Below are 144,179 nucleotides of genomic sequence, written 5' to 3' on the forward strand. Positions count from 1 at the left end.
TGCAGCCACAGTATGCTGGTAGTAGAGGGTAGGTGGGTTCAATTCTAGTATAAAACTGTGCAAAGTGAGTTGTGTTGCGTGCTGATTAAATATTATGATGTGGTAAAACCACTGAATGACTCTGGCTAACTGTATATAATTCTCTTTAACGATGTTCTAACACCAGCCTAAACCTGTACCATTGTGTTAGGCATTACTGTGTTTTGTATATAGAGTTTGCATGTATGGGGCGTGGCCCCTTTAAGAGCGTGGGAAAACGCGGGTAAATGCGATGAGGTCACATCGCAAACCACGGGGCTGCCCAGGCAGCCCTCGTGGCATCTCCGTTGAGTAAAGACCTGTTTAATTGTTCTCTTGTGTCGATCTCTGTTATTCATAGGAATTCATTCATTCCTACATTGGTGACCCCGTTTTTGTGAACGTTTTCACAAAGGAAGAGCACAGCATGGAAGCGAACACCATTTCGCTAAAGCTACCGCAGTTCTGGGAGCAGCAAGTGCCCTCATGGTTTATTCAGGTCGAGGCCCTGTTCGCCCTCAGGAACATCGATGCGGATCAGACCAAGTACCTTTATGTGGTCTCCGCACGCGACAACTCTACCGCCTCTTGGATCGTCAGCCTCCTTGAAAACCCCCCAACGGAGCGCAAGTATGAAACCCTCAAAGCGCGGTTACTGCAGGTTTTCGGGCACACAAAATCGGAGCGCGCCCGTCGATTACTCGCTATGCCCGGGCTCGGGGACTCCAAGCCTTCAGAGTTGATGAGCCAAATGCTCACACTCCTGGGCTCAGAACGGGACTGTTTCCAATTCCGCGAGATTTTCCTCAGCCAACTGCCTGAACAGGTACAAGCTGCCCTGGCCAGATCTGAAATTGAAGACTGCGCAACACTCGCTGCGGAGGCTGACAAAATTTTCGCTGTAACTCGGCAGCACTGCGCCGCCACGAGGCACCCATCCCCCGCAGACGCCGCCCCAGCTCGTCCGCCTGCTGGGCTGTGTTTCTACCACGTGCAGTTCGGTGTGAAGGCGAAGCGTTGCCGCCCTCCCTGCAGTTTTCCCCAACAAAACAAACAACAACTGACACTGCGACCACCGAGGAACGGGTCTAACCGGCACCCCGCGGCCACGATGGCGATCAGCAACGCGGGAAAATTGCTGTTCATCAATGATACTCTCTCCGGTCATCATTTTCTGTGCGACACCAGAGCGCAGTGCAGCATTTTACCCACGTCCACCCTCGATGTGCAGACGGGGAATCACGGCCCCACCCTTGAAGCGGCCAATGGCGGAACAATTCGGACCTTCGGCAGACAGCGAGTGGAGGTGTGCCTCGGGGGGCAACGTTTTCACTGGGAGTTTGTTACGGCCAAAGTTTCCCAGCCCCTCCTCGGCGCGGATTTCCTGTGCGCCAACAGCCTCCTGGTCGATGTTAGGAACCGGCAGCTGATCAACGCAGCAACTTTTAATTCTCTTCCATGTTACTGCAGTAACACTACGTCGCGCACCGTCTCCTGTGCGTTCCCGACTCCTGATGAGTTCGCTCGCCTGCTCGGCGAATTCCCCGACCTGACAAGACCCACGTTCTCCTCCACAGCCACGAAACATGGTGTGGAACACCACATCACCACCAACGGCCCCCCGGTCTACGCGCGGGCCCGGCGCCTGGAACCTGGCAAGCTGGCGGTCGCAAAGGCGGAGTTCGCAACCATGGAACGGTTCGGGATTATTCGCCGGTCAAATAGTCCCTGGTCTTCACCCCTCCATATCGTCCCGAAGCCTGGCGGCGGATGGCGGCCATGCGGCGACTATCGACGCCTAAACGACGCCACCACTCCTGATCGGTACCCGATACCCCACATTCAGGATTTCTCTGCCCATTTGGCAGGGAACACCATGTTCTCAAAAGTCGACCTCGTCCGGGGCTACCACCAGGTCCCAGTTCATCCACAAGATGTCCAGAAGACCGCAGTCATCACCCCATTCAGCCTCTTCGAGTTTTTACGAATGCCGTTTGGGTTAAAGAACGCCGCCCAGGCTTGCCAACGCCTGATGGACTCCGTGCTGCGGGACCTCAAGTTCCTCTTCGTTTACCTAGATGATATTCTAATTGCCAGTCCTACTAAGGAAGAACACAACTGTCACCTACGCACCCTTTTTCGATGCCTCAGCCAACATGGCCTGATTATCAACCCGGCCAAGTGTCAGTTTGGCCTGCACCAAATTGACTTCCTGGGGCATCGCATCACCTCAGAGGGAGCGGTTCCTTTACCTTCGAAAGTAGAGGCGGTGACATCCTTTCCACGCCCACAGAACGTAAAGGCCCTGCAGGAATTCCTAGGCATGGTAAACTTTTACCACCGTTTCGTGCCTAAGGCGGCACTACACATGCAGCCCCTGTACGAGGCCCTCAAGGGCAAGACTGGCAAGAACCCGGTAGACTGGACGGATGACATGGCCCGAGTGTTCGCCGACACCAAAAGCGCCTTGGCCAACGCTGTAAAGTCTGTGGGTTGTGCAGTTAATTACGACACAGACTTCAGGAGTAACATACAACAGGACTTTACTATTCGAAGTTCAGGGCGAATCTGCCCAATAAGTCATGCCACAGCACTTATATACCGGTGTGGTCACCGTCGGTATTACCGTATACAGAAGCCAAACAAGTAGTGCCACACCTAAAATAGTTCTCTTAAAGGTGAACGGTTACATACATAGTCTCTTAAAGGTAGACGGTTACATACACTACAATCCTCCTTTTTAGCTTACAACATACGTATTTCCCATTAAACATACATTATAACATATATACAACTTTATGCAAGACAGTTCACAGATTCAGTCTCTCTGGAGGTTTCCGGACTCTGTCCGGATAACGCCTCAGTGGTGTCGTCATTCCTGGCGGGGTAGTAGGTGCTTCTGACAAAGTCAATTCGGCTTGAAAGACAGTGTCAGGTTCCTCTGATTCCAGTATTACCAGATCGGAGGTAGGTGTTCTGGGTATCTCGGTTTCAACAGTAACCGGGTAAGGTGGTGAAGTAGGTTGGCCAGTTGTGGCTGACCCTATGATCTGGTCAACATGGCGCCTTATTATACTGTCCCCAAGATCCACCGTATACATCAACGGCCCTCGCCTTTTTCCAATAGTTCCAGGCTGCCATTTCTCGGTACGGTAGTCCCGGGCCAAAACTTGTTGACCTATCTGAAAAGATCTAGTGGCCCTTTCATTCATGCCCTGGAATTGCCGGTTCTCTACGTCCCTTCTGACGTTTGGCTTGAGCAAATCCAGCCGGCATCTTAGTCGTCTATTAAAAAACATCATGGCGGGAGTTTGATTTGTGACCGCATGTGTTGCATTCCTGTACGCCAACAAGAAGCTATCCACCTTATGTTGTAAATTAATGTCTTCATTACCCATGGCCTTGATGGCCTTCTTGAAGGTCTGGACAAACCTTTCAGCCAATCCATTGGAGGCGGGATGGTATGGGGCTGACGTGTAGTGCTTAACCCCATTGCTCTTTAAGAATTTCTTGAATTCTTCGGACACAAATTGCGGTCCATTATCAGAACAGATCTGTTCCGGCAGGCCATTCCTAGCAAACATAGTCCTTAACACTGTGATGGTTTTTCCGTGGTGGTGGTGGTCATCTTTATTACCTCCGGCCACTTGGAGTGTGCATCCACCGCTATTAGGAACATTGAGTCCATAAATGGACCAGCAAAGTCGATGTGTACCCTTTGCCAAGGAGATGAGGGCCACTCCCATGGATGCAGCGGAGCCTGTGGTGGCGCGTTCTGAACCTTCTGACATCCTAGGCAGTTCTTAGTGATTTCTTCGATGTCTACATCGATGCCTGGCCACCATACAAACGCTCTTGCTAGGTTCTTCATCTTCACTCCACCCAGATGTCCCTCGTGCAGCTCCTTTAACACCTTCTTTTGAAGTTTGGGTGGAATCACCACTCTAGATCCACACATCAGGGTTCCTCTACACACTGACAGCTGTTCTTTCCTCTGTGAAAATGCTTGCAGTGTTGGTTCGCCCTGTGCTGGCCATCCCTCCACCGTTAAATCATAGACTCGTGAAAGAGTCGGGTCATTTCTTGTTTCGTTTTCGATCATCGAATTTGTTATTGGTAGACACTCCACTATGGATGAGTGGAACATCTCTACCGGGTCCAATGTAGTCGCTTCTTCTACTATCGGCAATGGCAAGCGCGATAACCCATCAGCATTTCCATGCTGTTTGGACCTTTTGTATTCGATGTCATATTGGTGTGCCCCAAGTAACACGGACCACCTTTGTAACCTTTGTGCTGTCATGGTGGAAACGGCCTTGTTTGGGTTGAATATGGACACCAACGGCTGGTGGTCTGTCAGTAATGTGAACTTCTTACCTTGCAGGTAATGATTGAATTTCTTCACGCCCCACACAAGGCTGAGGGCCTCCCTATCTATTTGAGCATAATTTCGCTCCACGGCGGTCAATGATCGGGACGCGAATGCCACTGGCCTTTCCGAGCCATTTGGTAACTTGTGTGAAAGTACTGCTCCAATTCCATAAGGGGAAGCATCACAAGCTAGACGAAGGGGTAACGTTGGGTTGAAATGAGCCAACACTTCTTCAGAGGTAATCAACTCCTTGCTTCTGCGAAAAGCCTTTTTACATTCCTCACTCCACTTCCATGGTATTTCCTTCCGCAACAGAGCATTCAGCGGATGCAGCACCGTGGATAGATTTGGCAGAAACTTGTGATAATAATTAATCAACCCCAAGAATGATCTTAACTGTGATACGTTTTCTGGAGCGGGGGTCTTCACGACAGCTTCTATCTTGTCAGGTGACTTGTGCAGCCCCTCTCGGTCAATGACATGACCGCAGTACGAGATCCGTTTTTGGAAAAACTCACACTTCTTGCGATTAACTCGAAGGCCATATTCCTTCAACCTGGTGAGCACCAGTTTCAAATTTGTGAGGTGTTCTTCCTCGTCTTCTCCCGTAATTAGGATATCATCTAAGTAGCACTGCGTGCTTGGAATTCCTTGTAATACCTGCTCCATGGCCCTCTGCCAAATTGCTGGAGCCGAAGCTACCCCAAAAACCAGTCTATTATAACGATACAATCCTCTGTGTGTGTTGATGGTGAGGTACTGGCGTGACTCTTCCTCGACTTCCATTTGTAAGTATGCCTGAGCCAGGTCTATCTTGGTGAAGTGTTTCCCTCCAGCCAACGAAGCAAAGATATCTTCAATCCGCGGAAGCGGGTATTGTACCGTGTGAAGCACCGGATTCACTGTGATCTTGAAGTCTCCGCAGATGCGGACCTTCCCCGGTCCCCCTGGCTTATTACTTGGTGAAGACTTCATGACGGGAACAATGGGCGTGGCCCACTCACTCCAGTCCACTTTTGACAGTACCCCTGATCGTTCAAGTTCTTCCAGTTCTGCCTCCACAGCTGGTCGTATCGCATAAGGTACCGATCTGGCTTTGAAAAATTTTGGGCTTGCATGTTCTGCAATCTTAACCTTTGCTTTAATTCCTCGCAGTGTTCCCAGTCCTTGCTGGAATACCTCTTTAGCTTCGTCCAATATTCTGGACAACCGTTCAAGTTTGACATCTTCCTTTCCGGAATCCACCGTCATGGTGTTTAGTGAATGCCAGTCTATCTTTATTTTCCGGATCCACTCCCGTCCCAGAAGTGGTGGACCTCCCTCAGGCAACACATACAGGTCCATCCTTTAGTAATCTTTATCCTTGTATCTCACCTTGACTTCTATCTTTCCGATGGGGAACACTTTGTGCCCCGTGTATGTCTGTAGTACTAGTTCCGTATCCCGTAGTGGAATATGCTTGAATAACTTTTTATAGTCATGCTTATTCATGACCGTCAGCGCCGATCCGGTGTCCACTTCCATTTTCACTTGGACTTTTGCAATCTGTAGTGTGATCCAGATAGTTTGTCGGTCAGCTTCATTACTCACATTGTGAACTCTCGAACTATCCAGTCCTTTGCAGTTGGAGTGTGAGTCCGACTTCTGTTCCTCCGGACTCTTCCTAGTCACCTCATGTACCTTTCTCTACCACTTTTGTGGTGACTCATTATTGTTGGTCTTCTTCCCTGACCGGCATACCTTAGCTATGTGACCAAGCTTGCCACATTTCCTACATTCTTGGTTTTTAAACCAGCATTGGTTCTGGTCGTGTGTTGTCTTTCCACAACGATAGCATTTCGTTGTACCCGAAGTAATTTGTTGTACCCTGAGTGCCGCTGCCTTTAGCTGCATTTCCGCAGTTCCTTTCACTGCGGCTTCGCTTGATGCTGCGATAAGGACAGCCTTATCAAGTGGAAGATCGTTCTCTTCAAGCAGTCGTTTTTGTGTTTCTTCCTTCAACATTCCGCACACGAATTTGTCTCTCAGTGCCTCTTCCAGGTTGTCCCTAAACTGACAGTCTTTCGCTAGCCTCCGCAGTTCAACCAAGTATTCTGCGTTGCTTTCGTCTTTCCGTTGCGTTCTCGCATAAAATTTGAATCGTTCAGCCAACATCAACGGTGTAGGGTTCAAGTGGTCCTTCAGGACAGCCACAATATCATTGAAAGTCTGATCCGCCGGTTTAGCTGGTGCTAGTAGATGCTTCAAGAGCCCGTATGTCTTTGCGCCCATCGAGTTCAGCAAGGTTATAGCTTTGTCATCTTCTTCTATTTTATTGGCCTCACAATAGATCTCAATGCATTCCACGTACGTGGCCCAGTCTTCTACTTCGGAATTAAAATCGTTGATGTTACCACGCTTAGGCATCTTCCTCTCTTTGGGAACAACACAAGTATTTCTTTAAATTATTATTTCTTTTTTTTTTCTAAGATGGCGGTTTTCCCGCGAAAATGGCAGTTTCCCGCTCTTATCTTCTCTCCCCGCCCACTTCAATGGTAGTTTCCCGCTTCTGTCTTCTTCCCCGCCTAATGGCGGCTTCCCGCGTTTCTTCCCTGGCGGGAGGGGTACACTTTCCCCACGGGCGACGGCCGCTGGCTTTCAGGTTCACAGCCTGCGCGTCAGCTTCAAGGCTTTCCCCTTTTTTTAAAATTTTATGGCAGGGTGACCAGCTCTGGGTACCCCGTTGACGGCGAACAGGTTCAGCCGCTGGGCTGGCTCTCGCACAGTTCCCCTTGCTCGGCTCTGTCTCTCTCCCGCTTGCTCGGCTCTACCGGCGCTGGGTACACCCCGTTGACGGAGGACAGTTCAGCCGCTGGACTGGCTCTCGCACAGTTCCCCTTGCTCGGCTCTGCCTCTCTCCCGCTCGCTCGGCTCTACCGGCGCTGGTTACACCCCGTTGACGGAGGACAGTTCAGCCGCTGGACTGGCTCTCGCGCAGTCTCTCTTGGTCGGCTCTGCCTCTCCCGCTCACTCGGACCCCAATCGCGCCTCCCAGCCCTCTCGCAGTCCGGTGCTTCTCTCCCCGGCTGCGGCTGAGTTTCTCTCTTCCCGCGCCTACGCTCCCGGTCGCAGCGCTTCGTGGCTTTGGTCACGCCCGGCTTTTCCCGCCGGTCGCGGTCTCTCACGACGCCGTTGGACCCGACTTTTTGTCCGGCTCCTTTTCCCCCTCGACCATGGTCGAGTGCCCAGCCCTTATCCTCCGGCTATTCTTTTCACTTTCCCTTACTCACAGTCACCGTGGCAGAAGGGACAGTCAGTGCCTGTTGCTGATGGAAGTTTTTGTCGCTAAAGTCTTCCTCCTTTCTATTGCAGCAGCCTTGAGTTTTCTCCCAGCCGAATGACGAGGGTGGTTGCCTCTTTTCGACGCTCTTTCGTTGCTTTGAAATTATTGTTGCCGCAGGGTACGATCGGACTCGTCACCACTGTAAAATCTGTGGGTTGTGCAGTTAATTACGACACAGACTTCAGGAGTAACATACAACAGGACTTTACTATTCGAAGGTCAGGGCGAATCTGCCCAATAAGTCATGCCACAGCACTTATATACCGGTGTGGTCACCGTCGGTATTACCGTATACAGAAGCCAAACAAGTAGTGCCACACCTAAAATAGTTCTCTTAAAGGTGAACGGTTACATACATAGTCTCTTAAAGGTAGACGGTTACATACACTACAAACGCGACTATGCTGGCGCACCCACTGCCAGGAGCCACCATCGCCCTCACCACCGACGCGTCGGACTATGCAGTCGGTGCCGTGCAACAGCAGTGGGTGAACGGGACGTGGCAGCCGTTGGCATTCTTCAGCCGTCAACTATGGCAGAACGAGAGAGCATACAGCACGTTCGACCGGGAGTTGCTCGCCCTTTTTCTGGCCATCCGCCATTTTCGGTTCCTACTGGAAGGACGTCCTTTCACCGCCTTTGTGGACCATAAGCCGCTAACCTTTACAATGGCCAAGACCGCCGAACCGTGGTCAGCCCGACAGCAGCATCAACTGACCTACATATCCGAATTCACCATGGATATACAGCACGTGGCCGGTAAGGACAACCTGGTGGCAGACTGCCTCTCCCGCGGTTCATTTGGGCATCGACTATGCCCTCATGGCAGCAGACCAAGCCTCAGACCTGGAAGTCCAAGCTTACAAAATGGCCATCACTGGCCTCCAGTTGGCCGACGTCAAGTTCCATTCGGCAGGTACCACGCTGTTGTGTGACGTCTCCGTACAGGATCCTTGCCCTGTCGTGCCCGTCGTCTGGTGCCGCAAAGTGTTCGACGCCATACATGGGTTGTCACACCCAGGAATGAAGGCCTCTCAGAAACTGATGTCAGCGAAATTTGTATGGCATGGCATGCATAAAGATATCCACGACTGGGCCAACACCTGCGTGGTCTGCCAAAAGGCCAAAGTACAGCGCCACATCAAAGCTCCGTTGGCCACCTTCACAGTTCCGGAGCGACGTTTTGACCATGTCAACGTGGACCTGGTAGGACCACTCCCAACCTCCCATGGTTTTTCACACATCCTGACCATGGTTGACCACACCACCAGATGGCCGGAGGCGGTCCCTCTGTCATCCACTACTTCGGCGGACGTGGCCAGGGCTTCGGAGTGCCCGCAGATATTTCGTCAGACGGGGGACCGCAGTTTTCCTCCAAACTCTGGAACGCAGTAGCCCAAGGACTCGGTGTCAAATTGCACCGCACCACAGCCTACCACCCGCAGGAAAATGGCCTCTGTGAACGCTTCCACTGGTCAATGAAAGCCGCCCTGAGGGCCAGCCTCAAGGACGCTGGATGGGCAGACAAGCTACCGTGGGTCCTGTTGGGCCTTCGCACGGCCCCCAAAGAAGACCTTCACTCTTCATCAGCGGAGCTTGTGTATGGTCAGCCGTTGCGAGTCCCGGGGGACTTCCTACCAACATCGACGGAGCCATGGTCCGCGTCTGCCCAGCTTGCTAGTCACCAAAAGGCGGCCAGATGTTTCGCACCGGTGCCCACTTCGCGCCACGGGCTGCAGAGGTCACACGTTCCCACGGAGCTTCACAAGGCTGAATACGTTTTATTCGCCATGACGCACATAGGGATCCGCTCAAGGCCCCATATACCGGTCCCTTCCGCGTATTGGAAGCAGGGGACAAAACCTTCACGGTAGATGTCGGTGGTAAACCGGACCACATTTCGGTCGACCACTTAAAGCCAGCACATTTAGACCTCGACCGCCCCGTCGAGACAGCACAACCGCCGAGACGGGGTCGGCCACCCATCGTCGTTACGGCAGACCAAGTGCGACCACCCGCCAGACCGCCAGACGACCAGCAGCCTCCGCCTCGAGAGTACAGGAGTCGTTCTGACAGGCTCGTCAGACCCCCTCACCGTTTGACTTTGTCCGTTAAAGCAAATTCTGGGGGGGCGCATGTGGCAGAACCACTGAATGACTCTGGCTAACTGTATATAATTCTCTTTAACGATGTTCTAACACCAGCCTAAACCTGTACCATTGTGTTTGGCATTACTGTGTTTTGTATATAGAGTTTGCATGTACGGGGCGTGGCCCCTTTAAGAGCACGGGAAAATGCGGGTAAACGCGATGACGTCACGTCGCAAACCACGGGGCTGCCCAGGCAGTCCTCATGGCATTTCCGTTGAGTAAAGGCCTGTTTAATTGTTCTCTTGTGTCGACCTCCGTTATTCGTAGGAATTCGTCAATTCCTACAATGATATAGATAGGAGGAGCAAGCAAGATCATCACCCATAGTAAGGAAAGCTTTATTACCCAAGGCTACTTGAAGCACATAACTATCCACATAACCTGAATGATATATATGATATAAACAATTTAAACTCTTAGAAATTGGGTAATATAATATCCGAATAACCCTATTTGAAGGTAATGAGAGCAAGGGGAAATATTAAAACCAAGCAGGTCAGACCTTCTCAGTCATATTGCAAGATACACACTTCATCTTTTCTGGGATATACTTTTGCTGGTGACTTCACCTAGTTCCCTACTAGAAGTTGATGGTCCCCATCTCCATAATTCAGGAGAAGCTGTAGATTCCAGAGAGTCAGAAATTCAATGAGCTTTGTTTGATGAAGATAGAGCCTATTGCTGTGGAATGAGAGAGTACATTTTCTGGTCCCCATCCAATGTTCCCTGTAAGCTGTGCTTTGTTCTGCGCAGCCTGTTTTAACGCGCGGTCCCTTTAAATTTTGGCGCTTCCGCATATTTACAATGTGAAAGCCAGTAAACGGCCTGCGCAGGGCCTTTCAGATTACTGCACCACTGCAGACGTATGCACCTTAGCGGGAACATTGTCCCCATCACTAGCACCAGAACCAGCTGGAAACAGCTGAGGGCTTCATTTTAATGTGCTGATATATTATAATAGGATGCATATCAGCATACGCACAATTCTGCTTAATTTTCTCAAGGAATGCATTCTGTACCCACTGCACCTTTATAAACAAGCGATGGTGCCAATACATTTCTGACTGACAGGAAGTCAGATTTTATGGGTGAGGCAGTGGTGAGGCGGGGGTGCGGTGGCTTTGTTTTGACAAGAGTCTTGGAAAGTGCCATTTTTCTTTGGCTTTGTATTATTTCAGTACTCATTTTTGAGGTTTTGGCCAAGAATTTTGGCTGCAAGATTCTTAGATGCTGCAATTATAACTGAAAATAGGCATTCAAATGGGTCTACTCTCATCTTATTTGGAGGAGAGAGAGAGAGAAGAGGAGGAAAGAAGGGATGCAAGACAGGTCAGATTATACCATACCTGCCCTTACCCACAGGTAAAGACACATCGGCCTAGAAATTCGGTTTTGGCGCAGCGAGGGCTTTAGCGCCGTAAGTTAGTGCCGGCGCTAAGTCCCCCTGTGCGCGCCAAAAATTCAGTAGCGCCGCGCCCAAACGGCTGCCGGCGCTACTGAGGGGTCTCAGCACCTCAAAACTGGCGCCACGCGCCGCATTGCGGCGCTATTCCGGCGCTGCGGCGCCCGCTGCGGTGCGGCAGGCTCGGGAAGTGCAGGCCTCCTCCTTCCGTTAAGGAGGAGCTGCCTGCACCCGGCCGCGGCCCGCGATAATCTTTTTAAAAATGAGCCCGGCACCTCGGACAAGTGCCGGGCTTGCTTCTGTTCCGGCGGGGGGGGGGGGGAAGTCCGGGGAGGGAGCTGCGGCCAGGCGGCCGGCGGGAAAGCGGCCGGCCGCCGCGGGGCCTTTAATGCGCCGGCGCAAAGTTCTGTAAGGCACCTCTGCCAGAACGTTGCTTGCGGCTGCCACGGGCGAGGCGGCCGCAACTCAATTTCCGAGTTCGGGCGGGTTACCATGGCAACCGGGACGCTGCGCACACCGATGACGTCCTCGGTGCCGGCGCAGCGCTACCGGCCTAACGCTGATTTAGGGCCCCTGTCAATTTCTAAACTGGCCATAACTTCGGCGCTAGGCCCTCTAGCGCCTCAAAAGCAGCGCTAAGGCCAGTGAATTTCTAGGCCATCATTTGGCAATGTGGAAGCAGAACTGTCTTCACAGACTTTGATTCAAATAGGGAGGCAGTGACAGAGTTATGCTCCAGTCAATCTCTACCACAGGCACTGCACTACCAGTGACTCTAAGACTACATGACCATCAACTTTATACAACTGACTTATTCAGAATTCAGGAGAAACTTCTTTACCCAGAGTATGGTTAGAATGTGGAACTTGCTACCACATGGAGTAGTTGAGGCAAATAGCATAGATGCCTTTAAGGAGAATCTAGATAAGCACATGAGGGAGAAAGGAATAGTAGGATATGCCGATAGGGTTAGATGAAGTAGGGTGGGAGAAGGCTCATGTGGAGCATAAACACCATCATAGACCAGTTGGTCTGAATAGCCTCTTTCTGTGCTGTAAATTCTATGTAATTCTCGGTACTATGTAATTCCAACCCACCACTGAGGAATCAGCAACATCAGCCAATCTGCAGTTCACAGATGTGCCAAGCAGGTGGCTTCGCAATAATTTTCATTACTTTCCCCATGGGCATCCGGCAGTAGAATGAATGGTCTGTGTCATTTTTTTTATATGGTTTGGGTTTAACAAAGTCCATGGCTTTGTTGCTGTCATCCATATAGTCCATCAGGCCCCTGCACAGAATTCTATTGTCCTTGTGAACCATAAAGGGCTTTTACTCTATCTACATGCAGATCAACTGTGACCATCAAGATAGGATCATGCAAGTGAATACCTGCTTCCCAAGCAGCAGTCATGGCACCTTCATGTTAAGGCAATCCACCGGGCAAGAATGGCCCCCAAGAGACAATAGGCTGCTATCTTCAACTTTTGTTCTTGATCCCTCTGAGATGATAATGAACATCACCATAGGAATGATTAGTCGTGCAGACACCAGGATCATTATCGAACACATTATTGGCATCTTGCAGCAGCTCTTCAGATGCCTGGACAGACTAGGGGGCAACATACAATACAACCCTGCCAAGGTCTCCAAGATTATCATACTCTGCTGTATGTTCCACAACTTTGTCATTCCAAAGATGGATAAGCATGGGGGCAGGTGGAGAAGGAGGATACCCACCCATAACCAAGAGTGAAAAGATGAAGATAAAGAGCCAGAAGATATTCCTGCTGAACTACCTTTGTAGATAGCAAGAATGGTATGGCAGACCCTCAATCCATATGGATTCTGCTTCTGTCTCTTTATTAGTTTTGTCCTTTCTTGCTACTGCCATTATGTTATTTCTGATTAACACAGCTACCCCACACTCTTTCTTTCTTCTCTGTCTTTTCTAAATACATTATAGCCTGCAATATTTATCTGCCAATCCTGTCCTGTCCGAATTCTGAAACTCAATGCACATTGATCAAATTTGTAGATGGTACTAAACTCGGAGAGGCAGTGGAATTGAAGGAAGCAGCCCAAAAACTACAGAATAAGCTAAAGAAAATATGTGACTAGGCCAAACAATGGTAGATGAGGTGGGACTCTTACCTCAGCTTAGGCACTTGCTCAAACGATGGGACAGGAAGTTGTGCGTTTGCTAAAAATTATTAATGTACTCCTCTGCAAAGGCATCTTTGCTCCATTAGCTACTGACAGCAACATCTCTTCCACCCACTCACTGTATTGCAACAATCAGTGACCCAAATGAAGAAAATTTATCAAGCTGTAAACTGTCGGCTGGCCAGTTAAAGAACCCCTGAGCTGAAGGCACAGCCTCGCAACTCTTATCACCAGTATCCATGGGCTTTCTTCTAAGCAAGTTTCTAACCAGTATCAGCCCCAGAAAATGACACAGAGGGCATTGTGATGTCCATTCTGCATCATTTAAACACCATTCAAATGTTTCCACCTGTTTCAAATACCAACTTCCTGCCCCTGCTTCACCTCCCAATCGGTTTGGCCCCAGGAAATGTACATCATGCTTAAAAAGGGGTGGAAACCCATAATGCAGAACATTACGAATAGAAAGGTTGCCCTCAGTTTTTGTTGGCTTTTCAGCCTCACATTCCCTGAGCCAGTTTCGTCCTTCTGTCCCTCGTAGGCAGGTTTTGAAAGGAATCTTTTCTCCACAAGGATCACCGTAGTGTTTCTTTGATGGTTACATAAGTGCCATTACATTTTAAGGACTTCACCAGGTATTTCTCTTGTGTTCAGTATTATCCTCGTCCATAAGCAAGCCATCGCTCCCTAAAAATTGGAACACAGCTTTATGCACACAATAATTTGGTATTGTAGTGTTGCTTGGGGATTGAATAGAAACCCTTGTTACTATTATAAGCTAATTGAATTGTGCACAACTTGAGTTCCTCTAGACTTTGGATAAACTATCAGACGGCATTACTTAAACTATAAATCACAAATTAAGTTCATTAAAATGAATAAGATAGACTGTAGTTGGAAATCAATGTGGGAGATTTCATTTGATTATGGTGTTTTTAATTTGCATGTCCTTGCACAAAAAAAAATAAACACAACGGCCCAGAAATTCGGGTCCTCACACGTGAGTACTCGCTGAGTACTCACGCATAGGCCCAATGAAAGTGCCGGTTTCGTGCATGCACTGCACATGCACAGGAAACCGGAACTTCCATTCCCTTGAAAGAAGGGGTTCAAAGGTGGAACACGTGCGCCGGAGAGGCAGCGCATGCGCATTGAGCTTACGTTTTTTTCCAGGTTTCTCCGGGAGGGTAAGTCTCCAGGAGTTACACATGTAAAAAGCAGGCGCAAGGCCTGCTTTTAACAAGGTGAATTAATTAAAATTAAAACATTTTTTCCACAGGTTTATTATTTTTAAATACTTTAAAGAAAGGTAAGTTTATTTTTAGCCCTGTTAGAAAATGTAATTAATTTTTTCAAAAATTTAATTATTGTTTAAAATAGTTATTTTATGTAATTTATAGTTATTTTAAAAATTTGATTTTTTTAAAATTTATTTGAAGTTTTAGTGATGTTTTGGGGCTTATAGTATTTATAGTTTTGATAGCTCTTCCTGTTAATGTTATGAATGAAGCATTCCCTGCTACCATTGGCTCTCCATGGCCCACGTGATCCTAGGGGACGTATCGAACTAATTGCGCCCCTGGGATACGCAAGCACTGCACGCCAGCAGTTGGAGCAGGCCCAGGGTCGGAATCCCACGCGGGCCCACAGCACACCGGCTGGTGCGCTAAGCAAGTGCAGGTCGGGGGCTTGCACCCGCGGGAAGCCTCCGACCCGATTTTCTGGCCAGCCATACTAAAGCTAAGCCAGCAACTGTAACATAGCACTTACACGTGAGGAAACCATTACAAAACCTCCAGACTTGAACTCAAAAGGAACTGAAGACTGTAGCAAACTGCTGAAATATATTTTGGTGCCAAGAGCTGTCAGTGAACAACTCAGAGACACACCTACATGGAATTACATAGAATTTACAGCACAGAAACAGGCCAGTCAGCCCAATGCCAGTGTTTATGAAAGAAAGACTTGCATTTATATAGCACCTTTCATGACCACCAGACATCTCAAAGCACTTTACAGTCAATGAAGTACTGTCACTGTTGTAATGTAGGAAACACAGCAGCCAATTTGCACACAGCAAGGTCCCACAAACAGCAATGTGATAATGACCAGATAATTTGTTTTTGTTATGTTGGTTGAGAGATAAATATTGGCCAGGACACAGGGGATAACCAGGGGTCTTTTACATCCACTTGAGAGCAGACATCAGTTTAACATTTCATCCGAAAGACGGCACCTCTGACAGTGCAGAACTCTCTCAGCACTGACACTGGAATATCAGCCTAGCTTTATGTGCTCAAGCCCCATGGTGTGGGACTTAAACCCACAACCTTCTGACATGAGAGGTGAGTGTGCTACCAATTGAGCCACAGCTGACACTGCTCCACAAAAGCCTCCTCCCACCTTATTTCATCTCACCCTATCAACATATTCCTTTCTCTCTCATGTACTTATTTAGCTTCCCCTTAAATTAATCTATGCTATTCACCTCAGACTCCCCACAAGTGGAACCTTCCTCTCTACCTCATGGACTATTCTCTGCTGGTACCTTAAATTGCTTACTTTCAGGATAATGCAAGCATTCTGTGTTTAATGTTTTCCACTTGCTTTGCGATCAAGATGTACAGAAAATGCAATGCCTCTGTGAATGGTTCCTCCACCATAGCAGTTTCCAAACAACCATAAGAAATGTGGTTTCCACCCCCAACCCAGCAAACCCAAGCCAACAGTAAAATATATTTGAACTGACCAGCCATGCCTTATAAATAGATATTAATCATACAGAAACTTTCTTATGATTTGGAATATGATAGATCACCTTATCTATCACAGGCTACTTACTGCCTTCTTACAGCGGCTGTCTTGGAAAGGTCATGTTTAGGGGTATGTCATTTTGATTCTCTCAGATACTTTTGAATGGATATTATGAAGAAGAGGTTTCAGGAGGAAAAATCTACTTAAAGCCAATCTGAACTATCACAGGACTCCAGTATATTCCTGATGGGATTTCTGTCCTGGTGTAGCGGTTCATGTAGATCACCACTAAATAAGAGAGTTTGACTTCGACGAACTATAAATAAGTTGTTTATTTACAGGAACAGGCTAATTACAGCAGGTAAGATAGCAGGTTAGATGGCTGACTGTAGGAGCATCGTGGTGTAGGTCTTGTCCCGGCGGGGACTCCATGAGGACTGAGTTCGCAGCCCTGTGGTGAGCGTGATGACGTCATCGCGTTTGTGTTGTGACGTCATCACGTTGTTCGCGTTTCCCACGCTTAGGGCGTCACGTGATGCGCGTCGTTGCGTCGCTGGCCGTTGAGGCCGAAGTCGGGAGGCCGGGCTGCGCCGGTGCTTGCCGCGGGAGCGGAAGATCGCGTCGCTCCCATCGGCTGGCCGTTGAGGCCGAAGACGCTAGGCCGGGCTGTGCCGGTGCTTGCCGCGGGAGTGGAAGATCGCATCGCTCCCGTCGGCTGGCCGTTGAGGCCAAAGACGCTAGGCCGGGCTGTGCTGGCGCACGCACATCACGTTGTACGTGACGTGACATCAGCGTGCTAGGGCGCGTCTTAAAAGGGCAATGGCCCCAACAGGTAAGTTAAAGGGAATTATGTGTCTCAATGTAAGGGACAACCAGTGGTACTGCCACATAGGCCCCCCCAGAATTCGCTTTAACGAAAGTCCAAGGATGAGATGGTCTGACGAGCTGGTGGTCACGGCGGTCGTGCTGTCTCGACTTGGTAGGCGAGGTATGAAGATGCTGCTCGTGAGCGGATCCTTACGCGCGTCGTGGCGAATAAAACGTATCTGTCAGGCGAAGGACCGTGGAGACGTGCGAAACTGCAGGCCTTGTCAGAGTGACGGGCAGGTTCGGCGGACGCAGGCGATGTCTCCATTGATGTTGAAACAAGTCCTTGTTCCGACGAAATCTGCAGGAACGCCGACGGGCGATCCAGGAGGACTTGACTGGTGAGGTCGGTGAACTCGCCGACAGGTGAGCGAAACCTTCGGGAGGCTGGAATGCACGGAACGGTGCGTGCCATAGTGCTACGACGATAACACAACAGAGGGTGAAGAGTTGCTGCATTGATCAGTGATCGGTGAGGCCAGCAACTTTCACGTGGCTGATCGCTGCCGCAGGATGCCCGTTGGACCCGTCCTCGATGTGTGCAGCTTCAGTAGACATTTGCGTTTGCTAAAGGGAAAACTGGAGAAAGGGCGGCAACGGTCCAGGTTGTTGTTGCTTTCAGGAGGGGTTAACTCTGCCTGGAGGGTGGCAAAACTTGTAACAGTTGTAGATTTAGGAGAAAACAGCCGGGAGGGCAGCACGCTTTTGTTCACGCCGAATCGTGTAGTAGGTAACACAACCAGCAAGCTGAAGGGCTGCTGCGTCATCAGCGGGGAAGGAGTCGTCGGTGTTCACGAGGGATGGGTTCTCGTGGTTCACGAGGGATGGGTCCTTGCGCGCGAGGAGTGCGTCCTCGTGTTTTGCGGGGGTGAATCCTCGTGGTATCCCCGCAGGGCGCGCTCCGATTTTGTGGGCCCGAACATGCTGTACCCCACGCTTGGAGAGATGTATACTTGCTGTCGCTGTGGACGTAGAGGCGGACGATCCGTGTGGCGGTAGAAGAGTCGAATACGGAGACCGTGAGCACGTGCGTGGTCTGTGCCGCATCGATGTTCTCGGCGAACAGAGCTTCTTCCTTCATAAAGCACGAGGGAGACCGTGGCTCCCTGGATTGCAGTAGCGACAGCAGAACGGCTGATGCTTCCATAGCGTGCTTCGTTTGTGAAAGACGTTCACAAACCCACCAATTGTAGCGCTGGTGGACGACGGTTGTCGTTGGTCGTGCTCTACCTCTGTGAAATCGTTCGTGAAAAACAGGCTCACCTCCAAGCTGCGCTTCCTTTGCGAAGACGTTCGCAAAGACGGGGTCGCTTTTGGTGGAATCGGTGTTAGACGGTTGCTGTTCCGTGGTTGTTCGTCAGTTGTGCGTTGGTCGTCTTGTGGGAAGACGAGGTTCAGGCTGCGCGTTGCTACCGTGAAAATCGTTCACGGATACGGGTTCACCAATTGTAGCGTAGGAATTGATGAGCTCCCGTACTCACGTCGTAGGGTCACCAATGTAGCGGTTCGTGTAGATCGCCACTAAATAAGAGAGTTTGACTTCGATGAACTATAAATAAGTTGTTTATTTACAGGAACAGGCTAACTACAGCAGGTAAGATAGCAGGTAAGATGGCTGACTGTAGGAGCACCGTGGTGTAGGTCTTGTCCCAGCGGGGACTCCACGAGGACTGAGTTCGCAGTCCTGTGGGGAGCGTGATGACATCATCGCGTTTGTGTTGTGACATCATCACGTTCGCGTTTCCCGCGCTTAGGGCGTCACGTGATGCGCGTCGTTGTGTCGCTGGCCGTTGAGGCCGAAGTTGGGAGGCCGGGCTGTGCCGGTGCTTGCCGCGGGAGCAGAAGATCGCGTCGCTCCCGCCGGCTGGCCGTTGAGGCCGAAGACGCTCGGCCGGGCTGTGCCGGTGCTTGCCGCGGGAGCGGAAGATCGCGTCGCTCCCGTCGGCTGGCCATTGAGGCCGAAGATGCTAGGCCGGGCTGTGCCGGCGCACGCACATCACGTTGTACGTGACGTGATGTCAGCGCACTAGGGCGCATCTTAAAAGGGCAATGGCCCCAACAGGTAAGATAAAGGGAATTATGTGTCTCAATGTAAGAGACAACCAGTGGTACTGCCACACTGGTATATTTTTTTTTCTCAACTTTGTGTGAGTCATCAAAGAGTGCTCTGAGTTTGGGTAAGTGTGAGAGTTCTTTCATTGTTATTTCTCTTTAAATCATTCTTGATAAGATTACTTAAGCAGTTTAAGTAAAGGGGAAACGTTAAATATTTGGGATTCTGTTGGTTTAAGAAGAGTAAAACAAGGTTACACTGCAGTAGGAGTAAATTGGCACAGCAGGCAGTGGAAACCAGTTTTCTAACCAATCAGCAGGGGTGACTCATTTGGCTGTAAACAAACAAACAGTATAAAAAGACCAGTCCTAGTGCGAGCAAGCACTGAGTGCGAGTCATCAAAGACTGCTCTGAGTTTGGGTAAGTGTGAGTTAGGGTAAGTGGGGTGTTAGGTGCTCTTTTCAAACTTTAACACTGTGGGTTGTAGTTAATAAGGCCTTTCTGGTGCAGAGTGACTGTTGGTAAACCATTTAACTGGTGTAACTAGAGGGATTGATTTAATTTAAATCCAATTAATTAAAGGGGATACCAGCATTTAAAATCGGGCAGAGGGTGTCCATAACTAACAATAAAAAATTTAATTAATTACATAGAATGGAGCAGGTGATGTGTTACTGTTGCGAGATGTGGGAGCCGGTGAACCCCATTGAGGCTCACAGTGATTATGTCTGTGACAAGTGTCTGCTGCTACAGGAACTCCAGCTCCGTGTTGATGAGCTGGAGTCTGAGCTTCAGACACTGCGACACATCAGGGAGGGGGAGAAGTACCTGGACTCTGTGTATCAGGAGGTGGTCACACCTATGAAGTTAATTAATTCAGATGTAGCCCATGGTCAGGGACAGGACGGTGTGACTACGAGTGAGGCAGGTACGGGGATCCAGGGGGTAGAGCTGGAGGAGCCGCAGCCCTTGCTCTTGTCCAACAGGTTCAAGGTTCTTACTCCCTGTGGGGACAGGAGCAGGGACTGCAGGGAGGATGAGCAACCTGGCCACAGCACCATGGAACGGGGGGCCATTCAAGAGGGGGGAGTAAATAGAAATGTTGTAGTGGTAGGGGATAGTATTATTAGGGGGATAGATAGAGCTCTCTGCAGCCGAGAGTGAGTGTCCCGAAGGCTGTGTTGCCTACCCGGTGCCAGGGTTAAGGACATCTCCTCTGGGCTGGAAAGAAACTTGCAGTGGGAGGGGGTGGATCCAGTTGTCGTGGTCCATGTTGGTACAAACGACGTAGATAGGACTAGGAAGCTGACTCTGTTAAAGGAGTATGAGCAGCTAGGGGTCAAATTAAAAAACAGAACCTCAAGGGTAATAATCTCTGGATTATTACCTGAGCCACGAGTGAATTTGGCTAGGACAAATAAAATTAGAGAGTTAAATGCGTGGCTCAAAGACTGGTGTGGGAGAAATGGGTTTTGCATCCTGGGACACTGGCACCAGTACTGGGGCAGGAGGGAGCTGTTCCGTTGGGACGGGTTTCACTTGGCCAGTGCTGGGACTAGAGTCCTGGCGGATCATATAACTAGGGCTGTAGAGAGGGCTTTAAACTAACTAGTGGGGGGGAGGTTCCTAGAGAGCAAATAATAAAAATGACAACAGAGAAGGTCATAGACTTAGGTAGCAGTGGGGAAATTAAAAACCAGAGCATGTCAGGAAGGGGCAGAAGGTATGGAGTAAAAGGTAAAGTAATAAAAAGGGCAAAAGCAGGAAGTAAGTGTCACAAAACATCTTTGAAAGTTCTCTATCTGAATGCACATAGCATTTGTAACAAAATAGACGAGTTAATGGCACAAATAACTACATATGGGTATGATCTTGTGGCCATTACAGAAACATGGCTGCAGGGTGACAATGCCTGGGAATTAAACATACCAGGTTATTTAATGATCAGGAAGGACAGGCAGGAAGGAAGGGGAGGTGGGGTGGCTATGTTAATAAAGGAAGGAATCACTGTAATACAGAGAAATGATATTGGGTCAAAAGATCAGGATAATGAAACAGTTTGGGTGGAGGTAAGGAATAATAAGGGGAAAAAAACACTAGTGGGCGTAGCCTATAGGCCTCCGAACAGTTGCAACTCTGTTGGACGGAGTATCAATCAGGAAATAGTTGAGGCTTGTAATAAGGGAACATCTATAATTATGGGGGATTTTAACTATCATATTAATTGGACAAATCAAATTGGGCAGGGCTGCCTTGAGGATGAGTTCATTGAGTGTATTAGGGATGGGTTTCTTGAGCAGTATGTAACTGAACCGACCAGGGGGCAAGCAACCTTAGATCTGGTCCTGTGTAACGAGACAGGATTAATTAAAAATGTCCTAATAAAGGATTCCCTTGGAATGAGTGACCATAACATGGTTGAATTCCATATTCAATTAGAGGGTGAGAAGGTTGGATCTCAAACAAGCGTGCTAAGCTTGAATAAAGGAGACTATGAAGGTATGAGAGTGGAATTGATTAGATTGGATTGGGAAAATAGATTAAAGGGTAAGATGATACACGATCAGTGGTGTACATTTAAGGAGTTATTTTACAACTTCCAAAAAAAATATATTCCACTGAGAAGAAAAGGGTGTAAAAGAAAAGACAGCCATCCGTGGCTAAGTAAAGAAATTAAGGATAGTATTCAACTAAAAACAAGGGCATATAAGGTAGCCAAATCTAGTGGGAGGATAGAGGATTGGGAAAACTTTAAAAGACAGCAAAAAATAACAAAAAGATTGATTAAGAAAGGGAAGATAGATTGTGAAAGTAAATTAGCAAAAAATATAAAAACAGATAGTAAGAGTTTTTATAGTTATATAAAAAGAAAAAGGGTGGCTAAAGTAAATGTTGGTCCCTTAGAGGATGAGACCGGGAAATTAATGGTGGGAAATATGGAGATGGCAAAAACACTGAATGAATATTTTGTATCAGTCTTTACAGTAGGGGACACTAAGAATATCCCAACACTGGACAAACAGGGGGCTATGGGGGGGAGGAGCTAAACACAATCAAAATCACTGAGGAAGTGGTACTCGGTAAAATAATGGGACTCAAGGCGGATAAATCACCTGGACCTGATGGCTTACACCCTAGGTTCTTGAGGGAAGTGGCGGTCGGGATTGTGGATGCATTGGTAATAATTTTGCAAAACTCCCTGGACTCAGCAAAGGTCCCGGCAGACTGGAAAACTGCTAATGTAACACCCTTATTTAAAAAGGGCAGTAGACAGAAGGCTGGAAACTATAGACCGGTTAGCCTAACATCTGTGGTAGGTAAAATTTTGGAGTCCATTATTAAGGAGACAGTAACAGGACATTTGGATAATCATAATTTAATAGGACAAAGTCAGCATGGTTTTTTGAAGGGGAAGTCATGTTTGACAAATTTGCTGGAGTTCTTTGAGGAAGTAACATATAAGGTGGATAAAGGGGAACCAGTGGACGTAGTGTATTTAGACTTCCAAAAGGCATTTGACAAGGTGCCACACAAAAGATTATTGCTTAAGATAAAAAATCACGGGATTGGGGGTAATATTCTGGCATGGATAGAGGATTGGCTATCTAACAGAACGCAGAGAGTTGGGATAAATGGTTCATTCTCAGACTGGCAATCAGTAACTAGTGGTGTTCCGCAGGGGTCAGTGCTGGGTCCCCAACTCTTTACAATCTATATTAACGATTTGGAGGAGGGGACCGAGTGTAACATATCAAAGTTTGCAGATGACACTAAAATGGGAGGGAAAGTAGTGAGTGAGGAGGACATAAAAAACCTGCAAGGGGACATAGACAGGCTAAGTAAGTGGGCAGAGATTTGGCAGATGGAATACAATACTGGAAAGTGTGAGGTTATGCACTTTTGCAGGAAAAATCGTAGAGCAAGTTATTATTTTAATGGCAAGAAACTGGAAAGTACTGAAGTACAAAGGGATCTGGGGGTCCTGGTGCACGAAACTCAAAAGGTTAGTATGCAGGTGCAGCAAGTGATTAAGAAGGCCAATGGAATGTTGGCTTTCATTGCTAGGGGGATAGAATATAAAAATAGGGAGGTATTGCTTCAGTTGTACAAGGTATTGGTGAGACCTCACCTGGAATACTGCATACAGTTTTGGTGTCCATACTTAAGAAAAGACATACTTGCTCTCGAGTCAGTACAAAGAAGGTTCACTCGGTTAATCCCAGGGATGAGGGGATGGACATATGAGGAGAGGTTGAGTAGATTGGGACTCTACTCATTGGAGTTCAGAAGAATGAGAGGCGATCTTATTGAAACATATAAGATTGTGAAGGGGTTGGATCGGGTGGATGCGGGGAGGATGTTCCCGATGATGGGTGAAACTAGAACTAGGGGGCATAGTCTTAGAATAAGGGGCTGCTCTTTCAAAACTGAGATGAGGAGGAACTACTTCACTCAGAGGGTGGTAGGTCCATGGAATATGCTGCCCCAAAAAGCTGTAGAAGCTACATCATTACATAAATTTAAAACAGAAATAGACAGTTTCCTAGAAGTAAAGGGAATTAAGGGTTACGGGGAGCGGGCAAGAATTTGGATATGAGTCTAGGTTCGGATCGGACATGGCCCTGTGGGTAGCGGAGCGGGCCCAGGGGCCGTGTAGCCTGATCCTGCTCCTATTTCGTGTGTCTAATTCTGTTAGATTCAGGAGATGGTTCTGTGATAGTAGATTGGCGGTTAGGATCAGATCAGCCATGATCTTATTGAATGGCGGAGCAGGCTCGAGGGGCCGATTGGCCTACTCCTGCTCCTATTTCTTATGTTCTTATGTTCTTGTTGTTGGTGTATAATTTGAGGGTTGACGATACCTCACTCAAGTGGCAATTCTTCATGTATAATCCCAGATGGTGAGTGTCATCCGACTCTTCCACTGGCAGGGCAATACAGCCAATCCAGTGCCATTCAAAGCAATGTGACAATGTTGTGCATCTCACTGCTGCTCAATGCATTGTGAAGCAAACAATTCAGAACATGAACCAGTTTATGATTGTATTGCAGCATGGTTCACATGGCATTGTCATCGAAACATACTGCGCTGATTTAGTTCAGAACTGTACAGTTCATGTTAGTGAATATTGCCCTTTCGGGGCAGATTTTTCCTGTATTGGGGCCTGTTCCAGTGCCAAAAGGCTTGTATTGCAGGAGTCTTGGGTTTCATTTTTCAAATTGTGTTTCAAAGGCTCCAATTTATGTAACTTAGTGTAACACTATGAGGCAGCTAAATCTCTTCTGAGCAACATGGTGATAACTACCTTATCTTGTTACTGTCAATCAAACAGGCGCATTGCTATCTCAATTAAACTCCATCACAGTCCAAAGGCCCTATAAGATTACCTTACTTGATTTTAAAAAATGAAAATTCCCTGGCATATCTAAATAAAGATTGGCAAATGGGTCAAAAAGTTTCAAGATTCGGTGGGGGAGACATTTTCCAAAATCCTTTGATAACAACAACAACTTGCATTTATATAGCATCTTTAACATAGTAAAACGTCCCAAGGTGCTTCAAGGGAGCGTAATCAGACAAAATTTGACACATAGCCAAGGTGGGTTGTGGGGCTGGAGGAGCTTACAGAGATAGGGAGGAGTGAGACCATGGAGGGATTTGAAAACAAGGATGAGAATTTTAAAATTGAGGCGTTGCCAGGCGGGGAGCCAATGTAGGTCAGCAAGCACGGGGATGATGGGTGAACGGGACTTGGTGCGAGTTAGGACACGGGCAGCAGAGTTTTGGATTAACTCAGGTTTATGGAGGGTGCAAGGTAGGAGGCCAGCCAGGAGTGTGTTTGAATAATTGAGTCTAGTGGTAACAAAGGCATGGATGACACTTGGGAATCAATGAAAAATTTAGAAGTAGTGATGTTATTATGTAAATAAATTGATTTGAGCTGTTGGCTTGTTTGTAATGTAAGTGCCCCCTCAACATTTTCTTTGAGGTTTACTGATTTCTTATTCCTAAACCAGAGTTCATTTTAAACCTTTAATCCTCTTTGAGAATTACTTCACTATCGAGGTTGTATATGACTCATTATAATTCCCTAGACAACTTCCACTTGAATTTAATCAGTTTTATTTTTAAAACTTCTCATACCTAATGAATAAAAAAATTCCTAAATAATCTTCAAAGTTCTCTCTTTTTTAAATAGAAATTGCTGAGATATTTAGAAATACTAATATAAAATACAAAAAATCGACTTGACATTATTAACTGAATACTGTACTCACTGTTAGAGAATAAGAGTTGAGTTTAAAAGATTGGTGGAAGCAAATTCATAGAATAAATAGCACAGAAACAGGCTACTCGGCCCAACCAGTCTGTGCTGCTCCAATAATGGGGCAATAATTCCTCCCCAAACACGCGAGTACGGATGGGGTACTCACGCGTCTGGCCAGAGGAAATGCCGGGTTTCAGCATGCACAGCGCATGCGCTGAAAACCGGCATTTCCTCTCCTCTAACCCAAGAGGTGAAGAGGCTAGCATGTGCGCTGTAGGGGGCAGCGCGTGCATCTTGGATTTCCTCTGTTTTGGGGGATTTGCGCATGTCTAAAGGCCTCCGGTCTTTACGCTTGTAAAAAGCACACATAAGTATTTATTTTTACAGGTAAGTGGTGTTTTAGTGCAATTTAGAATTTTTTTTCCACAGGTTTATTATTTTAAAGAATCTACAATAAGGTAAGTTTAGTTTTAGACCCTTTTTATTAAAAAATTATTTTTTTCAAAAAAAAAAAATTATTGTTTAAATAATTTTTTTAAACTTATGTATACTTAATTTAATGATTGGGATGTTTTTTAAAATTTTATTTAAAGTTTAAGTAGTGTTTTGGGGTGCAGTACTTCTCATGAGTTTGACAGTTCTTACTCTCAAACTTATGAATGAAGTTTCCCCTCCCCTGATTGGCTGAACAGTGCTCACCTGATCCCAGCCGGCACATCGCACTAACTACGCCGCTGGGTCAGGTTAGCACAGCGCGCCGACATCAGAACCGGGCCACTGACAGGAAATCCACTGCGGGCCAGGTTTCAGATGTCGGCGCGCCGGGTAAGTGCACATCGGGGGCTTGCACACGCAGCAAGCCCCCGACACCAAGTTCTGGGCAAATAACTTTCAAAAGGGAATTGGATAAATACTTGAAAAAGAAAGACTTGCATTTATATAGCACCTTTCACAACCACCGGACGTCCCAAAGCGCTTTACAGCCAATTAAGTACTTTTTGTAGTGTAGTCACTTTTGTAATGTAGGAAACGTGGCAGCCAATTTGCACACAGCAAGTTCTCACAAACAGCAATGTGATAATGACCAGATCATCTGCTTTAGTGATGTTGGTTGAGGGATAAATATTGGCCAGGACACCGGGATAACTCCCCTTCTCTTCATCAAAATAGTGCCGTGGGATCTTTTACGTCCACCTGAGAGGGCAGACAGAGCCTCAGTTTAACATCTCATCTGAAAGACAGCACCTCTGACAGTGCATCACTCCCTCAGCATTGCACTGGAGTGTTAGCCTAGATTGTTGTGTGCAAGTCTCTGGAGTGGGACTATGAACCCACAACCTTCTGACTCAGAGGCAAGGGTGCTACCCACTGAGCCACTGGAAAAGATTGCAGAGTTGTGGGGAAAGACCAGGGGAGTGGGACTAATTCGACAGGTCTTTCAAAGAGCTAGCACAGGCATAATGGGCTGAATGGCCACCTCCTGTGGTGTGGTTCCATGATTCTATAAAACAAACAAGTCAGAGAGGGAATCTCTCTTTTAGCATATTCTCTAAAAAAAATCACTCAATCTGATGAGGTTTTTTCAGTGTACTAAATCAGCCTAAAAAGCTATGCATCTTTCAATGGCTGAGAGATGTTCCATTGCTTTTAATGTGAAGAAGAGTCCTAGCAGGTGGAACTGGACTGTTCAGATGTCATGTACCAGCACTTAGCCTCAAAGATGTGAAAATGTGAGCCATCACCAGCTTATAAAGGTAACACATTTCAACATTTCAGCACTAAATGTAGACTTTTTTTTAAATAGGTTTATTTTTAGAAGTATACTTGAGGATAAGAACACTATAAGGATTTTTTTTTAATGAAGAGCGTTGTAAAATGAATTGCTCTCAATGCTATATATGCATCATGATACCAAAAACTAATTGATTCATTCGCGCCTAAATAATGCAAGCCAGTGGTTTCATCAGGGTTGTACATTAATTGTGCAATATTTTTCAAATTTCATGTAATATCAGATGACACTACAATTAAAGTAAATTGACAGAAATAGTCACCACAGATAAGGTATTTGTGTTTACACAGAAAAATCTACTGATCTTATGGCGATAGTGCTAATTTAATGAAATATACAGGTGTCAGCCGTAGCTTAGTGTTAGAACTCCCTCTGAGTTAGAAGGTTGTGAGTTCAAGTCCCACTTATCCATCCAAAAGATGGCAGCTCTGACAGTGCGGCGCTACCTAAGTATGGCTCTGGCAGTGCAGGTTTGACAGTGCATCGCTCCCTCAGTGCAGCCCTCCCTCAGTGCAGCCCTCCCTCAGTGCAGCCCTCCCTCATTGCAGCGCTCCCTCAGTGCAGCTCCCTCAGTGCAGCCCTCCCTCAGTGCCTCCCTCCCTCAGTGCAGCCCTCCCTCAGTGCAGCGCTACCTCAGTGCAGCGCTCCCTCAGTGCAGCCCTCCCTCATTGCAGCGCTCCCTCAGTGCAGCGCTCCCTCAGTGCAGTCTTCCCTCATTGCAGCGCTCCCTCAGTGCAACCCTCCCTCAGTGCAGCGCTACCTCAGTGCAGCCCTCCCTCAGTGCAGTGCTACCTCAGTGCAGCCCTCCCACAGTGCAGCCCTCCCTCAGTGCAGCCCTCCCTCATTACAGCGCTCCCTCACTGCAGCCCTCCCTCAGTGCAGCCCTCCCTCAGTGCAGCGCTCCCTCAGTGCAGCCCTCCCTCAGTGCAGCCCTCCCTCAGTGCATCACTCCCTCAGTGCAGCCCTCCCTCAGTGCAGCCGTCCCTCAGTGCCTCCCTCCCTCAGTGCATCGCTCCCTCAGTGCAGCCCTCCCTCAGTGCAGCGCTCCCTCAGTGCAGCGCTCCCTCAGTGCAGCCCTCCCTCAGTGCCTCCCTCCCTCAGTGCAGCCCTCCCTCAGTGCCTCCCTCCCTCAGATCATCGCTCCCTCAGTGCGGCCCTCCCTCAGTGCATCCCTCCCTCAGTGCAGCCCTCCCTCAGTGCAGCTCTCCCTCAGTGCGGCCCTCCCTCATCGCAGCCCTCCCTCAGTGCAGCCCTCCCTCAGTGCAGCCCTCCCTCAGTGCAGCCCTCCCTCCTCAGTGCAGCCCTCCCTCAGTGCAGCCCTCCCTCAGTGTGGTGCTCCCTCAGTGCATCCCTCCCTTAGTGCAGCACTCCCTCAGTGCGGCCCTCCCTCAGTGCTGCGCTCCCTCAGTGCGGCGCTCCCTCAGTGCATCACTCCCTCAGTGCAGCCCTCCCTCAGTGCATCACTCCCTCAGTGCAGCCCTCCCTCATTGCAGCGCTCCCTCAGTGCAGCCCTTCCTCAGTGCAGCCCTCCCTCATTGCAGCGCTCCCTCAGTGCAGCGTTCCCTCTGCATCGCTCCCTCAGTGCAGTGCTCTCTCAGTGCATCCCTCCCTCAGTGCAGCGCTCCCTCAGTGCAGCACTCCCTCAGTGCAGCCCTCCCTCTGCATTGCTCCCTCAGTGCATCAGTCCCTCAGTGCAGCGCTCCCTCAGTACAACACTCCCTCAGTGCAGTCCTCCCTCAGTACAACACTCCCTCAGTGCAGCCCTCCCTCAGTGCAGCTCCCTCAGTGCATCACTCCCTCAGTGCGGTGCTCCCTCAGTGCAGCTCTCCCTCAGTGCAGCCCTCCCTCAGTTCGGCGCTCCCTCAGTGCAGCCCTCGCTCATTGCAGCCCTCCCTCAGTGCAGCGCTCCCTCTGCATCGCTCCCTCAGTACAACACTCCCTCAGTGCAGCCCTCCCTCAGTGCAGCTCCCTCAGTGCATCACTCCCTCAGTGCGGTGCTCCCTCAGTGCAGCTCTCCCTCAGTGCGGCGCTCCCTCAGTGCAGCTCTCCCTCAGTGCAGTACTCCCTCAGTGCATCCCTCACTCATTGCAGCTCTCCCTCAGTGCAGCCCTCCCTCAGTGCATCACTCCCTCAGTGCAGCCCTCCCTCATTGCAGCGCTCCCTCAGTGCAGCCCTTCCTCAGTGCAGCCCTCCCTCATTGCAGCGCTACCTCAGTGCAGCGTTCCCTCTGCATCGCTCCCTCAGTGCAGTGCTCTCTCAGTGCATCCCTCCCTCAGTGCAGCGCTCCCTCAGTGCAGCGCTCCCTCAGTGCAACCCTCTCTCAGTGCAGCGCTCCCTCAGTGCAGCGCTCCCTCAGTGCTGTGCTCCCTCAGTGCGGCACTCCCTCAGTGCAGGCCTCCCTCAGTGCAGGCCTCCCTCAGTGCAGCGCTCCCTCAGTGCCTCCCTCCCTCAGTACAGTGCTCCCTCAGTCATCCCTCCCTCAGTGCAGTGCTCCCTCACTGCAGCACTCCCTCAATGCAGCCCTCGCTCATTGCAGCCTCCCTCAGTACAACACTCCCTCATTGCAGCATTCCCTCAGTGCAGCCCTCCCTCATTATAGCACTCCCTCAGTGCAGCGCTCCCTCAGTGCAGCGCTCCCTCAGTGCAGCCCTCCCTCAGTGCAGCGCTCCCTCAGTGCATCACTCCCTCAGTGCGGTGCTCCCTCAGTGCAGCGCTCCCTCAGTGCATCACTCCCTCAGTGCGGTGCTCCCTCAGTGCAGCCCTCCCTCAGTGCATCGCTCCATCAGTGCAGCCCTCCCTCAGTGCAGTGCTCCCTCAGTGCAGCCCTCCCTCAGTGCAGTGCTCCCTCAGTGCAGCCCTCCCTCAGTGCAGTGCTCCCTCAGTGCAGCCCTCCCTCGGTGCAGCCCTCCCTCAGTGCAGTGCTCCCTCAGTGCAGCCCTCCCTCAGTGCAGCCCTCCCTCAGTGCAGCGCTCCCTCAGTGCAGCCCTCCCTCAGTGCAGTGCTCCCTCAGTGCAGCCCTCCCTCAGTGCAGCGCTCCCTCAGTGCAGCCCTCCCTCAGTGCAGCGCTCCCTCAGTGCAGCCCGCCCTCAGTGCAGTGCTCCCTCAGTGCAGTGCTCCCTCTGCATCGCTCCCTCAGTGCATCACTCCCTCAGTGCGGTGCTCCCTCAGTGCAGTGCTCCCTCAGTGCAGCACTCCCTCAGTGTGGTGCTCCCTCAGTGCATCGCTCCCTCAGTGCATCACTCCCTCAGTGCGGTGCTCCCTCAGTGCAGCACTCCCTCAGTGCATCACTCCCTCAGTGCGGTGCTCCCTCAGTGCAGCGCTCCCTCAGTGCAGCCCTCCCTCAGTGCAGCCCTCCCTCAGTGCAGTGCTCCCTCAGTGCAGCCCTCCTTCAGTGCAGCGCTCCCTCAGTGCAGTGCTCCCTCAGTGCAGCGATCCCTCAGTGTAGCCCTCACTCTGTGCAGCCCTCCCTCAGTGCAGTGCTCCCTCAGTGCAGCGCTCCCTCAGTGCAGCCCTCCCTCAGTGCAGCGCTCCCTCAGTGCGGTGCTCCCTCAGTGCAGCGCTCCCTCAGTGCATCACTCCCTCAGTGCGGTGCTCCCTCAGTGCAGCGCTCCCTCAGTGCAGCCCTCCCTCAGTGCAGCCCTCCCTCAGTGCAGTGCTCCCTCAGTGCAGCCCTCCCTCAGTGCAGTGCTCCCTCAGTGCAGCCCTCCCTCTGTGCAGCCCTCCCTCAGTGCAGTGCTCTCTCAGTGCTGCGCTCCCTCATTGCAGCCATCCTTCAGTGCAGCCCTCCCTCAGTGCAGCGCTCCCTCAGTGCAGCGCTCCCTCAGTGCAGCACTCCCTCAGTGCAGCTTTGACAGTGCAGCGCTTCCTCAGTGCAGCCTAGATTTTGTGCTCAAGTCCCTGGAGTGGGGCTTGAACCCACAACCTTGTGACTCAGATGAGAGAAGTAGCGTGCTGCGTATTGTACAACAGAGCTGTCGAAAGAAGCATATTTCCAGAAGATGACCTAGTCATGGCTCAGGTGAAGGATACAGAGGCCAATGACAAGAAGCTAGTGGGAATTCAGAAACTCACTGTTGGAATGAGCGAGGATTTCTCAGGCTCTGATTGAACATCTTTCCTTGAGGCCTGCCTTTATTTTATTACATACGAACATACGAATTAGGAGCAGGAATAGGCCACTCGGCCCCTCGAGCCTGCTCCGCCATTCAATAAGATCATGGCTAATCCGATTACTCCACATTCCCACCTACCCCCGATAACTTTTCACCCCCTTGCTTACCAAGAATCTATCTACCTCTGCCTTAAAAATATTCAAAGACTCTGCTTCCACCGCCCTCTGAGGAAGAGAGTTCCAAAGACTCACGACCCTCTGTGAGAAAACATTTCTCCTCATCTCTGTCTTAAGCGGGCGACCCCTCATTTTTAAACAGTGACCCCTAGTTCTAGATTCTCCCACAAGAGGAAACATCCTCTCCACATCCACCCTGTCCAGACCCCTCAGGATCTATATGTTTCAATCAAGTCATCTCTTACTCTTCTAAACTGCAGCGGATACAAGCCTAGCCTGTCCAACCTTTCCTCGTAAGACAACCCACCCATTCCAGGTATTAGTCTAGTAAACCTTCTCTGAACTGCTTCCAATGCATTTACATCCTTCCTTAAATAAGGAGACCAATACTGTACACAGTACTCCAGATGTGGTCTCACCAATGCCCTGTATAACTGAAGCATAACCTCCCTACTTTTGTATTCAATTCCCCTCACAATAAACAATAACATTCTATTAGCTTTCCTAATTACTTGCTGTACCTGCATAGTAACCTTTTGCAATTCATGCACTAGGACACCCAGATCCCTCTGCATCTCAGAGCTCTGCAATCTCTCACCATTTAGATAATATGATTCTTTTTTATTCTTCCTGCCAAAATGGACAACTTCACATTTTCCCACATTATACTCCATTTGCCAGATCTTTGCCCACTCACTTAACCTATCTATATCCCTTTGTATCTTCCTTATGTCCCCTTCACAATTTACTTTCCTACCTATCTTTGTGTCATCAGCAGATTTAGCAACCATACCTTCGGTCCCTTCATCCAAGTCATTTATATAAATTGTAAAAAGTTGAGGCCCCAGCACTGATCCCTTTGGTACACCACACGTTACATTTTGCCAATCAGAAAATGACCCATTTATGCCTACTCTCTGTTTCCTGTTAGCTAGCCAATCTTCTAGCCATGCCAATATGTTACCCCCTACACCATGAGCTTTTATTTTCTCCAATAACCTTTGATGTGGCACCTTATCAAATGCCTTCTGGAAATCTAATTACAATACATCCACCGGTTCCCCTTTATCCACAGCACCTGTTACTTCCTCAAAGAACTCCAATAAATTGGTTAAACATGATTTCCCTTGCACAAAACCATGTTGACTCTGCCTGATTACTTTGAACTTTACTAAGTGCCCTGCTATAACAGCTTTAATAATAGCTTCTAATATCTTCCCTATGACAGATGTTAAGCTAACTGGCCTGTAGTTTCCTGCTTTCTGTCTCCCTCCCTTTTTGAATAAAGGAGTTACATTAGTTATTTTCCAATCTAATGGAACCTTCCCCGAATCTAGGGAATTTTGGAAAATTAAAACCAACGCATCAACTATCTCATCAGCCACTTCTTTTAAGACCCTAGGATGAAGTCCATCAGGACCCAGGGACTTGTCAGCCCGCAGCTCCAACAATTTGCTCAGTAGCACTTCCCTGGTGATTACAATTTTCTTGAGTTCCTCTCTCCCTTCCATTTCCTGATTTACAGCTAGTTCTGGGATGTTATTTGTATCCTCTATAGTGAAGACCGATGCAAAATACCTGTTCCATTCAACTGCCATCTCCTTATTTTCCATTATTAATTCCCCAGTGTAGGATTCGCAAAATTGGACTTTGTATTAGTAAGGGTCAAATGGCAGAAGAGGCCGTGATTTTAAAGACTGTTTTAAAAGAAGCCCAGAAAAAGGGGCATACAAAATGGCCGCCATACCATGTGACCAGCTTATTGGGACACTTTAAAATGGTCCCTGCGTAACCGCAGACAGCTTTGTGGATTCAACCCACAGTAAGTTCTGGAAGCTGTTTCTGAGAGAACGAAACTAGACCCACACGTATACATATGGATTAGATGCAGATCCAGTCAAGATCGGCCTGGAGACAGAGGCCATCTAAATGTTGACCCAGACAAAAGGGGACAATTTCATATTCATGAGAACAGCACCCAGGACTAGATAACGAGATCAGCAGGACATTAAAAACAATGAAGGTAATTCCAGACCAGAGATGGCCTTTACCGGCCGTTTAAAACATTTTAAAATACAATAACTACCCCGCTGTGCTCCCAGCCCGCCAAAAGTTAAACAAAGACTAACCTGATTTTGGGTGGGAGACGGAAGTTTCTGGAAGAAAGGTATATCTGGAAGACTTTTCGGCAGTTGGTTGTCGAGTTTGAATCCGGACACCCAGAAGAAGAAGCAGGCACTCGGTGGAGGAAGAAGAACCAAGCCAACATCAAGAAGGCCGTCTTGAAGCCAGCGTCCCGCCCCGGGGAAACACATCGGGAGATCATCGACCATCCCCGGGCCATTGCTGGAACGAGAAGCCATCGACCCAACTTGGGAGAAGAAACAAAAAAATAAAAACCCCAAGAGAAGAAACCTTCCAGCCACCCCGGTTGGAAGGAGAAGAGATAAAAATAAACTGAAGAAGCGATGGGAGCCAGCCCAAGGCTCCTCTAACCAGGGTCGAGCCGATGATCCTCGACCCCGCCAACATCCAGGCCCGCCGGTGTCCAGTCGCCCCCGACCCCCACCTCAGGAGAGAGGTGTGGCGCAGCTCGCAGGGGCTCCACGATCCACGTGGAGATGGAAAGCCTGAAAGGATCAAAAGCAGACTGGTTCAAAACCTTGCACTTCCTAGTGGGATTGGTGAGCATGTTTCTGGCCCTTCACAATCAGATCTAGATAGGTTAAATAAGGGGGTGGATTTAAGGGTACAATTAACATGAGTTGTTGTCCCTCGATGTTCCGTGTGTTTCCTTATTTCATGATGATCTTTGTAGAGTATAAGATGCCTGTATTTGCCTTAGTTAGCACTGTGTCGTTATGATTTGTTTGTGTGTTTTTCCCTCCCATGTACTCTCTTATCTGCTTGCATTTGATTTGATATTTTTCCTTAAGCAATAAAATTTCATTTTGTTTCATCAAACTTGGTCTACAAGAGTTTTCTCTACATTGTAGTTCCTGCCCCAAAGACCAGAGTATAGAACCTAAGGGGCGAGTGGGTCGAACCACTCAAGGTTTTACTGTGCAAGAGAGAGAGGCCTCTAGAGAGAGAAACCTCAGGGAAACCTCTCAAGGAAAACCCCTTACAGAAAATGGCGACCACGGCAGGACTCTGGCAGCAGGATTGCAATGTAGCAGATCCACGTTTGAATGGTTGAAATGCAATGGATGAGAGGATAGTGGATAATGTTTTTGGCAAGGTAAATCTCACTAAACAGTGGATTTCCGATCTCTTGCTGGATGGGCGCCCGGTGGACGCAGCCATCAGGTGGACAGAGAGCAAAGAGCATAAGAAGTCAGTGGAGAAGGCAGTGTGGCTGATGTGTTACAAGAAGCAGGTCCAGATTTTGGACCGGTTCGTTGCAGCACAGGCAGCCAAGATCACAACCCAGGCAGCAGAGATAGAGGAAAAGGCCATGGGAGGGGAAAAACTCATCACAGCGCTTCACGCGCTGAATCAGGAACGCCAAGTGGTAGCTAGTCAGCATCAGGCTAGGATAGAGTACCTGGGGTGCCAGGTTACTGAGGCAAAGATCAGTGAAACGAGGATACGGGAGAAAAGCGCCCGCCTCGCACAACAGCTAAGAGCGCAGGAGGAGAGAGTAGTGGAGGTTAAGGCAGCTTACAAGCTAGCCCTCGAGCACGGGTTTGAGAGCACAGACCACGGCCCCTGCCAAAAGACCATAGAGGACCTAAGAACGGCCCTGGTAAAGGCAAAAGGCATGGTGTGTCTCGTCAGCCCGAAAGCTAGTCACATGGACTTTTTAAAGGAATCAAAACAGCCGATTCCAGCTGAGGTAATTGTGGTACCAGTCACCGAGCCCTCAGCACCGCCAAGCTATAGTGAGACTTAGCCGGAAAAGGTGGGGTAGTGAAAGAGGAGGTAGCCAAGGTGGAGTGTGAGGAAGAACCACTGGTCGCAAAACCGGGACCGGCACCAATGTGTCCCGCTCGGCACCAGAGGTTCGGTCCCAATGCTGCCGATGGCAGTATCGGACCCCACCAGAACCAGCTCGTGGTGCCCTATGCTGGCCCGCAATTAAGGTCCATGGTGAGCCACCTCGCACAACTCACAGTAAAGGGAGATCCCTCGCTTCACTTCAGGGAGATAGAGGAAACAGCAGCCATTAATGACTGTGATGATCAGGAACAGGTCAAACTGTTGCTTTTCTCCCTGGATTCAGTGCCTCTCAGAGGATAGTAAGAGGGGACGGAAAGGGTATGCGGATCTCAGGGAGGAAGTTTTAGAAGTAATGGGAGTGGATGACGGTAGTCCGTTCGACCGTGTGGAAGGGACCGTGCAGCTATCTGGAGAACCCCCACGGGTTTTCGCAGAAAGACTGTGGCCGGTGTATCGACGCAGCTGTCCGGGTATGCCTGAATGGGCTGTAATTAGCAACGAACAGCGGGTTCATTGGCTCCGTTGCTTGGTTACCAACAGTTTGCCAGAGATACGGGCCCTAGCCAGATCTTGGTTTGATCCCCAAGGTCCCTGCGTCACGGAGGAGACGGTACTCCGTCAGCTAAATGCAGCGTACAAGAATTGTGGAGGTCAGGAAACACTTCCCCAGAAAGGAAAGGTGCATGAGGTAAAACCCGCAGCCCCAAGCAAGAAGGAGTGGCGTCAGGAGGGGAATCGCCCCGTCCAAGCCAAGCTCAATTGCTACGGGTGTGGGAAGGATGGACATTGGCGCAAGGACTGTAGGAATCCGTGGAAGGATAATAAAGGGAGATTTCCCGCAGCTCAAGCCCAAGCCCAGACCGCCACCCCAGCACCAGCCCAAACCCAAGCCGTAGCTCCTGCCCCAGCACAAGGAGCTGGTGCAGTTATGAATCCCGCTGCGATTGAATCGATTTTAGAGACAATGCGGTCTCTGATGATTTCGCAGGGGAAAGTAGCCGTCACCACCGGTCTTGTCGCTCCCGAAACCCCGACCGCTGTGCCCAAATGACTAGAGCCGGCACAGCCCGTTTACTTGTGTGCGCTGCGATATGATATATGGAGGCGACCCCTCGTGGAGATGGAACTGCAGGAGGTAAAAGGGACCTATTTGTTGGATACGTGGGGAATCGTGCACTGTGATCCACACAGATAACCCCACTGCCTCGCCTCTGTCCACCGGGGTTCCATATATTCTGTCGGGCTTCACAGACAAGGAACAGGCTGGCGCACATTCCATTCCCCTATCCATTCATTTAGGACCTCTCCGAACCAAGTGGTGGTGTATACTGATGAAGTGGGAGGTGGAGAATGGGAAAGGGATCCTCGGGTCCGATTTCTTGGTCGCACACGGGATCCTCGTGGACCTAAGAAACTATTGTCTTTGGGGAGCGGGTATGGGTGAGCCGGGCAAGGTAGTCGTCATCCCAGGGGAAGGAGAAAGAGGGACCCTGTGTACCGTGAAGCCAAAAGAGGGCTACGACCTCGAGCTCATGGTCACAGGCGTCCCACAAGATTTGCAGGCATTCGTGTGCGACCACCTGGTGACGTTTGCCACTCACAAGCACGATTGCGGGAGGGTCACCAGGTTTGAGGTCAGAGTAGATGGAGACGCCATGGCCCGACCCCAAAAATAGTACAACTTCCCCCGGGAAGCAGAGCCCGACATGGAGACAGCAATATCTTCACTGGTGCAGCAGGGCGTGTTGAGACCGATAGTCACCCATGTGAACTCTCCGTTATGGCCGGTGAGGACTACAGAGTCCTCAATAGCAACATCCCAGCCTGCGCACCGACAGTAGCAGCAGTTGCCGACCTGATAGGAAGTATTCCAGCCTCCGCGACCACGTTCACGGTACTGGATATTTCTAATGGGTTTTGGTCCATCCCTTTACGGAGGGAGGATCAGTACAAGTTTGCCTTTACGTTTAAAGGGCAACAGTACACCTGGAACTGCTTGCCACAGGGTTTCCACAACAGCCCCAGCATTTTCCATCAATGCATGGCAGGGAGTTTAAAAGAGTTCAGCCAGCCCAATCAGCTAGTGCAGTATGTGGACGACCTGCTCCTGTTCACAGACTCAAGAGAGGAGCATGGCCCACTATTGGCCGAGTTATTGGAGCTGTTAGGAAGAAAGGGTTTCAAAGTAAACCCAAAGAAGGCGCGGATCGGCCAGCAGGAAGTGAAATTCCTGGGTCTGACCATCCGCGCCGGTGAGAGAGCCATAGATGAAGCCAGACGGGAATCGGTACAAGATCTATCGATCCCCACCACCAGAGCCCAGGAGTGGGAAGTAGGAGATAAGGTCATGGTAGGAGACTCTGCCCGAGTGGGGAGTTCAGAACCACTGTACAGGGGACCCTACAAGGTTGTAGGCAAACCCAGCCCCATGGTATATGCAGTGAAGTTGCCCCGGCGCACTAAATGGTTTCACATCAATCAGTGCAAACTGTTTAAATCGGGTGCAAGAGCATCAGCAACCGAAGCCAGGTCTGAGGGTAAAGATCCTCAACCTGAGGCACGCGATGAGTCACAGACCACACAAGCTGGCGTTGTAGCCTGCTTGGAAGGAGAAGAGGTCCCGCCCACCTCGGGGGAGCTTTCTCCGATGGCCTGGGACTCAGACGAGGAGGGGCCCGAACAACAAGGTCCCGCCCTCGACACGATTCTGGAGGAGGTGGAGTCGAAGGACGGAGATCCCGCCCTCGACTCGAGCGTGGGGAGGTAGAAATTGGGGGCAGAGATTCTCCACCTGTAGGGACAGGTGAGGAGGAGCCGTCTGCCACAGGCCCAATTCCCGAAGAGGCGGAGCCTGAGGGGAGGGAGCCGAAGCCCACAGTCGTGGAAGAGCCACGGGCTGTGAGAGCTGAAGTCCCACCCGAAGGTCCACTCGCCAAGGGAGCCTGCCCAAATCCCAAAGGGGTGGAGCCTGAGGGAAGGGAGCCGAAGCCTACAGTCGTAGAAGAGCCACGGACTGTGAGAGCTAAAGTCCCACCCGAAGGTCCACTCGCTAAGGGAGCCACGCCCAAAGTACCTTTTCGCAGGTCGACTCGAACGCCTCAGCCTGTAAAACCTTGGCCCGATTCCCCCGCTCCCAGTAGACGCCGACTTCAGAAATCCATGAAAAAACTCAGTCCCCGTTTAACAGCGAAAGGCTGCGGGGAACCCGAGCCACAGGTTACTGCAGCCCCGCCACAGGGAGCGGCGACCTGCAGTCCAATCAGGGATTAGGCAAGCCACCTGGGGACGGGCAGCGCTGTACATAAGTTTAGGTTTAGGTTTAAGGTGTGTAAATATTAAAATGATTAGAGTTTAAGTCATTTTAAATTTGCCCAGTATGTGTGTTGTTTTGGATCGAGGTCGAAAGACCCGATCATGCCGTCACCTAAGCCAGAATCTCTCGGGAGCCTGGCTATATCGTCTGATTTGTTGCAGGAACCAGGAGAAAGATGAGAGGGATCCTCGTTGCGTCCGTGACGATCGGGTGGAGCTGGGCCTATCGGGGCCGCACCAAGGACTCCATGATTTATGGGTGCTCTGGCGATAGAGGCCCCATCGCGACTGACGGAACCGGCCCACGGGACGCTGAAGAGACTGCTGCCTACTTCCATGAAGGAAGATGGCCAGGCTGGCTGGGGTCGAACTCTACTGAATACTCCAGCCAGACGGGGTTTGCGTACAGAGAAACGTCTCTGATGTGACCCAGGGTGCGGATCATTGCACCCAGGATCAGCGTTACCGTGGGCAAGAAGATTTGCTTGAACTGTTCGGGACATGTACGTTTGGACCGCTGGTGGTGGCTGCGCAAGCTGAGCAGCACCATGAAGAATTCCACTGTGAAATGGGAGAGATTGGGTAATAACACCCATCGGACAATAACGGGAACTCACGGGGGGTTGAGTGTCTGTTGGGACAAATGGTGGGAACCAGATGAGGGGATCTACATCTGTATGTGGGGTTCAGAACGCGCTTGCCCCACAGGCGTCTCCATCTTTTTCCAAAGACAGTGGCAGGATGCTGGGCAAGGAATGAGGTGGGACATCAGCACACGGGTGTGTGGAGTCCCATACTCTCAGATCCCAGTAAACGCCACTGAGCTCATCACCCGACCCCGCAAGCCCCTGCCCACAGTTCCGGTAGCTAAAGCCCTCAAGGAAGGGTGCCCCACCACAACAAAGGGACCCAGGAACTTATTGGTATTGGTACCCACAGGTCAGGTACTGTACCAAGGGGTCCACTATGCGGTGGCTTCGGTGATTTTAAATCTCACCGAGGTAAGATTGCCAGCGTGGTGCCCCAAGGAAATGGAGCAATTATACCAGATCCTGTTAACAAACATGTTTAAACAGTTTTACAAATTCGACTTTGCCGATGTCGACAGAGCCGAATTGTACACCACACCACATGAGGTCTTGGACAGAATAGGGAGGCAAAGAAGGGGTGCAGTAAATGATATTTGCACAGCTTTTAACACAGGAACTTCCGTCATCAACACACTGGATGATGTGGAGCTGCAAACCCAGATCAATGGTTTAAAAACACAGCTAAGAAAGATACTGACTGATGAGAATAAGGTAGTGGGTTCTGAGTTACATGAGGACCAGGCCATGACACTACACTTAAAAGAGATAATAGCTGAGCTGGAGAAACACGCCAGAATGGTAAATGCTCTCATCAGGGAGGATCGGAATGCGTCCGATCAGGCTGCGCAGAACGAAGCTTGTGTGCTATATGGGGCGTGGTTACTGGGCGAGGGCCGCAGTAATCTGGAGGATTTAAAACAAGGTTTGGTCCCCTCCTGGATCAGCAACAAGCACCTCGCAGCCCTCCACCCTTTTGAAAATACATTGAGTCCATGCCAGCTTAGACTAGCTTCAGAGGCCTACCCAGTCCCAGTGGACTGTGGACGGTCTAATCACACCATTATGGGTATAGTGGTAAGAATGCCGGTGATGGGAAAGACAGCAAAACCCGCCCCGGTATACAGGGTGGAGAACATTGGAGTCATTCAGGGGGGTGCGCACATTCGCTACATGGGGGTCCCACCTTATGTCATTCGATGGGAGCATGCAATGACAGGTACTGACCTCTCGGGGTGCCGGAGCCGGGGAGCACACATCATCCTGTGCCCCCAGCACTTGAATGCCCATTCAAAACCACAGTGCGGGTTCAGAACTGCTGGCGCGAAGCCTATAAATTGCACCATGGAAGCAATGGCACAAGGCCATGTGCCCCCACAGGTGGCATATATAGGAGGTGGGACATACTGTGTCACCACTGCAGCGCCCCACTACCAGCATGGACAGCACGGTTGGTGTCCGGTTAGTGACAGCAGCTTCTGTTTCAAGCCCAGGGCAGAAGTTCGAGTGGCCCAAGAGCGAATTGTCCCCATTCCTGAACCTTCCACTGTTCACATCACTGTGAAAGAGAATTTCACCGATTTACAGCGATTCGTTGCACATTTTGGATATATCATTCCCCCTCTCCCTGAACACCTCACCAAGATATTAAAAGCAGTTGTTGTTTCACAAAAACACTTCTACACACTGGAGCAGAAGACTTTAGAGATAGGGGCAGACATATTGGATATAGTGACCCCACCGTGGTGGGACCTGTTCACTAATATAGAAGTCCCTTCCTGGATTAGGATAGCCTCCCACATTCTTGTAGTGTGCCAGGTTGTCATTGTAGTTTATTTACTGTTTGTACACTGTAAAAAGGTCAAACATTCGCAAAAGTATGAGAATAGAGGGGAATGGAGGGAGCATTATGTGCGGGTAGAAGAAGAGACACCCGTTTAGATTTTGCTGCTTTGTATAAAGTTAAAGTTTTCCCTCCCTCCTCTGTATTATTTTTGATATGTATTCATGTGCATTTTGCATTTTTTGTGTATGTACTTTATTTTATTATTGAAGTCTTATTAGATGTGATGTTGTTATTAAAAGGGTAATGTGTATGCACTAGGTGATGTAGGGGTATAAGGACCCCCTCCATGCCTGGAAGTGAATTGTTAGATTTTTAACTCCAAGGTATTGCCATCTATAGATGCTTAATGTACACTAGATTTTTCTGAAATGGGAAATGCATGTGTCGTGGGGTCATAGATAGGTAAATACTGGGGATGGTTAGATTGTGGAAAGTCAGAAAATTTTGCTCACCCAGAATTATGATACTTCAAGCAAGTTACAGTATCATCAGGGGGGAGTGTAGGATTCGCAAAATTGGACTTTGTATTAATAAGGGTCAAATGGCAGAAGAGGCCGTGATTTTAAAGACTGTTTTAAAAGAAGCCCAGAAAAAGGGGCATACAAAATGGCCACCATACCATGTGACCAGCTTATTGGGACACTTTAAAATGGTCCCTGCGCAACCGCAGACAGCTTTGTGGATTCAACCCACAGTAAGTTCTGGAAGCCGTTTCTGAGAGAACGAATTGGAAACGGACTTACCTGCAATTCAGCAGCACCTCAAGGAGATCGATTCCTCAGATGAAGGTCGAAGAAAAAAAAACTGTGGTTTCACCAGCTAGCCGGGCTGGTGGCAGGTACAGCAATAATCCTTCCTGGGCGGTGGGCTGGGGCTCGATCGGCTGGCTCTGCAGCGGGGCCGAGCAGCGAAGGCGGAGGCAAACAGAGACGGAGGGTGGAGCACTCGGGAGACGGCCAGCGCTGCAAAACAGGTCGGCGTTCGGAGCAAGCAGAGGGAGGGAAAAGTCCCAGAGAGTCCGGCGGGAATGAGTCTCCAACTATTAAATATATCTGTATAAATAAAATCCGCGGAGAACAGCGTTGTCAGCAGCGGCAGCGTCGGGAAAGCGCGGGAGGTGCCATTTTTTCTCGGCAGGGCAGAAAGGAAAGCACGGGAGGCGCCATTTTTTTTCAGGATGCCTAAGACTGGCAATATTACTGCTTTCGATAGTGATGTAGAGGATTGGACCACATATGTGGAAAGAGTGGAGGTATATTGCACAGCGAATGAAATAGAGGATAATAAAAAGGCATCGGTACTTCTAAATCTAATGGGCGCAAGGACATACGGGCTGTTACGAAACTTAATCACTCCAGCCAAACCGATGGACAAGAATTTTAAAGAGATTGTTGATACCCTACAGGAGCACTTAAACCCAACACCGCTCCTGATAGCGGAACGATTCAAATTCTTCAGGAGGAATCAGCACAAGAATGAAAGTAACGCTGATTACCTCACCGAATTAAGAAAGCTGTCAAAGCACTGCCAATTCGGGGCAGGACTGGCAGATTCTCTTCGAGACAAATTCGCCTGCGGTCTCCTAAGTGAAGGAACACAGAAAAGGCTACTTTCTGAGAAAGATTTAACACTGGACAAGTCTTTCAGTGTGGCTGTATCATACGAAGCAGCAGCAAGAGGAGCTGCAGAGATACAGCAAAAGCCACAGGACTTCGGCACCCATGGAATGACACAGGGTTTCGAGAGATGTTATCGCTGCGGCAGATCCACCCATGACCAGAGGGACTGCTGGTTCAAGGACAAAGCATGCAGGCAATGCGGAAAGATGGGACACATTGCATGTGTATGCCGATCTGGAAACAAAAAATCCACTGACAGAAAAAAAATCAATAAGGAAAAGTACAGAAAGGTATAAATGATGACGGACAGTAGCTCCGAAGACCAGAAGAGCGATAGCGACTCCGGAAACAAGAGACTAAGCTGTCTCAAATTACATAATGTAATTGCCAAAGAAGATTACCAGACCATTTGAGTTACCCTCACGATAGCAGGGTCCCCAGTTAAAATGGAGCTAGATACAGGATCAGCTCTGACCGTCATAAGTCGATGGGATTATGAGCGGCTATTTCCGCATATACCATTGAAAAGGAAACGAGAAATGACCCGACTCTCTCACGAGTCTACGATTTAATGGTGAAGGGATGGCCAGCACATGGCGAACCACTGTTGCCAGCATTCTCGCAAAGAAGAGAACAGCTGTCAGTGTGCCGAGGAACCTTGATGTATGGATCCAGAGTGGTGATTCCACCCAAACTCCAGGATAAAGTGCTAAAGGAGCTTCACGAGGGGCATCTGGGTGGAGTGAAAATGAAGAACCTAGCCAGAGCATTTGTGTGGTGGCCAGGTATCGATGGAGGCATCGAAGAAATGACCAAGGGCTGTCTAGGATGCCAGAAGGTCCAAAACGCCCCACCACAAGCCCCTCTACATCCATGGGAGTGGCCCTCATCTCCATGGCAAAGGGTACACATCGACTTTGCTGGTCCATTTATGGACTCAATGTTCTTAATCGCGGTTGATGCACACTCCAAGTGGCCGGAGGTAATAAAGACGTCCTCCACCACCACGGAAAAAACCATCACAGTATTAAGGACCATATTTGCCAGGAATGGGCTGCCTGAACAGATCTGTTCTGATAATGGACTGCAATTTGTGTCCGAAGAATTCAGGAAGTTCTTAAAAAACAATGGGGTTAAGCACTACACGTCCGCCCCATACCATCCCGCCACCAATGGATTGGCTGAAAGGTTTGTCCAGACCTTCAAGAAGGCCATAAAGGCCATGGTAATGAAGACATAAATCTACAGCATAAGGTAGATAACTTCTTGTTTGCATACAGGAATGCAACACATGTGGTTACAAACCAAACTCCCGCCATGATGTTTTTCATTAGAAGACTAAGATGCCGGCTGGATTTGATCAAGCCAAACATCAGAAGGGACGTAGAGAACCAGCAATTTCAAGGCATGAATGAAAGGCCAACTAGAACCTTCCAGATAGGTCAACAGGTTTTGGCCCGGGACTACCGTACCAAGAAATGGCAGCCTGGAACTATTTGCGCACGACTAGGACTGCTGATGTATACCGTGGACATGGAAGAAAGCATAATAAGGCGCCATGCTGACCAGATCATAGAGTCATCCGAAAAGGGACAACCTACACCACAACTCTATACACCTAATGATGAAGCAGAGATACCCATAGTATCTACCTCCGATCCGGTGATACTGGAACCAGATGAACCCGACACTGGCATTGAAGCCGAATCGACCTTGCCAAAAGAACCTACTACACCACCGAAAACTACTACACCACCGAGGCATTATCCGGACCGAGTCAGGAAGCCTCCAGAGAGACTGACTTATAATTGATTAACTGCAGCAAATGTGTAGATTATTGTTCTTGTAAACATGTTAATTAATGATTACTTAAAATGTTATGTACTGGTTGTCTAAAAGGGGAGGAATTGTGGTGTATATGCCTTTAAGAGCCCCTGTGTACTGTAATGCCGGTAGTGGCCACTCGGGCTATATAAGTCTGTATAGTGCCTTGTATCTTTTAGTTCACCTCCAGACTTTGTTCAGTAAACACCTGTTAAACCAACTCCTGCATTCCGTGTCTCCATTAACACACGGATACAACAAAACTAGACCCACATGTATACATATGGATTAGATGCAGATCCAGTCAAGGTCGGCCTGGAGACAGAGGCCATCTAAATGTTGACCCAGACAAAAGGTGACAATTTCATATTCATGAGAACAGCACCCAGGACTAGATAACGAGATCAGCAGGACATTAAAAACAATGAAGGTAATTCCAGACCAGAGATGGGCCTTTACCGGCCATTTAAAACATTAAAAAATATAATAACTACCCCGCTGTGCTCCCAGCCCGCCAAAAGTTAAACAAAGACTAACCTGATTTTGGGCGGGAGACGGAAGTTTCTCGAAGAAAGGTACATCTGGAAGACTTTTCAGCAGTTGGTTGTCGAGTTTGAATCCGAACACCCAGAAGAAGAAGCAGGCACTCGGAGGAGGAAGAAGAACCAAGCCAACATCAAGAAGGCCGTCTCGAAGCCGACGTCCCGCCCCGAGGAAACACATCGGGAGATCATTGACCATCCCCGGGCCGTTGCCGGAACGAGAGGCCATCGACCCAACTTGGGAGAAGAAACAAAAAAATAAAAACCCCAAGAGAAGAAATCTTCCAGCCACCCCAGTTGGAAGGAGAAGAGATAAAAATAAACTGAAGAAGCGATGGGAGCCAGCCCAAGGCTCCTCTAACCAGGGTCGAGCCGACGATCCTCGACCCCACCGACATCCAGGCCCGCCGGTGTCCAGCCGCCCCCGACCCCCACCTCAGGAGAGAGGTGTGGCGCAGCTCGCAGGGGCTCCACGATCCACGTGGAAACGGAAAGCCTGAAAGGATCAAAAGCAGACTGGTTCAAAACCTTGCACTTCCTAGTGGGATTGGTGAGCATGTTTCTGGCCCTTCACAATCAGATCTAGATAGGTTAAATAAGGGGGTGGATTTAAGGGTACAATTAACATGAGTTGTTGTCCCTCGATGTTCCGTGTGTTTCCTTATTTCATGATGATCTTTGTAGAGTATAAGATGCCTGTATTTGCCTTAGTTAGTACTGTGTCGTTATGATTTGTTTGTGTGTTTTTCCCTCCCATGTACTCTCTTATCTGCTTGCATTTGATTTGATATTTTTCCTTATGCAATAAAATTTCATTTTGTTTCATCAAACTTGGTCTACAAGAGTTTTCTCTACATTGTAGCTCCTGCCCCTAAGTCCAGAGTATAGAATCTAAGGGGCGAGTGGGTCGAACCACTCAAGGTTTTACTGTGTAAGAGAGAGAGGCCTCTAGAGAGAGAAACCTCAGGGAAATCTCTCAAGGAAAACCCCTTACACCAGACTCACTTTTTATAGGACCAACACTCACTTTGTTAACTATTTTCTTTTTTAAATATCTGTAGAAATTCTTACAACCTGTTTTTATATTTCTAGGTAGCTTTCTCTCGTACTCTAATTTTTCTCTCCTTATTAATCTTTTAGTCATTCTTTGCTGTTTTTTATATTCTGTCCAATCTTCTGACCTGCCACCCATCTTTGCGCAATTATATGCTTTTTATTTAAGTTTAATACTATCTTTAACTTTTTTAGTTAACCACGGATGGTGGGTCCTCCCCTTGGAATTTTTCTTTCTTATTGGAATGTATATATTCTGTGTATTTTGAAATATCCCCTTTAAATGTCTGCCACTGCAACTCTATTGACCTATCCCTTAACCTAATTTGCCAGTTCACTTTAGCTAGCTTTGCTTTCATGCCCTCATAATTGCCCTTATTTAAGTTTTAAATACTAGTCTTGGACCCACTTTTCTCTCTCTCAAACTGAATGTAAAATTCAATCATATTATGATCGCTGCTACCTAGGGGCGCCTTCACTATGAGGTCATTAATTAACCCTATCTCGTTGCACAATACCAGGTCTAGTATAGCCTGCTCTCTGGTTGGTGCTGTGTATGTACCTTTAAGAGAAGAACTGATTTGATACTGCAGTACCGGCAGTGACCACCCCTGTATAAAAGGCCCTAGCAGGCTTCTGTACTTCAGTCTGACGTTACCCTCTGTTCAGTAAAATACCTGTTTAATTGTTCTCCCGAAGTCTGTGTATTATTGAGGCGCGGACTTTACAGTGGCGACGAGCAAGTTCGAACTCACCTGCAGTACTGCATCACCTCACGGGGACCTTCCCTAAGAAGAAGTTTCTTGGCGGTCGAAGTCAGAGCAACGGGCGTCGACCACGGGCAACCGCCCAAGGATCCATCGGTGTTCGGAGAATTGCAGGAGAGGCTGTGGAGAGCTGAGCTTGGCTCCCCAGTCAAGCTGTTCCAGCAAATCGTGCTGGTAGCAGGTAGTGCGCTGACACTTCCGGACTGCGGCGGGCTCGAGCTCGATCGAGCGGCTCTGCAAAAGGGGTCACGCAGCGTCGCCGGGAGGAAAGAGAGATAGAGAGGGTGGAGCGCACAGGGCGCGGTCGGTGCTCAAGAACCGGGCAGCGGAGAGAAAATAAACGAGGGGAAGGAAAAGTGAGACGCGCCGAAGTTGCGGGTCGCCTCCATTACCCTGTAGAACGCTAGGAGCAGCGTGGCAGCAAGGGGAAGAAGGAAAAGCGTGGGAGGCACCATTTTATTCCATTGGGGAAGAAGGAAAAGCGCGGGAGGCGCCATTTTATTCCATTGGGGAAGAAGAAAAAGCACGGGAGGCGCCATTTTAAATCACCCAAGATGCCGAAAAGTGGCAGTATCACTGCTTTCGACAATGAGGTAGAAGACTGGATCACGTATGTGGAAAGAATTGAAGTGTACTGCAAGGCAAATGAGGTGGCCGATGGAAAGAAGGCGTCGGTATTATTAAATTTGATGGGCGCGAGAACGTACGGCCTATTGCGGAATTTAATTACCCCAGCTAAACCAATGGAGAAAAGTTTTGAGGAGATTGTTAATATCTTACAGGAACACTTAAACCCTAAACCGCTGCTGATAGCAGAAAGATTCAAGTTCCATAAAAGAAACCAGCACAAAGATGAGAGCAATGCTGACTATCTTACAGAACTACACAAGTTATTGAAGCACTGCCAGTTTGGAGCAGGACTGGCAGACACTTTACGGGATAAGTTTGTCTGCGGGCTCCAGAGTGAAGGAACCCAGAAACGACTACTTTCGGAAAAGGACCTGACACTAGAACAGGCTTTCAGCGTGGCAGTATCCTACGAAGCAGCAGCACGGGGAGCTGTGGAAATACAACAGAAACCACAAGAATACAGCGCTAACGAAATGGCATGTGGAGCAGAAAAGTGCTATCGTTGCGGCAGAACAACCCATGATCAGAAGGACTGCTGGGTTAAGGACAAAGTATGCAGGCAATGCGGGAAAATGGGACATATAGCAAGAGTCTGCAGGTCGGGAAAGAAAACCAACACTACAAGAACTACTAAGGAAAAGTACAAGAACGTAAAAAAAATGACAGACGGTAGTTCGGAACATCAGGAGAGTGATAACGACTCTGGGAGCAGGAGATTAAGTTGTCTAAAGTTACACAACGTGATCGCAAAGGAGGATCACCGAACCATTTGGGTCACCCTCATGATAGCAGGGTCCCAAGTAAAGATGGAATTGGATACAGGATCAACCCTAACTGTCATGAATCGATGAGACTATGAGCGGCTATTCTCACACATACCCTTAAAGGACACGTCCATTGTATTGAAGACATACACGGGGCAAAAAGTCTACCCCAGAGGAAAAATAAGGGTGCCAGTTAAATATTACGGCAAGGAAACACAGAAACTGTATCTATATATACTACAAGATGGAGGACCACCATTTTGGGACATGAATGGATCCGAGAAAAAAAAATTGGATTGGCATTCCATTCAGGCGCTAACTGTGACTGACAAAAAGGATGATGATGTCGCACCTGGACGTCTGTCACAAATTCTAACTGACGTGAAAGAGGTGTTCCAACAAGGACTTGGGACTCTAAAAGGAGTAAAGGCAATGATAAAAATCGAAGATAACGCAAACCCAAAATTTTTTAAGGCCAGACCGGTGCCGTACGCGATCCGCCCAGCCGTCAAAGCAGAACTGGAGAGTCTGGAGCATTCGGGTGTGCTGTCCAAGGTGGATTGGAGCGAGTGGGCCACACCCATCGTTCCTGTAATGAAGAAATCATTAAGCAGCACACCTGGGGAGCCGAAGAAGGTTTGCATCTGTGGGGACTTCAAGGTAACTGTGAACCCAGTCCTACACACAGTACAATATCCACTTCCACGGATAGAAGATATTTTTGCCTCACTATCTGGAGGGAAACGCTTTACGAAGATTGATCTGGCCCAAGCGTATCTACAAATGGAGGTGGAAGAAGCATCTAGGAAATACCTCACGATAAACACTCACAAAGGCCTTTACCAGTACAATCGACTGGTATTCGGGGTAGCATCAGCCCTGGCTATTTGGCAGAGGGCAATGGAACAAGTCCTGCAAGGGATCCCAGGGACCCAGTGTTATTTGGATGACATCCTGGTGACGGGCGAAAATGACAGTGAACACCTTGCCAACCTGGAGCAGGTGCTCACTAGATTGCAGGAATATGGGCTACGAGCCAACCGCCCCAAATGCGAGTTCTTCAGGAGACAAATCTCGTATTGTGGCCACATGATTGATGAGGAAGGGTTGCATAAGTCGCCAGACAAGATTGAGGCTGTAGTCAAGGCTCCAGCACCGGAAAATGTGTCGCAACTGAGGTCGTTTCTCGGGCTGGTGAACTACTACCATAAGTTCTTGCCAAATTTATCTACAATTCTGCACCCACTGAACGCCCTGCTGCAAACTGGAGTAACATGGAAATGGAGTGATGAGTGTAAGCGTGCCTTTCAGAAATGTAAATGCCTAATCACTTCAAAAGAAGTATTGGCCCACTACAACCCAACACTACCAATTCGGTTGGCATGTGATGCATCTCCCTACGGCATTGGAGCGGTGCTGTCACACAAATTCCTTGACGGTTCAGAGAGGCCAATAGCCTTTGCGTTGCGCTCGTTAACCTCAGCCGAGCGTAATTACACCCAGATTGACAGGGAGGTCCTCAGCCTGGTGTGGGGGGTGAAGAAGTTCAATCACTATCTACACGGGCAGAAATTCACCCTACTGACTGATCATCAGCCCCTGGTCTCCATTTTTAACCCAAAGAAGGGCGCTCCGGTGATGACGGCGCAACGGCTGCAAAGATGGTCACTTTTCCTAGGGGCACATCAGTACAACATAGAATACAAGGGTACGAAGCAGCATGGAAACGCTGATGGGCTGTCGTGCCTACCGTTGCCTATGGTAGAGGAAGCACCTGCAGTGGACCCTGTTGAGATATTCCATGCGACCATAGTCGAATGTCTGCCTTTTACAAACTCAAGTATAGAGAAGGAAACCCGAAATGACCCGACACTCTCTCGGGTCTATGATTTGATGGTGAAGGGATGGCCAGCACATGGCGACTCACTGTTGCCAGCATTCTCGCCAAGGAGAGAACAGCTGTCAGTGTGCCGGGGGACCTTGATGTGTGGATCCCGAGTGGTAATTCCACCCAGGTTGAGAGACAGAGTGCTCAATGAGCTTCATGAAGGTCATCTGGGAGGGGTAAAAATGAAAAGCCTAGCCAGGGCTTATGTGTGGTGGCCGGGAATCGATAAACAAATCGAGGACCTGACCAAGAGCTGCTCAGGATGCCAGAAAGTCCAAAATGCACCACCACAGGCCCCTCTACACCCATGGGAGTGGCCCTCATCTCCATGGCAATGGGTACACATTGATTTTGCTGGTCCATTTATGGACTCAATGGCCTAGAAATTCAGTTGGCTTTGCGCCCAGTTTTCGCCCAAAGAGGGCTTTTGCGCCAATAGAGGAGTTCGCGCTGATATTCAGCGCTGCGGTAATGGCGGCGGTAGCCGGTAGCGCTGCGCCGGCACCGATGACGTCATCGGTGTGTGCAGTGCCCCGGTTCCGCCCCGATGCCAGCCCGAATCCCATATTCAGTTGCCGCCGCCTCCTCCGTGGCGGCCGCTACTTACATCCGGAGACCAGGGCCTTACTGCAGCCTTAGTGGGGCGCATAAAGGTGGAGGTGCGGCCGGCCGCTTTTTCGGCGGCCGCCTGCCCGCACCTCCTTCCCCGGCCTCCTCCACCACCCCCCCCGCGGCATTGCCGGCTGCTTTCCGCGAGCCCGGCACTTCTCCGTGGTGCCGGGCTCATTTGCCGGCACAATCCAGCGGCGATCTCCCCGTTGCAGGCACCTCCACCTTAAGAGAAGGAGGAGGCCTGCAGTACCGCAGCCTGCCGCACCGCATCGGGTGGCGCAGCGGCGCCTACAGCGCTGAAATTCAGTTTCAGCGCCCCAAGCGGGGGCGGCCACACCCTGGAATAGCGCCCGGTTCCAACTTGGGGCGCAAAAACTGAATTTCTGACGGTCGCAAATGGCTCCCCGCCCAGCGCTAACTTTTGGGCGCAAACCAGCTGGCGGGCCCAAACTGAATTTCTAGGCCAATGTTTCTAATCGCCGTGGACGCCCATTCGAAATGGCCAGAGGTCATCAAAATGTCCTCCACCACCACAGAGAAAACTATTGCAGTCCTACGGACCATCTTCCCCAGGAATGGCTTGCCAGAACAGATTTGCTCCGACAATGGGCCACAGTTTGTGTCCGAGGATTTCCGGAGGTTTCTGAGGAATAATGGGGTGAAACATTACACATCTGCCCCATATCATCCAGCCACAAATGGAATGGCTGAAAGGTTTGTTCAGACCTTTAAAAAAGCAATAAAGGCGATGTATAACGACGACATACCACTACAACACAAGGTAGATAATTTCTTGTTTGCTTACCGGAATGTGACACATGCAGTCACCAACCAAGCTCCAGCCATAATGTTCTTCAACCGAAGGCTAAGATGTCGCCTGGATTTGCTCAAACCAAACATAAGACGAGATGTTGAGGATAAGCAATTCCAGCACATCAACGAGAAGCCAACCAGGAACTTCAAGATAGGACAACCAGTCTTGGCCCGCGGCTACCGAACAGAAAAATGGCAGCCAGGAACGATATGCACACAGCAGGGACCACTAATGTACACAGTGGACGTTGGAGAGAGCATCGTGAGACGCCATGCTGACCAGATTCTAGAGTCACAGGAACAAGCCAAACCTATACCACGAGCATGTGCACCTGGTAATGAGCCCGAAGTACAGATTGCGTCTACCTCAGAAGCAGTGGTATTGGAAGCTGATGAACCAACCAATGACAATGAGCCAGAATCGACTCCACCGCAAGAACAGGATACTCGAGAAAGGCGCTATCCAGTCAGGATTAGGAAGCCTCCTCAAAGACTGAACTTATAAATGATTATTTCAGTTGATGTATATAGTACCAAGAAAATTGTAATTGTAATTAGTTATTATTTAGTTGTTAAATGAATGTTGTGTACTGTTTATCTAAAAGGGGAGGAATTGTTGTGTATGTACCTTTAAGAGAAGAACTGATTTTATACTGCAGTACCGGCAGTGACCACCCCTGTAAAAAAGGCCCTAGCAGGCTTCTGTACTTCAGTCTGACGTTACCCTCTGTTCAGTAAAATACCTGTTTAATTGTTCTCCCGAAGTCCGTGTATTATTGAGGCGCGGACTTTACAGTTGGCTCCAGAATGTGCTGTTGTAAGAAATTATCCCGAAAATATTCCATGAACTCCTCATCTATGTTACCTTTGCCCATCTAATTTTCCCAGTCTATATGCAGGTTAAAATCCCCCATGATTATTGCCATACCCTTCTGATAAGCTCCCATTAGTTCTTCTTTTATACTCCATCCTACCATGTGGCTACTGTTAGAGGACCTGTACACCACTCCCATAAGTGACTTCTTGCCTTTATTATTTCTCATCTCTACCCAAACCGCTTCTACATCCTGGTATTTAATTTAATTTTGACAAATAAGCATTTATTAGTAATGCTAATCACGTAGAACCTAGTCATTTCAAAGAAACCAAGGACTGTAAAGTTTAAGGTGATATATTGAGTTGGTAATAGCATAGCGTTGGACTGCTGGAACGATCCCTGTGCCGGATCAGTTAGGCCCGAGGCCCGAGGCCCAAGGCCCGATCAAAATTAGACCTGCAAGCTCCGGACACCTGCTGTGTCTCCCCAGACAGCTCACCGGCAATGTGGACATCAATTTTGGGCTGCCAACACCGGCAGCTGCCCTGAGGTAGATCTGCGGGGGGTGGTGGGGGCAATTGGGAGAGGGGTCAAGCCAATCATTCTCAACTGCATTAATCTAGATTATTCTTGTTTGATTCTGCTGTGCTGGGTTTCAATCACGTTCATTGTTTACCTTTGTGCTGCATTTACAGCGGCTTACTGGATCAATTCAAGTAGAGTTAAGCACTCAAGCAAACTTCTCTGATACTTCAATCGCCATCAGTGGCGACCTATATTTATAGCAGCCTCCATATATGATAGGCTATGTTTATTCGCATTCATGCTTATCTTGCCGCATTTCTTCAAATCTGATAACTTTCCGGGTTCTCTTGGTTCTTGACCCCGTGGTGGCTTCCTGTGTGATGCCTCCCATGCCTGATTCACCCTCTGTATGTTGGGGACTCACCTCTCTACTCCAAAGAGTGCACTTTGCCTCGCGCCATCTAGTGTGATCTTTTCATCCATAATTCGTGCTTTATACTTTCTGCCCCCTTCTTCCATTGTTCACACAAGTTGCATGGTGTGGGGCACACTGTGATACTTATATCATTTAGGTGGCTGTTTAACTAATTGAGCAGCATTCTTGTAGTTATTCTCCAATGGCCTACACGGTTGTACTTTTTTTTTTAAGTGCACCCTAACACGCCTTGGCTTCCAAAAAGTATAGAGTAGAGGTGACTACTCCTGAAAAGAGGGAAAATTTTATATTTCTTTTAACACTGCCTGTGTGCTAAGAATAATTTCACCCTTCATGTGAGTAAAATCCCTTGGTACAAAATGTCAGATTGCCAGCAGAAAGAAAGTAGTCAAAATTGCTGGTCAAAATTGTTTTCAGTTTTTTATGTGCAGAGAAATGGTTTTATTAATAAATTATAGTTGAGTTCCAAATAGAGTACTGCTTTGCAAGGCTGGCACAGCATGCCACAGAGTGCTGAATTGTAGGTTTGTACCTGTCAGTTTGTCACACTGAATTCCTGATCACAGGGGAGCTGCTGTACAGAGACCAGACAGTCCCTGCAGGAGCAATGCAAAACTGGGGGAAGGACTCCAGCCCCCTCCCTCTAGTAGTCTGGGATACAGGAACTGATGGAGGCCCGGGACAACTCATTGTTCCAAGTATGGGAAGTCTCGGGTTGCCCTTACAATATTCCATGCAGCACCCTGTTTATTCCACCTGGCTCTTGCCTGCATGGAACTGTCCCGTCCTGTTTAGGAGAAGCTCTGTGCATGCCCAGATACACACATCTGCAGAGCTGTCCCTCCACTGTTAGAAATGTGAGTGCATAGGGAGAGGAGAAAGGAGCATCCCTGCTTCCTAAACATGTAAATTGGGGTAAGAGAGGTTTACAAAGTGGCTGGGAGTCCAACCAATCTCTGAGCACTTTGGAAATCAGATTTGACACTGCACTGAATTTGCACTCCATGAAGTGTCAAACTGAAGCAGTGTGAAACCAGCCCTCCATGGAGGCTCCTGACACTTCACTCCAGAGTCAGGTCCATCCTGACTCCAGGTGCAAACTGCAAGTTTAGTTTCAGCTGAGAAGCTAGAATCACTTCTCACCCACACTAAACTTGCAGTGTAAATACAGTCTTAGAGAACAAAAGGGAAAAATAGGAGACACCTATTAATATCAAAAGTAGCCAAACTAAACTCCCCTCTACTAGTTTAATTTTATTTTTATGGGGCAAGGAAAGACATTGGAGTAGGTCTTGACTTTGTGCGATAGTGTAAAATGGGTGATAGCGAGTTGGCAGCGGGTTTTACGTCTCTCCCGATTGTTGACTACAATGGAAATGAAACTGGGGAGAGATGTAAAACGGAACGCTGACTCGCTATCACCCGTTTTACACTATCGCACAAAGTCAAGATCTACCCCATTACTTTTGATAAAGGAACTTGTTTTTAAAAAGAACTCTCCAATCTTGGATTAAATGATCTTCCATGCATTTCACATCAGAGATAACATAGAAACATAGAAACATAGAAGATAGGAGCAGGAGTAGGCCATTCGGCCCCTCGAGCCTGCTCCGCCATTCAATGAGATCATGGCTGATCATCTAAATTCAGTACCCGGTCCCTGCTTTCTCCCCATACCCCTTGATCCCTTTAGCCTTAAGAAATATATCCAACTCCTTCTTGAATATATTTAATGTATTGGCCTCTACTGCCTTCTGTGGTAGAGAATTCCACAGGTTCACCACTCTCTGGGTGAAGAAATTCCTCCTCATTTCTGTCCTAAATGGCCTACCCCTTATCCTTAGACTGTGACCCCTGGTTCTGGACTCCCCGACCATCGGGAACATCCTTCCTGCATCTAGTCTGTCCAGTCCTGTCAGAATTTTATAAGTTTCAATGAGATCCCCTCTCATTCTTCTAAACTCCAGCGAGTACAAGCCTAATCGACCCAATCTCTCCTCATATGCCATTCCTGCCATCCCAGGTATCAGCTTGGTGAACCTTCGCTGAACTCCTTCCATGGCAAGAACATCCTTCCTCAGATAAGGTGACCAAAACTGCACACAATACTCAAGATATGGTCTCACCAAGGCCCTGTACAACTGCAGCAAGACATCCTTGTTCCTGTATTTGAGCACTGCGCAGTCAACAATGACGGTCGTGAAGGGCTGCTTGTGGGTTGACCTAAAGATTTAAATTTCTGTAGAAGTATTGGGATTGTAAAGACAGCCTTATTGTCCTGAGAACTTCAGTAACACGTGTGAAGAAAGGAATGCAAGATATAAGCATGCAAGCTGTTGGAATTTAGCAACAGTATAATTGAAAATAAACTTTTTTTTAAATGGTAAGTATGTAATATGTGGGTTAAACTCCACACACAATAAGATAGATGTTCATATTGTGGTTTTGAGGAAGTCGATGATACTGATAATATTTTTCTGTGAACAAAAGAAGCAGGTGTTTGGCTCTTTATCAGTGACTGTTTTACCTCCAAATGACTGTTTATGCACCAGATTCCAGGTAATTCTGTTGCAAAATGGCAACCTGCAATAAAGTACATGGATTTTAAAAGAAAGACTTGCATTTATATAGCGCCTTTCACAACCTATGGACATCCCAAAGCGCTTTACAGCCAATGAAGTACCTTTGAAGTGTAGTCACTGTTGTAATGTAGGAAACGCATCAGCCAATTTACACACAGCAAGCTCCCACAAACAGCAAAGTGATAATGACCAAATAATTTATTTTAGTGATGTTGATTGAGGGATAAATATTGGCCAGGACACTGGAGATAACTCCCCTGCTCTTAGGAACATAGGAACAGGAGTAGGCCATTGAGCCCCTCGAGCCTGATCCCCCATTCAATGAGATCATGGCTAATCTACGACATAACTCCATATACCCGCCTTTGACCCATATCCCTTAATACCTTTAGTTAACAAAAAGCTATCTCTCCCCGATTTAAAATTAACAATTGATCTAGCTGTTGAGTCTGTGTGTTCCAGATATACTTATTTTAAATAACTGGACACAGACAACAGGAAAAACTTAAACAGGTCTTTACTACTTGAAGGTCAGGGCTGAACTGCTTTACAAATTACTACACAGAGCTTATATACCAGTGTGGTCACCACCGGTACTACAATATACAGTATCTAGAGAAAGTAGTCCATCTTCTTAAGGTAGTTCTCTTAAGGTGGTACAGGTTACATACACCACAATTCCTCCCTTTTTAGCTTAACAGTGTACACCCCAATTTAAACATAACATGGATAACATATATACAACTTTCATGCAACTGTTCAAAGATTCAGTCTCTGAGGAGGCCTCCTGATCCGAGTTGGATAACGCCTTTCAGGGGTCTCTGATTCTGGTTGCTGGGGTGACTCCTCTAATTGATCTCTTATGGATTGAACATCCTCATGTACGTTCGCGTTTGAGGTAGATGCTACAGGTTCAATAATCCCTTCCACTGGTGTCTCTGCCGTAGCCATGGGTTCGACCCTTGTTCTCGATTCTACAAGTTGGTCAGCATGACGTCGTATTACGTTTTCACCAATCCCTACCGTGTACATCAGGGGTCCTTGTCTGGCACGAATTGTTCCAGATTGCCATTTCTCATTCTTATAGTCCCGGGCTAACACTGGTTGTCCTATTTTGAAATTCCGAGTGGTCTTGTTATTTACATGCTGGAACTGTTTGTTTTCGACTTCTCTACGCACATTTGGTTTTAACAAATCCAACCTGGACTGCAACCTCCTGTTATAAAACATCATGGCAGGACTTTGATTTGTCACTGCATGTGTGGCGTTTCGATATGCCATTAGGAAATTGTCCACCTTGTGTTGTAGTGGAATATGGTCTTCGCTCATGTCCTTTATCGCCTTTTTGAACGTTTGTACAAATCTCTCGGCCAACCCATTTGTAGCCGGATGATATGGGGCAGATGTATAGTGTTTCACCCCATTCTTCTTCATGAATTTCTGGAATTCTTCTGACACGAACTGCGGTCCGTTGTCTGAACATATCTGTTCTGGCAATCCATTTCTTGCAAATATGGTTCTTAGAACTGCGATCGTCTTTTCCGAGGTAGTGGTCGCCATCTTAATCACTTCTGCCCATTTAGAATGTGCGTCTACCGCTATCAAAAACATGGAATCCATGAATGGACCTGCAAAGTCGATATGTACACGCTGCCATGGGGTTGAAGGCCATTCCCATGGATGCAGCGGTGCAATTGGAGGTGCATTTTGAACTTTTTGGCACCCTGAGCAGATTTTAGTCAGATCCTCTATTTGTTTGTCGATACCTGGCCACCACACATAAGCCCTAGCAAGGCTTTTCATCTTGACTCCCCCCAGATGACCTTCATGCAGTTCCTTTAGAAATCTCTCCCTTAATTTAGGAGAATTTATGGAACCCTTGTTCCATACATCAATGTTCCTTGACAAACGGACAGCTGTTCTCGCCTGGCTGAGAATGCCGGTAACAGTGGTTCGCCATGTGCTGGCCATCCCTTCACTGTCAATTCGTAGACCCGAGACAGTGTCGGGTCGTTCCTGGTCTCTCTCTCAATACTCGCATTGGTGACTGGCAAACATTCGATGATGGTCGAGTGAAATAACTCAATAGGGTCAACTGTCGGTGCCTCTTCCGCTGTAGGTAGTGACAGGCGCGACAGCCATTCAGCATTACCATGTTGCTTTGTACCTTTGAATTCGATCTCATATTGATGTGCCCCTAGGAAAAGGAACTATCTCTGGAGCCTCTGCGCTGTCATCACTGAAACACCCTTCTTAGGGTTAAAAATGGAAACCAACGGCTGATGGTCTGTCAGCAGCGTAAACTTTTGGCCTTGCAGGTAATGATTAAATGTTTTTACTCCCCACACGAGGCTGAGAGCCTCCCTATCTATCTGAGCATAGTTGCGCTCAGCGGAGGTCAATGATCTGGATGCGAACGTGACTGGTCTTTCCAAGCCATTTGGCAACTTATGTGATAGCACTGCCCCAATACCATAAGGAGAAGCATCACAAGCTAAACGAATAGGCAGCGTTGGGTTAAAGTGAGCCAACACTTCCTTAGAGGTGATCAATGCCTTGCTTTTGTGAAAAGCCCGCTTACAGTCCTCGCTCCACTTCCATGGCACTCCCTTTTGTAAAAGAGCGTTCAGCGGGTGTAGCACCGTGGATAAATTTGGCAGAAACTTATGGTAATAGTTAATCAACCCTAGGAACGATCTCAACTGGGATACATTTTCCGGAGCGGGAGCCTTCACAACAGCTTCGATCTTGTCAGGTGACTTGTGAAGCCCCTCCTGGTCAATGACGTGACCACAGTACGAGATTCGCTTCTGAAAGAACTCACATTTCTGGCGATTAACTCGAAGTCCATACTCTTTCAATCTGGTGAGCACCTGTTCGAAATTAGCAAGGTGTTCCTCATCATCATCTCCTGTAATAAGAATGTCGTCCAGATAGCATTGTGTGCCAGGAATTCCCTGTAATACCTGTTCCATGGCCCTTTGCCAAATCGCTGGAGCCGATGCCACTCCAAAAACCAGTCTATTATACCGATATAAGCCCTTATGCGTGTTGATCGTGAGATACTGGCGTGACGCTTCATCAACTTCCATCTGTAAGTACGCCTGCGCCAGGTCTATCTTGGTGAAGTGTTTCCCGCCAGACAACGAAGCGAAGATATCCTCAATCCGCGGAAGCGGATATTGCACCGTGTGAAGAACCAGATTAACAGTGATCTTGAAATCGCCACAGATGCGAACCTTCCCCGGTTCCCCCGGCTTGTTGTTCAATGAACGCTTCATGACGGGAACAATGGGCGTGGCCCATTTGCTCCAGTCCACCTTTGACAGTACTCCTGAACGTTCTAGCCCTTCCAGCTCAGCTTCCACAGCAGGTCGTATCGCATAAGGTACCTGTTAAGTCTGTGTGTTATATTGAGAATTAATACACAGACCACAAGAGTAAACTTTAACAGGTCTTTACTGGTCGAAGGTCAGGGCGGAACTGCCCAATAAATCATTACGCAGCACTTATATACCGGTGTGGTCACCACCGGTATTACAGTATACAGCAGCCAAGATAAAGTAGTGCAACCCTTAAAATAGTTCTCTTAAAGGTGGAACGGTTACATACACTACAATCCTCCCTTTTTAGCTTAACAGTATATATATTCCCCATTAAACATAACATCATAACATATATATACACAACTTCATGTAAAAACAGTTCACAGATTCAGTCTCTGCGGAGGCGCCTCCTGCGCTTCCTGACTCGGTCCGGATAACGCCTCGGTGGTGTAGTAGGTACTCGTTGCTGGGGTGACTCATCTAATAGTCCTTCACTTGACTTAACAGCTTGAACTTTCGTAACTTCAGAACCAGCATTGCTGACTTCTAAAGGCTCGAGTACCTTGGGAAGTTTTTCTACTTCCAGACTGATTTGGCTCAGTTCGGAGGGACCACGTGCGTGACCTGGTAGGGGTGATAATGGTTCAGATGAGTCATCATCTTCTGCTTCTTCTCTATTGTCTTCTATTTCCTCCATCACTTCAGCTTTTGCCTCTGCCACCAATTCCCTGAGTGGCTTATTACTGCTGACACTGCTCACAAAAGGGTGCTCTTTCTTCTTAGCTTTCAACTGATCGATGAATTTGACATATTCCCTTTCTTGCTCAGCTTTGATTCGTTTGGTCTCCTCGCGCAGACGGTTTGTGTGTTCCTGCTCCATTTTCTCAATCAGCTGCTTCTGCTGTCTTTCCAGATTCTCCCACTCTGTGTCAAAGAACTTTTTCTTTGCATTCATCTCTTGCTCAAAACGGCGAATCATTTGTTCTAATTGCTGTTGTAGTTTGAAATGGAGTTGAGTTCGAGCCCCGGTGTTCCTCAGAAATGTGCATGTCTGTAGACTGGACAGACTCAGAATTCTCTGTCAAACTATGTTGTTGTTGTTCAGTGGAATTCTGTTCTGATACTTTGTTCTCTCCTGAAGCATTTGTGCACTCCTTCGTTTTTCCATCATTAGTCTGCAAGTCCATTTTAGACTTGCCTTTTGCACATGGGCTGGTCTTGCCATCATCAGTTCCAGAGTCTGAGCTGATTGTCTTCACCGAGTTCTCACTCTCTGCTTTGTCACTGTCACTGCTGCATATGCCCTCATCCAATATTCTGGACAATCGTGCAGGTTTGACATCTTTCTTTTTCCCAGAATCTACCGTTATTGCTTTTAGGGAGTGCCAGCCCATATTTATTTTCCTGATCCACTCCCGTCCCAGAAGTGGTGGACCTCCCTCAGGTAGTACATATATGTCCATTCCTTGGTGTGCTTTGCCCTTGTGTACCGCCTTGACTTTTATCTTTCCAATGGGGTATACTCTTTGCCCCGTGTATGTCTGCAATACTATCTCCATATCCCATAGGGGAATATGTGTGAATAACCTTTTGTAATCTTGCTTATTCATGACCGTCAACGCTGATCCGGTGTCCAATTCCATCTTCACTTGGACTCCTGCTATCTGAAGTGTGACCCAGATAGTTTGTCGGTCAGCTTCCTTACTCACATTGTGAATTCTCAGACTACCCAGTTCCTTGCTGTTGGAGTCTGAATCCGAATTCTGTTCATCCGAACTCTTCTCAGCCACCTTATGTACCTTTCTGCACTTTTCCTGTGGTGACTTTTTGTTGCTGGTCTTCTTTCCTGACCAGCATACTTTAGCTATGTGACCAAGCTTGCCACATTTTCTACATTCCTGGTTTTTAAACCAGCATTGGTTCTGCTCGTGTGTTGTCTTTCCACAACGATAACATTTCGTTGTACCCAAAGCCATTTGATCTACGTTGAGTACCGCTGCCTTCAGCTGCATTTCCGCAGTGCCTCTCGCTGCGGCTTCGTGCGATGCTGCAATAGTGACAGCCTTATCAAGTGTAAGATCATTCTCTTCAAGTAGCCGCTTTTGTGTTCCTTCTTTCGACAATCCACACACGAATTTGTCTCTCAGTGCCTCTGTCAGTCTTTCCCCAAACTGACAGTATTTCGCTAGCTTACGCAGTTCAATTTAATACTCCGCGTTGCTTTCCTCTTTCAGTTGCGTTCTCGCATAAAATTTAAATCGTTCCGCTAACATCAACGGTGTGGGGTTCAAATGATTCTTCAGGACAGCAACAATATTAGCGAAAGTCTGATCCGCCGGTTTAGCTGGTGATAGAAGATGCTTCAATAGCCCGTATGTCTTCGCACCCATTGAGTTTAGTAAGGTCAGTGCTTTATCTTCATTTGATATTTTATTTGCCTTACAATATATCTCTATGCGTTCTACATACGTGGCCCAATCTTCAACATCAGGATTGAAATCGTTGATGTTACCACGCTTAGGCATCCTCGCAATCTTCTTGAGAGACAAAAAGAAATTTTTCTTTAACTTTTTTTTCAAAATGGCGGTTTCCCGCGCTTGCCTTTCTCCCCCGCTGGCTGTAATGGCGATTGCCATGTTGCTGCGTTCGCCCTCCCCAGCGGTTCTCGAATCGTGCCTCCCAGCCCCTCTTGCAGTCCGGTCCTTTCCCCCCGGCTGCGGCTGAGTTCTCTGCGTTTTTTTTTTTTTATTTTCTCCCACATCTCGAATCGTGCCTCCCAGCCCCTCTTGCAGTCCGGTCCTCCCCCCCCCCCCCCCCCCCCCGGCTGCGGCTGAGTTCTCCGCGTTTTTTAAAAAAAAATTCTCCCGCGCCTTACGCTGTCCCGGTCGCTGCGCCTCGCGGCCTCGGTAGCTGCCCAGCCTTTCTCACCGGTCGCGGTCGAGCTCTCTCTCGACGCTGTTGCGTCTCCCAGCCCGCTATTTTCTCCCACGCCTTATGCTGTCCCGGTCACTGCACCTCGCGGCCTCGGTAGCTGCCCGGCCTTTTTCACCGGTCGCGGTCGAGCTCTCTCTCTCGACACTGTTGCGTCTCTCAGCCCGCTTGCAGCCCGGTCTCTCACACTGGCTGCGTTTGCATTTACCGCGGCTTCCGTGCCTTACGCTGCCCCAGTCTCAGCGCCTCTGGCCCCGACTTCTGTCCGGCTCTTTTCCCCGGCCGTGGTCGAGTTCTCCGCCCTTATATCCTCCGTTTTTCCCTCCCCTACTTCACAGCCAACGTGGCCGACTTGCTGCTCGTCGCTGATCAGCTTACCCGCCACCGTGATAGAAGGGATGATCACTGCCTGTTGCTGATGGAAGGCTTCGTGTCAGAATTCTTCCTTTGCTCTGCAGACCCGAGTCTTCTCTCAGCAGAATGATGAGGGCGGATGCCTCCTCTCGACGCCCGTTAAACTGCCTTGGATGTATCTCTGCCGCAGGGTAAGATCGTACTCGTCGCCACTGTTAAGTCTGTGTGTTATATTGAGAATTAATACACAGACCACAAGAGTAAACTTTAACAGGTCTTTACTGGTCGAAGGTCAGGGCGGAACTGCCCAATAAATCATTACGCAGCACTTATATACCGGTGTGGTCACCACCGGTATTACAGTATACAGCAGCCAAGATAAAGTAGTGCAACCCTTAAAATAGTTCTCTTAAAGGTGGAACGGTTACATACACTACAGTACCGGTCTGGCTTTGAAAAATTTCGGGTTTGCATGTTCTTCAACCTTGATGTTTGCCGTAATTCCTTTCAGTGTTCCCAGTCCCTGTTGGAACACCTCCTTAGCATCGTCCAATATTCTGGACAGTCGTTTAGGTTTGACATCGTCCTTTTTACCGGAATCTACAGTTAGTGCTTTTAAGGAATGCCAGTCCATATTTATTCTCCTGATCCATTCCCGTCCCAGTAGTGGTGAACCTCCCTCAGGTAACACATACAAGTCCATTCCTTTGCTTTCGTTACCCTTGTGGACCACCTTTACTTTTATCTTTCCGATGGGGTACACTCTTTGCCCCGTGTATGTTTTTAATACAATCCCCGTATCCCTTAGGGGAATGTGTGAGAATAACCTTTTGTAATCTTGCTTATTCATGACCGTCAATGCCGATCCCGTGTCCAATTCCATCTTCACTTGGACTCCTGCTATCTGGAGTGTAACCCAAATAGTTTGGTGGTCTGCTGTGTTACCCACATTATGTATTCTTAGACAACCCAGTTCCTTACTGCTGGAGTTTGAATCCGTCTTCTGTTCATCCGAACTGTTCTCTGTCACCTTGTGTACTTTTTTGTACTTCTTCTGTGGTGACTTTTTGTTGCTGGTCTTCTTTCCTGACCGGCATACTTTCGCTATGTGACCGAGTCTGCCACATTTTCTGCATTCTTGATCTTTGAACCAGCACTGGTTCTGATCGTGCGTTGTCCTTCCGCAACGATAGCACTTTAACGCACCCAATGCCATTTGATTGGTGCTGAGTTCCGATGGCTTTAGCTGCATTTCCGCGGTGCCTTGTGCTGCCGCCTCGTGCGATGCTGCAATGGTGACAGCTTTATCTAGCGTAAGGTCCTTTTCCTCTAGCAGTCGCTTCTGAGTTCCTTCTTTTAATAGTCCACACACGAACTTATCTCTCAGAGCATCTGCTAGTCCTGTACCAAACTGACAGTACTTTGATAGCTTGCGCAGTTCAATTAAGAATTCAGCGTTGCTTTCCTCTTTCAGCTGCGTTCTTCTGTAAAATTTAAATCGTTCCGCTATCAGCAGCGGCGTGGGGTTTAAATGCTCTTGCAGGATAGTAACAATATTCGCGAAAGTCTTATCCACCGGTTTATCTGGTGTTACAACGTGCCTTAATAACCCGTACGTCTTCGCACCCATCGAGTTTAATAGGGTTAGTTCTTTCTTTTCAGCCGGTATCTCATTTGCTGTACAATAAACTTCAATACGCTCCACATAAGTGGCCCAATCTTCGACATCGCTATCAAAAGCAGTGATGTTACCGTTTCTAGGCATCCTTGTAAGTTTCTTTAAGTATTTTTTTTTCCAAAATGGCGGCTTCCCGCACTTGGCGGCTTTTCCCGCGCTTGTCTTCTTCCTGCGCCGACTAAAATGGCGGCTTCCCATGCTTGGCTTCTTCCCCAGCTGGCTACAATGGTGATTACCGCGCTGTTGCCGTTCTCGCCTCCCAGCGGTCCTTAATTTCCCCCGACGCTGCTGCTTTTACTCCCCGCTGTCCTCGTGGGTATTAGCGCTTCCTTTCTTGCTGCGCGTCTATTCCGATTGCAGCCCGGCCCTTTACACCGGCTGCGGTCGAGTTCTCCGCCCTTTTTCCTCCGGTCTCGCCCCCCTTCTCCACTGACAACGCGGCCGACTTTCTGCCCGTGTCGCTAGATCGGCTTACCCACTGCCGTGGAAGAAGGATGATCACTGCCTGTCGCTGATGGTGGACTTCGTGGTCAGCAATTCCAACCCGGGTTCTCGATGCCTCCCGTGCGAATGCGGTGCTCAGCAGGATGATGAGGGCAGATGCCTCTTCTCGACGCCCGTTCTGGGGACGAAGCTGCCTTGGATGCAATTGCCGCTGGGTAAGATCGACTCGTCGCCACTGTTGAGTCTGTGTGTTCCAGATATACATATTTTAAATAACTGGACACAGACAACAGGAAAAACTTAAACAGGTCTTTACTACTTGAAGGTCAGGGCTGAACTGCTTTACAAATTACTACACAGAGCTTATATACCGGTGTGGTCACCACCGGCACTACAATATACAGTATCAAGAGAAAGTAGTCCATCTTCTTAAGGTAGTTCTCTTAAGGTGGTACAGGTTACATACACCACACTAGCATCAGTTGTTGTTTGCGGAAGAGAGTTCCAAACTTCTACCACCTTTTGTGTGTAGAAGTGTTTCCTAATTACACTCCTGAAAGGGCTGGCTCTAATTTTTAGATTATGCCCCCTAGCCTTAAAATCCCCAACCAGCGGAAATAGTTTCTCTCTATCTACTCTCTCTGTTCCACTTAATATCTTAAACACTTTGTTCAGATCACCCCTTAACCTTCTAACTTTTAGGCAATACAACTCTAATTTGTGTAATCTCTCCTCATAACTTAACCCTTGAAGTCCGGGTATCATTCTGGTAAACCTACGCTGCACTCCCTCCAAGGCCAATATATCCTTCCTAAGGTGTGGTACCCAGAACTGCTCACAGTACTCCAGGTGTGGTCTAACCGGGGTTTTGTATAGCTGCAGCATAACTTCTACCACTTGAACTCTAGTCCTCTAGATATAAAGGCCAGCATTCCATTAGCCTTTTTGATTATTTTATGTACCTGTTAGTGATATTTTAATGATCTATGTACCTGAACCCCCAAGTCTCTTTGGACATCCACTGTTTTAATAGTAAGTACCCTGTTCTACACTTTTTAGGTCCAAAATGGATGACCTCACATTTGCTTACATTGAAATCCATTTGCCACAGTTTTGCCCATTCACTTAATCTATCAATATCATTTTGTAATTTTATGCCTTCATCTACACTGCCTACAATGCCACCTATCTTTGTGTCATCGGCAAATTTGGATATATGACTTTCTATACCATCATCTAAGTTGTTTACAACTATTGTGAATAGTTGAGGCCCCAATACAGATCCCTGCGGGACACCACTAGTCACATCCTGCCAATTTGAGTACCTCATTATCCCTACTCTCTTGTCTCCTGCTGCTCAGCCAATTTCCTAACCAGGTCAATAATTTGCCCTCAATTGCGTGGGCTTCTACCTTAGATAACAGTCTCTTATGTGGAGCTTTATCAAATGCCTTCTGGAAGTCCATATAAATAACATCCATAGAGATTCCCCTGTCCACTACTTTAGTCACCTCTTCAAAAAATTCAATCAGGTTCGTCAGGTACGACCTAACTTTCATAAATCCATGTTGGCTCTCACTGATCAACTGAAAATGTTTGAGGTGTTTAGTCATTCTACCCTTAATTATAGATTCTGGCAATTTCCCGACAACAGATGTTAAGCTAACTGGTCTATAATTCCCTGGTTTCCCTCTCTCGCCATTCTTAAAAGCGAAGTGGCATGCGCAATTTTCCAATCTAAAGGGATGGTTCCTGAATCTAGAGAACTTTTGAAGATTATAGTTAGGGCATGTGCAATGTGCTCACCTATTTCCATTAAAACCCTGGGATGGAAACCATCTGGTCCTGGGGATTTGTCACTCTTTAGTGCCGTTATTTTAGTGCCATTACTGTTAATTTACTTACATTAATTTTATTGTGTTCCTGTCCCCGATTCAATATTAGTTTCTTTGGGATTTTTGGCATGCTATCCTCTTCTTCTACTGTAAATACTGACGCAAAGTAATTATTCACCATGTCCACCATTTCCCCATTGTCATTGACAATATCACCACTTTCAGTTTTTAAGGGCCAACATTGCTCCTGACCACCCTCTTTTTCCTAATGTAACTGTAAAAATTCATTGTATTGATATCCCTTACAAGTTTCTCTTCATACTCCCTTTTTGTAGCTCTTACTATTTATTTTGTGACCCTTTGCATTTTTCCCAGGATCTGTGTTAATTTTTGCATTTTTGTTTGCCATTTCCTTTAGTTTTATGCTTTGAAATAGTGCCAAGAGATCTTTTACATCCACCTGAGCAAGCAAACAGGGCCTCAGTCTAACTTCTTATCTGAACGACAGCACACTCTGACAGTGCAGCTCTCCCTCAGTACTGCATTGGAGTGTCAGCTTAGATTTTTGTGCTCAAGTCTCTGAAGTGGGACTATGAACCCACAACCTTCTGACTCAGAAGCGAGAGTGCTACCAACTGAGCCACAGCTGACACTTTACAAGAAATTGTATAAATTGGCAGTTTTTACATATGTTTCCCACCTACGCTTTGAGGTTAAGTGGCTTTTTGAAATTTAAAAAAAAACTCCTATCAAATATTTCTTTAGTTCTTGTCATATTTCCTAACATTACAGGTTAAGATTGATCATGGATGCATATTGTAACAAGAAATTATATAACCATGCAGCTATCTGTGTAATAACATATCAAACTCACACAAAGAGATGTCTCTTTCATTTTTACAAATCTGGCAGACACAGTTTTGAATATAGAACATGAACACCCACAATACTGCTTATTTTAGATGATCAGATAGCATGCTTCCTATACAAGTTATCAGATTAATGTTCAAATTTTGTCCTTATTTCATAGTCAGGTTTATTTTCCACTCCAAGTTTTCTCTTCTCATCATTAAGTCTCCTCATGTGAACCTTGCATGCTATCTGCTCTTCATAGTGTGGGATGAACAGTGTGGGGTGAGTACTGAAAGCAACTGTTAAGTCTATCTTGCCCAATGTGTGGTATTGGGGTCTACCTGTAAAATTGATTTATGCATTTCAATCATTGAAAAGTAAAGACAATGTGGAAAGAAGAAAAATTGGGAGAAACTGTTGGAGATGTGATGTGTGACAGGGTTTCTTTTATGTTCTCCTTCCAGTATAAAGTGTCAGTTGTTGCTCAGTGGCAGCACTCTCGCCTCTGAGTCAGAAGGTTGTGGGTTTAAGACCCAATCCAGAAACTTACGCACAAAATCTAGGCTAACACTCCAGTGCAGTATTGAAGGAGAACTGCACTGTCTTTCAGATGAGGCATTAAACCAAGACCTCATCTGCCCATGGTAAAAGTTCCCATGGCATTATTTGAAGAATGGCAAGAGAGATCTGGCCAATATTTATCCCACAACCAACATCACTAAAACAGATTATCTGGTCATTATCATATTGCTGTTTGTGGGACCTTGTCTTGCGCAAATTGGCTGCCATATTTTTTACATTACAACTGTGACTACACTTCAAAAAAGTACTACATTGGTTGTAGAGTGCTTTGGGATGTCCTGGGGTTGAGAAAGGTGCTATATAAATGTAAGACTTTCAGTCATTTTTAAAAATTATTTGAAACATAGAGAGAATCTAGGATACAAAGGTCTGATGCATTTCTGATTGGTCTAATCGGCTCAGACACATCAGTAAAAAATTTTGAGCAAGACCAGCATGGACAAAGCGTTTGGTCACATGCGTGTGCAAAAGGTCAGAAAAGAGCAGTACGGAGAAGACTCTGACTCAAAGTGAACCGATATATGAGAGGCCATTGGTGCTGAATTCTAAGACCCTCCTCTCTGACCTGAAATGTGGAGAGAGCAAATAAGGAGCTAAACATTTTAAACATTAAGATTCTGAAACCCAAAATTAAATGGTCATCTTTGACACTGAATCAAACTGGTGGTTTAAAGTGTTTGAATCCGAAAGATAAATCCAGACCAATCCACAGACTGGTAACACCTCCCCTAATGGTAAATGGAGTGCCAGGCTGAGACTCAGTCACATTGGGCAGCTCCAATCAAGATGGGCAACAACCAGGTTTTAATAAGTGTAAGATTTGCAAAATTTTCTGCACTTCCCCGAAGGCTGTTATTAATAAACGGGACCCTGCATGGATTGTTTAAAATCAAAAGGGGTACCCAAAATGGCATCCGTGCCTCATGGCAGCAAGCCTGTGAGATTTTAAAATGGACTCTGCAACGCAGACAGCTTGGAGAAATCGAAACCAAGCTGCAGGCTTCTGTGAAAAGAGACTTTGTATTTTGGAACCAGACAGGACTCTGAATTATGCATTAGACCAAATTGGAGGCAAATCTAAATTCAGTTTAGGCCTATAGTTAAGGCCATCTAGCAGTCTGCATATATTATCGGAAACAGATTAACCGAGCCATCAAGGCCGGACAAGGCCCATCAAGGAACTTCCAGGACAATACAAGTCAATTATCGGGCCGGTAGATGCGATTACCGGCCATCCAAAACCAGTTAGTATGGATTTCTACCATTATTTAAAATAGCCCGCCAAGATTAAAACAAAGAACTAACCTGATTTGGCGCGCAGATAAGGGTTTTCGACGAAGGTATAATTGAAGGCCCCCTCGGGTAGCAAGGAGTTCGGTTCAGTTGGTAGTTCAAGTTTTCAGTGGGGTGTTCGCGTTGGTTGGTGTGCTGGTGCTGCTCTTCAGCCCCTCGCCCTCATGGCTGATGCTCTTCCCCTGTCCCGCGCTTACCCCTGGCCTTTGCCCGTGCCCTTTTCTCACACCATCTGGAACTAGCCCTGGCACCGGGTTGGGCGGACACGGACAATTCAGGCCAGGCGAGGCGGGATGCGACGAGGGGAGGAACGAAGACCACCGGAGGGAAGACCACCGGAGGAAGGCCAACTGAGGAGACGAACTGAGGGGAGGCTTCGAATTATCGGGCCTTCAGCCTCGGCCGACCTTCGAATATCTGCACACCAACTCAATCTGTCGGCTGTCAACGAAGAATCATCCCTGCAAGGCAAAGTACCCAAACAGAGACTTTAACTTTGGGGTACTCGAACCTGGACAACACCCTTGCAGCGCCCGGAGACCACGTGACAATGGCAGGCTCCAGAGAGCACCAAGAGCGAACCCCGAACCCAACCGCTGTTTTGAGTCCAACAAACCTTTTGATTGGTGAGCATGAAGTTCTGACCCCTCGTAGCTTAATCTAGTTAGGTCTAGGGGGTGGAATGAGGATAAGGGGATTATTAAGATAGTTGTTTTCCCTCGATGTGCCATGTGTTCCCCACTCCCTGTATAAGTATAAGTTATTATTATTCTTTTGCATTTGTATTTTTGCCTGTAGAAGTGTACGCTAGTAATTTTTTTCCCATGAGATTGTATCAAGTTTTTCCTCTTCAATAAAATCTTGGTTTTTGTTTACATCCAACCACCTGTCTACTCGAGTCTTTTCTGTACCGCCGCCTTGTACCTAAGTCTGGTGTCTAGAACCCAGGGGCGTGGGAGCGATTCAAACCGCTCACTAAACAGTCAGGGTCATAACTGACTGGGCGTACGTAAGCGTCAAACACCACCACACACGCCACCCCCTACAGAAATGGCGACCATGGCAGGACACTGGCAACAAGGTTGCGATGCAGTAGACAGTGGTTCGGATGAGTGAACCGTGATGGAGGAAAGGATTTCTGATTCTGTGTTTAGCAAGGTGAATATCACCAAGAAGTGGATCACCACTCTGTTAAGGGCTGAGCATCCGATAGATGCAGCAGCTAAGTGGACAGAGGGAAAGGAACACAAGAAGTCCTTAGAAAAGGCAGTTTGGCTGATGTGCTTTAAAAAGCAGGTCCAGCTCTTGGACGGGCTCGTTGCAGCACAGGCAGTTGAGTTAAGGGAGTCAGCCCTGGAGATCTAGGATAAGACTCTCGCAGGGGAGAAGTTATTAGTAGCTTTACAGGCTTTGAACCAAGAGAGAGTACATTTAGTAGGAGAACACAAGGCCCAGTTGGAATACCTACAGTGCCAAGTCACCGAGGCCAAGGGAAATGAGTTCAGGTTGCGGGAGAAAAACGTCCACTTGGCAAGGCAGATCAGGGAACAGGAAGAGAAAGTACAGGAGGTAAAAGCCGCTTACAAGCTAGCAAATGAACAGGGGTTTGAGGAGGCAGACCACGGCCCCTGTAAAGAGAGGATAGAAAATCTGAGCCGGGCCCTCCGGAGGGCAAAATGCCTCATAAGCCCAAAGGCAGGCTAGGCAGGTTTTATGGGGAACGAGGGGGGGACAGTTCCAACGTCATCGGTAGTGCCTAGGGACGACCCACTTGAGAGGGAGGAGACCACACGGCCACCACTCATCGCGCCAAGTTTCAGTGAGGTTTGGCAGCAAGGGGGGGTGGAACCCGAAGTGGAGCCAGAGGTGGAGGCGGAGGTAGAGCAACCCCCGCCCGAGAGGCTGGAGCCGGGACCGATGTGCCCAGCGTGGCATCAAAGGTTCGGCCCACCCGCCATTGGCGACAATGAGGGACCCCTCCAAAACTAGTTCGTATTACCCTTTGAAAGGATTCGCAAATTTCATGTCTCCCCTGAAGATTTACTTCTGGCTTATTGGAGAAACCCTGGCTGGACTGAGTATAAAATCCAGGGCTCCAGGGCCCAACAAGATGGCTACGGTCAACCTCATGGCCAAGGCCTGCAAAGTTCAGGTTTGGACTGACAAAGAAGGAATGCTCCAGAAATTAGAAGGCAGACAGGCCTTCTGCATTTATGTATGAGAAGCAAACAGTGGCATTCGGGCCTCTGATTAAAACCCATCAAGGCCGTTTGCACAGATAATCAATGGGTAATAGCTGCATTCAGACTTTCGTTAGCTGACTTCAGCACTGTTTGAAAATGATCAACGGGGCATTAAAACTGAAATGGCCCCATCACAAGACCAGTTACACAAAGGAAAACACTTATGGGGCGTTTAAAAACCGATTAACCGGCCATCCAGGTGGATAGGCCCAGAACGGTTTCCTTTGTATGGACTTCAACATGTCCAGGTCAGACAAAGAAACAAGCTGATCTGGCGAGTGATAAGGGCTCCCAGAAAGGGTATAAGTAGTCCCTCGGGAAGCCATCTCTCTCTCTCGCCTGGATTCCGGTGCCCTGCCTTACCATCAAGAAGATCGACGACATCGGCAGGCAACGGGGCACGGAGCAGGCGTTCTAACATCCAAGACTGGTGAGCATAAACTTTCTGGCCCATCGCAAGACAACGTAGATAGGTGTAAAGGGTGGGAGTTAAGGGGATTGCTAAAATTGTCATTTTAGTCATTTTCCCTCGATGTATCTGTTTCTCCTCCCCCGCTAAGTGTAATTGTGTTGCATCCATAGTCATTTTCTCTGTATAGTGATTATTTCTCTATTTTAATAAACATTGGTTTTCTTTGCACCAAACCACTGGTCTCGTTTTGTTTATATTGCTGCTCGTAATAAGTCCGGTGGTCAGAACCAGAGAGGAAGCGATTCGAACCGCACGGGGCTGGAACAGCTCAGATACGCCTGACTGGCCAGGCACAAACCCCAAACCAAAACCCGCTACATGCATTTTATTTATTATTCAAACACTCAGACATTGTTTTTCATTTTGAATTGGGAGGAACTGCCAAAACCCATCAGTTTACACCCTGAAATGATATGCCATGACAAATTACAGATATGCCAATAGAAGTGTGAGCCAGTTGAATCAACAGAAAAAATCATTTTAATAGGGACCGTATGACAATACCACATTCTGGGCACCACACCTTAGGAAGGACGTGAAAGCTTTACAGAAGAGGTTTACTAGAATGGTTCCAGGGATGAGGGATTCCAGTTACATGGATAGACTGGAGAAGCCTTAGAGCAGTGAAGGCTAAGAGGAGATCTGATAGAGGTGCTTAAAATCATGAAGGGTTTAGATAGAGTAAATAAAGAAACTGTTTCCAATGGCTGAAGGGTCGATAACCAGAGGGCACAGATTTAAGGTGATTGGCAAAAGAACCAGAGGCGACATGAGGAAAACTTTTTTAATGCAATGAGTGGTTAGGATTTGGAATGGACTGCCTGATAGGGTGGTGGAAACAGATCCAACAGTAGCCTTCAAAAGGGAATTGGATATATACTTGAAGGAGAAAAAACTGCAGGTGTTTGGGGAAAGAGTGGGAGAGTGGGACTAACTGGATTGCTCTTCGAAAGAACCGGCGCAGACGTGATGGGCCGAATGGCCTCCTTCTGTGCTGTAACATTCTATGATTCTATGAAAAGAGAAAAAGGAAAATAAACTGACAGCCTGTTGACCATTTCTTCATCTGCTTCTCTCTTCACTGATATGTGTTTATCTCAGTTTTTTCCACAGTTCTGTCAGTTCCAATTTATTATGCTTTTCCCTGTACCTATTTTTCTTCAGCTCTTTCTTTGCTAATTTTTATTTTACAGCTTTCTTGCTGTTTTCTTCATTTTCCCTTTTGAGATAATATATAACAAGCTGTAGAACATTACATATTTCCTATGTCTTTGTTGCATGCTAATTATTAATAGGAAATTATCGGCCGAAAATACGATCAGAGAACAAAAATTGCAATTAAGGAGCTTCATGGGAAGCTTCATGATTGAATATTTTTTTTTTAAAAAGGTGGCAATGACTGAGAATTTAAAATAGCATGAAATAACAAACACATTTCTACATTGTACCTGCCATGCTTCGTAGTGGTAGTTCACTGATATTGGATTATAGTATAGTATACTTCTTAGGCAGTCCCTCAGAACCGAGGATGACTTGCTTCCACACTAAAAATGAGTTCTCAGGTGACTGATGAATCCAATGCGGGACCTACAGTCTCTGTCACAGGTGGGGCAGACGGTGGTTGAAGGGGTGGGTAGGTGGGGTGCTTGGGTTGACGCTGGCTCCTTCCGCTGTTTGCACTTGGCTTCCACTTGCTCCTGGCAAAGAGACTTGAGGTGTTCGACGCCTTCCCGGATGCTTCTCCTCCACTTTGTGCGGTCTTGGGCCAGGGATTCCCAGGTGTCAGTGGGGATTTTGCACTTTTTCAAGGAAGCTTTGAGGGTGTCCTTGAAGCGTTTTCTCTGCCCACCTGGGGCTCTCTTGCCGTGTCAGAGCTCAGATTAGAGTGCTTATTTTGGGAGTCTTGTATCGGGTATGTGGACGATGTGGCCCGTCCATCGGAGCTGATCGAGCGTGGTCAAAGCTTCGATGCTGGGAATGTTGTCCTGAGCAAGAACACTGACGTTGGTGCGCCTATCCTGCCAATGGATTTGCAGGATCTTGCGGAGGCAGCATTGGTGGTACCTCTCCAGTGCTTTGAGGTACCTGCTGTACATTGTCCATGTCTCTGAAGCATACAGGAGGGCAGGTATCACTACTGCTCTGTAGACCATGAGCTTGATGCTGGGTTTGAGGTCTTGGTCTTCAAATACTCTCTTCCTCAGGTGACTGAAGGTTGCACTGGCACACTGAAGACGGTGTTGGACTTCGTCATCGACGTCTGCCCTTGTTGACAGTAGGCTCCTGAGGTATGGAAAGTGGCCCACGTTTGTCACCATCCTCCGCCTGCTTCACGATGACATGCAAGCCGTGATCCTGACCAATGGATCCACCACAGACCCAATTCACGTATGGACCAGGGTCAAGCAAGGCTGTGTCATCGCACCAACGCTCTTCTCAATCTTCCTGGCTGCAATGCTCCATCTCACCCTCAGTAAGCTCTCCGCTGGAGTGGAGCTAATCTACAGAACAAATGGGAAACTGCTCAACCTCCGCCACCTCCGGCCCAGACCCAAGGTCATCCCATCCTCTGTCATTGAATAACAGTATGCAGATGACGCTTGCGTCTGCGCACATTCAGAGGCCGAACTCCAAACCATCGTCAACACATTCACCGAAGCGTACGAGAGCATGGGCCTTACACTAAACATCCATAAAACAAAGGTCCTCTACCAACCTGCCCCCGCCACACAGTACTGCCCCCCGACTATCATTTCCCTACATTACAACAGTCACTACATTTCAAAAGGTACTTCATTGGCTGAAAAGCACTTTGGGAGGTCCTGAGGTCATGAAAGGTGCTATAAAAATGTAAGTTCTTTATTTTCTTTCTAGGAGCTTTGATTGGATGTATCCTACTGTTTATAATGAGTCACTATAACTGTGACTGTTGGCTATTGAAAAACCAATAAACACGCAGTTCACCCGACTCCCACCCTGAGATCATTGACGTTGGGTTTGGGCCTAGCGGTGTAATTATATGAGGCTCAGTAGTTAAAATGGGCCTCACGTCAGTGAGCTGATGCGAGTCTTATGATCCTTCCACCGGCCCCACTCCTGTCCCCAGCTAAAATCCGGACTAAACTGTTTAGCACCATAAAATCTGTTCTAATTTGGGATTCTGGAAAACACTAGAAAAACCCCATTCAGTGCTTGACCCCCTTACTGGCAATGGTTGTCTTCAGGCACTTTACCCAAGTGACTATTATTCACGTGTGAATCTTAACTGAGTGTCCGCAGAGGGGAGACTTTACAGCTGAACCTACTCGAGATCCAGGGGTGCTCTTCCATAGGGATCGCTGAAAAGTGATCAGGAATAGGAAAGATATCCCATTTTTCATTCTCCGACTAGCCGAAATAATTCATCAGGATTCTTTTTATAAACATTTTCTTTTGAAGAAAGTAATGACCAGACTCCTTGGTGTAATCGAGTGATGGCGAATCAGCAGCTTATTTTACATCTCTCCTGATTTTTAGTTTCATTAAAGTGATGCCGACTCGCTATCGCATAAAATCTACCCATTTAATTCCAAAGTAAATAAACTCCTGTTACGTGACACATGTCCACCTGAGAGCGCAGACAGGGCCTCGGTTTAATGTCTCATCTGAAAGATGGCACCTCCAACAGTGCAACACGCCCTCAGTACTGCATTGGAGTGTTGGCCTGGATTGTGTGCTCAAGTCTAGAGTGGGGCTTGAACCCACAATCTTCTGACTCAAAGGCAAGAGTGCTACAAGGGAGCCACGGCTGATGAACCGAGTGATACAGCTATGTCGGAGGTGGTGTATACCCCCAAAGTAGATGGTTGTCAGTGAGCCTCCACAACCTTCAAAGTAAATGCTGCTACTGGAGGAGGAGGCAAATAAAAGCAATGCTTCCAGCAGACCAAGCAGCTAAAGTGCTCCCACCTACCTGCTTTTTCTACTGCAGGCCCGTACTAATACAACAGCGACACATAACCACAGTAAAACCGCACACATGTATCTCGTTTAAATTTAACCCGACTGCAATATATAAATGAGCATTAACACTACTGTGTCAGGCAATGAGTTGGAAGCCGGTTGGTACTGTTCCCCTCCCCTTCAAATCTGCCGTCATCACTCCCCTCAAAAAAAAATCCTTGTCTGCTCTGTCCTCGTAAACTACCGCTACATCTCAAACCTCCCTTTCCTCTGCAATGTCCTTGAACATGTTGTCACATCCCAAATCCAGGCTCATTTTTACTGCAGCTCCATGTTTGAATCCCTGCAATCAGGTTTCCACCCCTTCCACAGCACTGAAACGGCCCTTATCAAAATCACAAATTACATTCTATGTGACTGTAACCATGGTAAACTATCCCTCCTCATCCTCCTCGACTAGACTGCAGCCTTTGACACGGTTGACCACACCATCCTCTTCCATCGCCTCTCATCTGTTGTCCAGCTTTGTGGGTCTACACTCACCTGCTTCCATTCATATATATCCAGTTGTAGCCAGAGAATCACCTTCAATGGTTTTCCTTCCCACTCCCACATCATTACCTCTGGAGTCCCCAAGGATCTAACCTTGGCTCCTTCCTATTTCTCATCTACATGCTGCCCCTCAGTGACATCATCCGAAAACACAGTGCCAGGTTCCACACGTACACTGTCGACACCCAGCTCTACCTCACCACCACTCCATTGTCTCTAATTTGTCACACTGCTTGTCCAACATCCAGCATTGGATGAGCAGAAATTTCCTTCAATTCAATAGTGGGAAGACCAAAGACATTGTCTTTGGCCTCCGCCACAAACTCCATTCCCATGCCACTGACTCCATCCTTCTCCCTGGCCACTGTCTGAGGCTGAACCAGACCATTCGCAACCTTGGTGTTGTATTTGACCCTGAGATGAGCTTCCAACCCCATATCTGCGCCATCACCAAGACTGCCTACTTCCACCTCCATAACATCGCCTGTCTCTGCCCCTGCCTCAGATCATCTGCTCCTGACACCTCATCCATGCCTTTGTTACCTCTGGACTCAACTATTCCAATGCTCTCCTGGCCAGCCTCCCATTTGCACCCTCCATAAACTTGTGCTCATCCAAAACTCTGCTGCCCATATCCTAACAAGCATCAATTCCCGTTCACCCATTTTTCCTGTGCTTACTGATCCATATTGGATCCCGGTCCAGCAATGCCTCAATTTTGAAATTCTAATCCTTGCTTTTAAATCCGACCATGGCCTCACCGCTCTCTAGCTCTGTAACCTTCTCCAGCCCATCAACTCTCCGAGATATCTGCGCTTCTCCAATTCAGGCCTCATGCACATCCCCGATTTTCTTTGTTGCACCATTGGTGGCCGTGCCTTCAGATGCCTAGGCCCTAAGCTCTGGAATTCCCTCCCTAAACCTCTCCGCCTCTCTACCCCTCTCTCCTCCTTTATGAAGGTCCTAAAACATTCCTCTTTGACCAAGCCACTCCCTATCTCTGTAACCTTCTCCAGCCCAGAACCCTCCGAGGTTAACTGCGCTTCTCCAATTCAGGCCTCTTATGTGGCTCGGTGTCAAATTTTGCATGATAATCACTCCTGTGAAGTGCTTTGGGATGTTTTACTATGTTAAAGATGCTATATAAATGAAAGTTGTTGTTGTTTCTGACTTAGGCAGGACTTACAGCGAATAGTCTATTTTACAGCAGAGTATATTTACTCAGCAAAGTCTTTTTAAACAAAGTCTCTACCAACTACAGCAAACAGAACTCATGATCGAAACTATTATTTATCTATATATATAAACCGGTATGTCTCTCTGTCTGTCTCTCTGTCTGTCTCTCTGTCTTTCTCTCTGTCCGGCTATACAATCAAAAGTTATAGAGCGTACCTACACGTATGTTATATCGAAAGAAACCTTATCGTTAGGGGACTCTCGTAGGTGTATTTACTTTTTCGTCAGACAAAAATTGTTTGGACAGTATACAAAAAACGTTCAAAAAGCCTCAAAAATCCACTCATTACCGGTTGACCAATCCTACCTCTCATTAGCGTTGAATGACATGCTGCTTGACCAATCCTACAGTTCACTGACCTGATGGTTGACCAATCAGTGCATCACGGGCGGGTCCTAACCCTCCAGTCTCCCTAAACTTCGCCGCCATTTTTTCCATCCCCACAGGGACAGCAGCAGCAAAAGAAACCCCCACATTGTGGCTCCCGATCCCGCTCCCGCCCCGCCGGATCGGCAGGTAAGTTGGGCTCACTCGGGCCGTGCCTCGCAACCGCTCGGCCTGACACACACAGCGGCTTGCTACAGTGATGGCACTGAGAACTGGTAATGGGGAACTACTTCAGGAAGCGATTGTTGAACATAAATGACCCATTAAACAAGTTTAGTCATGCACCCCAACTGTTCTAAATTGGACTTTTACCCTTTTACCTGTAGTCATCCTCATGAATCACCCCTTACCAACTCCCCCATTCAGATAGAAATGTCCATTCATGTAAATAGGCCAGTAGTGAGAACAAAAAGATATCATAATTTTCAACGGTACTATTAAAGCTGTGAGTTTCCAACTCAGGTATATAACTATTAGCTATCTAATAGAGCAAAGCATACTCATGAATTCTTAATATACATGCCATCCAGTTGAAGAATTGAGGCTTTAATGAGGAAATTCCTCTTGTGTTCAAGCAGCGGAGCTGTAAGACAGTTTATTTAAGGTAAGGTGCTGCAGAGTGTAGACTGTTCCCCAGTTTTATTCAAAAGCAAATTTTATGTGATGCAAACACAGGAAATAATTAACTTGAATGCCGAGATCCGATTATCTGACATCTGTAATAAACATGGTATCACAGTAGGAAATGCTGTAAATATTCTGTTTTACAACATGCTAACAGTGAAATTATTCTACTTTCTCACTCCAGAGCTACAATTGATTCGAATTCTCTTCTCTTAGTTCCATCCAAGGTTTCTGCTGATCACACCCTAGAAGCAGCCAGCTGTTGGTTTGGGAGAATGGTCCCTGATGTAGTTCACAGGCAGTATTCACTTATCATACTGACCATCACATCAGCTGAACAAACATCTGCTCAAATAACTATTTTGAGATCTTCTAACCCTTCACAAGTGTGAGGATGATGAAGCTGAATTCAGACTACAATTGTGCTTACACCACTAATTTATCTAGATGCAACCACTGGGGAAGGGAGGGGAGGGGGGTGGGGTGCAGGAGGGTAATGATCAGTATATGTCCATCTCCAAAAATGTTTTGGCATGGATGTCCTCTGTTGCTTTCATCAAATCCCAGAATTGGCCCCAATGTTCCACCTCAGCTGTTTATACTTGGCTGCACCTCTGCTAATAGACTTCAATTTACAGTAGCAAATGGCACTGGATGTAAAATGTTATTTTTAAGCCTTTTGTTTCTCAGCATTGACATCCCTTATCTTGGTGAAAACAAAATACCACACCTTTAAAAATATATATATAAATGGCAGGACTCCATTCTCGGCTTTTACTATGAATCAGAATTATACGTTCTGAAAACATTCCTTCTTAAACCAGACTGCAGCATTCTTTGTCGGTACCATTTTGGATGCATTTCTCTATATTTGGGTGCAGTTTTGTGACTAATTGGTTGCCATCTTTTTTTTAATTAGGCATTGTTTTTTATTTTGTATTTCTCAAGGTGATAATATTACAGAACACTTTTTAAATAAAAACACACTTTGGACCAATGGCGCGCTCAGTTTCAAACATTTCCAGGTCAGGTATTGAACACTCTAAAATAAGATGATGTAGGAGTCTACGTACTCCTAACAAAATATACTGAACTCGGAGAGGTTCAACAGAAAAAGTTTAATTGTTGAGACCACATGTTGAACACAAAAATGGCGTCAGAGCTTACACCAAGTCCGACTGCCTTTCATCAGTCCACAGCTTAGACTGCCCCTCCCCCGCTCTGGGCTTAATTATGTTGCAGATCGAGTTTCTTAAAGGTGTGATCCTTCTTAAAGGCATGATGCCTGATTTATAGTCTACGGACCGAAAGGCGGATTGTGTCCTTTCTGTGATCGGTACGCCACACAGCTCCCCCCAGAATCCGCTAGTAGGGAGTGTACGAACCGGCGTGGCGGCTTGATGGCACGGCCGGAACGGCTCTTGGCGGTTGGTGTCGGGAGCGGGGCGGTCGGACACGTCGGGCTCTTAGGCGGTCTGCCCCGCGGTGGGGGTTGGCCCACTTGGACGGGTTCGTCAGGCTCTAGGTGCGCCAGCTTGAGCCGGTCGACCGACACCTTGTCAGTTCTGCCGCCCACTTGGAGGAGGAAGAACTTGTTCCCTGTCTGGAGTACCTTGTAGGGTCCGTCGTATGGGGGCCGTAGAGGTCCTCGGTGGGCGTCATGGCGCACGAAAACAAATTTGGCCATGTGCAGGCTAGGTGGTTCGCCGTGCCGGCCGGTGGGTACCGGAGCGAACTGTTGTGCTCGGTTGGCGAAAGCACGGTGTTGCTGGTCAGCCGACCAGGGGGTCGTGGCAGTGGACAGGAACTCTCCGGGTATGCGCAGCGGCTGGCCGTACACGAGTTCCGCCGCCGAGGCTTGCAGGTCTTCCTTGACCGCGGAGCGTAGGCCAAGTAGCACCCACGGGAGGCGGTCGATCCAAGCCTCGTCCTCGAGGCTGGCGCGGAGGGACGCCTTCATGGACCTGTAGAATCACTCGCACAGTCCGTTGGCTTGGGGGTGGTAAGCCGTGGTGTGGTGAACGGCCACCCCGAGGTTTCGGGCGATGGCGGCCCACAGAGCAGAGGTGAACTGCGGGCCTCTATCCAACGTCATGTCGGAGGGGACGCCGAACCGAGCGACCCAGGTCCCGATGAACGCCCTCGCGATGTCGGCGGTGGTGGTGGACGTCAATGGAATGGCCTCGGGCCAGCGGGTGGTACGGTCCACGATTGTCAGCAGGTGCGTGTGACCTTGTGATGGCAGCAGGGGGCCGACGAGGTCGATGTGGACATGGTCAAACCTTCTTTCTGGCACGGTGAACTCCTCGAGTGGGGCTTTGACGTGCTGGTGGATTTTGGCACGCTGGCAAGCTATGCAGGATCTGGACCAGACGCGCACATCTTTGCGCAGGCCGCGCCAGACAAATCGGTTGGCCACCAGTCTAATGGACGCGCGGGTGCCGGTGTGCGAGAGGCCATGGACGATGTCGAACACCCATTTTCGCCAGGACGCCGGGACTACGGGGCGGGGTTGCGCCAAGGGGGTGTCACATTTGACTGTGACGGAGGACGGGTCGCAGGCGACGTCGGTCAGTCGCAGCCCTGGGAGGGTTGTGGGCGCGGAGAGCAGATCGGGGTCAGTGCGTTGCTCCACTGCCAGTTGAGCATAGTCCACTGCCAGGTGGGCGCCGTGGACGGCGGGGTGGGATAGGCAGTCGGCCACCACGTTGTCTCGACCGGAGACGTGCCGGATGTCCGTGGTGAATTCGGACACCGCGGCGAGCTGGCGTTGTTGCCTGGCTGACCACGGGTCCGCAGATTTTGCCATCGCGAATGTCAGGTGTTTGTGGTCGACAAACGCGGTGAAGGGGCGGCCCTCCAGAAGAAATCTAAAATGGCGGACTGCCAGGTACAGTGCGAGGTGCTCACGGTCAAAGGCGTTGTATTTGGCCTCCGGGTGGCGCAGTTGGCGGCTGAAAAAGGCCAGCGGTTGCCAGGCCCCGTCAACCCACTGTTCGTACACGGCACCGACCGCATGGTCGGAGGCGTCCGTGGTGAGGGCCACCCTGGCGTTGGGCTGTGGGTGAGCGAGCATGGTGGTGTCGGCGAGCGCCTTTTTGGTCGAGTCGAAAGCGGTCAACATGTCCACCGACCACTCGATCGCCATTCTGTCTTTCTTACCCCGGAGGGCTTCGTATGGGGGCCGCATGAGGGAGGCCGCTCCGGGAATGAAGCGGTTGTAAAAGTTGATCATCCCCAAGAACTCCTGGAGGCCTTTGATGGTGGTAGGCCGGGGGAACTGCTGGACGGCTTGCACCTTGGCGGGCAGGGGAATGGCTCCGTCCTGCATGATGTGGTGGCCGAGGAATTCGATCCTGCTGAGGCCGAATTGGCACTTGGCTGGGCTGATGATGAGCCCGTGCTCACTGAGCCGCTGGAACAGGGTGCGGAGGTGCTCGATGTGTTCCTGCTTGGAGGAACTAGCTACCAGGATGTCATCCAGGTAGACAAAGAGGAACTTCAGGTCCCGGAGGACCGAGTCCATGTGCCGCTGGAAGGCCTGGGCCGCGTTTTTGAGGCCGAAGGGCATTCGGAGGAACTCGAATAGCCCAAAAGGGGTGATTATAACCGTCTTGGGGACGTCCGTGGGGTGGACTGGCACCTGATGGTAACCGCGCACCAGGTCGACTTTGGAGAAGACTGAGCGGCCAGCCAGTCTAGCCGAGAAGTCTTGAATGTGCGGTATGGGGTACCGATCCAGCATGGTGGTGTCGTTTAGACGCCGGTAGTCCCCGCAGGGGCGCCACCCCCCATCAGGTTTGGTGACGATGTGGAGTGGGGAGGCCCAGGGGCTGTTGGAGCGGCGGATGATGCCGAGCTGTTCCATTGTGGCGAACTCGGCCTGCGCGATCTCCAGCTTGGCCGGGTCCAGCCTGCGGGCGTGGGCATACACCGGTGGGCCTGTGGTGGGGGTGAAGTGTTCTACCCCGTGCTTAGCAACTTTCGCGGAGAAGGTCGGGTTGGTGAGGGCTGGGAACTCAGCCAGGAGTGCTGAGTAGTCATCCGTTGAGCGGGCACGGCACTGCCACGCCATTTCGGCGGGTTGGGGGGGCCATGGCGCCCGGGATAGGTGACATGGTGTTCATGTCCACGAGGCGGCGCCGAGGCATGTCGACCAACAGGCCGTGGGCGCACAGGAAATCCGCACCGAGGAGCGGGGAGAGCACCTTGGCGGTGATAAACTCCCAGTGGTAGCGGCGGCCTGCGAGGTCGATGGTGACGGTGCGGGTGCCGTACGTCCGGATGTCGGTGCCGTTGGCGGCAGCCAGCGCAGGGCCGCGGCTGCCTCACTGGATCTCGAGGGCGGACGCGGGGATGATGCTGTGCTGCGCGCCCGTGTCGCATAGGAAACGGCGTCCGGAGGAGCTGTCCATAACGTACAGCAGCGCGCCTGCTTGCCCCACGGCCATCGTGTAGGCCGGTTTGGGGGCGGTTGGAAACGTGCAGGGATGGCTGCAGCGGCGTGCCTGTGCGCCGAACCGGGTATGGAAGTAGCAGTAGCCCTGGGTCGGAGGGCTTGGGGGACGTGGGGGCCTGGGGGGCCTCGTGGCCGAGCTGTGTGGCCATGCGATAGAGGGTGGAGCGCGCGCCGACGCTGCGGAGGCCAGGTCGGGGGTGACAGCGTGGTTGGAGCCGGCGGACAGGAGCATATCGGCTTCGTCGGCCAGGTCCTCGAGGTCCGTGAGGCTGGACGCCACGATCGCCGGGCGGATGCTGGGCTGTAGTTGGCGGATAAAGAGCGTGCGGAAGAGGGAGCCGGGCGGTTTCTCGTCAGTCAGAGCAAGCATGTGTGAGAGCAAGTCTGACAGCGTGGAGTCACCGAGGCCCAGGAGGGTCGAGGAGGTGGCAGTTGCGCACGAATTGGGAGGCTGTGAATTTTTTAAGGAGCGCGGCCTTGAGATGTGCGTACTTGCCTTCCTCCGAAGGGTTTTGTAGTGTTGTCCAGACTTTCGTGATTGTGGAGCTGCCCAGGGAGGCGAGGAGGTAGTCGTACATCGTTGTGTCGGCGGTGATGCCGCGGAGTCGGAATTGCGATTCGGCTTGAAGGAACCAGGCGGTGGCTAGGTTCTCCCGGAACTCCGGCAGCTTCACAGAAACTGCGTTTGTGTCAGCCATGGTTACGCTTAGGAGTCGTCCTGAGCGTCAGGGTCACCAATGTAGGAGTCTACGTACTCCTAACAAAATATACTGAACTCGGAGAGGTTCAACAGAAAAGGTTTAATTGTTGAGACCACAAGTTGAACACAAAAATGGCGTCAGAGCTTACACCAAGTCCGACTGTCTTGCATCAGTCCACAGCTTAGACTGCCCCGCCCCCGCTCTGGGCTTAATTATGTTGCAGATTGAGTTTCTTAAAGGTGTGATCCTTCTTAAAGGCATGACGCCTGATTTATAGTCTACGGACCGAAAAGCGGATTGTGTCCTTTCTGTGATCGGTACGTCACAATGAAACAAATAAAACAGCAGCATTAGATCCTCACAGCATTCACTGAGCACATCACTCTGCAGTTGAATTAAAATGCAAGTTGGAAACCTGTGCTAAATGAACACTTTCTACAATACAAGAATGACTTATCGAATTATCTGCATTATTTTCCAGTAATAATGAGGCTTTTAAGTGCGGTTGGGTTTTCTGAGGCATGGAGGTGAGCAAAAGATTATGACCCAGAAAAACGATGATGTGTTGCCGGTTTAACAGACGTAAACCGAGCACCAAAGCATCCAATATGGCGGGTGGTGTGAGCGGGCACATCCCACACCTAAGTGCGCAGTCTGCATAAGAGGCCTAAGGTCTGTTTTATGCCTCCTTTACCAAATTGATTGGCCCTGATCATAGCTGGCTCCAGGAAAACCAGGTCTATATGCAGCCAAACCAGAGGTCCTTAAAGGGACCGCTGCAGACTACCGCTACCTTTGTTTCATGTAACAACACCCAGACATCAACCAGCAAAGTTACAACACCCACTCATCAACCAGCAAAGTAGGATATCTTAAAGTTTAAAATAAGAGTTACCAGGTGTGCTCCTCCTGGTTCCAAATTACAACCGCTGCTGCCCATTCGCCCCGCCCCCCCCATCGCTGTCTTCCCCTCTCCCCCCAGTCACTGCCTCCCTTCCCCCCCATGATCGCTGACCCTACCTCATCCAAGACCCACCCGAAGGCCGCTACCGATGACCCAGCGGACCACTATTCAAATGGTCTCAGCTGGTGAGCTCCTTGTGGTGGCCCAACAAGCATCTGCAGCTCGCCGGTCTGATGTAAATGAGGCCCGAGGCTCAATATCGGCTGTGCCTCGGACCTACCCGTTCTGCACAGGAATCGATCGCAGGCCGAAGCGAACCAATTTCTCGGTCAATGTGTCATCAACACTCTTGACTTGAAGGCAAGGAGCATTCTGAGAAAAACTTCCCTCCTCATCATTAAGCAGAGGATATGCTTCAACCTGGCTGCTGACTTTGTAACTGTATTATTTTGATATTTTAAAATATCAATTTCCCCCGGCCCATTTTCGATTGAGTGTTTCTTTTGCATTTTTGGTCTCTGCCTTTTTTTTTGGTCTCGAGTTCACGCTGTCTGTTTTTCTTCCTGTTTACTGCACATTGCTCTTTCCAGAATTGCAGCGCTAACTCCAGGAAATATTAACTTGTTTTCAACCAGCAGTCACCATTGTTGCCAAGTGATTACTCATAGATGCAAACAATGGCCAGACATGCAGCCAGAAGGTCCTAAAATAGAATGAAAAGTGAAAGAGGTGTAACTGTGGTACAGAAACGACAGTTCTGTCCTCAACTGTTGTGATGTATGTATGAGCAGTGACTGTGCTACACACCCTGCACAGCAGCCAATCATAGGTTCATCCACTCAGTGGGAACGAGCCTGTGATTCTAGTGTGTGTAGTGCTGGGTACTTATGCCATTTTATTTTTTCCTTAAAATGGCATCTTACCAAAAATGATGGTGCTGTCAAAATCCAAACCTGTTCTTAACAAGCAAAACCAGTCACGTAACAAAATAAAAATGCTTAAGCTTCATTATGTATTATTATAGGAACCTTGAGAAAAGCAATAGCAGATACCCACGTCAATTGATTGAAGAGATATAATTAGTACCGTTTTCTGAAATCAAATTAAAATCAAAGACCTTGGCACCACCTGATTTCCAAGGCAGACGGAGAAAGCCTTGGATGCAAACGCACTGCAGCCTGGATAAGGTGCATTCAGCTTGCAAAGGGTTTGTAGAATTTTCACACATCCCTTGTGAGTTCTTCTACCTTGGTTTCATGTTACAACACCCACACATTAACCAGCAAAGTAGGCCACCTTAAAGCTGCCTGTTCAAATCTACATGTTAAGACTGTGAATTGTTCGCAAACTCATTTTTTGGGGGGGAGGGGGGGGGCATCAAATACTTCAAATGCACACGGCTCTAAGCACATTGAATCCCCAGTTCAAGATTGCATTTGTGCTTTATCAGTCAAAAGGTTGAAAATGATCAAGATTGGAACTGAGCTTCATACTTTGCAAGGGGTGATGCCTTGTAGCTGTACTGCATGTGAAAGGCGATGTTATACATCCTTTACAACCATAGGTGACATTTTCATTATCCACCCACTCAGCCCAAGCTTTCAAGTGCAGTTCTGTGATATAGGAAATGTCACCCAGTTGCCCTTGGGGATTGCCAGAACCTTCATTATATGCAACTCTGAATGAAATAATGCATAACAATAGAGGAATGGTGATCTTCATTTTAACAAGGATTTATTATAATCTACAAAATAAAAAAAAAATGGAGCATAGAGGCAAATGTGCTCATTTCTTAACCTGGAGAATGAGTTTAGGCCTCAGGATTGCCCAGCATTCAAAACCTCTGTCTACTGCACTTATGAGTTAAATAAGTTTTGAAGGGAGTTAAAAATACTGGAATGGCTGTCCTGCTCAGCAATAAGTTTACCTATTACAAGCTGATCACATAGTGGCACCACTGGTGATATTGAGATGCTCACTGTTTAGGCTGTGCTGCCCTTGGAACTGAATGGAGCAGTTAGAAATTAGCTACATGGAGGCACATACCCAATATGGGTGGGAGTGAGGGGGAAGAGAATACTATTGCTTAATAAAGTATGGTGAGGTTTACCCTATCCCACATCACTAAGAGATGTAACAGCATCACCAATTTATGTAGCCAAGTGATGACTAGGTCCAAGTTAGTGAAACATTTAGGAACTGATTGCTGGACCATGGGTAAAAATTGGTTGTAATCAGCCACATGCCGATCGCATTAAAATGCCAATTAAGATGTGCTTTGCTGGACATGATTTAATGCTCCTGCCTGCCGAATTGCTGATCTCAGCTGCGTTGCTATTTGAAGACATTTAGTGGAGGTCAGGCATTTCCAACAGGGAAGGAAGGAGAAAATTAGCAAAGTCACTTCCATTGCACACCCTCTGATAGCTGATTCTGAGCAGTATTGGCGGAGACCGAAGAGCAAGTCACCAACCCAACCTTTCAACCGTGGGTGAAGGGGAGAAAATCACTGAGAGCAAAAGGATGCTGATCATCACCACAATAATAAAAAGGCTCCAACTGGTCAGAGACCATCGGCCCGATTTTTGGCTTGTGTGGGAAATGGTCGGGTTTCCCCGAATGTGGGGTTTCTGACACACAAAAAAATGTGTCAGCCAGCTGCACGCAATTTTCCCTCAAGTGGCCAATTAATTCCCAGCATGTGGGCAGCCTTGCTAATTGTCCATTTCCAGTCAGAAAGCCCCACAGTATGATGTCAACATTTGTGGTGCTTTTAAAGTGTCCAGCAAGCTTCTCAACCTCTGCAGGCTTCTCAACCACTCCTGCAGAATGGCAGAGGAGCCTGCACCAGCTGCTGCCAGCGGCCGAGGCCGTGCAGTCACCAAATTCGACCAAACATCACTGGAGACACTGATCGATGGGGTGAGTGCCCACAGGGAGCTCCTGTACCCTCGCTCAGGGAGGAAGAGGCCTCCCACAGAGACCAAGGATGCCTGGATGGAGGTGGCTGCAGAGGTCAACTCTCTGGGAGTCACCCGTCGCACCTGGCTGCAGTGCAGGAAGCGCTTCCACGACCTTCACCACACAGGGAAAGTAAGTACGAAGTATCCATCACCCTCAACCTGATCCCCATTGCCTTTCCCCAACAGCACTCAGCTTCAGCAATCTCTTCCTCCACATCCCACTTCACAGTCACATCCATGCACCCTTACCCATTCCCTATCTCTCTATGCTCACATTCACATAACTGTTCCACCATGCAGCCCTCACACTGCCTCTCACTCTGATGCTTGGAACACAACTGACAACACACAGGGAGGGCCCTTGGTCTTGCAGCCTCACAACATCTTTGTCTCCTTCTAAGCATCTATGCTATGCAATCTCTACACTCACTCCTGCACTCTCACTCAAACTCCACTTGTCTCTCTCATTGCAGGAAAAGAGAGCTCACAACAGGTGAGAGCGTGCGAGGACCGGAGGAGGACCACCCTCATTCGCCCACCTGAGCCCCTAGGAGGAAGTGGTGCTCGAGATTGCTGGGGCTGACGTGCCTGTGGATGCTGGGGAAGGAGGGACCAGAGCAAGCCCGCAAGCTGGTGACAGATTAGTTCCCCATCTTTCTCATTGACATAGCATGAGCTGCTGAAATGATTCTGAAGCCACATCATTTGGACTTATGAGCATATGCCAAATCCAATGTGCAAGTAGCCTTGCCATCACATCTCTAACTCTTTCCTTTACTCCCCCACAGGACCATCCGGAGCCCCCGTTGCCAGTGCCGAGGAGGAAGAGGCTTTGCAGACAGACTCCTCAGAGGAAGCTCCAACCTCTGAGGGCGCAGCGTCAGCAGAAGTAAGCGCACCCAGCACCAGCGCAGACACTCACACCTCGGTGGGACATTCGGGACATAGAGTAGAGTTGTCACCTGGTGTCTCACAGCTCACAAGTGAGCATCAGCAGATTGTGGAGACAGGGGCAGCAGTGGAGAGTCCTCGTCGGAAGGCGCAGGGCTCTGCCAGCTCAGCTCAGCTGCATGTCGACCCTATGCCTCTGGGTCCATCCGCAAGACAGGAGGTGATGGATCTCCATGCACAGATGCAGGACTCTCTGGCAGGTTTTATCTCCAGGGTCGCTGCGAGTGTGGAGCGAATGGAGGAGTCCATGGCGAGCATGAGCAGAGCCTTATTGGAGTCAGTGGCTCATCAAAGCATCACCACGGAAAGGATGGCTACCTCCGTGGCAATGCTGGCTGTGGCCGAGGAGAGGAGGGCTGCGGCCGAGCAGAGGAGGGCTGTGGCCATGGAGGAGCATAGTCACCAGGGTGTCGAAAACATGATGAGTGCTCTGAGTAGAATGGCATCTCTTGAGGAGCGATGGGCATCTATGGAGCACCGAAACCAGACCTTCATGGAATTCCCTCTGAGCAGGACTTCCAGTGCTGAGACGGATCCCCATGGCCCCCCTGATGTGCAGCAAGGTGCTCTCCAGCCACTTGCAGGCGCTGAGGGGGAGCTGACCTATGAGAGAGAGGTTGTTGGCACACCTGAAGGAAGTGGGGGCTCCTCTCCAGGCGCTGACACTTCTATGCCACTTCAGAGCCCTCGGTCAGAGCCCTGCCAGAGCCCACACCCCAGTGAGATAGGAGTCTCAAGCCCTGCACAGCCACAGGAGCAGCAGACTGCTGGTGAGCCCTCAGAGGCTCGCCACCCCAGAGGACGCCCGCCAAAGGTGTCGAGATAGGCGCAGCAGGAAAATGAGCAAGGGGCCTCCGCATCTGCTGAAGCCACAGGGGTATCACTACGTAGGAGCACGCGTAAGAGAAAAATAAAGCACCACTAATCACAAGGGTAGTCACTTGGGTGAAAAGTCTTGTAAATAGTTTTAATGCCATCAGTTTCCTTTACATAAAAAATCTGGTGGCAACTGCTGCAGTTATGGCTTCTGTCATTTGGCGAATGGGGATATCACATAGAGGCCTTAGGATAACTTGCAGATGTCAGCAAGCTGGTCAAATAGGTAGGAATGTGCAGGCATGGGCCACTGTCCATGGTCAGTTAAGAAGCAGTGAGGCTGCAGTGTTTGATGTACCAGGCTACGCAAATCTGCCCAGGATGAGTGCGTTCCTTGCATTCCGCCCCGCAATGTTCTCGTGCGCTGGTCCCTTCTGGCCTGTGCTGTCCCAGGTGGCTGAGCTGCAGCCTGTCGCTCCTGCTGGTGCTGCTGTTGTTGCTGGTGCTGCTGTTGCTGGAGTTACTCCAGCCTCCTCTGCTGTTGGAGATCCTCTAATGCCAGGAAGGGAAGGTACCAAAGGCATCCCATGCTTCTGGCAGATGCCTCCGTTGAAGAGGCGCTGAGTTAGGGTGGTGCGAGGGGCTTCCCAGTGTATTGATTTGTATGTGGGTTCAATGACGAGACATTTATGAAAGAGAATGTCTTTTAATCTAAAGTCTGTTCAACTCTTTTCAACAGCATTACAGGAGACACCATGCTAGTGATCCATCTAAAAGCGAAACTAAAACTAAACTGCTTGTCTCTGTCACATGTCCTCTGCTGGTCAGGCATAAGTAATCAATACATGCAAACATGCTGGTAAGGCATCATAATCAAACAGGCAAATACCATCACTATTTGCTGATATCATTACATCTCCCTTTCTTAAAACAAAAGTATTTTACTTTTATCTAACAACATGTTTTCTTTGTATTAATCTGCATTTTAACTGTAACACTTAATGAACTTACATTATCATTATCATGATCAAGGTTTTTTAACCTTGTTTTGTGTGTTCACATGAAATATGTAAATACACTAACACTTGAAGAAAGAATAAGATAACATAACATTACATCCTTCTACAACAATAGTCCTTAAATTTGCTCAATGAGTCTCTCAGGAGGCTTCACGCGTCTTGAGGATTTTCTGATTGATTGTCCTTGAATCTGAGTTGTTGCCTCAGATTATGTTTTCTCAGCTGTGTGATCAGGTTGTTCAACAGTATCAGTCTCTTGACCTCCTGTGGCTGGTCCCATGAGAAGATCCCGACGATTTCTTCTCAGAACAGCACCCTCATCTGTCTGAATAGTGTATGATCTTGGTTGGACTTCACTCAGGACAGTTCCCTTCTGAGTCCATATGTTTGTTTTGTCTTTGAACCTTACTTGGTCACCAGTGTGGAGTTCAGGTAGGTTTTGTGTTCCTCTGTCATAGTAGTACTTTTGCTTTTCTTTCTGTTGTTCTTTGAACTTCCTCACTTTCTCCCCCTCTTTTGTTTTCAGGAGGTTCTCTGGGATGGGTAGGTTTGACCTTAGCAGATGTCCCATAAGGAGTTGCGCTGGTGACTTACCACACTCGAGCGGCGTTGTGCGGTATACAAGCATGCTCTGGTAGAAGTCAGTTCCACTGTCTTTTGCCTTGTACATCAGTCTTTTCACTGTCTGGACCGATTTTTCCACTAGTCCATTGGACTGTGGAAAGTGAGGACTTGACGTTGTGTGGACAAAGTCCCACTCTTTGGCAAAGTGTCAGAAACTTGCATTGTAAAACTGGGGTCCGTTGTCTGTGAAGACCTCGCTTGCCACGCCATGTCTGGAGAATATGGCTTTCATACATGTTATCACAGCATCTGCAGTGGTGGTGTACAGTCTACAAACCTCTGGATACAGGGAGTAATAGTCTGTGACTACAAGATAGTCCTTCCCTTGACATACGAATAGGTCAGCGCCTACCTTCTGGTAAGGTCTGTCTGGCGCTGGGTGTGGCTTTAGTGGTTCTACCGGATTGCTTGCTCGATATTTCAGGCATATTGTGCAGTTTGACACCTCATTTGTCACATCTTGGTTGATTCGTGGCCAGTACATCACCTCTCGTGCTCTTTTCTTACACTTTTCGATTCCCAGATGTCCTCCATGGATCTTTTTTAACATCTCTTTTCTCAGACTCTTTGGGATAACTATTTTACTTCCTTTGTAGATGATGTCTTCGACCACTGATAGTTCCGCCCTGCAGTTCCAGTACTCTGCCATGTCAGGTGAGCAGTCTTGCTTCATGTTGGGCCATCCATCCAAGATGCTTTTCCTCAGTCGTCTCATTGTTTCATCTTTGTTTGTCTCAGTCTTTATGAGCTCCATCTTTGCATCTGCTATGGGCAGTGCACTTGTGATCATGTCCACGTAGGCGTTCACTTTTTCATCCATTGTGGTGTTTGCGGGCTCACTTGGGTCAACAGCTCTGGACAACGTGTCTGCTGTATACATCAGCTTACCCGGTGTGTACGCAACATTCAGTGTATAGCGTTGCAGCCTGATCATCATTCTTTGTATTCTAAGCGGACAGCTATTTAGTGGCTTCTGGAACAATGCAATCAAGGGCTTATGGTCAGTCTCTACACTGATTGCTTGTCCTGCCACAAACTGGTGAAATCTTTCACAGGCGTATGTGATGCTGAGCAGCTCCTTTTCTATTTGAGCATATCGCGTCTCCGCGTCTGTCATTGAGCACGATGCATATGCAATAGGTTGCCAGTAGTCATATTTTTGCAGAAGAACGGCACCGAGCCCACTCTGTGATGCATCTGATGATATCTTGATGGGTCGCGCTGGGTCATAAAACCTCAGAACTGGTTCCTCTGTGAGCAGTTTCTTTAGATCGCTCCATGACTTCTCATGCTCATGATTCCATTCCCATTCTATGTTCTTTTCAGTTAGTCTTCTCAGTGGCGCCATCTTTTCTGAGAGGTTGGATATGAATTTACCCATGTAGTTGATCATTCCATTAAACCTCTGCACGTCCTTTTTGCATTGTGGCTTTGGCATATTCTCAATGGCGGACACCTTTCTGGGATCTGGTCTGATGCCCTCACTGCTAAGGATATCTCCCACGAATGTCAGTTCTGTCACCCCGAGCTGGCATTTCTCTCTATTCAGCTTCAGGTTTGTTTTCCTTGTTGCGTCCAGCACTTTTTTCAGTCTCTCATCATGTTCAGTTCTCGTGGTTCCCCATACTATGATGTCATCCATTGATGTATCAACTCCCTCCAGGTGCTCATAGATCATATGGATAGTTTTGTGATACACTTCAGGATCTGAGGCAATGCCAAATGGTAACCTTAGGAATCTGTATCTGCCAAATGGACTGTTGAACGTGCACAGTCTTGAACTTGCCTCATCCAATTTCATCTGCCAAAATCCTGATGATGCAGCTAACTTGCTGAAATACTTTGCATTTGCAAACTGTGCCATGATTTCCTCACGTGTAGGAAGCTTGAAGTGCTCTCTCTTTATTGCTCTGTTTAGATCTCTTGGATCCAGGCAAATTCTGAGCTTTCCATTCTTTTTGTCCACTACGACGAGGGAACTCACCCACTCAGTTGGCTCATCTATCTTCTGAATCACGTTCAGGCTTTCCATCCTGTCCAACTCTGCCTTCAGTTGCTTTTGAAGAGCAAACGGAACTTTTCTGCATGGATGTATGACCGCTGGCATACTTTTATCTACTCTGATCGTGTGTTCACCTGGAATGCAGCCTAGACCCTTAAATAGGTCGTTGTACTCTTTCATGAGTTCATCACAGATTGTCTCTCCTTCGCTTTCCACAACGAGGACTCTCTCTTTACCAGGTTCAGTCTCTCACAGGCTTTTAAACCTAGTATGGCTTGCACATCCTTTGGCACCACGATTAATGCTAGCGTGTGCTCTCTGTCCTTGTGTGTTACTTTGACAATGCATCTTCCTTTCACTGGTATATCAGTACCTGAGTATCCTGTCACTTTCACTTTGATTCCATGTATCTTTGGTCTGGGTCTAATTTTCTTAAAATCAGTCTCTGATATCACATTAACTTGTGCTCCAGTATCCAATTTAAATGGAATATGTATGTCATTCACTTTTAGTGTCAACATCCAGTCTCTTTTTTCTTCTTTGTTTTCAGACACAACATCTACATAGAACTCCTCTATGTCGCTTTCATCTACTGTATGGACCTTGCTTTGTTGCACTTGGTTCTTACAGCAACGGGCATAATGGTTGTTTCTGTTGCAACTATTGCATGTTTTACCATATGCTGGTCACTTTTTTGGTGTATGCTGTGTACCGCATCGACTACATGACTTTCGATTGTCCCTTTCATTTTTGTTCGCTGGCCACGCCTCTTATTTCACATTGGCGCTCCTTTTGTTAAACGGTTTGTGTCCGTTCTTACTCACTGCATCCACGTTGCAGCTACTGTCACTGAACAGCTCCTTTGCCTGCGACTTCACAGTCTCTGTAGCCCTACACAGTGCTATGGCTTTTCCCAGGTCTAGATCTTTCTCTCTTAGCAGTCTTTCCCTTAGACCATTATCTGGAATACCACACACCAGTCTGTCTTTTATCAGCGAGTCTGTCAGTCCCCCAAATTCACATGTTTTGCTTCGGTTTCTCAGTTCAGTCACATACTGATCAATAGTCTCTCCCGTTTTCTGTACACATGTGAAAAATCTGTGCCTCTCAAACGTCACGTTATGTTTAGGTATGCAGTAGGCCTCAAACTGTTCCATTATTTTATCTAGCTTCATTTTGTCTCCATTAGCAGTGAATGTGAAGTTATTATACACCTCTAGCGCTTCATCACCCACGACATGTAAGAACACTGACGCTTTCAATTTATCACTTTTCTCGTCAGCTCCGATTACCGCTAAATACAACTCCAAATGTTGTTTGAACCTCCTCCAATTTTCAGCCACATTACCTGTCAACTGAAGCTTCGCCGGTGGGTGTAAACCTTCCATTTTTTCACTTCGTTAGCTATTCTCCAATGGTAAGTAACGATGTTCTCTTTTGGCGTGCTAATATGTGGAGAGCTGATTTAACTTCAGATTTTTCCTCTTCATCTCTTTCAATCACTTCTGACACCATGTATTGATTTGTATGTGGGTTCAATGACGAGACATTTATGAAAGAGAATGTCTTTTAATCTAAAGTCTGTTCAACTCTTTTCAACAGCATTACAGGAGACACCATGCTAGTGATCCATCTAAAAGCGAAACTAAAACTAAACTGCTTGTCTCTGTCACATGCCCTCTGCTGGTCAGGCATAAGTAATCAATACATGCAAACATGCTGGTAAGGCATCATAATCAAACAGGCAAATACCATCACTATTTGCTGATATCATTACACCCAAGAGCTCACACTGGAGAAGTGTGTGAGGCTCCAACTTTCTACAGCTGTGCCTAAGCCTTCAAAAAGTTCCCCCAAGCCTTCATCAACAAGGTCCTGCAGCCTGCAAATGCTGCCTGTTTAAATTTCTTCAGTCCTCATTGACCTGCAGCTGCAAGCAAGCAAGCCAACTGTTTTCACGCCAGGTCTCATCAGCGGGGTTCCCTGCAGGCGTGTTTCACGTGGGGAAAGCCCCAAAATCGCAACGGCCCCTCAAAATCTACTTAAACAAGTTAATAATTGGTGATTTGTGCTCTGACGGCCAGTCCCGCCAGCGGCGGGCGGGACTGAAGCGGGTCGCGGAGAAACAGCGGTCCGAAAGTCGGACGGGGCAGGGAATCAGGCGGCGGGGGGTCGCGACCCGCTTTTCCGGCGATTTTCGGCCCCCGACCGCCTGAAAAGCCACCCAATGGCTGGCAGAAAATCAGAGCCCATCTCTCTACAAAATGCTCACTGGTTCAATCGATGTCTGAACAATTTCATACACTGTTCTGCATAAGAGCTGATAGTCATAGTCATAGAGTCATAGAGTTATACAGCACAGAAAGAGGCCCTTCGGCCCATCGCGTCCACGCCGGCCATCAAGCCCTGTCTAATCTAATCCCATTTTCCAGCATTTTGTCCATAGCCTTGTATGCTATGGCATTTCAAGTGCTCATCCAAATGCTTCTTGAATGTTGAGGGTTCCTGCCTCTACCACCCTTTCAGGCAGTGAGTTCCAGATTCCAAACACCCTCTGGGTGGAAAAAAAAATTCCTCAAATCCCCTCTAAACCTCCTGCCCCTTACCTTGAATCTATGCCCCCTTGTTATTGACCCCTCTACTAAGGGGAAAAGTTCCTTTCCATCTACCCTATCTATGCCCCTCATAATTTTGTACACCTCAATCAGGTCCCCCCTCAGCCTTCTCTGCTCCAAGGAAAACAACCCCAGCCTGTCCAGTCTTTCTTCATAGCTGAAGTGCTCCAGCCCAGGTAACATCCTGGTAAATCTCCTCTGCACCCTCTCCAAAGCAATCACATCCTTCCTATAGTGTGGCAACTAGAACTGCACACAGCACTCCAGCTGTGGCCTTACCAGCGTTTTGTACAGCTCCATCATAACCTCCCTGCTCTTATATTCTATGCCTCGGCTAATGAAGGCAAGTATCCCATATGCCTTTTTAACCACCTTATCCACCTGTTCTGCTGCCTTCAGGGATCTATGTACATACACACCAAGGTCCCTCTGATCCTCTGTCTTTCCTAGGGTCTTACCATTCATTGTGTATTCCCTTGCCTTGTTAGTCCCTCCAAAATGCATCAGCTCACACTTTTCAGGGTTAAATTCCATTTGCCACTGTTCCGCCCATCTGACCAACCCATCTATATCGTCCTGTAGCCTGAGGCTTCCCTCCTCGCTATTTACTACCCCACCAATTTTCGTGTCATCTGCGAACTTACTGATCATACCTTTTACATTCACATCCAAATCATTAATGTAGACCACAAACAGCAAGGGACCCAGCACCGATCCCTGCGGTACCCCACTGGACACAGGCTTCCAGTCACAAAAACAACCTCCGACCATCATCCTCTGCCTTCTGCCACTAAGCCAGTTTTGGATCCAATGTGTCAAGGCACCCTGGATCCCATGGGCTCTTACCTCCCTGACCAGTCTCCTATGCGGGACTTTATCAAAAGCCTTACTGAAATCCATGTAAACCACATCCACACCCCTAGTCACCCCCTCGAAAAATTCAATCAAATTGGTCAGACATGATCTTCCCTTGACAAAGCCATGCTGGCTATCCCTAATTAATCCTTGCCTCTCCAAGTGGAGACTAATTCTGTCCCTCAGAATTTTTTCCAATAATTTCCCTACCACTGATGTTAGGCTCACTGGCCTGTAATTCCCTGGTTTATCCCTACTACCCTTCTTGAATAATGGTACTACGTTAGCTGTTCTCCAGTCCTCTGGCACATCCCCTGTGGCCAGAGAGGTTCTGAAAATTTTTGTCAGAGCCCCTGCAATCTCCTCCTTTGCCTCACATAGCAGCCTGGGATACATCTCATCCAGGCCTGGGGATTTATCCACTTTTAAGCCTGCTAAAACCGCTAGTACCTCCTCCCTCTCGATGCTAATATGTTCAAGTATATCACAGTCCCCCTGCCCGATTTCTATGTCCACATCATCCTTCTCCATAGTGAACACAGATGCAAAAAATTCATTTAAAACCCCACCTACATCTTCTGGCTCCACACACAGCTTGCCACTTTGGTCCCTAATGGGCCCTACTCTTTCCCTAGTTATCCTCTTGCCCTTAATATACTTATAAAACACCTTAGGATTTTCCTTTATATTGCTCGCCAGTGTTATTTCATGGCCCCCTCCTCGCTCTCCTGATTTCTTTTTTAAGTATCCCCCTGCACTTTTTATACTCCTCTAGGGCTTCCTCTGTCTTTAATCTTTTGTATCTACCAAAAGCCCCCCTTTTTTTCCTAATCCATTCTCGTATATCCCTTGACATCCAAGGTTCCCTGGGCTTGTTGGTCCCACCCTTGACCTTTACGGGAACATGTTGCCATTGTACTCTCTCAATTTCCTTTCTGAGAGACTCCCATTGCTCCGATGTGGATTTTCCTTCAAGTAGCTGATCCCAGTCCACATTGGCCAGATCCTGCCTTATCATATTAAAATCGGCCTTCCCCCAATTTAGAACCTTTATTTCCGGTCCATCCTTGTCCTTTTCCATGACTACCTTAAATCTCACCGAATTATGGTCACTGTCACCAAAGTGCTCACCTACTAACACTTCTACCACTTGCCCGGCTACATTCCCTAGAATTAGGTCCAGTACCGCCCCCTCTCTTGTTGCTTTTATAAAAGAAAATGGCCAGCACGGAATCAATAAAAGGCTGTAATTTAACCTAAGGGCTCAGATATTCATAAATTATTTGAGATTTACTCTTCCCATCATCTGAACCCCAAGATTAAATTACAGCTCCAGTTGCTCACTGCCAGCCATCTATCACCTGGTGTTCCAGCAGAACTGGTACAAGTCTGCAGAAATGAATAACCTTAAAGCTTCCAGGTAACACAAGATGATAGGCATTAGTCAGAAAGCTTGCAACCTCATCTGACATCCTAATTTCCTTTGGGACAGATCCAATATTGCACTACAAATGCTGCAGTTCCCAAGCCCAGGACTACAGCCTCCTCAAAATCAGCATCTTATTTTTGAACTGTAAGGATAAATGCCTGATCTCAGAGTGACCAGCAATTAAGAAATGGCCACTCACTTAGAAAAGATATTGATCTTTGCTTTGACTTGTGGAATTTTGAAAAAATTAGGTTGTATATGCCAAAAGTTAAAACAAATTGGTACCCCTAATATACTACAAGTTTCTGGAGTGATAAACTTAATCTTGTATTGATTCCTCATTAAACTTTGCTTTGGATTTGCTTATCCACTGTTCTATCTTTGTAAGTTATACAATGGCATCCCCTCTTCTTCTTCTTGGGTAGTCCCTCGGAACCGAGGATGACTTGCTTCCACATTAAAAATGAGTTCGCAGGTGACTGATGAGTCCAATGCGGGACCTACAGTCTCTGTCACAGGTGGGGCAGACGGTGGTTGAAGGGGCGGGTGGGTGGGGTGCTTGGGTTGACGTGCGCTCCTTGCGCTGTCTGCGCTTGGCTTCCGCTTGCTCCCGGCGAAGAGACTCGAGGTGTTTGGCGCCTTCCCGGATGCTTCTCCACCACTTTGTGAGGTCTTGGGCCAGGGATTCCCAGGTGTCGGTGGGGATGTTACACTTTTTCAAGGAGGCTTTGAGGGTGTCCTTGAAGCATTTCCTCTGCCCACCTGGGGCTCTCTTGCCGTGCCAGAGCTCCGAGTAGAGCGCTTGTGTTGGGAGTCTCGTATCGGGCATGCGGACAATGTGACCCATCCATCGGAGCTGATTGAGCGTGGTCAGAGCTTTGATGCTGGGGATGCTGGCCTGAGCAAGAACACTGACGTTGGTGCGCCTATCCTACCAATGGATTTGCAGGATCTTGCGGAGGCAGCGTTGGTGGTACCTCTCCAGTGCTTTGAGGTGCCTGCTGTACATGGTCCATGTCTCTGAGGCATACAGTAAGCTCCCCACTGGAGTGGAGCTAATTTACAGAAATTTGGCAACCCCTCAAAGGTCCATTCTCTAACATTCCCTACCGAACAGCACTGTGGGGGTACCTTCCCCACATGGACTGCAGCAGCTCAAGAAGAAGGCGGCTCACCACCACCTTCTCAAGGGCAACTAGGGATGAGCAATAAATGCCGGCCTTGCCAGCGATGCCCACATTCTGAGAATAAATTAAAAAAGTAAAAATAAATCAATGACACTATTTGAAGAGGGGCAAGGAATTTTCTTGGTGTCCTGACAAATACTTCACCTTCAACTAATAATAAACCAAAAAAAAATCATGTGATGATTCATCTTGTTGCTGTTTGTGGATTATGCTGGTGCAGAATCCTTACTGAACTTCAAAAATGTTATGACCTGCCCTAAGACATTCTCAAATGATAAGGTGCTATATGAATTCTCAAGTGATAAGGTGCTAAAAGAATGAAAATATTATTTATTATTACTCGCAGAACATGATAAAAAAAAAAAAAAAAATTTTTGAAGGTAATTTAAATCAAATTCAAAGCGAGATTCATTTGTCCCTTTAAGTAAATGGCAGTGGGCGTATGTGGTGGGACATTTTGCTGCAACAGCAAAAATGTGGGTGTCAGTGGTCAGGAGGCAGTGACTCAAAAGTTAAGTTCACATTTCTTTAAAATGCTTCTCTTGGCCATGTTGTTCAGTAACTGACTTGTTTTCTGTGGTGGATTAATGCTGAGAAATTGATTCTCTATGGGACTTGACCAAGGAATAAAGATGCACACTCACAATCAACATCACCCTCCTCGTGGAGTGATTATCTTGCCAACGGCCGAATAAGTTGCGAAAAACAGTGGTAACACTGCACTTACCCTTGCTGTTTTGGCGCCAGCAAGCACTTGCAACAGTTATCACTGTAGGGAAACTTGTGACTGGACAGAGAAAAGAATGGCGTGCATGTGCTGAAGGGTATTTCGTACCTCTATGAGTACATGCAATGTTTTTTCAAAGGGGAAGTAAACCCCAAAATTGGGCAAAAGTTTGAGTGTTTGTTAGACAAAACTAAGGCCGGAATTTTCTGGCGTCCATGCGGGCGGGAATGGAGGCGGGTCGGGAGGGAAATTTGAAACAACTTGGAGCGGGTCAGGAACCCTCTGTCTATATGCCTTTCCCTTGGGCGCGTTTGCCAGTGCGGCAGCAACCTGAACGGCAGAGGCGGCCGAGTTAATTCAGATGATTATTAGGTACTTGTCAGACCCTTAATCATCTTTCTAACCCTACCTTTCAAATTTCCCTGGATAACCACGGGAATCACGCAGCTCGGGAACCACGTCTCTGAACCTGAGGCGGAAGTTGAGTGGCCATTGATCTAACTTTTTAGTGCACAGCATGGAAAGCAAAATAAATACTCCCATCTGACACCTGGTTACTTTCCTAAGGCAGTTGTTGTTGCTGAGTGCATTGTCAGCACAGATTTAACTTTCTAGAGGTTGCATGTCTTTTCAGCAAAGTCGGGATCCAGTGTCACCTCATTGGTACCACCTATCACACCATTGACAGGTTGCTTCTGTCATCTCTACTTGACCTGCCATCTATTACATAAGCATGGGTGCTGTTTATAATGTCTCACCTTGGTCCTCTGAATTGGACCATGATGAGCCCCAACACCAGCAGCACCAACAACAACACCACCAACCTTCTCCTCAACCACCTGATGCTGCACAGGACAGAGGGCATCAGCACAGGGCTGCACTGCGCCGGAGGCGATACCCCCAACACAGGGTATACAGGCAGAGGATGAGCTTCCTCAACATGACTGAGCAGCAGTGCCAAAGGAGGCTCAGGCTATTGCGCCAGGACATCGCAGGCATTTGCAGATTGCTGGAGCAAGACCTGCAACCCAGAGGACCTGGTGGACATGCTTTACCAATGGCTGTCAAAGTCACCAGCGCCCTCCACGTCTTCACCTCAGGCTCCTTCCAGGGATCTGCAGCAGACATTTGCGGCACCTCGCAGTCGGCCCCCCACAGAAGCATCACATAGGTCACTGATGCCCTCTTTGACAAGTCACTCAATTCTTTCAACTTTGCCACTGATGAAGCCAGTGTTACTGAGCGGGCGCTCAGCTTTGCCACTCTGGCTGGCTTCCCACGGGTGCAGGGTGTCATCAACTGCACACATGTGGCCATCAGGGCACCCTGTCATCACCCAGGAGTCTTTGTCAACTGCAAGAGCCTCTACTCCCTCAATGTGCAGCTCGTCTGCAAACATAGGAAGATCATCATGCATGTGTGCGCCAAATTCCCTGGCAGCTGCAATGATTCTTTCATCCTGCGCCAATCCACCCTCCCTCAGCTCTTCGCTCCTCCAAGCAGCCTTTCCGGCTGGCTGCTTGGAGACAAGGGCTAGCCACTGAAGACATGGCTCATGACACCCTTGTAGCCAAGTACTGAGGCCCAGGAGAGATACAATGAAAGCCACATTTCCACCAGATGTGTTCTAGAGCAGACAATAGGCATGCTGAAAATGCGCTTCAGATGTTTTGACAGATCTGGAAGAGCCCTTCAGTATGTACCAGCCAGAGTCTCCAGAATCATTGTGGGCTGCTGCACCCTGCACAACATAGCACAGGAGCGAGGATTAGCGCTGCATGAGGAGCAAGGCTCTGAGCATACAGCCTCTTCAGAGGAGGAGGAGGAGCAGGAGGAGCATCAGCTGGAAGACGAGGGGGAGGAGGAGCAGGAGGAGCATCAGCTGGAAGACGAGGGGGAGGAGGAGCAGGAGGAACCTACGGTCCAGATCCCACCAGGGCCCGAGCACACTGCTGCCCAGGAGCCCAGTGATGACCTCATCATGGCCAGATTTACTTAACTTCAGGCATTACACCCACATGGCTGCCACATGCTGCCCCAGGCTCCCAACACCCCCCAGCAACACTGTAAAGCCTCCCTACAATGACCAAGCCATTCCTTTCACACTGACCATCATTGGTAACATTATGTCTCACCATTCACTCCAACTGACTAAGCCACTACCAAAGTTGCAGACAAAATATGGCATGACCAGAGAGTGGTGAAAATAAGAATATTTATCTTTGACATCACATTAACGGAAACTTCACACAAACAGTTATTAAAACATCCAAGTGCTTACCCTTGTGCATCTGCTTGTGTCATCTTTCTCGTACACGTGCTTTTACAAGGTGCTACCCCTGTGGCTTCAGCAGAGGTAGAGGCAGCCTGCTCACTTCCCTGCTGCGACTGCATAGATACTTTTGGCGGACGTCCTCTGAGTCTTGGAGCCTGTGATGGCCCCACCAAAGTCTGCTCCTCCTGCGACTGTGCAGGGGCAGACTCGGCCATCACGATCCGAGGAGCCATCTGGAGCTCTGACTGAGGGGGGGGGGGAGAGGCAATGTGGGAAAAGTGTAAGCACTTTGAGAGGAGCCCCCACTTCCATGTCTCCTGTCACCATCATCCCTTTCATGGGCCACCTGCACTTCCCTGCTAGCAAGGAGCTGGAGAGCACCTTGCTGCACAGCAGTAGGGCCATGAGGACCCACGTCTACATTTCAATCCCTCCTTGAGAGGAGGTCTATGAGCATCTGCCATCTATTCGCCATAGATAGCTATCTATTCTCTATAGAGATCATGTGCTCCTGTGAGTGGTGCATTAGATGCTCCATGCAGGTGGCCATCCTTTCCATGGAAGAGCCTACAGTCGCCATCGCCTGCGACATGGTGTTGCTCATGTTGGAGATGGACTCCTCCATTCACTGCACATTTGCAGACATCGCGGTCGCAAAACCTGTCAAAACCTCCTGCACTTTTTGCTGCACCTCTAGGATCGCCCTCTTTCTGGATCGCCCCTGAGGCTCAGCCTCTGCATGCAGCTGAGCAGAGCTGGAAGCGTCCGGCGCCCTCCGGTGCTGTCCCTGTCTCCACCATCTGCTGTTGCTGACTTGTGAGTTGTGAGACACCAGGTGACAACACTACTCTATCTCGCGTTGCACCCACCGAGATGTGTGTATCTGCGCTGGTGCTGGGTGGGTTTATGTCTGCTGACAGTGCGCCCTCAGAGGCTGGAGGCTCCACTGAGGAGTCGTCTTCCTCTTCCTCCTGGACGATGGGGGGTGGGGGTGCTCTTGATGGACCTGTGGGAGAGTAAAGAGATGAGTTAGATATGTCATATCAAGAATGGGTAACAATACCATTATGCACATGATGAACATTCACTGGCTGCTGACAGCAGTCCCCATATGAGTGACTGCTGTATGCCATGTGGCTGTATGAGATGCAATTCTGTCATCAGGTTGCTGAGATGTCCCCCTCTCTCCGTCTCCCACCTTCAGCTGCTGCGCGATTCCTGAGACATCCAGGGCGACCTCCTCTGCTGCAGTTAAGCTGGCCAATGATGGAGGGCCACCTCCGGATCTCTCCCTCTCCCTCTTACTGTGGCCGCTCTTCTCCTGCAAGGAGGTAAAGAAGACAAGTTTGAGTGAAAGTGATGGAATGAGTATCAAGAATGGATGGGTAACATCTTTAGTGGGTGACTATGATGAGTGGGGTGCCAATTCCAAATGGCTTCCTTGTGTGTTGTTAGTTGGTATGATTGCATTAGGCTGAAGGTGAGTGAGAGGGGTGGCCAGTCAGATGGGGATGTGATAATATAGATAGAGTGGGATGGCTGGACGTGCAAGGTATGTTGGTGAGAGTAATGATGTGCACGAGTAGGGTTGGGAAGGCAGAGTGATGGGGATGTGATGAGAGGCACAGCAGGATGAATTTGAGTGTGGCTTTGCACTCATCTTTCCTGATCTAATGAGATCATTAAGTGTTTCCGGCACTGCACTCAGGTCCTCCTGACAACATCCCTGCTGTTGACCTCCTTTGCTATTTGGATCCAGGCTCCTTTGCTCTGGTCAGGCGCTCTCTTCCACCCATCCGAAGGGAAGAGGACCTCCCCGTGTGCTCTCACTCCCTCCAAAAGCATATGGAGAGAGTAATCGGAGAACCTGGGTGCAGCCCTCTGCCTCTGTGCAATCATGTTTGCAAGTGTTTGGAGCACTCCAGTGGTGCAGTACAACACCTGCACAATCCTAGATGAACATTCAAATGCAATGTGGTCGTGGCTCCTTTAAATATCCTGGCTGAAAATGCGTCATCGATGACGTCATCAGACCTGCACCATTTAGGAGGGCCGGGTAATGTGCAGGGCTGCCTTAATAGGCACCATTAACGGAAAGTCGATCTGGAATGGAATAAGCAGGTGGGTACGCGACCCGCCACAGCGACCGCCTGCACCTGACCTGCCCAGGTACAATAAATTCTGGCTTAGACGTTTGAGGTATCAAATGTTTGGATCTCATGAGTATTAGTTGCCTTGTGTCCATTGCATCTAACTCTCTGGTAGACTAATGCACATGGATCCCTGGGGATGTAGTGCTAACGTTCTATTAGCCTAGTGGACTTCAGCTTCCTTCATACTTTGTTTTGATGGGCAGATCTACTTTTTATATTGGACTGCTTTTTAAAGTTTAATGCGGTATTCAAGAAATGGAAGAAGTGTGCGAGGGGAGGTAGAAATATATGAATTTTAAAAACCCAATCCAAAAGTGAAATTACTTTAAAAAAAAATTAATTCGTTTATGGGATGTGGGCATCGCTGGCAAGGCCAGCATTTATTGCCCATCCCTAATTGCCCTTGCGAAGGTGGTGGTGAGCCACCTTCTTGAACCACTGCAGTCTGTGTGGTGAAGGTACTCCCACAGTGCTATTAGGTAGGGAGTTCCAGGATTTTGACCCAGCGACAATGAAGGATCGGCGATATACTTTTAAGTCAGGATGGTGCATTACTTGGAGGGAACTTGGAGGTGGTGGTGTTCCCATGCGCCTGCTGCCCTTGTCCTTCAAGGTGGAAGAGGTCACGGGTTTGGGAGGTGCTGCCGAAGAAGCCTTGGCGAGTTGCTGCAGTGCATCTTGTAGATGGTACACACTGCAGCCATGGTACGCCAGTGGTGGAGGGGGTGAATGTTTAAGGTGGTGGATGGGGTGCCAATCAAGCGGGCTGCTTTGTCCTGGATGGTGTCGAGCTTCTTGAGTGTTGTTGGCGCTGCACTCATCCAGGCAGGCGGAGAGTATTCCATCACACTCCTTACTTGTGCCTTGTAGATGGTGGAAAGGCTTTGGGGAGTCAGGAGGTGAGACACTCGCCACAGAATACCTAGCCTCTGACCTGCTCTTGTTGCCACAGTATTTACGTGGCTGGTCCAGTTACGTTTCTGGTCAATGATGAACCTCAGGATGTGGATGGTAGGGGATTCGGTGATGGGAATGCTGTTGAATGTCAAGGGGTGGTGGTTAGACTCTCGCTTGTTGGAGATAGTCATTGCCTGGCACTTGCGTAGCGTGAATGTTACCTGCCACTTATCAGCCTAGGTCTGAACGTTGTCCAGGTTTTGTTGCATGCGGACATGGACTGCTTCATTATCTGAGGAGTTGTGAATGGCGCTGAACACTGTGCACTCATCAGCAAACATCCCCATTTCTGACCTTATGTTGGAGGGAAGGTCATTGATGAAGCAGTTGAAGATGGTTGGGCCTAGGACATTACCATGAGGAACTCCTGCAGCAATGTCGTGGGGCTGTGATGATTGACCTTCAACCACCACAACCATCTTCCTTTGTGCTAGGTATGGTTCCAGCCAGTGGAGCATTTCCCGCCCCCCCCCCCCGGTTCCCATTTACTTCAGTTTTACTAGGGCTCCTTGGTGCCACACTCGGTCAAATGCTGCCTTGATGTCAAGGGCAGTCACTCTCACCTCACCTCTGGAATTCAGCTCCTTTGTCAATGTTTGGACCAAGGCTGTAATGAGGTTGGGAGCCAAGTGGATTTGGCAGAATCCAAACTGGGTGTAAAGTCTGTAGGTATTATGGCAAATTAATACACAGACTACAAGAGTAACTTTAACAGGACTTTACTATTCGAAGGTCAGGGCGAATCTGCCCAATAAATCCTGACACAGCACTTATATACCGGTGTGGTCACCGTCGGTATTACAGTATACAGCAGCCAAGATAAAGTAGTGCCACACCTAAAATAGTTCTCTTAAAGGTGGACGGTTACATACAATAGTTCTCTTAAAGGTAGAACAGTTACATACACTACAATCCTCCCTTTTTAGCTTACAACATACTTATTCCCCATTAACATAACATCATAACATATATACAACTTATGCAAAACAGTTCACAGATTCAGTCTCTCTGGAGGCTTCCTGACTCTGTCCGGATAACGCCTCGGTGGTGTAGTAGTTTTCGGCGGGGTAGTAGGTTCTTCTGGCAAGGTCGATTCGGCTTGAAGGACAGTGTCAGGTTCATCTGATTCCAGTATTACCAGATCGGAGGTAGGTGCTCTGGGTATCTCTGCTTCAACATTAGCCGTGTAAGGTTGTGGAGTAGGTTGGTCCTTTGTGGATGACCCTATGATCTGGTCAACATGGCGCCTTATTATGCTGTCACCAATGTCCACGGTATACATCAGCGGCCCTAGCCTTTTCCCAATAGTTCCAGGCTGCCATTTCTCGGTACGGTAGTCCCGGGCCAAAACTTGTTGACCTATCTGAAAGGATCTAGTTGGCCTTTCATTCATGCCCTGAAATTGCCGGTTCTCTACGTCCCTTCTGACGTTTGGCTTAATCAAATCCAGTCGGCATCTTAGTCTTCTATTGAAAAACATCATGGCGGGAGTTTGGTTTGTGACCGCATGTGTTGCATTCCTGTACGCCAACAAGAAGTTATCTACCTTATGTTGTAGGTTGATGTCTTCATTACCCATGGCCTTTATGGCCTTCTTGAAGGTCTGGACAAACCTTTCAGCTAATCCATTGGTGGCGGGATGGTATGGGGCTGACGTGTAGTGCTTGGCCCTATTCCTTTTTAAGAATTTCCTGAATTCTTCGGACACAAATTGCGGTCCATTATCAGGACAGATCTGTTCCGGCAGCCCATTCCTGGCAAATATGGTCCTTAATACTGTGATGGTTTTTTCCGTGGTGGTGGAGGACATCTTTATTACCTCCGGCCACTTGGAGTGTGCACCCACCGCGATTAGAAACATTGAGTCCATAAATGGACCAGCAAAGTCGACGTGTACCCTTTTCCAAGGAGATGAGGGCCACTCCCATGGATGCAGAGGAGCTTGTGGTGGCGCGTTTTGGACCTTCTGGCATCCTAGACAGCTCTTTGTTATTTCTTCGATGTCTCCATCAATACCTGGCCACCACACAAACGCTCTCGCTAGGTTCTTCATTTTCACTCCACCCAGATGCCCCTCGTGAAGCTCCTTTAGCACCTTATGCTGAAGTTTGGGTGGAATCACCACTCTAGATCCACACATCAAGGTTCCTCGGCACACTGACAGCTGTTCTTTTCTTTGCGAAAATGCGGGCAGCGTTGGTTCGCCATGTGCTGGCCATCCCTCCACTGTTAAATCGTAGACTCGTGAGAGAGTCGGATCATTTCTTGTTTCATTTTCGATCATCGAATTTGTTACTGGTAGACATTCCACTATGGATGAGTGGAACATCTCTACCGGGTCCACTGTAGCCGCCTCTTCTACTACTGGCAACGGTAGGCGCGATAACCCATCAGCATTTCCATGCTGTTTGGACCTTTTGTATTCAATGTCATATTGGTGTGCCCCAAGTAACATGGACCACCTCTGTAGCCTTTGCGCTGTCATAGTGGAAACGGCCTTGTTAGGGTTGAATATGGACACCAACGGCTGGTGGTCTGTCAGTAATGTGAACTTCTTGCCCTGCAGGTAATGATTGAATTTCTTTACTCCCCACACAAGGCTGAGGGCCTCCCTATCTATCTGAGCATAATTTCGCTCAGCGGAGGTCAATGATCGGGACGCAAATGCGACTGGCCTTTCCGAGCCATTTGGTAACTTGTGTGAAAGTACTGCTCCAATTCCATAAGGGGAAGCATCACAAGCTAGACGAAGAGGTAACGTTGGGTTGAAATGAGCCAACACTTCCTCAGAGGTAATCAACGCCTTGCTTCTGCGAAAGGCCTTCTTACAGTCCTCGCTCCACTTCCATGGTACTTCTTTCCGCAACAGAGCATTCAGCGGATGCAGCACCGTGGATAGATTTGGCAGAAACTTGTGGTAATAATTAATCAACCCCAGAAACGATCTCAACTGTGATACATTTTCCGGAGCGGGGGCCTTCACGACAGCTTCTATCTTGTCAGGTGACTTGTGCAGCCCCTCTTGGTCAATGACATGACCGCAGTACGAGATCCGTTTCTGGAAGAACTCACATTTCTGGCGATTAACTCGAAGGCCATATTCCTTCAACCTGGTGAGCACCAGTTTCAAATTTGCGAGGTGTTCCTCCTTGTCCTCTCCTGTAATCAGGATATCGTCCAAGTAACACTGAGTGCTTGGAATACCGTGTAAGACCTGCTCCATGGCCCTCTGCCAAATTGCTGGTGCCGAAGCTACTCCAAAAACCAGTCTATTATAACGATACAAGCCTCTGTGCGTGTTGATTGTGAGATACTGGCGCGACTCTTCCTCGACTTCCATTTGTAAGTATGCTTGTGCCAGGTCTATCTTGGTGAAGTGTTTCCCGCCAGACAATGAAGCAAAGATATCCTCAATCCGCGGAAGCGGGTATTGTACCGTGTGAAGCACCGGATTAACTGTGATCTTGAAGTCTCCGCAGATGCGGACCTTTCCCGGTCCCCCTGGCTTGTTACTTGATGAAGACTTCATGACGGGAACAATGGGCGTGGCCCACTCACTCCAGTCCACCTTAGACAGTACCCCTGAACGTTCAAGCTCTTCCAGTTCTGCCTCCACAGCAGGTCGTATCGCGTAAGGTACCGATCTGGCTTTGAAAAATTTTGGGCTTGCATGTTCTGCAATCTTGATTTTTGCTTTAATTCCTCTCAGTGTTCCCAGTCCTTGCTGGAATACCTCTTTAGCGTCGTCCAATATTCTGGACAACCGTTCAGGTTTGACATCTTCCTTTCCGGAATCTACCGTCATTGTGTTTAGTGAATGCCAGTCTATCTTTATTTTCCTGACCCACTCCCGTCCCAGAAGTGGTGGACCTCCCTTGGGCAGCACATACATGCCCGTCCCTTGGTGATCTTTGTCCTTGTATCTCACCTTGACTTTTATCTTTCCGATGGGGTATACTTTGTGCCCCATGTATGTCTGCAATACTATCTCCGTATCCCGTAGGGGAATATGTTTGAATAACTTTTTGTAATCTTGCTTATTCATGACCGTCAACGCCGATCCGGTGTCCACTTCCATCTTCACTTGGACTTTTGCAATCTGTAGTGTGACCCAGATAGTTTGTCGGTCAGCTTCTTTACTCACATTGTGAATCCTCAGACTACCCAGTTCCTTGCTGTTGGAGTCTGAGTCCGAATTCTGTTCATCTGGACTCTTCCCAGTCACCTTATGTACCTTTCTGTACTTCTTCTGCGGTGACTTATTATTGCTGGTCTTCTTTCCTGACCGGCATACCTTAGCTATGTGACCAAGCTTGCCACATTTTCTACATTCCTGGTTTTTAAACCAGCATTGGTTCTGGTCGTGTGTTGTCTTCCCACAACGATAATATTTCGTTGTACCCGAAGTCATTTGATCCACACTGAGTACCGCTGTCTTCCGCTGCATTTCCGCCGTGCCTCTCGCTGCGGCTTCGTGCGATGCTGCAATAAGGACAGCCTTATCAAGTGTAAGATCGTTCTCTTCGAGCAGTCTTTTTTGTGTTCCTTCCTTCGACATCCCGCACACGAACTTGTCTCTCAGTGCCTCTGTCAGATTTACCCCAAACTGACAGTATTTTGCTAGCCTACGCAGTTCAACCAGGTACTCCGCGTTGCTTTCCTCTTTTCGTTGCGTTCTCACGTAAAATTTAGATCGTTCCGCTAACATCAGCGGTGCGGGGTTAAAATGATCCTTCAGGACAGCAACAATATTAGCGAAAGACTGATCCGCCGGTTTAGCTGGTGATAGAAGATGCTTCAATAACCCGTATGTCTTCGCACCCATTGAGTTTAGTAAGGTTAGAGCTTTGTCATAATTTGCTCTCTTATTGACCTTACAATATATCTCGATGCGTTCTACATACGTGGCCCAATCTTCTACATCGGAATCGAAACCATTGATGTTACTACGCTTAGGCATCTTCACACTCTTCCTGAGAAACAACGAAATATTTCTTTAACTTTTTTTTTTCCAAAATGGCGGTTTCCCGCGCTTGTCTTCTTTCCCCGCCCACTTTCAAAATGGCGGTTTCCCACTTCTGTCTTCTTCCCCGCCTACTGGTGGCTTCCCGCGTTTCTTCCCCTGGCGGGAGGGGTAAGCTTTTCCCTCGGGCGACGACCGCTGGCTTTCGGGGTTCGCAGCCTGCGCGTCGGCTTCAGTGCGTTCCTTGTTCCCTTTTCTCGGCAGGGCAACCGGCGCTGGGTACAACCCGTTGACGGCGAACAGTTTCAGCTGCTGGGCTGGATCTCGCTCAGTCTCCCTCGCTCGGGCTCTGTCTCTCCCGCTCGCTCGGGCTCTGTCTCTCCCTCAGCGGCTTCCAATCGCGCCTCCCAGCCCTCTCGCAGTCCGGTGCTTTCCTCCCCGGCTGCGGCTGAGTTCTCCGTGGTTTATTTATTTTTATATCTTCCCGCGCCTTACGATCCCGGTCGCAGCGCTTCGTGGCCTCGGTCGCTGCCCGGCCTTTTTCACTGGTCGCGGTCTAGCTGTCTCACGACGCCGTTGCGTCTCCCAGCCCGCTTGTACCGCGGCTTCCGTGCTCCACGCTGCCCCAGTCTCAGTGCCTCTGGTCCCGACTTCTGTCCGGCTCCTTTCCCCCGACCGTGGTCGAGTTCACCGCCCTTATCCTCCGTTTATTTTATTTTTTTTATTTTCCCTTTACTCACAGTCACCGTGGCCGACTTGCTTCTCGTGCTGATCGGCTCACTCACCACCGTGGCAGAAGGGACAATCAGTGCCTGTTGCTGATGGAAGGCTTCGTGTCTGAATTCTTCCTTCTTCCTTGCTCTGCAGACTCGAGTTTTCTCTCAGCAGAACGACGAGGGCGGGTGCCTATTCTCGACGCTCGTTAACTGCTTCGGAAGTATTGTTGCCGCAGGGTAAGATCGAACTCGTCGCCACTGTAAAGTCTGTAGGTATTATGGCGAATTAATACACAGACTACAAGAGTAACTTTAACAGGACTTTACTATTCGAAGGTCAGGGCGAATCTGCCCAATAAATCCTGACACAGCACTTATATACCGGTGTGGTCACCGTCGGTATTACAGTATACAGCAGCCAAGATAAAGTAGTGCCACACCTAAAATAGTTCTCTTAAAGGTGGACGGTTACATACAATAGTTCTCTTAAATGTAGAACAGTTACATACACTACACTGGGCATCAGTGAGCAGGTTATTGGTGAGTAAGTGCCGCTTGATAGCACCATCGATGACACCTTCCATCACTTTGCCGATGATTGAGAGTAGACTGATGGGGCGGTAATTGGCTGGGTTGGATTTGTCCTGCTTTTTGTGGACAGGACATACCTGGGCAGTTTTTCATATTGTCGGGTAGATGCCAGTGTTGTAGTTGTACTGGAACAGCTTGGCTAGAGGCGCGGCTAGTTCTGGAGCACAAGCCTTCAGCACGATAGTCGGGATGTTGTCAGGGCCCATAGCCTTTGCTGTATCCAGTGCGCTCAGCCGTTTCTTGATATCACGTGGAGTGAATCGAATTGGCTGAAGACTGGCTTCTGTGATGGTGGTGACCTCAGGAGTAGGCCGATATGGATCATCCACTCGGCACTTCTGGCTGAAGATGGTTGCAAACGCTTAGTAGTGCCACACAACACGATGGAGGGTGTCCTCAGTGTGAAGACGGGACTTCATCTCCACAATAACTGTGCGGTGGTCACTGCTACCAATGCTGTCATGGACAGATGCATCTGCGACAAGTAGATTGGTGAGGACGAGCTCAAATAGGTTTTTCCCTCCTGTTGGTTCTCTCACCACCTGTCGCAGGCCCAGACTGGCAGTTATGTCCTTCAGGACTCGGCCAGCTCGGTCAGTAGTTGTGCTACCGAGCCACTCTTGTTGATGGACATTGAAGTCCCCCACCCAGAGTACATTCTGTGCCCTTGCTACTCTCAGTGCTTCTTCCAAATGGTGTTCAACATGGAGGAGTACTGATTCATCAGCTGAGGGAGGGATGTAGGTGGTAATCAGCAGAAGGTTTCCTTGCCCATGCTTGACCTGAAGCCATGAGACCCGGAGTCAATTTTGAGGACTCCCAGGGCCACCCCTTTCTGACTGTATACCTCTGTGCTGCCACCCCTGCTGGTGGGACAGGACATACCATGGGATGGTGATGGAGGAGTTTGGGACATTGGCTGAAAGGTATGATTCTGTGAGTATAACTGTTATAAATCTCATCATTCATCAAGAAACTACTCATGAAATAACGCTGGATGGCCAGCTGGTGGCGCCATCCAAGGAGTATAAATACTCGGGCATCGGCCCCAGCTTTTCAGGGACATTTTGTAAGACAAGGAACTAGTGAAGTACAACTAGACCTCCATGTTCTGAAACAAGTTGATTAAAGCCTTGCTTCATGCTCAAACCAAGTGCGTCGTGAGTTTTAATACGTCAATGACTATGTCAGGCTGTTGCTCAACTAGTCTGTGGAACAGCTCTCCTAATTTTGGCACAAGTCCCCAGATGTTGGTGAGGATGACTTTGCAGGGTCGACTGGGCTGGGTGTGCCACTGCCATTGCCATGTCCGTAGCCAGGTGATCCATCCGGTTTCATTCTTATTATTGTGTTTTGTAGCGGTTTATTACAACTGAGTGGCTTGCTAGGCCATTTATGAGGTCAACCACATTTCTGTGGGTCTGGAGTCACATATAGGCCAGTGCTACAGTTGTACAGGGCCTTGGTGAGACCGCACCTTGAATATTGTGTGCAATTTTGTTCGTCTTACCTGAGGAAGGACGTTCTTGCCATGGAAGGAGTGCAGCAAAGATTCACCAGTGGCCATCGGTAGTGGGGAAAATGCTAGAGTCTATTATAAAAGATGTAATAGCAGAGCACTTGGAAAACAGTGACAGGATTGGACAAAGTCAACATGGATTTACAAAAGGTAAATCATGCTTGACTAATCTACTGGAATTTTTTGAGGATATAACTGGTAAAATAGATAAGGGAGAACCAGTGGATGTGGTGTATTTGGACTTTCAGAAGGCTTTCGATAAGGTCCCACATAAGAGATTAGCGTGCAAAATTAAGGCACATGGGATTGGGGGCAAGGTATTGACTTGGATAGAGAACTGGTTGGCGGACAGAAAGCAAAGAGTTGGAATAAACGGGTCGTTTTCCGGGTGGCAGGTGGTGACTAGTGGGGTACCGCAGGGATCGGTCCTAGGACCCCAGCTGTTCACAATATATATTAATGATCTGGACGAGGGAATTGAATGTAATATCTCCAAATTTGCAGATGACACAAAGCTGGGTGGGAGGGTATGCTGTGAGGAGGATGTCGTGAAACTCCAGTACGATTTGGACAGGTTGGGTGATTGGGCAGAAACATGGCAAATGCACAATAATGTGGATAAATGTGAGGTTATCCACTTTGGTGGCAAAAACAGGAAGGCAGATTATTATTTGAATGGCAATAGATTGGGAGACGGGGAAGTGCATAGAGACCTGGGTGTTCTTGTGCACCAGTCGCTGAAGGTAAGCATGCAGGTGCAACAGGCGGTTAAGAAGGCAAATGGTATGTTGGCCTTCGTAGCAAAAGGGTTCGAGTACAGGAACAAGGATGTCTTGCTACAGTTGTACAGGGCCTTGGTGAGACCGCACCTTGAATATTGTGTGCAGTTTTGGTCGCCTTACCTGAGGAAGGACGTTCTTGCCATGGAAGGAGTGTAGCGAAGATTCACCAGGCTGATACCTGGGATGGCAGGAATGACGTATGAGGAGAGATTGTGTCGATTGGGCTTATACTCACTGGAGTTTAGAAGATTGAGAGGGGATCTCATCGAAATCTATAAAATTCTGTCAGGCCTGGACAGACTAGATGCAGGAAGGATGTTTCTGATGGCCAGGGAGTCCAGAACCAGGGGTCATAGTCTAAGGATAAGGGGTAAGCCATTTAGGACTGAAATGAGGAGGAATTTCTTCAGCCAGAGAGTGGTGAGCCTGTGGAATTCTCTGCCACAGATGGCAGTGGAGGCCAGTTCATTAAATATATTCAAGAAAGAGTTGGATATATTTCTTAAGGCTAAAGGGATACGGGGAGAAGGCAGGGACAGGGTACTGAATTTGGATGATCAGCCATGATCTCATTGAATGGCAGAGCAGGCTCGAAGGGCCGAATGGCCTACTCCTGCTCCTATCTTCTGGTAAGTAACAGCAGATTTCCTTCCTTAAAGGGCATTAGTGAACCAAATGGGTTTTTACCACAATCCGATAGTTTCTTGGTTACCAACACTAATACTAGCTTTTTATTCCCGATTTATTTAATTAACTGAATTGTGGTGGGATTTGAACTTATGTTTCATGGATCATTAGTCCAGGCCTCTGGATTACTACCCCAGTGACATTACCACTGTGCTACCGTTCCCAATTCTAACTCGTTTGCTCATATTAATGACTCCAGTAAAACATATATAGGATTACAATGTAGAATTCCTGTGTCCTGACTCCCCATTACTTCCTTATATCAAATTGCTGCCATTAGTTGAATGCATAAATATGTAATCCTGATCTAAGCAGTAATGTACCCTAGCTTTTCATGTTCTTTCAAGATGTTCAAATTTTGTATCATTTAAGCCTGAAGTCAATTGCTGTATAAGTGATTAAATGGGGAAATGATCCAGTATTCCAAATGATCTTTTTTTCAAATCAGCGAGATTCAGAAATTCTGATTCAAGCGCAGATTTTTTTTGGAAAACTTGTCAACTGTTGACAAAGATTACAGTTTAGCTTTTCTGTTTATGAATTTTCCAATGCAGAGTAAACCAGCAGGAATAAGCTCCGCCAATGGCTGAGGTGAAAAGCATACGTCTCTGAGTCGTACAGTCCAAGGAGATCCTAGGTCCAATGTCCAGTCTGTGCTGCTTTCAGTTGGGCAGTCTCTAGAATTGTAGCCAGCAAGAGGCATGGCCTTCAGAAAAGGAGTGGGGCAAACTGAGGAGAAAAAGGTATTGGCTGCCCACCAGGTCTGCTTAAAGACATTTTATACATACATACCTATTTTAAAATTAGAGGATTAAAATGCCCATCTGACATTTACCTCATGTTTGAACTATGTTTGCTCTATGCAGTGCAGAAAGTGTTTATTTTAATCTTTTTATTCCAAAGCACTTACTTCTTGTCCAACCAGAAATTGATGTGCAGTCGGAATGTTGTCAGGGCCCATATCCTTTGCTGCATCCAGTACGTTCAGCCCTTTCTTGATATCAAGCGGAGTGAATCAAATTGGCTGAAAACTGGTTTCTGTGAAGGTGGAGACCTTTCTGGCTGAAGATGGTTGCAAATGCTTCAGCCTTGTCTTTTGCACTCATGGGCTGGGCTCCGCCATCATTGAGGATGGGGATATTCATGGAGCTTCCTCCTCCCGTTAGTTTTTTAATGGCCCACCACCATTTGCGACTGGATGTGGCAGGACTGCAGAGCTTTGATCTGATCCATTGTTTGTGGGATCGCTTAACTCTGTCTATAGCATGCTGCTTCCACTGTTAAGCATGCATGTAGCCCTGTGCTGTAGCTTCAGCAGGTTGGCACCTCATTTTTAGGTATGCCTGGTGTTGCTCCTGGCCTGCTCTTCTCCACTCCTCGTTGAACCAGGGTTGGCCCCCTTGCTTGATAGTAATGGTAGAGTGAGGAATATGCCAGGCCATGAGGTTACAGATTGTGGTGGAATGCAATTCTGCTGCTGCTGATGGCCCACAGCACCTCATGAAGGCCCAGTTTTAGACTGCTAGATCTGTTCTGAATCTATCCCATTTAGCACGGTGGTAGTGCCACACAACATGATGGAGGGTGCCCTCAGTGTGAAGACAGGACTTCGCCTCCACAATGACTGTGCGGTGGTCACTGCTACCAATGCTGTCATGGACAGATACATCTGCGAAAGTAGTTTTTTCCCTTCATGTTGGTTCTCTCACCACCTGCTGCAGGTCCAGTCTGGCAGCTATGTCATTCAGGACTCAGCCAGCTAGGACAGTAGTGGTGTTACTGAGCCACTCTTGATGATGGACTTTGAAGTCCCCCACCCAGAGTCAATTCTGTGCCGCTGCTATCCTCAACACTTCTTCCAAGTGGTGCTCAACATGGAGGAGTACCTGATTCATCAGCTGAGGGAGGGTGATAGGTGGTAATCAGCAGGAGCTTTCCTTGCCCATGCTTGACCTGAAGCCATGAGACTTCATGGGTTATGGAGTCAATGTTGGGGACTCCCAGGGCCACTCCTTCCCACCTGTATACCACTGTGCCACCACCTCTGGTGGGTCTGTCCTGTCGGTGGAACTGAATTTAAATTCACCAGCTGCTATGGTAGGATTTGAACTCATGTCTCTATATCATTAGTCCAAGCCTCTGGTTTACTTGTCCAGTAACATAACCACTATGCTACCATACCCACATGTCTAAGTGCCATTCTTAGCTGACATATTCTAATCTATCTTCATAGCTATGAAAGATTTCCTTAGTTTTATGCTGAACCAATAACTGACAGATGGGTGGAAAATGGTTATGGCTCAACTTTGAATACATAACCGAATGTGTTCCAATGGGAAGGCTCGAGAAATTGAACCTCAGGCCTCATTTGAATAACTTAGGTGAACTCCTTACACCTGTTGCACCTCCAAAGGAAGCTCGCCTATTTAAGGTAGATGTATTTTAGGCTGCTTGCCTTGCTATCAGTGGCCCTCAGCTAAGTCCCACACTAATTTCTACCCCACTAATTCTTAACACGCTAAAAAGTGCAAGTCCATGCAACAATTGAATACTGCTCGTATATCTGGGGAGGCTCTTCAATCACCTGTTTCACGGTCCTCGACAGGGTACAAGAAAACCTCTCTCTGCGGCAACCTTTGTTCTTTTGTCTTTGTTCATTTTATTAATACTATTATGTTCGATGTTTATCTGAGTTTTGCTCTCTTTTTTCTAAACACCAAATATGATGTGACAAAAAATGAAGCATTTCTTTTGTCTATGATGTGTCCTGCCATTGCCTTCTTTCTTTCTGTCATGCCAGGTACACAGAGAAAATGGCCTACCTTCTGCCACACAATCAACACGAAAACAACCCACTGAATAGATTTTGGTACCAACATTCCTTCTCCCCTCGTCCCAGCATAAAGTTGGGCAGAACGCTTTATGTACGTGCCCAACTTCACCTTGGCTGAACCCAGGTGATTTTCCAACATCATCTAGTTACAATGTGTTGAGTAATTGCTGGAAGGGAGGACTGTCTCAGAGCCAATGACTGCAATAAATAAGGGGCAGGAGGTTGTGGCAGCAGCAGAATGCTCCCCACCCACACAATTCAGCTCTACTGCTCCAAAGATTTAGCTCCATGGAACTTCCTAACCCAGGAGTGGCTTTGTATTCTCTACCATGCAGCTTGCTTGGACATTCTTCTTTCTAAGAGTCCGTCCACTGGAATCCCCAGAAAACAGTGCAGGAGGCATTAGGAGGCCACTGCCATGTCACTCGCGTGCTGCATAAATGCTGCTGCCTGTTTCAGGTGGGAGTTTCCTGCCTTATTCAGGTAGACCCCAAGACAGGCAGACCAAACTGGGCAGAGACCTGGTGAAAGGGGGCTCTATTGCTATGTCCTCTTTCTACCATCTTGGGAATCAGTGCACATGGGGCATCAGTTATGCAGAGGAAAATCAGCCCCGTTGTGCCTGGCCAGGTGTCCAAAAGAGAGGCCAAGTCTAAGTTCAAAAACAAGAATCTTGTAGCTATATTTGTGTATATGTTTCATTGACAGCTTCTTTCGGACTTTAAGAGCCACATATTTAATTTTCCTTTGCCCCATCACAATTTTGAAAGGTATTTCTCAGCCTGACTTGCTGACATTGTATAGTCCTTGCTACTACAAGGTGTACAAGAATGGCCTGGAGGTACAGTAGTACAGTAAACTCTTTCGTATCTGGCACCTACGGGACCGGAATGGTGCCGGTTGATTAAAAATTCCAGATAACGGAGAGGTATACCTACCAAGGTACGAGAGCCCCACTACACAGCCACAGGTGCAGGAACTCCGGTTACACGGCCACAGGTGCAGGAGCCCCGGTTACACGGCCACAAGTGCTGGAGCCCCATTACACAGCCACAGATCCAGGAGTCCCTGTTACACGTCCACAGGTACAGGAGCCGCGGTTACACGGCCACAAGTGCGGGAGCCCCGGTTACACGGCCACAGGTACAGGGGACCCGGTTACACAACCAGAGGTGCAGGAGCCATGGTTACACGGCAAAAGGTACGACAACCCCGGTTCCACAGCCACAAATATACAGTAAAACTTACCTTTGGGTTCCTGAACCTACTCCTGAATTTTGCCGGTTATTAGAGAATTCCGGATAATTAAGTGCCGTTTAAGTGAGAGTTTACTGTAACACTTAGTTTTCGCATTTGTTCTGTGGGGAAGTATCTGCCCTTTCCTCTTAACAGCATTCCTAATGCCCAGCATCGCTAAGGCATGAATGAAGGCAAATATATCAGGTGAGGTATTGACTTTATTGACATTCCATTTGCATACACCCACTCAAATATTAAAGGGTGTATTCACAGCCTGCCGTCACCTTCAGAGAAAAATCCCATGTGTCAGGTACCATCAGGGAGCCAACAGAATGGCTTCCTGCCCAATTTCCATCTCTCACCTGCCCCGATACCGTAGATGGTAAAGTGGAGGAAAATGTAGCCCAATGTCTTAACAAGAAATAGGAAGCTAGCACTTGGGGTGTGGGAGAGCTGGTCAATAAAAAAATAGATGTAGGAGATGCTGTCAACTGAGAACCTTTTCCGCCACCAATGGCTACCAGCACTGTCCTTGGTATGTCTGCAAATACCCATTTCAGGTAGATTTGAACTGTACACACTATAAACAAAATTTGAAGTTAAGGTGGTCCACCACATTGTTCAACTAGTTGGGATTAAGGAGGGGGTGGGGATTATTACCACTCAGGTCATCAGCTTCTGGATTACAGACAGTATTGAAGCAAATGGGGGAGTGACTAGCCCTCATTTTGGATTTTGATGTATTTTAACCTGAAGTTAGTTACAGACCATAACACTTGAAGCCCAATGTGAACTAAATAAAATAGCAAAGTGAAATTCATTTGTACTTCTGGTGAAATCATAACATAACTCACGGTGAATGGTTAGGATTTCTTGATGGAGAAATTGGTCTTTTTACAAGTATTCCTACCCAAGCTTATGTAGGGGGTGGCGCGTGTGGTGGTGTTTGGCGCGTACGTACGCCCAGTCAGTTATGCCCCTGACTGTTTAGTGAGCGGTTCGAATCGCTCCCACGCCCCTGGGTTCTAGACATCGGACTTAGGTACAAGGCGGCGGTACAGAGAAGACTCGAGTAGACAGGTGGTTGCATGTAAACAAAAACCAAGATTTTATTGAAGAGGAAAAACTTGATACAATCTCATGGGAAAAAAATTACTAGCGTACACTTCTACAGGCAAAAATACAAATGCAAAAGAATAATAATAACTATACTTATACAGGGAATGGGGAACACACGGCACATCGAGGGAAAACAACTATCTTAATAATCCCCTTATCCTTATCCCACCCGCTATACCTAACTAGATTAAGCTATGAGGGGTCAGAACTTCATGCTCACCAATCAAAAGGTTTGTTGGACTCAAAACAGCGGTGGGGTTCGGGGTTCGCTCTTGGTGCACTCTGGAGCCTGCCGTTGTCACGTGGTCTCCGGGCGCTGCAAGGGTGTTGTCCAGGTTCGAGTATCCCAAAGTTAAAGTCTCTGTTTGGGTACTTTACCTTGCAGGGATGCTTCTTCGTTGACAGCCGACAGATTGAGTTGGTGTGCAGATATTCGAAGGTCGGCCGAGGCTGAAGGCCCGATAATTCGAAGCCTCCCCTCAGTTCATCTCCTCAGTTGGTCTTCCTCCGGTGGTCTTCCCTCCGGTGGTCTTCGCTCCTCCCCTCGTCGCATCCCGCCTCGCCTGGCCTGAATTGTCCGTGTCCGCCCGACCAGGTGCCGGGGCTAGTTCCAGATGGTGTGGGAAAAGGGCATGGGCAAAGGCCAGGGGGTAAGCGCGGGATGGGGGAGGAGCGGCAGCCATGAGGGCGAGGGGCCGAAGAGCAGCACCAGCACACCAACCAACACGAGCACCCGACTGAAAACTTGAACTATCAACTGAACCGAACTCCTTGCTACCCGAGGGGGCCTTCAATTATACCTTCGTCGAAAACCCTTATCTGCGCGCCAAATCAGGTTAGTTCTTTGTTTTAATCTTGGCGGGCTATTTTAAATAATGGCAGCAATCCATACTAACTGGTTTTGGATGGCCGGTAATCGCATCTACCTGCCTGACAATTGACTTGTATTGTCCTGGAAGTTCCTTGATGCGCCTTGTCCGGTCTCGATGGCTCGGTTAATCTGTTTCCAATAATATATGCAGACTGCTAGATGGCCTTAACTATAGGCCTAAACTGAGTTTAGATTTGCCTCCAATTCGGTCTAATGCATAATTCAGAGTCCTGTCTGGTTCCAAAATACAAAGTCTCTTTTCACAGAAGCCTGCAGCTTGGTTTCGATTTCTCCAAGCTGTCTGCGTTGCAGAGTCCATTCTAAAATCTCACAGGCTTGCTGCCATGAGGCACGGACACCATTTTGATTTTAAACAATCCACGCAGGGTCCCGTTTATTAATAACAGCCTTCGGGGAAATGCAGAAATTTTGCAAATCTTACAGTCCTCCCTGTGATACTAAAACTTGCTTGAAGTATCATACATATAAGGTGAGCAAAATTTTTCTGACCCTCCATAGTCAACCTTCCCCTGTAATTACCTGTTTAATATACCCTCGACACATGCACTTCCCATTCCGCGAAAATGTAGTGTACATCAGCATTCAGAGAGTAAAATTACAGACTTTACACACACATCCAAGCATGGAGGGGGTCCAACACCCCTGCACCACTTGGTACACATATCTTTATTAAACCGCGTTGCAAAAAAACAACAAAAGAAAAAACCTTAAATAAAAATAACAAACACAAAAGAAACAACAATCCTTTAGTCAAAATACAGGGAAAAGACTTAAACCGGCGTATCTCCCTCCACTTTTACATAGTGTTCTTTCCAAATCCTCTGGTTTCTGAATTCTGACCACCAACCTTTTCCCTTACACTGAATACAAACTAAATACAACACTATCCCTAACTGGCAAACCACGACAATTTGGGAAGCTAGTCTGATCCACGAAGGGACCTCTATATTACTGAAAATGTTCCACCAGGGTGGAGTCACAATATCCAATATCTTAGTCCCTATCTCTACTGTTTTCTGTTTGAGTGTATAAAAATGTTACTGCGAAACTATAACGGCTTTGAGAATTTTGGTCAGATGTTCAGGGAGAGGGGGAATTTCGTAGCCAAAGTGCGCTACGTATTTTTGCAAATCCGTAAAATTCTCCTTCACAGTGAGGTGAACAGTGGAGGGTTCAGGAATGGGGACAATTCACTCCTGAGCAACTTGAACTTCTGCCTTGGGTTTAAAACAGAAACTGCTGTCACTAACCGGACACCAGCTATTCTGGCCATGCTGGTAGTGGGATGCACCGGTGGTGACACAATAGGTCCCACCCCCTATATATGCTACCTGCGGGGGAACATGGCCTTGTGCCATTGCCTCCATGGTACAATTTATAGGCTTTGCGTCAGTAGCTCTGTAGGGGTTCGCAAAAATCCCCTAAATCCCTGAAGATCGGAAAATATTGGTCCACATCGTGGACGAAGAATTGTGTGATTTGAATTGTCTCTGGGTTAGACAATGTTTAAAAGCATACCCAGAACTCTTGGACAACATCAGGACTTTAAGATTAAAATGGTACCTCTGAGTTTTGAACTGTGTACATTGCAAAGAGGTTTGAAAATGGCCATCAGAAAGGCATGGCCAAAAGACAAAGGAAAGCAGCTCGAAGTGTCTGTGTAAGTGGGAGGATCAAGCAGTGGCAATCAGACCTGTCAATCAAACTGGGGAGTTTCCGTACCCTGCTGACAATCGATGTTTATTTATTGAAACTGCAGGATGTTGACATAAGGGATTAAACCACTTGAGACTAAACCGCAGAACAAAGGGCTCTGTTTACACAGCAATCCAGCCCATTGAAAACCCCTTACACACACAATGAGACACGTCAAAACTACAGAAAAGACTTTGATAGGGGACAGATCAGTATGGATGAGTTTTTGAATCACCCATTACTTCCTTTTGTTCAGCCCAGGGAGCTCCGGATGTGGGCGGGAACATTTCGGCCCCAGAATGCAGACACATTTAAACCACTTCAAGGCCATTTGAGTCAGCCAATCACAGCCTTTCTCTTGTGTATTTGAACTTTGGACGCGAATTTTGCACACAGACCCTTTCAGCGCAAAACAGCAGGAGCTGGCAGGATATAAAGATAGCTCCTGAGAATCTATCTCTCTCTTACTTCCTTGGACTGCAGGTGAGCAGGTTTCTGACTCCTCAGCAAGGCAACCTAGCAAAGAGTTAGAGGGTGGTAATTTAGGGGAAATTGCTAAGATTGTTTAATTAACATTGTAGCCATTTATCCCTCGTTTTTGCCATCTGTCTTCCCCTGTTAAGCAATTTGCTGTAATTACTGTGTTCGTGTGGTGTAGTATAAAATTTGATTATAGTTTCTTTAGTGTAATAAAAGTTGATTTACTCACATGCAGACCATTTGTCCATTTTTAATATATCATTAATTATAAGTCCTCCAGTCCGAACTGGAAGGTGGGGTTGAGCGATTCGAAACCGCTGTTTGGGATTGGTCAGAGGTGCAGTGGCAAAAAGTTGCTTGACCAGGTAAATTACCGTAAACCAGGTAAAGGGAGGTAAATTACCGTAAACCCCGAAAAGCATGCCCCCCTACAAATTGGCGACCGCAGCAGGACTGGAGGCAGTTCTTGATATGATAAGTGGTCTGGATTTGGAGAAAGCATCAGCTTTTGCCTTTCTTGCTTTCAGTCTGTGGGTAGCCCTGCAGATGTTAGCGGCAGCGTGTAAGCTGACCTATTATAGTATAGGTGGCTGGGTTAAGAAGGGTGAGATGAGGAAGCAGGAGCAGGTGACAGAGGCCAAGAATCGGGAGTCAGAGTTGGAAAAATGCCAGGCGGAGGTAGAACGCCTCATAAGAGAGGTGAATAAGGCCAGAGATAGTGGGATGAGGGTGCGGGAAGAAAATGCATGCCTCACACTAGAGGTCACAAAATGCCAGGCAGAGATAGAGCGCCTTGTGCAGGAAGCCACTGAGGCCAGAGATAATGAGATGAGACTGCGGGAAGAGAATGTTCGCCTCATCTCAGAGGTAGAAAGCCTTAACATGGCTTTAAAAGGAGCAAGGGGGATGATTTGCCTGATCGGCCCGAAGGCAGGTCAGTCGGACAGTACCAGCAGCCCAAATCAAACCGCCCCACAGGCATCACCCAGGGAAAGGCTGGCTAGGGAATTAGAGATCCCAAGACAGCAGCCCACAGCTCCGGGCTTTGAGGAGCTCTGGCAGCAAGAAGGGGTGGATAATGGGGTGGTAGGAGAATGCCAGCAGGTCCCACTAGGCAGGCGGGGACCAGGACCAGTGTACCCCCTCCGACAACGGAGGTACGGTCCGCCCATGAGCAATAATAACCCAGGGACTGTTCAAAATACCTATCTGGTACCCTATGATACCCAGCAGCTGAGCGGCATGGTGAAACATATTCCCATGCTCTCTGAAAAGGGAGACCCCTCAATGCACTTCCAACAAGTAGACCAGGCAGCCGATGTTAACGGCTGTGATGATGAAGAGAAAGCCAGAATGTTGCTTTTCTCTGTGGATAGCAAGCTCTATCAGACCCTTTCAGATGAGGCTAAGAGAGGGCAAAAGGGTTTTGGGGACCTGAAGGAGGAAATACTGGAAGCCATGGGTGCGAACGACGGCAATGCGTTCGATCGCGTAAGGAAAACCCTGCAGAAGGAAGGGGAGACCCCACAGGCATTTGCAGACAGGCTGTGGCCAGTCTGCAACAGCGCGTGTACAGGGGGACAAAATAGGGCACACCTGAACGAGAGGCAGCGGACCCAATGGCTTCGTTGCCTGGTGTCCAATTGCCTACCCCAGATAAAAGTAAAAGCTGATACTTGGTTTGACTACCGAGACCCCGTAGTAACCGAAGAGACTGTAATCCGGCAGCTCACGGTAGCATATAGAAATGGGAGGAATGGTGAGACCCCCCAGCAAAAGGGTAAAGTCCACGAGGTTAAACCTGGGGCTCAATATATGAAAGAGTGGCGCCAGGAGGGGAGCCATCCCTCCCAGAACAAGGTCACTTGTTACAAGTGCGGGGAGGAGGGCCACTGGTGCAGGTATTGTATAAAGCCTGGGAGGGACGATAAAGCCGGGACCCCCGCAGCCCCAACTCAAAGGGTAGAGACAGGAACTTCCCCCACCTCAGTCGAGTCGCTACTGGAAGCAATGCGGTCTCTCCTGACCAACCAGAGAAAGGTGGCAGCCATCAGTGGTGCTGCAGCCCCCTCGCCCACCTCTGCCTCCCCACAATGACTGGCGGATAGGCTGGCCAAGGAGGGTGCACGTGCAGGCACTTTCTGGGACCCATATGAGTCTGGGCCAGTGGCAGTGATTACAGGCAGGGATGGGACACAGGGAAAATCAGGAAAATTGTATAAATCTGACAACACAAGTTCAAGTTCACAGCCTGTAAAGATAGGCGCTATGGCTTGTTTCCAGGGAAAAGTTGTCCAGCCCACAAATTGGGACAATTTAATGCCTAAGTGGAGCCTAGGTTTTGGCTAAAGTTTAACTTTGAGCAAGTTATGTGGCTCAGAAACAGAGGAACAGCAACCTGAGATTAGAACTCTGCAGGCTGCTGCCAATCCATTCACAGAGACTGCTCACACAAGCGCGGTTCCCCAGCCCGTACCCCCAGCAGCTCCTCTTCAGTTTCCCTGCGCGCCTGAGGGGAGAGGTTTGCCAACACCGGGTTCGCGCAGGCGCAGTCGCGAACTTGGAACCCCCAGCGGCTTCTGTTCACTGTGAGGCCGCATGCACAGGTGCAGTCGGCCGTTTAAAGGTCCCCGCTTCCCAATCTATACGCGCAGGTGCAGTAGCCTGCTTGGAAGACCCAGCGGTTATTCCTATCTTTTTCAATGAAATCGAACGCGCAGGCGTGGTTGCCTGTGCTAGTGTAGCAGTTCCCCAGCCCTTTAAAGAGATTGTTCACGCAGGCGCAGTAGCCGGTGGGACCACAGCGGCTCCTCATCAGTTTTCCCGCACAGGCGCAATCGCCTGTTTGAAGCCAGAGGCTTCACAGCCTCTGCCGCGGGACTCCGGGGAGGAGGTTCACGCAGGCGCAGTTGCCGGTGGGACCACAGCGGCTCTTTTCCAGGAGGTTTGCGCAGGCGCAGTCGCCTGTTTGAAGCCAGAGGCTTCACAGCCTCTGCCGCGGGACTCCGGGGAGAAAGTTTGCGCAGGCGCAGTTGCCGGCGGGACCACAGCGGCTCTTTCTCAGTTTCCCTGCACAGGCGCAGTCGCCTGTTTAAAGGGACCAGCTTCCCAGCCCGCTTCTAGAGTGGTCCCCCCCATGATGTGGGACCCTGGGGAGGCAGGAATAGCAATTTCTCTCGCAGGGGAGCTGGTAACAGGTTTTGGACATGGGGAGGAAGATTTCCAGCCACCAGCAGCGGGTGGTGAGGGAATACCTGCCCCCAGTGCAGGAGTGGGTAGGGAAAAGGAGACAAACCTGGAGTACCGGCAGGCTGCCAGGTATATTATACAGTCCAGGCTGTTTGCACCAGGGGGAGAATGTTCCCAGCCAGGTAGGGCTGCGACTCAGTCTCAGGGTCCAGCAGCCAACGTTTCCCCCACAGAGACGCCCCTCAGAAAGTCTCAGCGGGTCCGCAAGCCCAAGAATAGATGGTCACCAGAGTACCTGCCACCAAAAGCAATCTCCCGAACCGGGGAGAAGCCAAAGAACAGAGGTCCCCAACCAGCAGCCATAAGCTGTGAGAGACCAGAGGCAGGAGGCAGTCCAGCTTCGCTGCAGCCAGCAGTAATCTGCGACAGTGCCAGAGATTAGCCTGGCTGCCCAGAGACGGGCGGCATTTGTATTATAGCTTTGGTTTGAATATAGCGTGCTTTTAAGGTGAATTTTAAGTTTTGATATAACTAGTTTTGTAGTTTTAAGTTGATAGTTTAAGTTCATAAGTGTGCCAAATGTTTGTATTTTGGTCCGAGGTCGAGGGACCCGACCATGTCTCCACCTAAGACAGCAGATCAGTGAGAGACCTGGCTGCATGTCCTTTTAAGTTTTTTTCAGGAGAATGAACCAAGTAGCAGCCCTGTTCACCCAGCCCGAGCTGGGCATCGAAGGAAGATATGGATACAGAATGTTGGGGATCACCTCGCCACTGGACAAATCCAGAAGGAAACCCCGCAGCGACCTTCGGGAGAAACCAGACAGGGTCCAGAGGAACTTGCCTACTCCTCCTACGCGGAAGAGATGGCCCCAGCTGGGTGGGGCACGGCCCCCAACCCGGCACTATCCTGACCAAAGTTCACTTGCGGGAGACCTCGCTGTTGAGGAGTCATGGTGGGGAAGTGCGGGCGCCTTGTCAGATAGAGACGGGTTCCCCGGGAGTGGGTGGTGATGGCCGGGGAATGATGGTAAAGGGGAGGGGGAGACCCAAGAGTCGCGTGGGTGCGTTCGGGGAAGGGAGGAACTCACCCGGAGGCCCACGGGCAAAGTTAGAGTGTAAGTGTGGCTGGGGAGAATGAGTGGGTGGCCGGATCTGGGATCCAAGTTTGGGGGCCAGTGAGAGCCGCCACACAGGCACCCATCATTTCCTGCAGCCAGTCAAGGGAAGACGGGAGGGGGAGAGACTGGGAGTCGTGATCCCATACTCCCCAGTCTCAGTCTGTGCCAAGGTAAATTTAAACATGAGGGGTACCCCGCCTCCACAAAGGGACAAGGGAACAGCTCGGGGCTGGCGGAGCAGACTGTTCTGTAAAATCCATTCTGCATGTTTTAAAAGTTTAAGACCATTCAAAGGGGGGTGGGGTGGAAGGAACATTTACTGCCCGGGTGGGAGGAGCAATACACACTCGAATTTCGCGACCCATCATTGGCACGTGATGGTCGGGGTTTATTTCAGCATTTTGTTCAAATGTTTAATGAAGATTTTGTATTTTGTTTTACAGCCCCAAGTTGAGCAGAGGCGTAGGACCCTCTCCGTGCTTGGGATCATTTTGATTACATTGTATAGCTAAGATTGCAACATATTGTAATAAGTTGTAATGTAACAAGTGATTGTAAATTTTGATTGCATTGTATAATGTAACAAGTGATGCAGGGTTATGAGACCCTTATTGTAAACTGATGTATCTGTAAGATGCCTACCGTACCACGGTTTTTTCTCGAATTTGAGGGGAATAGACAGGTCGGGGGATCAGTGGTAGGTAGCTATAGGTAAACGCAGGGGATGGTTGTTTGTCGGGGGTCAGAACATTTTGCTCACTCCTTTGAGTGGATACTACAATCAAGTTGGAAGTATCCAAAGGGTGGAATGTAGGGGTTCGCAAAAATCCCCTAAATCCCTGAAGATCAGAAAATATTGGTCCACATCTTGGACAAAGAATTGTGTGATTTGAATTGTCTTTGGGTTGGACAATGTTTAAAAACAACATCAGGACTTTAAGATTAAAATGGTACCTCTGAGTTTCAAACTGTGTATATTGCAAAGAGGTTTGAAAATGGCCATCAGAAAGGCATGGCCAGAAGACAAAAGAAAGCAGCTCGAAGTGCCTGTGTAAGTGGGAGGATCAAGCAGTGGCAATCAAACCTGTCAATCAAACCAGGGAGTTTCCCTTCCCTGCTGACAATCGATGTTTATTTATTGAAACTGCAGGATGTTGACATAAGGGATTAAACCACTTGAGACTAAACCGCAGAACAAAGGGCTCTGTTTACACAGCAATCCAGCCCATTGAAAACCCCTTACACACACAATGAGACACATCAAAACTACAGAAAAGACTTTGATAGGGGACAGATCAGTATGGATGAGTTTTTGAATCTCCCATTACTCCCTTTTGTTCAGCCCATCGAGCTCCGGATGTGGGCGGGAACATTTTGGCCCCAGAATGCAGACACATTCAAACCACTCCAAGGCCATTTGAGTCAGCCAATCACAGCCTTTCTCTTGTGTATTTGAACTTTGGGCGCGAATTTTGCACACAGACCCTTTCAGCGCAAAACAGCAGGAGCTGGCAGGATATAAAGATAGCTCCTGAGAAGCTATCTCTCTCTTACTTCCTTGGACCCCAGGTGAGCAGGTTTCTGACTCCTCAGCAAGGCAACCTAGCAAAGAGTTAGAGGGTGGTAATTTAGGGGAAATTGCTAAGATTGTTTAATTAACATTGTAGCTATTTATCCCTCATTTTTGCCATCTGTCTTCCCCTGTTAAGCAATTTGCTGTAATTACTGTGTTCGTGTGGTATAGTGTAAAATTTGATTATAGTTTCTTTAGTGTAATAAAAGTTGATTTTCTCACATCCAGACCATTTGTCCGTTTTTAATATATCATTAATTATAAGTCCTCCAGTCTGAACTGGAAGGTGGGGTTTAGCGATTCGAAACCGCTGTTTGTGATTGGTTGAGGTGCAGTGGCAAAAAGCTGCTTGACCAGGTAAATTACCGTAAACCAGGTAAAGGAAGGTAAATTACCGTAAACCCCCAAAAAAGATGGCCCCCTACACTCTGAACCCACACTGCGGTTTTGAAAAGGCATTCAAGTGCTGGGGACACAGGATTAATTGAGCTCCCCGGCTCCGGCACCCTGACAGGTCAGTACCTGTCATAGCGTGCTCCCACTTAATGACGTAAGGCGAGACTGCTGTGAAACGAATGTCTCCAATGTTCTCAACCCTGTATACCGGTGTGGGTCGGGCTGTCCTACCCATGACTGGCATCCTAACTACTACTCCCATGATTGTGTGGTTGGACCGCCCACAATCCACGGGGACTGGATAGGCTTCGGAGGCTAGCCGGAGTTGGCACGGGCTCAATGCATTCTCAAAAGGGTGGAGGGCTGCGAGGTGCTTGTTGCTAATCCAGGAGGGGACCAAACCCTGTTTTAAGTCCTCCAGATTACTGCGGCCCTCGCCCAGTAACCATGCCCCGTATAATATGCACACCTCATTCTGCACAGCCTGGTCAGAAGCATTTCTGTCCTCCCTTATGAGAGCATTTGCCGTCTTTGCATGCTTTTCCAACTCGGCTATGATCTCCTTTAAATGGACCATCATGGCCTGGTCCTCATGCAGCTCCGAGCCCACTACCTTGTTCTCATCCAGTAATATCCTCTTTAACTGTGTTTTTAAACCATTTATCTGTGTCTGTAGCTCTATGTCATCCAAGCTGTTGATGACAGAGGACCCAGTATTAAACGCAGTAAAAACATCATTCCATACTCCCCTTCTTTGCCTCCCTGTGTTACCCAAAAATTCTCGGTGTGTGGTGTCGAGTTTGGTCTTGTCCACGTGGGCAAAATCAAACTCTTAAAACTTCTTGAACATGTCCTTTAATAGGGCCTGGTATAACTGCTCTGTTTCTTTGGGGCACCACTCCGGTAAATGTACCTCCGTGAGATTTAAAATCATGGAAGCTACCGCGTAGTGTACCCCCTGGTACAGCATCTGATCGGTGGGGACTAGTACCAACCCATTCCCTGGTCCCGTGGTGGGGCAATCTTCCCTGGATAACCTCGCCGCCTACGCCATGGGTGGGGCACAAGTTCAGTGGCATTGACTGGGATCTGGGTGTATGGGACCGCACACACCTTCAGGCTGGTATCCCATTTCATCCCCTCCCCGGCATCGTGCCACTGCCGGTGGAAAACGATGGATATGCCTGCGGGGCAAACCGTCTCTGACCCCCACATACAGATGTAAATCCCTTGATCCGGTTCCCACCACTTGCCCCAACACATGCTTAGTCCTCCATGAGTCCTGGTAATCGTCCGATGGGTGTTGTTTCCCAACCATTCCCAGTCGACTTCAAGGTTCCTCATGTCCTTGCTCAACTTCCTGAGCCACCACCATCTATCCAGTGTAATGTGTCCTTTAGACGTCAAACATATTCGCTTTCCAACGGTGATGCTGACCCTCGGAGTAACGACTTGTACCCGGGGGCACAGGAGGGAGGCTTCCCCGTACATGAATCCGGATTGGCTGGAGTACTGAGACGAGTTGGACCCCAGCCATCCTGGCCACCTTCCCTCGTGGAAGTAAACGGCGGTCTCCTCCGCATCCCGTTCACCGCTCCCATCGATCGCCTGGGGCGCCTTGTCTCCCGAACACCCGTAGATGTGAGAGTCTTGGACGTCACCCCTCCTTTGCACTCATCCCGATCAGTGCGAATAGGATCACGATCCATTCCATTCCAAAAATCTTTCTGCAAAAGATGTAAAAGAACATGCAGCCAGGTCCCCAAGAGATTCTCTGGCTTGATGAAGCATGGTCGGGTCCCGCGACCTCAACCCAAATATACACTCTTAACAGACTACATAACTTAAAACTACCCATCACCTTATTTAACTTAAATTATAAACACCCAAACTTAAGCTAAATAGTTACTCTTTCTTAAAATTTAAACTTAAACTAAACTATATACATTCGCCGCCCGTCTCTGGGCGGCCAGGCTAATCCCTGGTCGGACTGCGGCTCGCCGCTACCCCCGGCGTGACCGCACCGTCCTTTACTGTTGGTCCCTCGCAGCCCGTGGCTGCTGGCTGAGGACCTCTGCCCTTGCACCTCTCCCTGGCTCACGGGGCGGCCCTTGGTATCTGGAGGGCTGGTGACCATGGCTTTCTCAGCTGGGGCGTCCGTGGGGACCTTCTAGGGGCTTTGGCGGGTGGGGCTGTCTTGGCCGCTGGGCCTTTTACCCAAACCGCTGCTCCCCCAGGCTTGACCCCTCCCGAACCTGGGCTGGGGGCAGGTAACTTTTCGCAGCCTGCTGCCGCGAGCTGAGAGCCTCCGCCCCCAGGTCCCATGGTTGGGTCCGGGGCGGGGTTTTCGACCACAGGTCCCTCCCTCTCTACACCTGGGTTAGGGGTGGGATTTTCGCCCTCAGGTCCCTCCCCCTCGTCTGGATCCCAGAAGAGTGGGGGAGTGTCCCGACCGATGGGAGGGATGGTCCCTCCCTTCAAGCAAGCCACAGCGCCTGCCTGTGCAGTCTGTGAACTCGCTCCTGCTGCAGGCTGAGGATCTTTATCCTCAGACCTTTTTTCAACTGGCTGCTCTCCTCTTTCAGGCGTAAACAGCTTACGCTGGTTGATATAACCAGCCGCCTGTTTTAAAACCTGTGCTGAAGGCTCGCCCGCTGCCCCGAACGGACCTTCTAGGGGCTTCTCTTTCTCTTTCCTCACCGGGACGGTCTTACAGGCGAGTTCTTGGGCCCGGACCCGCTTTAGGTTCGGGGCCAAATCTACCCCCTGTGTGCCTCCCTTGTCCCGGACTGCGGCTTCCGGACCTGCCCAATAGGGGTCCCAGGACTCTCCTTCCCCAGCCTTATCTATGGCCCTTTCTCCAGCGCGCACGGTCAGACCGAGGAATTTCACCTCCGGCTGGCCGATCTGCGCTTTCTTGGGATTTACTTTGAAACCCTTCTGTCCTAACAGCTCCAGCAGTTCGGCCAATAGCAGGCCATGCTCCTCTTTTGAATCAGTGAACAGGAGCGGGTCATCCACATACTGAATCAACTGTCTAGGCTGGCTAAAATCCTTCAAACTGTCGACCATACACTGGTGGAAAATGCCTGGGCTGTTGTGGAAGCCCTGTAGCAAACAGTTCCACGTATACTGTTGCCCTTTAAACGTAAAGGCAAACTTGTACTGATCCTCCCTCCTTACAGGGATGGACCAAAACCCATTTGAAATATCCAGCACCGTGAAAGTGGTCGCGGATGCTGGAATACTCCCGATGAGGTCGGCAACTGCTGCTACTGTGGGTGCACAGGCTGGGATGTTGCTATTGAGCACCCGATAGTCCACCGTGGCCCTCCAGGAATTGTCCGGCTTTCTGACCGGCCATAACAGAGAATTCACGTGGGTCGCTATCGGTCTCAGAACTCCCTGCTGCACTAACGAGGACATGGCTGCTTCCATGTCTGGTTCTGCTTCCCCGGGGAAGTTATACTGTTTCTGTGGTCGGGCCATGGGGTCCCCGTCTACGCTGACCTCAAACCCTGTGACCCTCCCGCAGTCGTGTTTGTGAGTGGCAAATGTGGCCAGGTGGGCCTGCACAAATGCCTGGAACTCTGGTGGGGTGTTGCTGACCATGAGCCCAAGGTTATAATCCTCTTTGGGCTTCATGGTGCAGAGGGTCCCCTTCCCTTCCTTACCCGGGATAACTATGATCTCACCGTTCTTTACTTTTCCTGCCCCCCAAAGGCAGATATTCCTCAAATCCACTAGGATCCCATGACCTACGATAAAGTCGGCCCCCAGGACCCCTCTTCCACCCTCCACATCCCATTTCATTAGGACACACGTCCACTTGGAGCGGAGCGGTCCTATCCAAATGGCGAGCGGGATGGAAACCGAGCTGGCCTGTTCCCTACCCGTTGGAGAGAGGTGAGGTGCTGGGGATAGCTGAGTAGATCACGGTGCGCGATGCCCCCGTGTCCAACAGATAGATCCCTGTCACCTTTTCCACCTCCCTCTCCAAAAGGGGTCTCCTCCACTCATCATATCGGAGCGAACATAGATAAACAGGCTGCGCCGGCTCTAGTCATGGCTGTGGGTTGGATGGGGCTGACGGGATGAGAGCACCGGTGGCGGCTGCTACTCTCCCCTGGCCAGTCAATAAGGACCTCATGGCATCCAACAGTGACTCGACCTCTGTGGAAGGGGCCCCCACCCCCGCCTTTTGGGCTGGGGCTGTGGGATGCTATCCCTTGTTATCCTTCCAAGGGTTTTTGCACTCCTTCCGCCAGTGACCATCCTTCCCACACCCGTAACATTTGGTCTTGGTGTTGGGGGGGTTACTCCCTTCCTGGTGCCACTCCTTTCTATTCTGCACTCCTGGTTTTATCTCATGCACCTTCCCCTTGGGTTGGTGTGCATCGGTTGCCCTGCCGTTCTTGGAGGCTAGGGTTAGCTGCCTAATTACCGTGAGCTCTGTGGTCTGGGGATCTTTGGGGTCGAACCAGGCTTCCGCCTTGGCCCGGACCTGTGGCAAGCTGTTCGCCACCAGGCAACGGAGCCAATGCGTCAGGGAATCCCCATTCAGGAACGTCCGGCCTGGCATCCCCGGGCAAGCTTTCCGGTACACCGGCCACAGCCGGTCCACAAAAGCCTGCGGGGTTTCCCCAGAAAGCTGGATCATCTTCCCCATGCGGGAGAAGGGACTTCCCTCATCCATCCCCATGGCCTCTAGAACGGCATCGCTAAGCTCCTCGTACCCGCTCTGCCCCCTTTTACACTCGTCAGAGAGGGATTGGAGGAGATTACTCTCCAGGGAGAATAGCAGCATTTTGGCCTTCTCAGCGTCATCGCAGTTGTTGATGCTGGTGGTCTGCTCTATTTCCCTGAAGTGGATCGAGGGGTCTCCCTTTGCTGAAAGCTTCGGGATATAGTTGACCATAACCCTGAGCTGTTGGGTGTCGAAGGTGTAGGGGGTTTTGTTTGGGGTTTGTGTCTGGCCAGTCAGGCGTATCTGAGCGGTTCTAGCCCCGTGCGGTTCGAATCGCTTCCCCTCTGGTTCTGACCAGCGGACTTATTACGAGCAGCGATATAAACAAAACGAGACCAGTGGTTTGGTGCAAAGAAAACCAATGTTTATTAAAATAGAGAAATAATCACTATACAGAGAAAATTACTATGGATGCAATACGATTACACTTAGCGGGGGAGGAGAAACTGACTCATCGAGGGAAAATGACTAAAATGACAATTTTAGTAATCCCCTTAACTCCCACCCTTTACACCTATCTAAGTTATCTTGCGATGGGCCAGAAAGTTTATGCTCACCAGTCTTGGATGTTAGAGCGCCTGCTCCGTGCCCCGTTGCCTGCCGATGTCGTCAATCTTCTTGATGGTAAGGCAGGGCACCGGAGTCCAGGCGAGAGAGAGAGAGAGATGGCTTCCCGAGGGACTACTTATACCCCTTTCTGGGAGCCTTTATCACTCACCAGATCAGCTTGTTTCTTTGTCTGACCTGGACGTGTTGAAGTCTATACAAAGGAAACCGTTCTGGGCCCATCCACCTGGATGGCCGGTTAATAGGTTTTTAAACATCCCATAAGTGTTTTCCTTTGTGTAACTGGTCTTGTGATGGGGTCATTTCAGTTTTAATGCCCCGTTGATCATTTCCAAACAGTGCTGAAGTCAACTAACGAAGGTCTGAATGCAGCTATTACCCGTTGATTATCTGTGCAAACGGCCTTGATGGGTTTTAATCAGAGGTCCGAATGCCACTGTTTGCTTCTCATACATAAATGCAGAAGGCCTGTCTGCCTTCTAATTTCTGGAACATTCCTTCTTTGTCAGTCCAAACCTGAACTTTGCAGGCCTTGGCTATGAGGTTGACTGTAGCCATCTTGTTGGGCCCTGGAGCCCTGGATTTTATACTCAGTCCAGCCAGGGTTTCTCCAATAAGCCAGAAGTAAATCTTCAGGGGAGACATGAAATTTGCAAATCCTTTCAGTCCCCCCTAGGATACTGAAACTTGCTTGAAGTATTCAATCAAGGTGAGCAAATTTCTGACCCCCCACAAACAACCTTCCCCTATATTTATCTATCCACAATCCCTCGACACATACTTTCCCCTTACTTAGAGAAAACTACAGTGCACGACAGGCATCTATCGATAGAAACAAATTGCTATCTGCTACAATAACCCAAGCACGGAGGGGGTCCAACACCCCTGCACTACTTGGGACATCATAGAACTTCATTTCAACACACAACCTTTAATAAAAATAAACACCAGGCCAAAATTTTTTTTTATTAAAAATAACGAGCAAAAGCAAAACGAGCTTTATTAAAATAACAAACGGATCTGCCATCATTTGGCAGTGATATTACACAAAGCTCACACGGGTGTTTCTTCTTCCACCCGGGCATACTGGTCCTTCCACAACCCTTTTACTTTAAATTCTACCCCAGGACCCTTTCTCCCACACTGGACACAGACCAGGTAGAGGACGATCCCTAGCTGGCAGACTACTAAGATGTGGGACGCCATTCGAATCCAGGAGGGGACCTCTATACTCTCAAAAACGTCCCACTAGGGCGGGGTCGTGATATCTAAAATGTCGCCCCCTATCTGTACAGTCTTCTGTTCCAAAGTGTAGAAGTGCTTTTGTGATACTAGGACGGCTTTTAATAATTTGGTAAGGTGCTCTGGGAGAGGAAGGAATCGGGTAACCGAAATGGGCGACATATTTCTGGAGGTGAGTGAAATTCACCTCCACAGTGAGGTGAACAGTGGATGGTTCAGGAATGGGGACAATTCGTACCTGTGCCACTTGAACTTCTGCCTCGGGTTTGAAGCAGAAACTGCTGTCACTCACTACGCACCAGCTGTGCTGTCCGTGCTGGTAGTGAGATGCTCCTGTGGTGATGCAATATGTCCCACCTCCTATATATGCTACCTGTGGGGGAACATGGCCTTGTGCCATAGTTTCCATGGTACAATTTTATAGGTTTCGCGTCAGCAGCTCTGAACCTGCATTGTGGTTTCGAATAGGCATTCAAGTGCTGGGGACACAGGATGATGTGTGCTCCCCAGCTACGGCACCCCGAGAGGTCAGTACCCAACATAGCATGCTCCCACTTTATGACTGATGGGCCTACAATAACCACAAAACTAGAAGTTATAGACTTAAACAAGTTGGCTTTTAATCACTAAGATCAGAGCTAACATCTCAACACGCCGACTGGTTCACAGGAATGAGTCATACAGATCCTGGGATCTTTATGTAAGAGAAGTCAGGGGCGGAGCCAAGAGCCAAGACCTGGAACCTCCCAGGTTAGTCGGGAAAGAGGAAGTGAAACTATACACAGTGGGGGAGGGTAGTATACATGAATGCAAAACAAATACAGGATCAAGACAAACAGATTTCATTACATTCACCCCTTCTATAGATTTAGCCCATCGGGGTGATGTTTCTTAAAAGTTGGTATAAGTGAGTCTGTCAGGAGGTTTTGCAGTTCTCAGTGGTCGGCGCAAAGCCGGCTGGGGTGCCTCTAGGGGAGTGGATTCTGGTTCCTCCACTGTCCGGGCCTCCGCAGTGTCTTCCAGTTTACCTGCAGTGTCCTCCAGGTTAAAGTTGGGTATTGATACCTCTGGGCGTCCTGTCTCTTTGTAGTGTAGGTCTTCCTCGGGTAGTCTCCCATCATTCTCTCCGCTCCCCGAGGGAGCGAGGTCTTTTATGAAACAGTGTTCTCTCGCCTGTCAGAGTATTCGATATAGGCGTACTGAGGGTTTGCATGGAGGAGCTGTACCTTTTCCACAAGGGGGTCCGTTTTATGGCCTCTCACGTGCTTCCGCAACAGTACTGCCCCCGGAGACGTCAGCCATGCGGGTAGAGATATGCCCGAGGTTGATTTCCGGGGGGAAACGAACATCTTTTCGTGAGGGGTAACGTTAGTGGCAGTACATAACAGAGACCTTATGGAGTGGAGCACGTCTGGGAGGACTTCCTGCCAGCGGGAGGTCGGAAGGCCTTTTGACTTTAAGGCTAACGTGACAGCCTTCCAAACAGTAGCATTCTCCCTTTCCACTTGCCCATTACCCCGGGGGTTGTAGCTAGTGGTTCTGCTAGTGGCTATCCCCTTCGAGAGCAAGAACTGGTGCAGCTCGTCACTCATGAATGACGTCCCCCTATCACTGTGTATGTAGTTCGGCATGCCAAACATGCAGAATAGATTACAGAGACACTTGATGATCGTGGCACTGGTCATGTCTGGGCAGGGAATGGCGAAGGGGAAGCGGGAATTTTCATCAATGATATTGAGGAAGTATACGTTACGGTCGGCAGAGGGAAGGGGTCCCTTGAAGTCCAGACTTAGGCGCTCGAATGGCCGTGTGGCTTTGATAAGGTGTGCACGGTCAGGCCTGTAGAAACGAGGCTGGCATTCTGCACAGATGCGGTAGGCTCTGGTCATTGCCCTGACCTCCTCGATGGAGTGGGGCAGATTGCGGGACTTTATAAAATGGTATAGTCGGGTGACCCCTGGGTGACAGAGGTCGTTGTGGAGACCCTGTAATTTGTCCGTATGAATGCTGGCACACATTCCCCGCGATAGGGCGTCTGGGGGTTCATTAAGGGCTCCCGGCCTGTACATAATATCATATTCGAATGTGGATAGTTCGATCCTCCACCTGAGTATTTTGTCATTCTTGATTTTCCCCCTTTGTTTGTTATTAAACATGAAAGCCACCGACCGCTGGTCGGTGAGCAGGGTGAAACGTTTGCCGGCTAGGTAGTGTCTCCAGTGCCGCACTGCCTCCACTATAGCCTGTGCCTCCTTCTCGACAGAAGAGTGCCTGATTTCAGGTCCCTGAAGGGTTCGGGAGAAGAAGGCCACAGGTCTCCCAGCCTGATTGAGGGTCGCAGCTAAGGCAAAGTCTGACGCATTGCTTTCGACTTGAAAGGGAATGCATTCGTCCACTGCACACACTGCAGCCCTTTCAATGTCCTGTTTAATACTGGTGAAAGCCTCCCGAGCTTCAGCTGATAGTGGGAAGGACGTCGATTTAATGAGGGGTTGGGCCTTATCAGAGTAATTGGGCACCCATTGGGCATAATATGAAAAAAATTCCAGGCACCTTTTTAAAGCTTTGGGATTGTGTGGCAGGGGCAGTTCCTTTAGGGGGCGTAATCGGTCAGGGCCCGGTCCAATTACCCCATCTTCCACCACACAGCCGAGGATACAGAGACGGGTTATGTTGAAGACACATTTGTCTTCGTTGTAGGTTAGATTCAGCTTTAGGGCAGTTTTTAAAAACCTCGCAAGATTTAGATCGTGGTCTTGCTGGTTGTGCCCGCAGATAGTGACATTGTCCAGATAGGGGTAGGTAGCTTGTAGTTTATTCTCGTCAACCATGCGGTCCATCTCACGTTGGAAGACCGAGACCCCATTTGTTACCCCGAAGGGCACTCTGAGAAAATGGTAGAGGTGCCTGTTCGCCTCGAAGGCGGTGTATGGGCGGTCCTCCGTACTAATGGGGAGCTGGTGATACGCGGATTTGAGGTCGATAGTCGAGAAGACTCGGTATTGCGCAACCTGGTTGACCATTTCTGATATGCGGGGTAAAGGGTAGGCGTCCAGCTGGGTATAAATATTAACAGTCTGGCTGTAGTCAATTACCATCCGTTTCTTTTCGCTATTTTTAACTATGACTACTTGGGCACGCCACGGGCTGGTACTGCATTCAATAATGCCTTCCCGCAGGAGTCTGTCCACTTCCGCCTTGATAAAGTGTCTGTCTTCCAGACTGTACCGTCTACTTTTGGTCGCTATGGGCCTACAGTTCGGAGCGAGATTAGCGAATAAAGAGGGCGGGCTGATTTTTAAGGTTGATAGGCCACAGACTGTGAGTGGCGGCTGGGACCCGCCATATGCTAGCGTGACACTTTCGTGGTGGCACTGGAAGTCCAGGCCCAAGATTACATTAACACAGAGTTCTGGCATCACGAGGAGTTTAAAATCCTTGTAGTCCGTTCCTTTTACAGTCAGTGTTACCACACAGTAACCCAAAATGTCCGAAGTGTGGGGCTTAGCAGCCATAGCAATTCTGCTCCGTGTAGGGGTTACCGTTAATGAGTGCCGCCGTACCAGGCTAGGGTGGATAAAACTCTCGGTACTCCCACAGTCAATTAAACATTTCATTAAATTTCCGTTTACCTGTATGTCCATCATGGATTTTGTCAACGGGTGTGGCCTGGATTGATCCACCGTGATCGAAGCCACTGTTGGGCCCTGGGCGGCCGTTGAGTCAGGAAAAGATGGCGGATCCCAAGATGGCGGCCCGCACAGCACGCACGAGGTGGTGACGGAGTTGGAAATCGGATTCCCCCTGCAGGCTTTGCTAAAATGCCCCTTTTTCTTACATTTGAAGCATGTAGCATCCTTCGCTGGGCATCGTTGTCTGGGGTGCTTGGCCTGGCCGCAGAAGTAGCATTTCGGGCCTCGAGACATTGCCGCTGTAGTAGGACTCCTGGGTGAACTTCTGTGTGGGGACTCCGGTGGCGTAGAGCTGGTCTGAGACCTGGATGGGGAAGATGGCTGATTCCAAGATGGCGGCCCCCTCGGCGCGCACGAGGCGGTGAGGGCCGCATGGCCGGAAGAATAAGAGTCAGAGTTTCTCTGGGCCACGTCCAGCGATCGCGCAGTGGCCACTGCCTTTTTTAAGTCCAGGACCTCCTTCTCCAGCAGTCTCTGCCGGATATCATTCGATTTGAGGCCCGTGATGAAGGAATCGCGGACCAATTTGTCAGAGTACACATTGGCCGGCACGGCCTTGCAGTTACAGTCCCGGACCAGGTCCTTTAGGCCCTGTAAGAAATCGTCCATTGATTCCTCTGGTTGCTGCCTGCGTGTAGCCAGCAGATGTCTGGCGTACACTTCATTTACCGGCCTCTGGTATTGGGCCTTCAGGATAGTGATGGCCTCCGTGTAAGAGGTGGCGTCCCGGATGAACGAATAAATCCGATGACTTACGCAAGTAGTCAGTAGACTCAGTTTATCTACCTCGCTAGCGGATGAGGTCCCTGCGAACAGTTCGAAGCATTTGAGCCAGTGTCCAAATTGATTTGATGCTTCAGCAGAATGTGGATCCAAGTCCAGACGCTCTGGTTTTAGGAGTCGATCCATCCTAGTATTCTTTAGTGATTAAAATTGATGGGCCTTCAATAACCACAAAACTAGAAGTTATAGACTTAAACAAGTTGGCTTTTAATCACTAAGATCAGAGCTAACATCTCAACACGCCGACTGGTTCACAGGAATGAGTCATACAGATCCTGGGATGTTTATGTAAGAGAAGTCAGGGGCGGAGCCAAGAGCCAAGACCTGGAACCTCCCAGGTTAGTCGGGAAAGAGGAAGTGAAACTATACACAGTGGGGGAGGGTAATATACATGAGTGCAAAACGAATACAGGGTCAAGACAAACAGATTTCGTTACAATGACATAGGGCGGGACCGCTACAAAACGAATGTGTGCACCCCCTTGAATGATTCCAATGTTCTCCACCCTGTATACCGGTGCGGGTCGGGCCATCCCGCCCATGACCGGCATTCTTACCACTATCCCCAGGACGGTGTGGTTGGACCGCCCACAGTCCACTGGGACTGGGTAGGCCTCAAAAGCTAACCAGAGCTGGCACGGGCTCAATGCGTTCTCAAAAGGGTGGAGGGCTGCGAGGTGTTTGTTGCTGATCCAGGAGGGGACTAAACCTTGCTTTAAATCCTCCAGATTGCTGCGGCCCTTGCCCAGCAACCATGCCCCATACAGCACGCACACCTCGTTTTGCGCAGTCTGGTCAGAAGCGTTTCTGTCCTCCCTGATGAGAGCATTTACCGTTTTTGCCTGTTTTTCTAGCTCCGCGATGATCTCCTTCAAGTGAAGGGTCATGGCCTGGTCTTCATACAACTCAGAACCTACCACCTTATTCTCATCAGTTAAAATACCCTTTAATTGCGTTTTTAGACTATTAATCTGGGTCTGCAGCTCGATGTCTTCTAAACTGTTGATGACCGAGGATCCCGTGTTAAAACCAGTTAAAACGTCATTAAAAACACCCCTTCTTTGCCTCCCAACCCCGTCCCAAACCTTGTGGTGAGTATACAATGCGGTCTTATTGACCTCCGAAAAGTCAAATTCACGGAATTTTCGAAACATGTCAGTTAACAGGGCTTGATACAATTTGGCAGTCTCTGCGGGACACCACACGGGTAAGTGTACCTCAGTGAGGTTTAAAATCACTGAGGCCACCGCGTAATGCACCCCTTGGTACAGCACCTGCTCTGTGGGTACTAGCACCAAGCCGTTCCCTGGTCCCTTGGTGGTGGCGGGGCATCCCTCTGCTACTGTCCGTGACATCGGGGTCATGGGCAGGGGCCGTCGGGGGCTGGTCACTAGTTCAGTGGCATTAACCGAGATTGGGGAGTACGGGATCGCACATGCATCCAGGCGAGACACCCAGTCCATCCCTCTCCCATTATTTTGCCACTGGCTGCGGAAAATGATGGAAACGCCTGTGGGGCAGACTTTCTCTGATCCCCACATACAGACGTAGATCCCCTGATCCGGTTCCCACCATTTATCCCAGCACACACTTAACCCTCCCTGGGTCCCTGTGAGCGTCATTCCCTAACCTTTCCCACTCTACCCTGGGGTTCCCCATGTGTAATGTATGTACCTTTAAGAGAGGAACTATCTTTTACAGCCCCTGTATACTGCAGTACCAGTAGTGACCACACCTGTATATAACACTGTGTAGTAATTTGTACAGTTAGTTCCAGCATACCCTCTGTGCAGTAAACACCTGTTATTACCGTTCTCCTGCAGTCCGTGTGTTATTTCTATGCAGACACTACAGTGGCGATGAGCAGGTTCGAACTCACCTGCAGTACTGCATCACCTCACGGGGATCCATCTCTGAAAAGAAGCTTCTTGGAGGTCGAAGCCAGGGCAACGGGCATCGACCGCGGGCAACTGCCCAGTGATCCATCGGAGTTCAGAGAATCGCAGGGGAGGCTGTGGAGAGCTGGGCTTGGTTCTCCAGTCAAGGTGTTCCAGCAAATCGGGCTGGTAGCAGGTAGTGCGCTGACCCTTCCCGGACTGCGGTGGGCTAGAGCTCGATTGAGCGGCTCTGCAAGGGGGCCGAGCAGCGTCGTCGGGAAGAAAAAGAGAGAGAGAGGGTGGAGCGCACAGGGCACGGCCGGTGCTCAAGAGCCGGGCAGCGTTAAAGAAAATAAAAAAGGGGGAAGGAAAAGAGACGCGCAGTGGACAGCGTCGAAGAAGAATAAAACTAAGAAAATTAAATAACAAAAGAGAGACGCGCAAAAAGCCGCGAGGCGCCGCCATTACTATTTAGAATGCTAGGAGCAGTGTTGGCAGCAGCGGGGGAAGAAGGAAAAGCGCGGGAGGCGCCATTTTAATCCATTGGGGAAGAAGGAAAAGCGCAGGAGGTGCCATTTTAAACCACCCAAGATGCCGAAGAGTGGCAGCATAACTGCTTTTGACAACGAAATAGAAGACTGGACCACGTATGTGGAAAGAATTGAAGTGTACTGCAAGGCAAATGAGGGGGCTGATGAAAAGAAGGCGTCGGTATTACTGAATTTGATGGGCGCGAGAACATACGGCCTATTGCGGAATTTAATTACCCCAGCTAAGCCAATGGAGAAAAGCTTTGAAGAGATTGTCAATACCTTACAGGAACATCTAAACCCTACACCGCTGCTGATAGCAGAAAGATTCAAGTTCCATAAAAGAAACCAGCACAAAAACGAAAGTAATGCTGACTATCTTACGGAACTACGCAAGTTATCGAAACACTGCCAGTTCGGAGCAGAACTGGCAGATACCTTAAGGGATAAGTTTGTCTGCGGGCTCCAGAGTGAAGGAACCCAGAAACGAATACTTTCGGAAAAGGACCTTACGCTAGAAAAGGCTTTCAGCGTGGCAGTATCCTATGAAGCAGCAGCACGGGGAGCTGTGGAAATACAACAGAAACTGCAAGAATATAGCACCAATGAAATGGCATATGGAGCAGAAAAGTGCTATCGCTGCGGCAGAACAACCCATGACCAGAAGGACTGCTGGTTTAAGGACAAAGTATGCAGGCAATGTGGAAAAGTGGGACACATAGCACAAGTCTGCAGGTCGGGAAAGAAAATCAACACTAAAAGAACTACTAAGGAAAAGTACAAGAAAGTACAAAAGATGACGGACAGTAGTTCAGAAGATCAGAAGAGTGATAATGACTCCGGGAGCAGGAGACTAAGTTGTCTAAAGTTACACAACGTGATCGCAAAGGAGGATCACCGAACCATTTGGGTCACCCTCATGATAGCAGGGTCCCAAGTAAAGATGGAATTGAACACAGGATCAGCCCTAACAGTCATGAATCGACGAGGCTACGAGCGGCTATTCTCACACATACCCTTGAAGGACACGTCCATTGTCTTGAAGACATATACGGGGCAAAAAGTCTACCCCAGAGGAAAAATAAGGGTGCCCGTTAAATACAACGGCAAGGAAACACAGAAACTGTATCTATATATACTACAAGATGGAGGACCACCATTATTGGGACGTGAATGGATCCGAAAAATACAATTGGATTGGCATTCCATTCAGGCACTAACTGTGGCTGACAAAAAGGATGACGACGTCACACCTGGACAACTGTCAAAAATTCTATCTGACGCGAAAGAGGTGTTCCAGCAAGGACTTGGGACTCTAAAAGGCGTAACGGCAACGATAAAAATTGAAGATAACGCAAACCCAAAATTTTTTAAGGCCAGACCGGTACCGTATGCGATCCGCCCAGTCATCGAAGCAGAGCTGGAGAGTCTGGAGCGTTCGGGTGTGCTGTCCAAGGTGGACTGGAGCGAGTGGGCCACACCCATCGTTCCTGTAATGAAGAAATCATTGAGCAGCACACCTGGGGAGCCGAAGAAGGTTCGCATC

Source organism: Somniosus microcephalus, chromosome 4, assembly GCF_052327205.1.
Source record: "Somniosus microcephalus isolate GS21.2 chromosome 4, FLI_Smic_1.0, whole genome shotgun sequence".
In the NCBI taxonomy this organism is placed as follows: domain Eukaryota; kingdom Metazoa; phylum Chordata; class Chondrichthyes; order Squaliformes; family Somniosidae; genus Somniosus; species Somniosus microcephalus.